The sequence below is a fragment of the Tinamus guttatus genome, unplaced genomic scaffold (genome assembly GCF_059628265.1).
Source record: "Tinamus guttatus ecotype Peru unplaced genomic scaffold, ASM5962826v1 Tinamus_guttatus_pri_ptg000311l, whole genome shotgun sequence".
NCBI classification, from domain to species: domain Eukaryota; kingdom Metazoa; phylum Chordata; class Aves; order Tinamiformes; family Tinamidae; genus Tinamus; species Tinamus guttatus.
The window spans coordinates 3225025-3368037 of NW_028288845.1; the positions used below are offsets into that span (position 1 = coordinate 3225025).

The window sequence follows — 143013 nt, forward strand, 5'->3', positions numbered from 1 at the left end:
CACTGATGGCTTGAAGCTTTGACAGGCAGGGAGATAACGAAAGACAGTAACTCTTTCAGCAATGTTGTGATCCTGGTGACCAGCGTGTGCAGCAGCTTTCCTCTTCCTCCGCCTGTAATGCTTTCAGACCTGTAACATTCCTGCAGAGAGGAGCCTTGCGCAGCTAGAGAACCAGAAACGGGTGGGCGCTCATTTCAAAACAACAGGGCCTGGGGCAGCGCGCGCGGTGGGGCCGTTACCCCCGCGCGGGCCGGGCGCAGGAGGAGGGAAAGGGCTGGGGCCGCCCGGCCCGCGGCCCTGGGCGCTCCGGCTCGCGCCGAGGAGCAGCCCCGCGCGCGAGGCCGCCCTCCCGCCGCGCAGGCCCGCGGCTCCTCCCCGCCGAGGGGCGCCGCCAGCGGAGCGTGCGCAGTGCGGCGCGGGGGTCGCCCCGCTCGCTGCCTCCCGCCCTGCCCGGCGCCCCGCGGCGCGGATCGGCGCCGCGCGCGGCCCCCGCTGCCCGCGCGCCCGCGCTCTCATGGGCTGGCGGAGCCGGCGCCATGGCCGCGCTGTACCAGAGCGCGGACCCGTCCGCCTCGGCCTCGCCCAACAAGCTGCTGGCGCTGAAGGACGTGCGGCAGGTGAAGGAGGAGACCACTCTGGACGAGAAGCTCTTCCTGCTGGCTTGCGACAAAGGTACCGCCGCCGGAACGGGCCGGGCCGCCGCGCCCCGGATCCCCGGACCGGCCTCGGGCGCAGCGGGGCGGAGGCCTCGCCCGCCCGCGCCTCCCACCCAGGTGCCGCTCGCTCGGCCAGGGCTGGGGGAGAGGCCGGGGCTGGGGCCCGGGAGCTCCTGCGGGGAGCGCGGCTCGGGGGCCTGGCCCGTTCCAAGTTGACTCCGCGCGTGAGGCCGTTCAGGGCCGGGTTAGCGCCTTCCAGCTGCTCTGCAGCCAGCGCTCTGCCTGCTCCTCCGTGCTCTCAAACGTTCCCGTGTGGGCAGGAACACGCAGGGCCGCAGAGCAGGAGCAGCCGCTGAACAGCGCGGGGCTGCGGGCTCGGGGACCCGGGCAGGTGCCGCGGGCGAGCGCCTGGCTGCAGCGGGCCCTGCTGCGCTGCACTGGGGGCACCGGCGCGAAGCGGCACGGGAGAGCCGGGTTTAACACTCCGTACCTAAAGGGGCCGGTTAAAGTGCTTGTCTTAGCCCTTTCCTGAAAGGCACCTTGCAAAATACCTCTAGCTTCACAGCTGGTGTGAGAATGCCTCTCAACCCTGACTGCTGAGCTGCCCCGTGTGTTACATGTTTGTTGTCAAATACTGTGCAGTATTACCTTCTTTGGTAGGAGCTGCTTTGTGCAACAGTAATTTGCTTGTATTGCTTTCTAATGAAGAACACTGGTATGTGGTAATACATGGCTTTCTTTAGGTGACTATTACATGGTTAAGAAACTTCTCGAGGAAAACAGTTCAGGTGAAATGAACATAAACTGTGTGGATGTGCTTGGAAGAAATGCAGTTACCATAACCATTGAGAATGAAAACTTGGACATACTGCAACTTCTCTTGGATTATGGCTGCCAGGTATGTAACAGAGATCATATATTATTGTAATTTTTCAGTGTAGTCATTAATCTGTATATGCTCCTTGTTATTTATGCTTTCTTTTAAACTCTCAGAATCTAGAGGGAAAAAAAAAAAAAAAACGTTTGGCCCTAAAGGGACAGAATTTCTTATATTCACCTAGTAATCAAGAAGGTGTCTTCTTCTCACTAGCCTGCCTTTCTACTGCGATTTATTAGCATGACAAATGTATGTTGACATTTTCAACAATGTTAACAGAACTCTGAATCTTATTTTAAATGTTATTCCTGTTGTTCCTGCAAAAAATTGTATGCATTATCTTCAAGCAAAAGAAGTAGCATCTAGTTAAATTTCCTAGTACTAAAGTGTTTAGAACACAGAGGTCTCTTTGGGTCTGGAGTTTAGGAGCTTTTAGAATGGAAGTTGAGTTAGAAAAATACATATCATCTTGGATGACTTTAAATTAAGGCAAAAGGATGTTTCTGTAGTGCAGAATTCATCTGGAATAGTTGTGTATAACAGGTTGGAGGGGAGCTTAGGAGGTCACCTGGTCCAAATCCGTGCTCAAAACAACAGTATCTTTGCCATTAGATAAGGTTTCTCAGAATGTACGTAGCTCTGTGTGTATGTAGCATATGTGGCTTATTTGGCATAAGCTATTTATCAGTTATATAGATTTATGTGTGTGTGTGTGTGTGTGTATAAAAATCATATATGGGTTTCTAAGTTTCCTTTTGGTTACCTGAATTCATTAATTTCTGCCTACACTGTGTTTAGATATGCTTAAGTGTGGTGGAGCTTTGACTTAGGCTTACTTACCTCAGTGTGAGTCTGTGTGTCCCTTGTTTTAACTTTCACTTTTTGCCTTGCAACTTGCTTCTAAAACATTTGTCAATTTTGCTTTAGTTCAGGACGGTTCAGGTAATGGCCCAGCTTTGTGTTGAACTGATTCTGAGCCCTATGGCAGAGGCAGCTTCTTTGACCAATGCTTGCATGGCAAAATGCAACATCTCTGCTACTTCTGGGAGAGTTGTAGTTAAAGGCACAAGGCAGTGAAGGCTGTCAGGGAAAGTAGTATCTTTTATGGGGTTGTATAGTATCGGATGAGGAAAAAAAATGAAGAGGATGCTTTTGGGTACCTGAACTCCTCCTTAGATCTCATTTTCAGTTCCAATAATTAAAATTGTGTGTATGTGTCTCTCTCTCTTATTTAAGTATAAATTTGGGTTTCCCAGCCAAACATTTCCCAGCCTGCCAGGTAACCTGTCCCCTATAACTTGATTTTTTGAAGGTCCTGCATCTTCTTTGCTTAAAAATATTTTCTACATTTTCTTATTCTCTTGTTCGTGCAATAAAAAAAAAGAAGTCAATAAATGCCAGGCTAGCTCTTGGAATGACCACCTGTACACGCAGTAATAGTACATAGCCTTGTTTTAAAAGGCTTTTCATAGAACCTTAAAAAAAAAGAGAGAGAGAGAAGGGGGACAAGTTTGCAATTTGGCTTCAAATTAACTCTTTATGCCGTTTTAAAAATTGCTCTTTTCACATATAACCCATTTTCTTCCCTTAGTCATCAGATGCACTTTTGGTGGCTATTGATTCGGAAGTGGTGGGAGCTGTGGACATTCTACTTAATCACCGACCGAAAAGATCCTCAAGACCAACCATTGTAGTTGAGTGTTCTTGATTCTTGGGTTTTGGTCAGGGAATGGTTGATTATGTTGTTTTCAGGGTAAATATGCTATTTAAAACATCAACATTAAGTTCCACATCTCTAAGGAGCTTGGCATCAGATAATATTTTTATGGCTTCTTTTAGCTTAGAGGACAGAACACTTTATTTTACTGCCTGTATTCAGTAGCCTTATAAATATAAATGCTGAAGGTTAGCAGATACCTAATTAGTCTGGAAGACAAAAAAAAAAAAAAAGTGGCTATATCTTGAGTGTCTTTATTTTGAACAGTCAAGATAAATGTACTTGTAAACATTGTTACAAAACTGTATGAAATAAATTTAGTTACTTTCTACATTTTATTGCAGAAACTAATGGAACGCATTCAGAATCCAGAGTACTCAACAACCATGGATGTTGCACCAGTCATTTTAGCTGCTCATCGTAACAACTATGAAATTCTCACTATGCTGTTAAAACAGGATATATCATTACCCAAACCTCATGCTGTAGGCTGTGAATGCACACTCTGTACTGCAAAGAACAAAAAAGATAGTCTACGGCATTCCAGGTAAGACTTGCTAAATAATGACATTAATGAAATAAATCTTACCTTAATTTTCCAGTATTGCTCATGTGATGTTTATCAGTGGATCCTTTTAATATGTTGTAGCCTCTGTTGCAAGGGATGTATTTGTTCTTAGGAATGAGTTGTGCTTGGACATGCTGGTGAGAGATAGTGGCTTTTTTATTTCTTGTTATTTAATTCATTTAAGACCATTCACACATTCACACGTTCATTCAATTCATTTTAAGCTCTTTTTCCCCCTACTTCGAGAGCATATGAACTAAGCAAATTTTTTCTTATGATGATTAATGCTGCCTTTTTTGAGCTGGGGTGAGAATGTTCATAATTCTATGTCATGTATTCCCAAGAGTGTTTAGATTTATGTAGTGGGGGATGATCAGTGTAAACCGAAACCAGTATTTTTTCAATATTTTGGAAAACATAAGTCTTTACAGTAGAGATACAAATGAAGGATTTACTGCTTTGAAAATAAATCTGTATGTTGGAAGCAATATATTTGAAGACTGAATACAATTTAATATATATGAATTTTTGGTTTTCAGAAAAATCAGAACTTAGAGATAAATGGGCTGCAATTGCAGTATTTCATTTGGAATTATTCCAGCATGTATCCAAATGATGAATCTAAAAAAGAAAAGGAATAAAAGGATCGCTGATACTGATATTAAGCTATTCTAGGCCAGATCCTGATACCTTGAATTATGTTTTAGTAAATCATAGACTTCAAACTGTACTGAATAGGATTCAAAACCCGTTTTAGGAAGTTTGTCTGCCTCTGGAGTGGGGACAGGAGTTTGACTAACTCACCTCAATAATGATCGAGAGCTTGGACCGCTTAATTACTGTAAAGGATGGGGAACCCCCAAATTTTTGCTTATTCTGATCTGCGTCCAGTAGCAGGGCTGAGCAGAGCATGAGAGTAACAGCTCTTTGCATAAAAATGGCTAGAGAGAGCTGCTGGCACAGATTGAGTTTGTTTTGAAGTGAGGAAGTTTTAGGATTAAGACTTTGGTTTTTATTTATATACACTGTGCCATAAGTACTACTGTGTAATGCTTTAAACTGTCAAGATTTTAGCAGTTTCCTTAACTGGTGACCTTCTGCTGATGTGCTGGTAACAGCTGAAAGAGCAGTAGGGAAAAGAAGAAAAGGCACCAGTTTGGCACGCTCTTATACTCAAATAATGGGAATTCTAAGTATATGAAGGACGATGGAATTGGATTAAAAACAATTTCTGCCATTGTCATATGCACATATGTATGTTATGTACTTATAAGGACATTTAATACTTTTAGTTTCTAATTTTAAGAAACATCATTGTTCTTTCAAACTCCATTGTTTTGAATTGAAACTACTAATCAAAAGAAATCACTTCATATGCTTGTTTTTTCTTTGGTCACAGGTTTCGTCTGGACATTTATCGGTGTCTGGCCAGTCCTGCTTTGATAATGTTGACAGAGGAGGATCCAATCCTGCGAGCTTTTGAACTTAGTGCAGACTTGAAGGAGTTAAGTCTTGTTGAGGTTGAATTCAGGTAGGATTTGAGTAAATCACAAAGCTACCGTAATACTTGCATGAAATGACATAAGTGGAAATGCGCGTGCATTAGAAAAGGTGTATTGTCAGTTTTTCATAACGAGGGGTTTTAAAGTAATACTTAAAAAATCAGTATTTTGCAAGACTGAATTAAATATTTTTGGTGCAGATAGTCCAAAGTGATTAGTTTTCAAATTTTGGCTCTACTCTGGAAAAATAAGCAAGAGTAAAACTGTGGTTTTATTTCAGGATTATACAGCTTTTAATCATATGAGTATCTCATTAGAAGCATGTTTGCAATGTTTTTTCTTAAGGTAACATCAAGATGGAAGCATGTAACACTTAAGTAACACTATATTTCTTAATTTTGCTCTTAATAACATAGGAAAGCTGAACTGCATGTATTTGCCATTTCTGAAACTTAATAGCAACAAACTCTATTTTTCTGAGAACAAAAAAAATCTTCTGTAAATAAAGATAGTGAAGAGTAGCTGATCATTTATCTTAAGTATATAACTGGCATAATTTGAGATATACCTTGTCATTGAAATAGATCGTTAGGTGAGACAAGCATATCGTGATTTCTTTTCTTACATTTATCATATCGATAAATATTATTTAGTGAATAGACTTCAAATTTCAAGTGGCATGAATCAAAGGAAAATCCAAAACTTCTTATCCTATAAGTAGAAAACTAAGAAATTACTTATTTTGTGACTGCTGTGTTTTCTCATTTCCTGAAAATAACACTAAGTTTCAACTCTTCATGTGGTCCCCGAGAAAGAAATAAAAGCTAAGAATTAACTGTTTCTTAGCTTTTTATCTATCTAGTGGAGTTGTAAAGTGATCTAAAGTAATGTAATTGTTACGTAGAGAAAATTACACAGTGTTGTCTTAAGAATACTTGAAATATTTGATTTTTTTTTCCTTTTGACTTACCATAACAATCTGTTTTGAACATAAATAGTTAATGAATTAGTCAAAACTATTTTATCAGTGTGTTTTATCTGCTTTTTTTTGTTTTGTTCCTCAGAAATGATTATGAGGAACTAGCCCAGCAGTGCAAAACCTTTGCTAAAGACTTGCTTGCACAGGCACGGAATTCACGGGAGCTGGAAGTTATTCTAAATCACACATCTAGTGATGAGCATGTAGACAAGCGAGGACTACTGGAAGAGAGGATGAATTTAAGTCGCTTAAAACTTGCAATCAAGTATAATCAAAAGGAGGTTTGTCTGCTGTAGTTTCATAGACTTCCCATATCATATTTCGCTTGTGATTCATTCATTTTCTGATTCTGCCTCGAGACATAGAAATGGAAATAAACTTAAAGAGTGATAGGGGAGAAGGTAATACAGAGAATATTTGCAGGTGAAACATTCAGTATCTTGCAGTACTATTTCCATATATTTTTCCTATGTTTCTTTAGAAGAACATGGTGATACACAGACTACTACTCCTTGCCACCAGCTCTAGTAGTAGTTATTGTGTATTCACAATTGTGTATTTTCCCTTAATAGGGAAATAGGGATCATTAGGTAGCACACAGGGTTTATCTTCTCATTTCTCATGAGCTCTTCAGCTTTGGTTCAACCCTGTCTGTGGTGTTCAGTACTTGTTAGACTTATACTGTATAACTAAATAGGACCTCTGCTCTGGAATAATAGAGCCTCTGTATGCTGTGAGTATATAGGTGTTTGTGGGATTCTAATACAAGGCCCAGGAAGAAAGGTTTTTTCTTTCTCTCTCTCTCTCTTTTTTTTTTTTTTTTACGTAATTGATAATGATAATATGCAAAATTGCAAGAAAAACCCAAGATGTCTTATGTAAAGCTGTTTTTTCAGATTTAAATCTTCAGTAATTAATAAAATGAGAGTTTAGACTATAGTAAAAGAAGGTATGGCATAATTTTCTTCACCTTTTGTTGTTTACTCTTTCTTTATTTAGAAATTCAGGAAATTCTGGAAACTTTTCCTCATCTTAAACTTAACTATTAAAATGCTTAAAATGTGTTTAAAAGACACAAGCCTCTGTTACCAAGTACCTTAGATTAGCCTTACACAGTTCTGGTATGCATTAAATGAGCATACTGTTTTGTTTTGTTTTGTTTTTAAGCAATAGTAGTTAGATGAGAGTAGAATTTGTCTTTGTTTAATGTGAAGAAAATAGTCTTTGAGGAATGTATTTCACTGCTGCCAAGTTTTGTGGCTGTTTCTCATGATGCTTTCTAAAGTTTGATAATATCAGAGTTGTTTTTGTCAGTTTTGAAATTAAATTATAAACTTTGCTGTAGGGTTAATATATTCTTTTTAATTATATGCAAATCAGCAACTATAGTTTGAAGCTACATAGTCTCCATATTTTTCAGACCAGCTCTCTCCTGTTGTGGGGCTAGTTCAACATAGCTTGCTTTTTTTTAAAGTTACCCCTGCTTTACAGAGCCATAATGATTTTAAGTAGTACGTATAAAATTGCATGGTCATTTTGGTGTTACTATGGCATTGTGTTTACAATGTGGATAGTATCTTACAGTAATGATATCTTATTCGTCAGGACACAGGTAATGGAGGTGTCTTGGGGTGTAACATTATTTAAATACCGTAACCTGACAACTTTTGGAGCTCTAGTATATGTACTCCCTGTTTAGCTGCTGGCTTTAGAAGGAAATTAAAACAGTGGATGAGAGAGCATTAGTTCAACTTTAATGGTGTTCTCATTTCCACATTTTCAGTGGCTTTATGTAGTATGAAAATGAATCCCAAAGATAGTATTAGTAATCATTATTAAGAAACCTGTAGTTGATTTCTTTGTTGTTTCTTTCTCTCTCTTTATTTTTTTTTTCCCTTCTCCCAGTTTGTTGCTCAGTCTAACTGCCAGCAGTTTCTTAACACCGTGTGGTTTGGACAGATGGCAGGCTACCGGCGCAAGCACACCTGCAAGAAGATTTTGACTGTTTTGGCAGTTGGCGTTTTCTGGCCAGTCCTGTCGCTGTGTTACTTGTTAGCCCCTAAATCTCGAGTGGGTCGAATAATTCACACTCCTTTTATGAAGTTTATTATTCATGGGGCTTCATATTTCACATTTCTGTTACTGCTTAATTTGTACTCCCTGGTCTACAATGAGAATAAGAAGAATACAATGGGGCCAGCACTTGAAAGAATAGACTATCTTCTGATAATATGGCTAATTGGTAGGTATGATTTGGATAAAGTAGATTAAAATTTCTGGCATTGATGTAACAATAATGATTTGTATTCCAGCTTCATGAATTCAGCATGTTAATCGTTGCTCAACCAAGGTTCGTACTGTGGAGGGAAGTGTTACGGAAACAAAACACATTTTCGGTGAAGGAATGTGATATGTTACAACAGTTTCTAGTTATCAATGAAAGCAAAGCTTGAGAGAGGCAGAAGGTTACAGGATCTGACAGGAGGAACCAAATTTAACTTCAGAGAGACTGATAGCATTTGGATTGATGCCAATGAGATTCAGTTGTGTAATGATTACTGTAAAAACTATATGTTTTCCTAGATTTAGGGGCATTTGAAAGTACTGACTTAGAAAGCACAAGTGGAAAGCAAATATGTGTTCCTCAAATTAACAGTTTTGTAACAAATATAAGCCTACAGTTAATTGATTTTCCTTCGTGCTAAATTTAGGAATAAAATTAATTTACATACCACCTTAGATTTTTAGATTATTTATGATGTAGCATTTTTAATTGTTTTAAGTCATTTTTTTTATGAAAACAACAACAAACACGAGAAGACATCTACCAGCAATCTAGCATTTTTTTTAAACATCTTCCAGGTTCTCACATTTCTATATAAAAAAGATAATGGTCTCAGCCATTCGATTATTTATATGTCGACATAAAGAATTATTCTAGAATTTAAGTATTAGTCATCAAATTACTCATTCGTAATTAGTTATGGTCTTCATTTAAGGATAAAAGTGTATTAGAAATATTCATGCGTTTTACACAAGTTTTTTTCTTTGTTCTTTCTGAATTACGAGTTACTGGAGTAAACAGGCTGTTTATAGTCATAAATCAACGCCCACACTGCTTGATTTTAATTTCAGTTTTAATTTGTTTTAATTTCAGTTCTAATAAATAGGACAAGAAGTTCCCTCATTCTTGTTTTAAAATATTGCCAGGAACAAGTCTTTCCCCTCTTTCCGCCCCTTCTTTTTCATAATTTTTCCATTTCTATGTTATTGTTACTATTACCAGAATACCTAAAAGTATACATGTTAATTCTAGTTGATGCAGTAGAGGGAGCACAGGTATAATTTTTCCTTGTGAACTTTTGTATGAAATGAAAATTCATAAGGTCTTTTAGCCTGTGTTGGTTTTATTTAGATAAGAATTTGATAGAGGAATATATGAGAACTTTTCCTTAGTATAGTGCAAATAAATATGTGAGTTTAATAATGATATAGTTGTTCACTGTTTAGTAGTTAGCTGTTTAGTACTTTGTGTGGATGCTGAAAAGAAACACATGCAGGTCTTAAAAGTGAAGTCTTTAGTAGTGTATATCTGGAGGTATTAAACGCTCTTCCTTTGTCTTCAGATTTACTATCTAATCTTAGACATCTTTTAACTTGCTTTTTGAAACCAAGATTGCAATCATTCTTTCAAATCTAGTGTAGACAAAAGTCTGACATGAAGTGGTCTTGAAAATTTTAGTGAAAGGCTAGAAAGCACTTTAATTCCTTCATGTAATATTTTAAACTTTTTGAACCTGGATGATAAAAATGCCCTAGCAAAATAGGCAGCAAACTCATTTTTTCTAAATAACGTAGCATTGCAGCATCTACTACTTATCCAGCTCCTTTTACTGTTTGTTTTGACAAATTCAGCTAAAATGCATGCTGATCTCATGAGAGGGGTACCTAGATTCAGGTTTTAAGAGATTTTGTGTGTAACCTGGAAAAAGAGAGATCTACATTCCTTTCTAACTCTGCACACTCTCTCTTTTTAACCCTCACAACATTGCAGCAAGACTGATTCAGCAGTCATGCATAAATACTTCTTTTTTCACTTTATTTTTCTTCTTACTAGACCAAAGTTGTAGTTAAAAACTACTAGACTCAGTCTAGCTTTCGGGACGTGGCAAATTCTCTAACAGTTACATAAATGCTGCTTTTCTTCCATTTCTAAATATAGTAGAATTCATTTAAGGTACTCAAAAATATTAAATAACTGATTATTCACAGAAATCAAAGGTGTCATTGTATTTCATTTAAAGGTCCTTTCAAGTTATATAAAAACGTGAGTCTGTAACAGATATTCAGTTAGTAAAATTCTGCATTTCTCTGTCAGGCATTCTTAACAATAGTAAAAATCAATGAAAATGAAAATCCTTAATCTTTAAATGCTCATTGCTCTAGGTTAATTTTTTTTTTTTTTTTGAGTCTTAAGCCGTGGTATCTTTTCGTATAAGTTACTTGTTACTTGATGTCATTACTGTAAGAAACATTTCTACTGAACATTTGGATCTTTCCAACCATAATTACTAAGCTGTTTTCCCTCTTTGCTTTTACCTTTCCCTTCCCATGCTATTTTCCCATTCATTTTTCCTCATGCCATCTTTATTGGTTCCTTGCTGGAAAGAATGTTTAAAGAGGTTAAGCATCTTTTACATTATTACTAATGCTTTTCTCTTCCTTTTTCCCCCACCTGCAGGAATGGTGTGGTCAGATGTTAAGAGGCTCTGGTATGATGGTTTGGAAGACTTCTTAGAAGAGTCTCGTAATCAGCTTAGTTTTGTCATGAATTCCTTGTATTTGGCAACATTTGCTCTCAAAGTTGTTGCCCATAACAAGGTGAACACCCTTTTTTGATTAATCTGCTACTCTGGGACTGACTGGGGAAATACAGAAGTTGTTTCCTTTTCACAGAAAATGGAGGTTATAATTGAGGAAGAGACAGTGCTAGAAGGATTATAATTTGATTTGGTACCGCTGTTCGCTGTTTTGCTTTGATAGCAAATATATGCATTTGATGAACTAGCTTTTTTTTTTTTTTTTTTTCCCCCCTGTAACAGTAAATTAGGTAGATTTCTGCAAAATATGTAAAGACACTTTAGGTACAGTAAGTTGTAGGGATGTGCACTGTGTTAGTAGTAGTTTACAGGGTGGATACAATTTGGGCATTCAGCTCGTGTCCTGTGTGCCATGTAGCTGTCTAGTTCCATGGTCCTGCTGCACTTAGGACCTGAAGGAGAAGCTGGCTGGGCGAACAGGATTTTGAGCTGCTTTGGGAGCTTTTTCCAGCTTCAAGCTATCTGGAAGATAAGGAAGAAGACAGTAATTCCTCGGGGTCTAACAACATGGATCTGCCCTGGTCAGCTTTGTTTTCCAAGTCCAAGATGCAGCAGGACCAGGGCAGCTCCATGTAGTCAGGGCCCTCAAACAGAGTTACTGCCCTTTTCCTTATCTTCCAAATGGCTTGGTTTGCATTTGGGGAAAGCTCCCAAAGCAGCTTGTATGATTTGGCATGTCAGCTAGCCCTCTGTGTGATCAAAACAATACAGAGATAACCTCGGTATTTAGATTGCCTAACATTTGTTTGTTACAAAAATTTATTTAAGCTTTTGAAAGCTTTTCATGTGCTCCAACAGTGTTTTGTGTAGTAAGAAGACTTAATTCCAAGACCACAGAGGAGTATTGTATTTTCTCTGTGAAAAAACATATGTATTTGAAGATAATGTTTTGAAAATTATCCTTTCCTTTCTTTTGCTTGTGTTGTTAATGGTGCGACATATGGCAAGCTGCCAGATCTAAAGATGGATATTTGGGTAAAATCCAGGCCTGTGCAGTAGCAGCATCATTTTGTATTGCAAACTGTAAATTGATAACTGTCTGGCAGCAGGGAGGGAAAGAAACTAGTTCACGTCTTCCAAACATGGTATTTGACTCGCTTCTTCTGTCCTTATATTAGTGATGGAGAGGCTGGTAATATTTGGAATGGAAAGCTCCATTTCTTGGAAAAAGGAGAGTATGACTGCTGGGCTGGGCTGCTTTCCCAGCCTTATGCTTTGGAATCTGCATGCCTGTAGTGGTAATCCCTTTGCTGTGATAAGAGCCTTTTGCTGCTGATTTAAGTCTTTATCCTTTTGAAGGTGAAGGATTTTTGTCCTATTTAACAAAGATGACTTTTTTTTCAGTTTTACATAACAAAATTTTTTATCCATTGTGGTTCTGTAGAAAGCCAAATAAAAATGTCCATTTAGCATATTGTTTCCACTTTAAAAATATTGAGGCTCTTAAAAATAAACGAAGAGTCTCTGTAGCAGCAAGAAATACTAGTGCTTTCTTTATCTATAAATCATATGTGTTAAAGTTCTTTTATGCTCCTACCTGTTCTGGAGGAAGGAATGGGAAGGGATCCATAAGTGCATTTATGTATTTATAATGTAAGTGATTTCACTTTGTACTTTTTAAATTCCAGTTCCATGATTATGCTGAAAGGAAGGACTGGGATGCATTTCACCCTACCCTAGTGGCAGAAGGTCTCTTCGCTTTCGCTAATGTTCTTAGTTATCTACGACTCTTCTTCATGTATACAACAAGCTCTATTCTGGGACCACTCCAGGTGAATATTGTTACTGCTTGAGGAAAATATTTAACTTGATCTTTAATTTGCAATCCAAAATTTGATTGATAATCCTTACAGACAACGATAGAAATCAGAAGTAGAAATTAGAAGTAATACTGCATAGATGTTTTCTTAATGCTGTAGAATACACTGATTTAGGAGGAGAAAGGTAAGATAAAGAATTGAAGACGTGTCAGCTCCCATTTTTTAAAGTGAGTTTTCTGTTTTATTTTTGCCCCTAATTATGCATCTACTTCCTTTGTTTTCATCTGAGGTTGTGTGTTTGTAGCTTAATATTTATACTACAGATGTGTCTGCAGGTGTGTGGTATTTTTCTGTTTGTGTTTTGGTTTTTGTTTTTTTCCCTTACCGGGTAGCAATGGTGTCTAGTTAATATAGTTGATTGGCAACATCATTGTTATGATTACAGGTGTGTGATGAATGAGAAGATATGTGGGCTGAATGGAGTAGTCAGTCAGTGACTATGTTGGTGCAGCTTGCCTAATAGGTCAAATCAATACTGTGTCTTCCACTGAACAGAACTGGTTTTAAGAACCTCTCTCAAAAATGAACAGTTTGAAAGGATCCTGCAAGGAACTTTGTGGTTACCAATCACAAAGGTAGAATAGATATTTTTTGTTGAGAGCAGTGTATTTTTAACTCTACCTCTGCAGCTGAAGTTACACTAACAGAGGTTTTGGAGTAAATAATTTTCGCTCAGATCACCAGGTCTTGCTTCAGGGAATAGCTGAAAACTTCCACATTGAAGGTTCAAGTCATTTTATTGAATTAGAGTACTTAATTTTGCTTTACAAATAATTATTATTTATAATATTTTTGTTAGATTTGGCATAGTATTTCTGTTATAAAATAAAGGGAAATATTTAGTTGCTATCTTCTTAGATCATGCTAAAAGGCACTTTAAATAGAATGTTCATAGGTTTTCTGTAGCAAATTTAACTGGAAAATGCCTGTATTTTTTCCTCTCTTTAATTCTTGCTCCTTTCCTATAGTTATGTAGTGACAACTAGAGAAAAGCTGTAATCTACTTGCATACTTAGAAAAAAATATTGAAATCTTGATGTTGCATTAGGCTTGTCCTACAAATTGAACATTAAAGTCTCTCACATATTCTAAAGAGGTTCACTGTTTAATGTGCTATTTATTTATGTACTAGATCTTTCACAGTTTTTTTTTTTTATTAGGAGGTTGTGTTATGAAATTTTCCAAGTAAATAAAAACAGTCAACAGTCACCCCATTCAGTGGCACACTGAAGCTTATGTTATTACTGTTGGCCAGTACAGCCTGTGCAACAACTCTTACAGTATTTTCTGAAAGTAGGTCACAAAGTTCAAATGGTGGTAATCAAATATGGCATGGCAACCCAGGAGGGTGGAGCCAGGCAGCTACTGCCTTCTCTGGCTACTGGCTGCTATTTTTAAGAGTTCATTTATTTTACTGACTAATAAAACTTATTTTAATACAGTTTTTTAAGTGGACTATCATTTTTGAAAAGGATTTTTTAGCAGAAGGTAGAATGGTATTGCCCTAGGTTTGGTTTGACTGACTCATCCACTTTCAAGCGCTTTGAAATTCAAAATAGAAAGCAATACTATGACTATCTGAAGAACACAGCTGGTATTTGGGCTGTGTTATTGCAGAGTATTCCAAACAAATTAACTGTGGGAGATTTGCACTTCTGGTGCGTATTGTTTTAACTACTTCTGTGTCTCTTGTCTGGGACCAGGAAACATTTAGTTTTCTAGAAGGCCAGAAGTTAGGAAATACTCTGATGGGGGCAGACGTGTGCTCTGGCCAAGCAGCAGTTACGGTGCAGCTCTGCCTGCGGTGGCTGATGCTCCTGGGAGCCCTTTCCCTGCGCAGCCAAGGAGTCAGAGGGAACCGGCCCCGCAGCAGGGCTGGGTGGCCCAGGGGGAGCAGGAGCTGGCGCTTCATCTCCCAGGAAATCGTCCTTGCAGAGCTGAGCAGTGATTCTGTTGCAGCCTGCTGTTTGGTGCATGGTGTGATTCATATGAGAACAGATTTACATAATTATTGTAATTATGATACCAAATGCTTTATTTCCATGTCCGTATAAAGTGCGCTGTCACCTTTCTGTGATGGTGTTTGTGTTCAAATGCATATCATATATTGTTTTTATTTATTGATTTGGAAGCCCCTAATTACCTTCTGTAATAAACTACGATGAGAAAAATGTGCACATATCAGTTATGATTTATTAAAAATAAATCATTTTACATTAAAAGACACCTCCCAATATTGTGGTTGCCCTAGTATCTTACACATTAAACAAATACTTACAAACAAAAATAAATAGGTTTGGGGAGGAGCATGTTAAGAGGCTGAACAAAAAAAAAATTATATGTTTTTACTCAGACTGGGAATAAATCTATTTCACAGATCTCGATGGGCCAGATGCTGCAAGATTTTGGAAAATTTCTGGGCATGTTTCTTCTTGTTTTGTTCTCATTCACAATTGGGTTGACACAACTTTATGATAAAGGATTTACTGTAAATGAAGAAAAGGACTGTGCAGGAATTTTCTGTGAACAGCAGAGCAACGACACGTTCCATTCGTGAGTTTGGTATCTTTGAAGTATCCATATTATTCTGGACCTTACATTCCAATTTTATTTTATTCTGTTTCACTGAAATTTGATTCACGTTGAGTTCACATCTGATGTTTATTTTATCTAACGAGATTTTCTTCTTGTTTTATAGGTTTATTGGCACATGTTTTGCTCTGTTCTGGTATATATTCTCCCTGGCACATGTAGCAATCTTTGTCACACGCTTTAGCTATGGTGAAGAATTGCAGTCTTTTGTGGGTGCTGTAATTGTGGGTACCTACAACGTGGTGGTTGTGATAGTATTAACTAAACTCCTGGTGGCAATGCTTCATAAAAGTTTTCAACTGATTGCAGTAAGTAGTTTCCGACTAATTATGAATAAGTTCTAGCAGTAACTTGCATGTTGTTCAATTTACCTATTACAATGGGTAGATTAATTCTGTGAACTAATGTCTAATAAGCATTTATCAGAGAGTTCTAACTCTCTGTTCACAATTCTCATCCTTGATGTGAAAATGTTGCACTTATTGCACTGAAATAAAAATAAGCTGGAGAAATTTTGCATGTTGAAAATGTGCAAGGCTTTGGCCTTTTGGGAACTGAAGACTTTCTTGCTACAGCAGCTGTTGAAGTCAAGATGCTATTTTTGACAGGGTGTGTGGTACTTCGTAACTTCAGGTATTTAATATCTACCCAAATAGCTGGCTTCACCTATTCAGCCTACTACCTGAGTAGCTGAATTTTAAATTTAAGCTAGATAACATAATGAATTGAATATTTATGTGTACTATGATTATTTAATAATTTTATGTATTAAAATGTTAAAATTATATATAATCAAAGTTAATCAGTTTTTAAGTTATGAGGAAAAAATGCAACTTTCTGAAATAGCCTTTAAATATTTTTTATGTTCTTTATTACTTTGCTTCTGATCTCTGTTAATGTTTCTGATACTTTAGAACCACGAAGACAAGGAGTGGAAGTTTGCTCGTGCTAAGCTTTGGCTTAGTTACTTTGATGACAAATGCACTCTACCTCCACCTTTCAATGTCATCCCCTCTCCCAAGACTATTTGCTATCTTTTCAACAGCCTCAGTAAATGGATCTGCTCTCATACATCAAGTGGCAAAGTAAAACGTCAGAACAGCCTAAAGGTAAGAAATGATCTGGAAAGTTGGAGACACTGAAACTAGGAAGTGAATCAGTAAGTTGCTGCATGAAGGTGCCTGTCACATGGTGAGCACTACTAAAGTAAAATAGGAACTGTTGGATGATGTGTTGCATCCGAAATATAAATGAAAATAAATTTTACCTATTTATGTTTAAATAAGATTGTATTAACCTCCAGTTTGAGGCAATTTCAGTAACACTCCTGCCCTAGCAGTAGTCTGGAAACATGCTTTGACTTATGAAGAAAGTATTGAGCCCTCAAGGAAGTATGTGCTAATCTCAAAAAATGATGAGGTTAGTGTATGCTTTGGGAAGGTAATTGGTTTTAAGCTTATTACAGAGTTGTTGAAATAAGTAACCAACAAGGAATACTGGAACCTCTCATCTTGGGAAGGAGGGATTATTTTTCTTGAATAAACACTTTCATTGTACCCTGCAATTACGCATACTAATTTTGCATCTCCTTGCGGATAAAAATAGATTTTTAAAAAACTGTATTCAAAGACCTCATAGAATGTACACTTATAAATGAGCATTAAAGATTACAGAAGTCTTAATTGTTCATACAGTTATTAACCAAGCCTGCTAGATGAAAACTTTTTTGCTGGAACAGTAGATTATCATTTTATGTAAATTTGGCTGACAATTTATATGCTTTGTACACCTGCACAAGTCAGGATATATATATGCTTGTTGAAATTGTTTGTTTGCTCTATAACGGAACCATATTAGGGCTCAAAAACTTTTGCATAACAAATGTTTAATATTGTTTAAAGGAATGGAGAAATCTGAAGCAAAAGAGAGATGAGAATTATCAAAAGGTGATGTGTTGCTTAGTCCATCGTTATTTGACTTCCATGAGACAGAAGATGCAAAGTACAGATCAGGCGACTGTGGAAAACCTGAACGAACTGCGTCAAGACTTATCAAAGTTCCGAAATGAGATGAGAGACCTGCTTGGCTTTAGAACTTCTAAATATGCTATGTTTTACCCAAGAAATTAAGGCCTAACTTTTCAAATGAAAGGTGTCCATTTTTTGATGCCTGTAGTTGGAAGTATTATCCTAATTCAGTTGCCAGACCAAACAGAAAAGTCTCCTAGTATTGCACAATATTGAACTTGAAACTGCATTTGCATGAGCTGCACCTAGATGCAGAAGTTGTGGAAAAAATGCAAAACCGGTAATAGTTTTTTTAAAACCTCTTAATCTTATTGTATATGTAAAATTTGTATATAGGAATTTTTTGATGTTCTTCAAGCTGTGGCTGTCAGGTGTCAAAGCTTCGTAACTAGCACAATATGATTATTTCTTCTATTTTTGCTGTTTGTTCCTTTTTGATACTTGTTTTTCAAGTTGTGGGAGAAGAAGCTTTTTAAACAAAAATCCAAACTACATTTATTTTTAATAGAAAAGTTGGGTAGAATAGTATAAAAGATGATTTCCAAAAAAGTTGGAAATTACTTTTGACTGTAGGTTACAGAGCACTTGAAGACTGTATTGCTCTGAAAGAGGCAGTTCTAGTGCCAAGTTTTGTACATTATGTTGCCTGTATGCTAGCATATAGAAAACTAAATCATCAACACTCTTTGTATTCATGGAAAAGTTTAAATCATTTCCAGAGTATTCATGGTTAACATATAAGACAATCAATTCCTGCTCGGTTTTTTCTTGCCTGGTGCCTCTGAAGTATGTTCTAATGTGCAGGTTAGGATTGGGAACAGAATTTTAAAACTAACCTGTGAACTTTCAATATGTTCTGTATCTTTTCGGATTTTTTTTTATGTGGATGATGAGTACTAATTACTTGAGTTAAATTAAAACCTATGTTTTAACAGAAATGAGGTGGACTGCATGAGTGCTGTTGTTTGCAAAGCTAAACAATTCCTCTCTGAAATACTGTACACTCTTTCCTGTCAAACGTACGTTGTGTCTTGCTATAACCTGATTTTACATGTCAGATTTTTAAACTTGTTTTTCTTCCTTTAACACTAATTATTACCTTTTTTTTTTCTTTTTGTTTTTCTTTTTTAAATCAGGACTGTTGTGAAAACACATGATTTAAAATTGCTGACAATGAGCAGTAAGGGCTTTGTGGATTTTCTGTGCTAGAGGGTCCTATATAGCTTTATATGCTTATATATAGTTCAAGTTGATCAATTGTAATTGAAAAATGTGATATTCCTGTATTTTTGACTACAAGATAATTATATTTATGAGAGCTAAAGGACTGACATGGCTTTACTGTGAAGGTGGTATTCTTCTAAAACAGTCTTATGTCCAGAAGGCGCAGGCAGCCATAATGGTCTTTGACTGTAGTAGATTTGGGGAGGTTGATAGAGGGTGGAGGCTTAAATGAATGTTCACTTTTTTGAAGGAATTCTTATAAAACACTTTCTTGTAAAGGTAATATATTTTCTGTACTATGTAATTATGCCTATCTGAGCTAGGGTTTAGTATTATGCTTCCAGAAGTCCTACAGTTGTAGAGGCATACTGAATAGTCTGTTGGTTTTTCCTGTGAATGAGTCTAACCAATTGTGTTCAAAGAGGATCATTGATTTTTTTTTTTTTTTTTGGGGGGGAGGGCATTTGACAGGAGATCTCATGTTTGAATGCTACACCAACATAAAAACTGTGTTGTATATGTTATGTATTCCCAAGATTGGAAGCAAGCAAATAAAAGCTCTTTGAAAAAATGTAGTTGTGTTAAATATTAGTCATATTTGAAATGGAATCTCGGGTACTATACTGAAAATAATCTCTTATGTTAGGATAATAGGCGTAAGGAAGATTATGTTTTTGTATTTTTGTTTTACTCTTATGGAATAATTAATTTTAAGCTCATTTAAAGGGCATGATGCAGTGCCATGAAGCAATAGCTGGACAACCTCTCAACAAGGTAACATGGGCACTAGGTGCAGCATTAGTTCTTCTGCGAAGCTGGGTATGTTTTCTACATGACACAGTATGCTAATACAGCACAAAATCTGTTTCTATTCTTCCATCTTTGGTTATGGCCTTTTGATGTCAGAATAATACATGAATAATTCAGAATAATACATGACTAGATGCAATATGCAGACCTGCAGAGATCTCTAACTGCCTCCAGTCTGTTCCTTCCTCAAAAATGCTTATTTTCTTGAATATCCACATATATGAATGCAATAAATTAGCCAGATATACTATTCATATGCTGCTTCCAGACTCAGCATTGCTCTTTTGTTCTTTTTTATAGTAGAAACAAAAATTTAAACTATATGCATATGTACTTTATTGCCACTGAATTAATTCCTATGTTTTTCCTTACTGTAGGGAACCTAATAATGACATTTTTCTAACTAGGATATAGAGAAAACCTTGTTGCTATAGTACAGTTGAGTCGAAGTATTTGAAGAGTAAATCCAGCTCCTGTTCACATTAATGATTCACTGACTTCAGTAGAAGTAAAATCACGCCTTTAATCAGCAAGGAAGTGTAGTGTCAATCACAGTAGGCAAGACCCAAAGCATCAAAAGCGTGTAAATGATCAAAACCGTGTTTCTATGTTTAGCCTGCCCCACTTCATACATAATGAATAACTAGTTGGTATATGATTTAATCTTAAAATATTTTATTAAGCACAGATAATAATGCTGGAATCCATATAATAAAACAACTTCCAAGGAAAAAGCCAAGTTAAAATGAGTTATATAAATATTGCACTTAAAATTCTTATTTTACACACTTATTTTACTCACATAACTCCTTAAATTGGACAATTATAAATTAATAGCTTCCAAGTAATTGGAATTGGGTATGTTTCATATCCAATGTCTGCAAATCTTCAAGATTCAGGGTCTGCTCTCATGAGAGGTGTATCCAATGGGAACACTTTGTGGCCGGGTATACGGAGGTGGGTGAGCGAGCATGGTCTTAGTGTTTACAGTTAGATGTATTTTCATGACTTTCATGACAAATAAGTGAAAATTCTTTTTCAAGAGAGGTGATAGAAGGCAGCTGCAGAGCTTAGTTTTAACATGTTTTGTTTTTCAAGGCATTCAAGATCTTTTGGTTCTTAGTCTTGAAACTCATGACAAAGCTGTTGGGCAAGACTTTCCCTCTGCCGTCTTCTTCTACCTGGCCCATGATGATGTAGTTTAAACCTACAAAGGAGGATATGACATGACAAAACAGAAGTCCTTGGTGGGATTTGGTAAGTACAGTTCTATTTCTGTGGTCTTTATTAATTTGTACTCTGTTACCTTTTTACATCTGTTCCTTCCTACCCAACACTTCCTTTGTTCACTTCTACCATTCCTCTTTTACAAGAAGATACATTTAGCTACTTTATGTGAGTAGATATTAAGTGTCTGTATAGCTACCTAAGTATGTATTACATAGTTAAATGAGTAGTAGATATTAGTAAATATTGATTGTCAAATGAGCCTGAAAAACATTAGAAATACAGAATAAACACTGGATGAATTGATTAATACCTGGAGAGTAACATGTCATATTTTCTCATGTTCTCAGATGATAAGATAATGCACTTAATATTTTCGTTCACTTTTCCTTCCTCAAAGAAAACAGCAACTGGGCAAGCTAAGGTGAAAGAGGCACCAGGTTTTTATGGGGCAGATTGGCATAGTGAGCTAGGGTGGCAGTGATGCTAGTGGACAAGTTGTTTCAGACAGACGGAGAGGCCATCAGGAAAGGCACCGATGGGACGTGGCCTTTAATGTGTGGTTAGCTCTAGCTTTCAGGCAATTGAAAAGCAAAATTTTAGGGTCTTCCAAAGGCCTGGAGGGTTGCAAGGCATCAGGCATGAAGACAGGGTTTTGTAGGGGAGTGAAGGAAAAGAAGCAGAAAGTTTAGATATTAAGTAATGGCAAGTAAATAATTCAAGAAGCATTAGGAAGAGAAACAGCAGTGTGGTTTGGAGCCAGCAGTCTGCCTGGAAGGAGATAGTGGGTTCCAGTAAGGATGTTGCTATGTTTCCCAGACAGATGCCTGGTTTCCAGAGAGTAAAAGGTAAAGGTAAAGATTTCTGACAAGGACTTTTCACTTTGGTACTGCTCACTTTTAATTTGTATGCTTAAATACCAGTGGTGTCCTGCATGTTGCATTTCTTCATAGGCTTGTTGAATAATCTTGTCTGCTCTTTGCTATGGGTCTATTTCTGTTCTTGTTCTTCCTGTTGTTTAGTCAGGAGACACAGAACTGATAAGTGTGTGTATATATATATATATATATATATATATTTTTTTTTTACCCAGTTAAATCCATGAGACCTACGCTCTTTATTTCTTACTTGGAAATTATCTTGGTTGGTCTGTTCTGTAAAATATTGCTTGAGATAGCTGTACAAGTATTAGCCGTTAGCACATACAAAGTAAGTAGTATCTCTAAGTAGAGATGTAAATGTGTATGGAATAGAAGCAACAGGAAACTCTTGATTTTTGTCATTTGCTGTGGCACAGTGTTCTTTGAGGCTTAGCATGCTCATGTTTTTCCTTTCTAAATAACTATGCATTAAAAACTAGCTCCAAACTACACACATGTGCAAACAAAATCTGTGCTTCATTTGAGATCTAGACTTTGTATAATGTGAGTTTTATAAAATGTCTTTCAAACTCAGTTGATCTAAGTGAGTCTAGTCGTATAGAGATGAACATTAGAAAAGCAATATGAATCTGGATAACTTTTTTTTTTTATCTTAAAGTAATTGATTAGAACATTAGTAGTTGATTATAGCAATAGTTGATTGCAATTTTACTGATTTTTTGTTTGTTTTTGTTTTTGTAATGGTCATATTTCTAAAAGCAGTTTTCAAAACTGTTGTCTTTTACAAAGAGGCAAGGCTGATATTTTTCTGTACTTACCTCTTCTGATCAGAGGACACTGCTTACATACAACAGTAATCTTGGCACTCATACTCTTTCCTGCTTGCTGAATTGCTAAATTTCCTTCCTTATATACGTTAATGATCGATATTGTTGCATGTAGACTGCCAGCCCTGGTCATTGTTGTAATTACAGTTCCAGTTATTACTAGAAGAAAATACATTTAATACATTTTAAATATATATGCTTATGAATATGTAAAACAGGCACATGCTTTGTTTAGTCATTGGTCTTTTAGACTGAGAAAGTATGTTTGCTTTAGACATGCATGCAATATGTATATTCTCCAAGAATGTACCGAGTGATATACAGATACTCATGTCAGATCTGCATGTAGGATATAAAAAATACTGACTATATATTAATGAAACTTAAAACAACATTTGGTGAAATTACTGTGAGTCTAAACATGCAGTCTCGAGAGACTAATTGAAAAGAAATAAACTTTGCTGCTCTTACCAAAGTTGCTTGAACAGTAATTGCTTTCCAGAGTCCCACTCCTCCTACACTTTTGCTGGCACAGGGCAACTGTAGGTTTCAAAGCTTTGTAGGTTTGAAGAGTAAAAATCGAAATAAAGTTGAAATGACATTTGTTGAAACACCTAGCTAAGCAGTATGTTTAAAAGGAGGAAAGGAGAGAAGAAAAACAAAAACAAAAACCACCCATGCACCTGATATGTAGCTTAACTAGATCTAGTATTGCAAGGGATGAACAACAAAGGCTGACAAATTCTGCCCTCCCTCCTTTCCTGTTATCACTTTTTCTTCATAATTCTCAGCTCCATATCTGTTCTAGTGGATTTATATATTGGGATTTTGCAGAAAAGCAAAACTGTTTTAACAACTGTTTTAACAGTTAACTGTTGACAGTTAAACTGTCAAAACAGTTAAAACAAGTGTTTTAACTGTTGTTACTTATTGGCATAGAACCTGAACAGCACTTTTGCAGTAAATCTGCTACACAGGAACATTTCAGCTAGAGGAGGGAGAACTTTGATCTGAAATTACTGCACTGAACAGTTCTGATTTGTAAGAGAATAAACTAGGTTTGTTTGAACTGGGAATCTCTGCACGGGTTCTGATTCATCAGAAGTCGAGCCTAAGTGTACTGTGGAATTTTTCATGTATGACTATACTATGTGGAGCTGATCAGTTACTGATTTATTTCTGCTGCCTAACAGGTTTTCCTTTTGAGTACTTTCCCTCTGTTGTCCTCTCTGAGATACTTTGTTGTTGTTGTTGTTGTGGTGGTTCTAATATTGATAGTGTCACAATAATCGACCTGAAATTTATTATTAAAGTACATCTCTCTTGCTTGTATATCCCGCTCCACACACACATACATGAGCAAAACGCCAGGTAAAAGCCTGAATGCAAATCTTGCAGTATGAGACGTTTGGCAACCTGGATTTAGACCAAGTTTTGGAAGTAGTAACTTTGCTAGGAAGTGCTTTATAGTGAAGAGTAGCTCTACTACATATTACTAGAGTACCAGTTGCATCAGAATGATTTATATTTCATTATGATTTTGTTTTTACAAATGCTTATTTTCATCTATGTTAAATATATTTCATGATCAGTATTTAAGTACCACAGCTCTTGTTTTCCCGCTGACAGGTCATTCTTGCCGTAACATTTGATCTGTTTTAAGTACAAATCAGGTCATGTGTTGCACAAACATCATAAATAATTTGTTTCTGTGCTTATCTGTATCTTAAATCTCTCTCGTTCAGGTTATGGAAATCATAGGATTTATCCTGTCAGTATCTCACCCAGGAAGTAATTTTTGGAAGGGCCAAAAGAGAAATTCCTTCTGATCTTTCACATAACTTGTCTGGTCTTAAATATTAAACAATTTATTTTTAGTATGACACATTTCTTTATAAATTCCAGTCCTTTATATTTTTTGGCTAAATATAATTTTGAGTGTCATGTTGACACGATGTTGACAGAATCTGAAGAGGGCTCAGGTGGCTCCCTTACCAATTTTGCTTCATCTTTACAACTAGATGAAGAAAAACATAGACAGATTTTTACATATTCACTTGTATATAACAAAATAGTTCCTCTAAAAATCAAAATAACCTTATTTTCCTGAAATACTTGGAGCAGCTTATACAAAAGATTTTTGCTCATCTATTGTGCTACTGAATTATCATGGTGAAAGATGTTTAGTAGTTAGCTAACTGCCAGAAAATGAGCAGAGGTAGGAAAATCCCTGTGGCTACAGTAACAGCTTTCTTTGCCTTTCCTACCAGTGACTGCTATAGTGAACTCCGGCCTGGAGAGCTTTGGGTTTTTTTTGTTTGTTTGTTTTGTTTTTCTTTTCATTTAATCATGTTAGGTAGATTCTCTCTGCTTCCTTTAGTACATTAATTTTCATTTATTCCAACATTTGGAATACTAACAAACTACATCCTATATATTTTTAAAATACAATTTATATTCTTCTGTACCCCCCTTTCATTGCCTTGGAATAATTTATTTTTATGATATATGATACTAAGACAGTAAGACTTACTTGATGTAGCAGGAGGTGTTGTTGTAGTAGGTGGAACTGTGGTTGTGGGTAACTTTTTTGGTCTGAATTTATAATGGCCTATAAAACCATCAGCAGTTAAACTTAAATCTGACAAAAACTGAATGAGCAACTCATTTTTCTCAGATAGAATAGGCCTGGAACAGAAAAATAAAATATTTCTGTTGACTTTGACATTCAAAACAAAAGATATTAATATCAAAGCATAGAGATAGCTTCACCTTTAGTCTTAATGCATTATTTGCCCCTAGACTAATACTGCGATGCATGTTTGCAAGTGTACAGACACTAGCAGTGGCATTGGCAATGCTGTATGTGAATATTCTCCTGAGGAACTTGATCAGCATGGCAGTAAACATAATAGCATTCATGTGAGGGCAGGCAGAGATGCCATCTTTGGCGGCTGGATAATCTATTTGTATCAGTGGTGCTATTTGCAGTGGGGAAATGCATCAAAACCAAACACAGCTCAGCCATGTTCCTGTGCTGCCATGTCAGACACTGGTGTTCTGACTGTGAAACTCTGTTGAATCCTATAAACCCCGATTCCTGAAAGGTTATGTCACTATAAATATCTCTTTAATATTTCTTTGTGACTTCTGCAGAACTGTGGAATGGAAAGAGCTACTTAATGGGAAAATATCTTAAAAGAAATCCCTAATATGTAAAAGGTCTTTTAAACTTTTGTTACCTGAAAACATACCACATATTTGGAAGGTCTGGAGAAAATGAATTCAGTGTTCGATTCTGCAATTCTTTGACAAGAATAGTCACACAAAAAAAAAGGGGGGGGGGATTTGGGGGTTGTTGCTATTTTTGAGGGTCCAGCTCAAGTTTTGTCAACTGAAGACAACAGGATATTTGTTACTAAGCCTTTAAAGAGCTAATGGTTATTTTGTTAAAATTTGAAATGCTGTAAAAAACTGTTCAGCGTATTAGTTCTCAGTTCATAAACTTTGTAGTACCTGGTATGACTTTAAGTGCCCTCTGGATACAGATGAAGTGCAAAGAATTCATACACGATGGTTTTATTGTTAGAAAAAATCTGTGGTATGCAAGTCTAGCAAACCAACACTACCTTGTTTTGAGTGTTTCACAGACCTTGTCTCAACATTCACCAACATCCATTCATCAATACGTCTTTTCCAAACAAAAGAGCAGTTTTGGGGAAGAGGAGGAGAGAGAAATAGAAGGAAAAGAATCATGGTAAGTAGAGGAGAGAAGATAAAGTGTAGTAGAAAAATGCATTTTCTTAAAATGACCCTCCTTCCCTTCTTGGAAATCCTGACAGAATTACTGAGCCTTGAACACATGTTCTTCAAGCACTTAATTGGACCTTTAAAATAAAACCTGTGATTACCTTCCATTTTTTTTGACTGGGTATTTCAGGAACCAATTTACTGTCATGATTATGAGTCCAACATAACCAAACGTAAATACATGATTATATGGAATTTTGTGCATTTACAGATGTTTCTCTAGTCACACAGATTATGCTATTTATGCTGCTCTTGGTTGCTGCTTGGGGACAACCAGTCCTTTTTTTTTTTTTTTTTTTTTTTTTTTTTCCTTTTTTTTTTTTTCTTTTTTTACTCTGCCCTGGCCATCTAGAACCTGTCAGCCAAGACTCAAGCCCAGCACATTTCAGCAAGTGCTTACACAGCAAGGCTGGGTCTCAGCTGGAAAGAGGCAAATCCCATGTAGTTAAAGGCATCGGCCTCATTTGTAAAAGTTTTTATTAGCAGTTGCCTTCTGAGACCCAAAGGGAAGACAAGATCTTGTGCAGTTGTCCTCTTCCAAAGCTATTCAGCTCTAGTGGCTGGATGGGAGAGGAACAATGGGAAAGCAGAACCAAAAATAACCTGCTTCACCAAAAAAAAAAAAAAAATTTGAATAATGAAGTTCTACTACTGCCAGATCTGTTTATATAATTACAGTGCCACAGGCTGTCTCATTCCTGATTGAGTGCATTTAAGTAGAGAAGGCTTTTCATCAGAGTTGTAGAATTGGATGTTTCAAGTCTACAGTTGCATTTTTTCTGTAATGGAAGGCAGTGGCTGGGCAGAAAAGGTTTGTTTGTTTGTTTGTTTTTTCTTGAAGAGATAATATCTTTTTTTTTCCAGTCCTTGATGTAAAGATAAATGACACTTCTACTCAGAATTAAGTAATACTGCTTGCTCATATCACAAATATATGATAGTTGGGAGTATGTGGCAAATTTATTTTTTGTTCAGACACAGATGATAATCTGTAGACATTGCTGTGATGGACTATTAAGGGAGTAGAAGATTGTGGTTAAACTGTGATCTAGTCACTATAATCAACTAATAGTACAGGGGGGGAAATGGTATAGATTTTTTTTTTTTTAATGGCAACTCATTCATTAGGAAGTATTAAAACTCAATTACTAAATTAGTAGGGGCAGAAATACCTTCTGTCTCACTGCCTTGTTCTCGGGTTCATCCTAGGTAGTGGGGTTGTGCCACGAGCGTCCAGACGCTCTGTTGTTCGCTCCCACCCCGGCAGCAGGGGGTAGCGACGCTGCCCCGAGCCCGCGGCGCTCCCCAGCGCGCTCGGAAAGCAGCCCACGGGGGACAGGGCGGCCCACGTGGAAGGGATGGTGAGCGGCGGTGCAGGGAGCAGGCAGGGAACCAGCACCAGGGATGTAGCTGGGGGGGAAACGGCGTCAAAGACGGTAAAGAATGAAGAGGCTAGAGAATGTGATCGGGTCCTTGTACTGTGGCATCTATATCACCTATTAGATCAACTATAGCAAGCAATGCTTGTGACTGCAGCATTAACACTAGTATTATTAAACTGTGCTGTCATAAGGCTTGAGGCACAAGATGGAAAAGAGCGTTGGTTGGAGCCAAGGCTAATTAAGAAGGGAGGGAGAAAGGAAGGAAAACTTAAGGAGAAACAAGACGGTAAACAATTCCTAGACACTCAGTTGGAGGTAGAAAATGTCATATTTCGGAAGGGGCAAAAAAAAAGTTTTCAAAAGCCTAGTACAGAACTGTTAGCAAAATGACACACAGTTACTGCAGATTTCATAATTGAAGAAAGCTACTTACGCGGGTGGACTGTCTCCACAGTATTTACCAATTCTTTTAGCATCATTGATTTCTCCACCATTAAACACTGCGACATAGTCATATCTGCAGTAGTTGTCTCTTTCCACATCAAACTTCTCAAACTTTAACTCTATTAGCTGCAGGAAAAGCATAAGTGTCTCATCAAGGCTTCGATATGTACTTGTGCTGCGTGCATTGTAACCTTGTAAGTGGTAATTAAGAATTAGTACAACCCTGCTATTTCTAGTGCTAATGTTCTTTTTCTCTCCTGTGACTTGCATTTATAGGCGTTTCTACTCATGAAAGAAAAGCAATGGACAGGGAAACATAAATGGACTTTACTACTCTGAAAGGAAGACCTGCAATATGATTCTATCAGTGTGTATAGCAAGGAAGGAAATCCCTTTATGACCCAATGCACAACTGAAACAGATAATATATACATTTAGGTTCTTTTACGTAGAGCACAACAGTACAAAAGATCACCCTCCTATAAACAGTACAAGTGAGACCTGAATGACAACACTGAGTTATGTTGACTGTGGATGTGCAGGATTTTTCCTTAAACGCTTGTCTCAAGGAAAGATGCTATTAAATCTTTTAGGACTGTGTGAAGAAAGATAAGTTTACACATCACTGACACATTCTGTATTGATCTGACTTTGTTCTACCTGACTTTGTTCTACCTCCAAAACAAAGGAGAACTCAACACCTGATGTGTTAGTTTTGCCTGGAAGTACTTGTGTGCTACTCAAATGGGTGCATAATGCATCATTTTGTTTCTGATTAAGCATGAGCAATTTGGGGCGGGAGGAAGAGGAAAGTTACAGAACAGGGACTTGATTTCAGCGATGAGTACCTACCTTGTTTTAAAAACCTGTCATCATGATTAAAAGATGCAATATAAATGGAAGTAGTCATCTAAATAATAGGCTTGCTAACAAAAAAGATAATATAAGAAAGTAATGTAACTGGGAGCAGAAATGTGGAATATTCCATATGCAGGATAAGCAACAGAACATCATATCTATTTTTCTGTTGTTTATTAATGGACTTTGCACTAAAAAAAATGACTCTTATGGCAGAATAGACTAATCTCAGCATGAATAGTATCTCCTCCATTTTCTGAAATAAAAGTAATTATTAATTTATATTTGGAAAAAAGGGTTTTTTGTTCTATTGCTCATATAAAGGAAGAGGAGACCTTTGCCCAAGTCTGGCACGATAAGAGTGAAGAGCTTTTCATGTGAATGTGGAGATGCTTGTTCACTACTTTGTCAGAACTTGCTATTGCCACTCTCAGAACTCTGCCTCATTTTTATGCAAACAACCGCTATTGTAGTATATGAAGAATATAAGTATTTGGACACAACTTACGCAACAAGATCTTTCAAAGCACAGAATAATGCCTTTATCTTTTTTTTTTTTTTTTTTTTTGCTTATATAGCCTTGTCTTAAATCTTCTCTACAAGCCTGGGAAAAGTATTTGGGCTCATCTAGAGCTATTTGGAAAGAATCAAATTAAGCTGCAGTTAACAGGTAGGCTATTTTATAAGCCTTTTTTATATATTTTTTTTAATTGCTGTCTATCTATAAAATTGTTAAATGGCCTGTATTTAGCTAGCAAGTAATGTGGATTAAAGATAAATACAGGAAAGACTAAAGTGACATATAGCTTCAGTTCAAGGAAGAAAATAGCTTGGTATATGGAAAAACATTGAGGAGCTGAAGTATATATGTTTATCTAGAAAAGCTATTTTATTTGAAAGATTATTGTCATGAGCAGAAGATTAAGCACTGAAATGTAGAGAAATTTAAAAAGATGAACATGCTGAAGAAAACCAAACTACGTAACCTGCTTGAGGACGTAGAAAATCATTCCTTACTGGTATTCCAACTTTAAATTTCAGCCATATAATATTTTTGTGTTTTCAGTGCAATACAATCACGAGGCACTAGCAGGCCATTGATAATAAATAGTTTCTTGCAGATAATGACTCTTTTTGGAACACACTACGAAACACAACAAAGGCACAAAAAAGCTAGAAAATTACCTGATTCTTTGGGGCTATAATGTGCCAGGAGCATGTGACTCCTGCTGGATAATCTCGATCCGGCCAGTTGGGCGTTTGAAAGGACCCAGAAGGTTTCTCTAGTCGTCCCCCACAGTACTGATCACCTGAAAATAAAAATACACTATGCAGCCCAAAATACAGAAGGAATGCTGAGGCCGTATCTTCCCCTACTGACCGTCCGTCTCAACAAAGTGTTTTGTACGCAGGCTGTCTGCCTTGGAATTTATCCCCAGACTCCAGTTGCCCCAGTCTGCTTGAATACAAAGGACTTTATATATTTCCTGCACACTCTTGAAAAACCCCCGCTTAAGACAAAACAGCTTGACTGCTTTTGCTTCATCTTGGAAAAGAAATGTAATGATTGCTAATTAAGCCAGCATAGCTCAAAAAATGTTTACTAATTACTACTGTGGAAGGTCCAGATAGTGGGATTTTTTTTTAACCTGTTAAGTTTTTCTTAAACAACTATCATTATTTACATTTAATAATTAACTTAGTCCAAGACTGCAAGATGTTCCTAGTTTTCAGTTTCTGTGAGTAAATGGAGCACAGAAGAAAGGTTTGTGGCTTGTGGAAGGAACTGCTCTTCTTGGAAAGCAAGAAGTCATCTGGAAACAAATTCCAGCAATTTTTTTAATGTCAGCCCAGGCTACATATGTCCTTTTCCTAGTCCCAAATTACAAATCTACATCACATATATAATCCTTGTTTATAATATGACTGTAAAACCTCTTTATTATGGTAACTTTATCAGCTCACAGTCGTCTAATACGTCTTTCAAAAAGTTATCAAATCACTGATATAAGTGGAAAGACTAATAAATTATTTAACGTCTGGACCTGTCTAGTCCGGTATCATGCTCATAGCGAAAACACTGGAAAAAGTGAATTAGCAGGGAAAGAACCTAGTGATATGACCCTGCCACCATCTCCCAGGCTGTAGAAGTTCATGGACTTTGGGAATGAAAGCTGATGCCTTTGTGCTTGATAATCCCTAATAGATGTTTCTTTCATACGTTTTTCTAATTATTTTTAAACCAATGTAGAAATTCACAATCTATGAGGTTCCATAGCACAGCACTTCCCAGCTTAACAGGCTCACTGAGAAAAACCACCATCTAATTTCCTTTGCAGCCATGTTCTCCTCTGGTTTCTTTACTAGAAGAGACAGTGACTGTCAGCTCTCCATTCATTTTCTTGTGATTTTGGAGTCTTCTCCTATATCTTTCTTGATTTTTCTCTTTTTCCAGCATGAAGAAGTCCATCTGTTCTTCAGCCAGATGTACCTTAATTTTCTTTCTATTTGTTGTCTCTGGTTGCTTTTGCTGGTTTTATTATTTCCTGTTTTGAGATGGGAGACCAGAATGACACCCCATTTCAAGATGTAGATGCATTATGGATTTACAGTGGCACAATAATCTTTCTGTTTTTTGGTGTTTATTCCTTTTTTTTTTTTTTTTTTTTTTTTTTTTAAAGGCAAGCTAAGCAAGCTTCCATTGGCATTTTAACTTCTAATGAGCACTGGATTGATGTTTTTATTAACTATTGTTTTCCTAAACTATTTTAATCCTTAGATCTTATTCCTAATTGCTAATAGTGAATTCAGAGCCTGCTGTAGTGGATGCGAAGTTAGGGTGTTTTTCTCCCTGTTTGCAATATTCATCCACATGGAATTCCATCTGCCATTTTATTGATTAGTTATTACCATACTGCTACTAGTTGGGATCCTTCTGCAACTCTTACAGCAAGCAGTTAGCTTTCCTCTTTACAACTTTGATTAACTGCATATTATCAGCAAATGCTTTTCCTTTGCTATTCTAGATAATTAATGAATATTTTGAGGAGCACAATTTCCAATACCTCTGTATCGCAAAATCTATTCATGTAGCTCTCCACAGAGCTGTGCAGTTATGTTTATCTTCTGTACCTATGTAACTGTCTGATACCTCTTTCATGGGGTTCCGCTGCAGAAAACTTGGCAATGAATCCACTTCCAGCAGTATTAGCATCTGAAGTCATCTGCACCAGCATTTTGTTGCTGTTGGATACAAGGGCGCCCGGCTTCACGGTGCCGCAGAACCTGCCGATGCGCTGCCCGTTGGCGTGCCCGTTGTACACGTCCACAAAATCATATCGGCACAAGTTGTCACTTTCCAGGTCCAGGTACCTAAAAGACAGAACCACCACCTTGCCTTCTGGGACCTGCAGAGGGAGACAGAGAGTGAGACGTATGTTAAAGCGTGACTGTCACCACGCATCTATCTGACCCAGCTACTTGTGCGTGTATTTTCCTGTCCTTCACCTCTTGTCAGTTAAGTTCTGTTTGCAACTGTACTCCAGGCAGAGTGTTTTTTGAAATCATATCGAGCCAATCATAAAAATAAGCTCTGGCCCTTTCTGCTGCCAGTATCTTCTTCCGCGGTGCCCTCTGTGCAGACTGACACAGTTGGTGAGTACGCGCTCGCGTCCCAGCTGAGCTTGGCACTCTCCTCCAGCACATACTGCCCTGGCAGCACCCGCTCAGCCACACAGCTCCCTGTCACAGTGCGAGCTCCGCAGAGCCAAATTAGTTGGATTTGCTTAAGCAATTTTGAATTTAGACCAAGAAATTGCCCCTCTTATCTTGCTCAGTTGTGTCATGTGGTAACACCATTTGAAGGATTTATTTACTGACACACAATGAACACTTATAAATAACACCGAAAGCTTCATGGCTAGTGTTCAACTTAGAATTCAGCTATTGGAGAGAGGGCACTTAGCTTGAAAGGTGCAGTGAAACAGTAATATTTGAAAGAATATCTAAAACTATAAATAGTGATTCATTTATTAAATACTAGTTTGAGATGAACTAGAACTAAACGGTTCCCATATGTAACTGTCAAACAGCATTTGAATTTTGTGACTTAGTAATTTAAAATGCTGTGTCACCTCTACAGCATCCTAAAGCTTGGTCTTGTACCCTGCAGAAGAGGCTGGTATAGGCAGCCTGCAGCAGGACAGACTTTGACATGGGCTGCTCAGGTCCTTTATTTCATGCACTGCCCTTTATCTTGCTATGCAGAACATACTTTCAAAAGGCTCCCCTTCGTCCTTGTTCGGATTTCTCTCTAAAATGCAACTGCCTCTCCTGTGCTGATGTGTCCTGTTCAAACCACAAAAATCCTCTCTTCTCACCCAGAAATTCCAAAGCACAGTGACTGCTTTAGAAATTCTAAAGCTAGAAGTTAGAGGTAGCTCTCATGATATTGCAGTGAGAAGGCCCTGTAGCTGGTATAAAAAATTAACCCAATGGTTTGTTTAGGCAGGGTAAGATGCCACAGACACGTGCACGTACCCTTTGTGAAAGCAATGAGATTCCGTGAATCACTGCTCCATAACTAAGTCTCTTATTGCAGTCACTTGTCTTTTGGTCTGAATCACTAACAGACATTAAGGCATGGCTATTTTAACAGAAAAGGAGTTAAGAGAAAAGTGGTATTCATGTCAGAATGAATGACCTGACAAACACTTTGTGACCTGACAGATTAAAATTCAAAAATGATGGCTGTAATGTTAGTCACAAAAAAGCCACAGTTAGGTGTTTTTTTTTTTTTTTTTCCAAAAATGGCAAACAGCTCTACATTTAAAAAAAAAAAAAAAGCTCTTTTGAGTCAGGTCACTTATTTGTACATTTGAACAACACCTAGTACAACAGTATCTAAATGAGGACACCTTAATAGGTTATCATGCTTTAATGATTTAATATCAGCAGAGCAGTTATGCCCAAAGTTTAGATTATCCAACATCATCCATTGCAAAGAATGTTTTCAGCATCCTGCAGCCTTTCTGCAATTTACCCATCTGAAACAGTTCTCCCTTTTCCGTCTACTGTTTTTGAAAGTTCAGCCAAAAAAGAATGCTCTATCACAATAAATTAAATATGAAATCATAGAATCATTATGGTTGGAAAAGACCTTTAAGGTTGAGTCCATAAACACTTCAACACCATGCCTACCAAACCATCTCCCTAACCATATAAGCAGTTCTGTCTCTGTTAGTGCTTATGATATTTCCTCTATTTTTTCAGGTTCAGCTGGTGCCTTGAAGACACTTGGTCCCTCCTGGGGGCTGGAGAAGGAGGCTGCAGTATGAGAGCGGCTGCTTCTGGGGTGAGAAGCAGCTTTTGGCTGTCCCTGTGAACATGACTCCAGTCCAGCCACATTGGTGTCCCTCATGGAGGCCCATGGTGCTCAGTGATACCTTATCCTGCTCCCCAAGGCAGCACGGACCTGCCCTGGCTTTGGGACACTCAGTCCTGCTTCAGGCTGCCACAAGCAGCCGGGAACTCAGTGTGAGACTGGCCCACGCTCTATCGTGTCCAGAGGGAGCGATGGCAAATCAGCGACTCCAAATTGCCAGGCAATTGTTAAAGATTCAGCTTTCCCATTTCTTGGTAAGTGAAATCCTAGGCAGAGCTGTATGCTTCCTTTTCCTCTCCTCAGCACGTTATACTATATTACATTATTTAACTATCTTTTATATCTCTTTTTAATCTCTAGCTTCAGATTAGTTGGTCAAGACTGTTCTCTATAAATATCCTTAGTTTTCCTTCATGGCATTTTGTGAGGAAACACTGAGAAAAAAGTTTGCCGTGTGTTCATGGATGTTGAGTGAAGAGCTTCCTCCCGACCTCAGTCAGCAGCATCCAACGTGCCCAGACACACATGAGGCGGCGGCGGAAGTCGCATGCAAACGTGCAGACCATGCCCACAGTCACAGGTACAGCTTACTGTCACTGTTTTCTTAAAAGATGTCATTATTTAGTAAATAATATATGTAATTCCTCACCGAAAGAGTAGAAGTGCTCCACCTTATTAAATCAATTAAAAGCTTGCAGTCCCGCAGGGTCACACGCAAGCGCCGGCAGCAGAGGTGACCGCTCTGTCAGGGGGTGCCCTGGTTTGCAGCTGCTCCCAGGGATCCCATCCCACGAGCACGCGCCTCTGGCAAATGCACCTCGCTTCCACCATGGTCATTCCTTTTTTTTTTTTTTTTTTTTAATCTGGAAAACTGATGTGTTAGAAGCTGCCAGGGTTTATCTGCAAACATTTAAAACATTGTTCCATGAGAAGCACAGGGGAGAAAGCAAAGGCCGGCATGACTCAGTTTTGTTTACCCTGGGCTGCATCCGAGCCTGATGCAGTAAGGAGATGTGATACCTCAGAGGAGGAATTGGAAGAAGTTGTAGCTCTGTTCTGAAGAAATGAAAAGAGGAGGGAGTCAAAGGAAGAATATGCGATGCCTCCCCTGCAGGGTGTGCCTTATTTTCCTGTTCTATCCCTGCAGCTGGCATCCTGCACAGAAGGAGCCTTCTTAGCTTCTGCCCCTCCTGGCCACTCCAGGAGTGACTGACCAGTGCTTGTACTTTGTTGCCCTGTTCCTTCTTGCTTTGGCTCTATCTGCTTGATGCTGAGCGCCTGTGAAAGATATCACTTCTTTTCAAGAATTTGTATTATTTCCATTGGCAGCTAAAGAGAAATAGAGTCCACAAATATTTTGGAGAGTTGTTCTTGAATGTAATTCCCTAAAATATCCATTTAGATTATTATCTTTTTAGAAAGGCCATGCTTTAACTCATGACAAAATAAGGTTCTGATATATTTTTCTGTTATCATTCATAGCACATATTTTATGTAATATTAATCACAATGTAGTTATGTTTGAAGTACTGAAGTGTTGCTTAGAGTCTGACTCAAAATGAAGGTCCCCTTTCAGATTCTGGAGAGGATTCCCAAGTGGTCACATTTTTCCAAACTGTTTGAGTGTTTGCTTGGAAAAGAGTATTTTGATGGGGAAAGCCCCTGAAACACATTTTTTTGTTTTGTTTCATTTTTTGAGAGAGAGAGAAAAAAGGCTATTTTTTAAACCTATATTCTAAATTTTTAATACTAAAATGCTGATTCTATTTTTTTCCCATAACAGTCCTAGGTAGACTCGAGAAATATACCACCTACCTGCAAGCTGAACATATTTATTCTCTCTACTGAGAATAAATGTGAAAGATATTTGGAGTTATACCCTGGGAAGAAACACAGTTCCTGCCTCTCCTCTTGTCCCCTAGCTCCATCCTCTCCAGCCATAAAAGAACCATTTTTTAAATTCATACCAGCTTGCTTTCCCTGGTGAAGGCACCAGCTCATGTTCAGCTTTTCTGTCCTTGCAGCTGTGGGTAAAGAATTGTGCTTTACTGGAAGGGCAGTTTCACAACTATGTGGGGAAATGAATGCTTAAAATTTTGAAAAAATTATTTAAAATATTTCACTCCCCCAGGGCAGATTCCCAACTCCACTGACAATTTTTAAACCCTGCTTATTGTCAGCAAACCTGCCGGAATGCAGCTCTTGAACCTACAAAAAAAAATAACCTTACATAACTCTGACAGTCTTCAGGATTATTTTTGCACATAAAGTATGTTAGACTTTTATGAGAACTACACAGTTTGCCAGGAAAACACTCTGCAGTAATCCAGCTTCTTGGACTATTTGACACATTTATGTGAGGTGGTGACCAAGAAGGATTATAGAGTATTAAAAGTAAATGTATGTGATATATTTTAGATAAAGCTATATACATTACTATAGGAAAGGAAATAGCTGTACAAATGACTTCTTAGGAAAGCCAACTTAAAGCTTCTGGGTTGTCTGCCAAGGTTGTAATATAACCACAAGCATGTGCTGAACACTTCTTAGAGCTCTCAGAATAGAGGAGCTGTTTTCTTTAGCCAGCTGAAAAAGTCCCAGTCTCTTGAAATAACAGAACCATAATTGAGTTAGAGAGACTCTTCTAGCTGGAGCAAACCAATTGGGAAGGTTTCAGCTGATACTCGAGTGCTGCTTTGCTTTATCTGTACTACCCATAATATTTTCTAAAGACATTTTTATTTCAAAGAACTATTTTGCAGTCACTCTGCCTCAATATGAATTTCTCCTGTAGATAACAAGATACTCTAATTTAAAAAACAACAGCTTCATGCTTCTTATGGGCCAAAAAGAAAATGAATCAACATCTCTTGCAGCCTTGTAAACCTGTCAGACCATGTGTTAGGCTGAGCATATTAAGCAACACCCCTTGCCTAAAATTGACAGGCAGGAAATCTCAGTCACCTTCTAAGATCTGATGCTGAATGTGGATGCCAAACATAAGGCATATTTTTTCATGACACCTAACTCTGTTTCTTACTTTAAGGCTACTGCGAGCAATACTGATCCCTATCTCAGTATCTGATCACAGGGTTTTGTTGCTCAAATTGAGGCTAGTGAGCACACTTGAGCTTCAAACCACAGGTTGAGACTTGCAAGGTTTGATAGTCCTGCCCTGCTTCCCCAAATCCTTCCTGCACATCAAAAAGACATAGGACTTCTCCACAACCTTGGGGAAGAAAACATCGGCTTACCCTAGTGACCAGGAGCGTAGACTGGGGGCTGAATGAGGCGGGGGCACAAGAAGCCCTGCACTGTCACCGAGCATGCAGCCCTCCTCTGGCTTTGGGCACCCTAGGGGGAATGGATCCATCAGCCTCAAGGCCAGGAGTAAAGAGCAGGAAAGCAGGAGTGAGGGTGACCATGGAATGCCCGAAGGCCTTGAGTTTCTGCATTGGCCACAGATGCAGGCACAGCTGCTGCGGCTCTGTGGGAAGGCTTCCCACAGCGATGCCAGGCTAAGCGGGATGCTTGCATCTCGTTGCTGACTGCAGCATTAGCTCTGCAATGAAAATGCTGGCTCCATGGCCACTCTATGGCTGCTTAAACACAGCCAGTTGTCCTCTTCCTGCTCCCCTCCAAATACAAGGCGGAGGGCAGACCAGTAGGATGTTTCCGTGCATGCTTCCATCTATAACCAGTTTTTGTAATGGTAAAAACTTTATACTGTTATAACCAAAATGATTATTTCTTTCCAGATTCAGTTTTGAGCTTCTGAAGATCTAATGCCAGTTTGAGCCAGTAAACTAACTTTGTTGTTTTTCTTTTGGTTTAAGGCACACTCATATTATTCCAAATGGAAGTGGTGTCTGCTCTTCAGACTGCCAGATGAGCCAGCAGTAGCTGCTGCCACCTCAGCCTCTTCATGCTCTGAGGTAAGCAAAGCACATGCTTCGTTTTGTGTTGTGCTCTCCTGGTAAAGTCACTCACAGGCAGCCTCTAATCTGCCCTCATGGTAACACAACATAAAGGCACAGAAAGAAACTGTTGCAGCTTCCCTGGCATCTGTCAAACAACCCAAGTGACATCTCATTTGGCATGAGAGTCACTGTAACACAGCGCTGCAAACAGATCAATGTCCCCCAGTTGTGCCAGCATCTCTACCCTGTGACATCTTCTTCTACTGCCACCACCTATTCTGTGCTGCAGTCTTTGAAATGACGGTTGCCTTTCATGATCACTGCTACATACAGACTAATTTATTTTCTACTTTCTTTCTTTGATGTTCTGTAAAGCCCATATTCTGGGACTGAAAGTCGCTCAATCTCCTATTGAATTGTGCCATTTTGGAAGATAATTTGGAGGCCGCTCTGTAAGATTTAACTTGTGCTGATGTGAGAACAAGTAAAATTAGTAATTAAACCCTTTCCCTGAGGCTGGAGATGACAATACTTCTGCCGCTGATGATGTTAGTCCTAGTTGTTTAATGGAGTGTCTGCTTGCTCACTCCTGCTGTTGGTGGCTACAACTCTCTGCTCTACAGACCCATTTCAGCATTGAAGTAGCATACAGTATATGTAAGGTCATTTATAGAAGTAGCGACACTTTCCTGTTGCTTTGTTACCTTGCTGCAGGATCTACACCAGGTGCACTGGCAAAGTAATACACACTATATTAATACACTCAAAGCATTTATTGAATTTCTCTTTTTGTTTGCACCCATCTGCTTTCCCATATAAAACCCAGGCATTAACAAGATGTAGCTCTTTATCGCCTCCAGTACTCATTTGTGATATTAAAAATTCTTACTGTGATTTTCCAGGTGCATTTGCTGTTCGGAGGGTAGACTCCAGGAAATCCTTCACTTCCAATAAACCCCGACTCTCCAGATACAACTCCTCCACATGCAAACGAAGGTCTGGGAATAGTAGGAAAAAAAAAGTGTTTAATTTTTAAATACATCACCTTTAGTCTTTGAGTGACAGCAAGGAGGCAGTGGCTCCTTGCTGCACTTAAAGTGCGGCTGATTGCAAACCAATGTCCCGTTACCGAGTTAATGCCAGAGCTGGTGCAAATCGCGCCGTTTAACGCACCGAGCTGCTGGCTCCAGGCTCACGCGGGCCGCCCCGTTCCCCCTGCCCCGCACCCCGCGCGCGGTGCAAGGAGCCGCTGCAGCCCGAGCGGGGCTCCCCGAGGCGCCCCCCGCGCCCCGGCCCGGTACCTGTGCGGGGGCGCCGCGGGCCGCGCCGCCAGCAGCGGCGGCAGCAGCAGCAGCGGCGGCAGCAGCAGCGGGAGGGCGGCGGGCGGCATCTCCGCGCGGCGGCGGGGCAGGAGGAGCCGCTGCTCCGGCTGCCGCCTCTGCGCCGGGGCCGGCCGTGTGTGCCCGGCGGCGCGGGCAGGGGGAGAGGCCTGGGCGGCCCCCCGCCCTCGCGGCCCCGGGAGGGAGGCAGGGCCGGGCCGGGCCGAGCCGAGCCGAGCCGAGCCGCGCCGCCCGCCGCACAGCCAGCCCGGCGCTGCCCGCCGCCCCCGCCGCCCCCGCGCTCGGGAACGCGGCTCGGAGGCTGCTCCGGCAGCGGAGCCGCGTGGCCCCCTTCGCCTCCCGCGGGCACGGGCGGCACTGGGGGCGAGCGGGGTGGGCTCAGGGAAGCGGCGAGGGGTTGAGCGCGCGATCTTGTTGTGCGAGGAAAGGTGCCGTTTGAGAACGTCTTTACTGAAACCACGTTGTTAGAGCTGCTGGGTGGTGATGTCCCTTGCCATGTCCCTAAATAATTATTTATTTCTCTCCAGTCATTTCAAGACAAACCTGGCTCTCCTCTGCGCTAGCTGCTGCCTACCAGGTAGCCCGAGGAGCCTGGGTCTGGGCGGGGAAACTTACTCTGCTCTGCAGTGCTGCCAAGATGGGGAAATGACCTGAAATTCATTGGAAGAGCTTCAGTAGCTGTGAGTAAGGCAGGATGTCAACCTGGGTCCTTGCTGCAACGTTCTCTGCTAAGCACTTGACCTTGCTCTTCTTGCAGAGTGCACTGCATGCAGTCCCACTGCCCCGAGGGCTCTGCTGAGCACTGCAGGGGCTGCCGGGGGTGGGTCCTGGGGACAGGTAGTGATGGTGACTTGGTCTGAGCACAGAAGGAGGGAAGAGTTGCAGCTGTGCTTTGATCTGACTGGAAGGGGAAGATTAGGGAAATAGGGCTGAAAAGGAGAAAATGCCTTAGTCTGTGACCAGCGGGTTACCTGGTTAGCAGCCAAAAGGTTAGCAACCACCACTATGTATATTGATTTTAGTTTGGGAGGCAATTTAATGCTCATAAAAATGCTAGCTGTGGAAGTCAGTATGCACTGTGGAGAGTTGTGTAATCTTCACAGGGTGGACACACACCCTCCCTGCTGCTCCTCTCCTGTTGCCAACATTGCTGAAGCCTAGAGAAGATCCGCTGTTTGGAAAGGAGAAAGGTTTTTGGTCCTTAGAGCAGCTGCATAGCTGGCCGCAGAGCGAGGCTGCTGCTGAAGGCTGCTAGTTCACTAGTTACAATGGTGTTTTCTGCACGTGTTTTGAGTTATGTTTTCAAGGACCTGTGTTAACATGTGGTTGCTGCAGGATCAACCCACTGTAGAATTGGTTTTGAACATTAGCTGTTCAAGTAGGTAACATGATAACAACTTCTTCCTTAGCACCGAAGACAGACTCCAGATCTGTTTGGGGAAATTGAGACTTAGGGGCTGAAGAGCCAGCGCAGGCCCCAACAGGAGGGCTCAGGAGGACCCGCTGCGGGTGCCTCGCCGTCCCCTGCTCCTCCTCGCCCGGCAGGCGTGGGAACAACCACAGCCCCACGCGCTGGCACTGGCCATCCTGGAGCACGCGCTAAATTATAGACTGCAACAAAGCCCTCGCTCTAAATAAAACTGCATTTACTGAATGTAAATGATGTTGCTACAAACAATTCATCCATGAACTAAACCAGAGACGTCTGGCTGGCTTCCATCGATGGCTGCTGAAGGGATGGAAAAGTAAAAGGTCAGTAAGCAGCTACCTATAAATAAAAGTGTTAGTATTGACATTAATCTTAAACTAAATTAATATCTATTGGGAACACATGAATGGGAATGACCTTTATTCCTCATCAAGCCCAGTTGCCTGCTGCTGCGGGCAACCAGATCAAATAAACCCTTTTATAAACTGGCAGTGCTTAGTTTCTCAAGTCAGGGAGCTGCTGCATCAGCATCTTTCAGAGACCCAGTCTTTGCAGGATAAAAATATGTAAGGCACATTCAGGGCCTGTGTGTGGAAAATATATACAACTGAAATCATACAGATTGCGAGCTCTGAAGTAGAAGATGACAGATTTATAGACTTTCATGCATTTTTAATAGGCTGCCTTCTGTACGTATTCCTTGCATAAATGATGCATAGGTTAGATGACAAAAATAGTATAGAGTTCCATAAGCAAAGAATATGTGTGTTTGTGCATATATTGCTGTACCTGAAAATTTTCTAACCTTTGGCTGTTTGACTTTGCATCATGAAACACTTTTTTCATGTTGTTCCCTTTTGAAGGTAGGCCAAAAATTAATTTTTGTTACCATTATCCTTGAGGCCAGGCATCCACAAGCTTGGGATAATGCATAAGTAAGATATTTTAACACTTTAAGATAAGCAAGGTGTTTAACATTTGAAGTAGAAAACTAGTGACACTAGTGACAAAATTTTCTAATGAGTATCTGGTGGATTTTGCTTGTTGGCCTGAAAGCGAAACAGCTGTTGAGGTGGGACTAGGAAAGCTCTGCTGGAAAGGCAGCGCTGTGCTGGAGAACAGCTGGTTCTTCCTCCAGTCCTTGCAGGGGCCTGGTAGCGATGGGAGGGTGCAGGCAGCCCTGGCCCCTGCTCGCCACGCACCCCTGCATCTCCCGTGTGGCAAATGTGATAGCCCGGGGAGCAGCCAGCGCGGCCGCCGGCTGCTCTGCCTGGGACCGCACGCCGCCCAAATGACTAGTTTGTGACTATTTGTGCTCCAGCTCTCAGGCAGAAGATCTGCTTTTCCTCTGTGAACAGTCATCTGTATGAAATCCCCAGCAGCGTGTCAGAAGATGCAAGACTCACCAGTTCTGCACAAGTGCTTTTGACAGTGAGAAATTATTTGAATTTAAGCTTATGCAAATACTATCATCATCAGCTCTTTATTTCTTTTGATGTGGTCTTTAGTACCAAAATCTTGATATTTTCACCTCCATAAGAACATTGGTGTTTCCTGAAATTGCAGGTTGTCCCTTTTCAGAATAGCTCTGGGCAGCATGCATTAGAGGACATACCCCTATTTTCTTGATAATTTTAGCTTGTAAACCAGCTCTTGCAGTATGATGTACCCACCCAGTTTCTAGGATTTTCGTACTGGCTTTAATTTGTAAGCAGCAGATTTGTTCATCTCTAAGCATTTTATTTAACCTCACAGAAATACTAATGATTAAAAAAAATCCTTTAGAGTTGATATTACTTGGAATATTAAACAAAGGTTAAAATGAAGATAACTTATCTATTCTAGCAAAGCAAAGGATAAAGGCTTTAATTACACAACCAGAAATGAAGAAGAAAACAAAAGATGCATTAAGATGGTAAGTGACTACTGAGCTTCCCCCTTGGCTTGTGTCCCACCGCGTCCGCTGGCTACAGGGGCTGCCGCGCACAGGAAAACCTGCTGAGCCCAACCCTTCCCAGGAAGGAAATCCCACTCCTTGATTTTGTGTTTCAAGCTTCACTCTCAATTCATTTTTCAAATGACAATGCGGTTTCTGGATTTGTATAAAAATGGTGGGGATGACTCAAACCTCCCCCTCTCTTGCTTTGTCTTAATATGGAGATAGCAAATGCAAACGTGGTCTTGACGGTGCTCCCACACCTTCTTAGGAGCTTCTCTGAACTCACATTAGTTTTTGGTGCCTTTGCAAGCTTTGCCTCAAACAATAGCATTTTCAGTACATTTGCAATGCTTCCTAATTCCTGCTATCATTTACCAGAGAGACCAGCTGTGATGTGTTAATCATAAAAGTGATGCAATTTTTCAGCATGGCTTTTGTCAACTACTTTCTGCTTCTTCCATTTGCTGTTTTGGGCAGTTCTGGCGTCACAGGAGCTCGACTTGTTTCCCTGCATTAGAGGAAAATAGGCAGGTACCCAATTATGCAGGTTTTCGAAATGTTTTACCTGCCGTTGTTCAAGTCATTTGTTTATTTGCCCTCATGACAAAAGAAAAGAAGGAAAATGGTGCTGGTTTATAATTAGCTGGATTGGTTGTCAACATACCATGCCAATGATAAATTAGACCACTGCTCCCAAATTGCAAATATTCTTGTAACCAAAGAGAGTTCATCCTTTTTAACCATAGTGCCTGCTATCAGACAGGATGTTTGCAAGATTCATCATTTTGTGAACAGACACTTCATCATCGCACAAGGCTCCTAAAGGATTGCTTCAACATTTCCAGGGAAGCATCCCGGAGTCCATTAAGCGAGAGCATGCAGTTCTAACGACAGCGTCACGCAGCAGGTAAAGAAATCAGACAAATGGATTCAGAAACAATGTTTTTAAGCAAGAGCTATCTGCCTCACAGCATCTTTTAAGAAACTGTTCCAATAAAAATAGTGCATAAAAGGAGCAGGAGCATGAACTGGAAGCAAAAGGCAGTGCGGTTGAAGTTGCACCAGTTGTGCAGCCCAGACGTGAGCACATCCATGGACAGAGGTGCACAGGGCTGCAGCCTCCATGGGGCAGCAGCAAACTCCAGCCTTGAGCACCCTCAGGTGCCAGGAAAGGCTGTTCTCCCTCGGAGAGCTCTAAAAGCAAAGGCAGAGCAGTATCTGGCTGGTCATGATCCCAGGCTCCCGGCAATCTAAAGCAGCAGGTATTCAAGTAGATAATATTATGAAAGAAAATGCCAAGGCAGGTTCTCTTTTCTTTAGCAGGTGCCGGAAAGAAACACAAGACCTTAATTATGCTTGTGCTTGGGAAGGAAATATGAGAGGTATTAGAAAATGATGCCTTGATAGACAAGCGGACAAGAAGTAAGACTTTCTGTTTCTGAATGCAAGTAGAATCACTCTTATGAGGGTTATATAAAAGAATCATCCTTGAATCTATTGTGCATATCTAAAGATAAGAACAATCTGTGCCTCAGTCTGTAAAGATCTGGAGATTTAGAGTGGAGCCTGGTTTACAGAGAGAGAAATGAAGAGTGGCTATTTTGGACAATATCCAGCAAAATATTATCCTACCCCAAAAGTACCAGCACCACTACCAGCAGTTTATAACCTGATGAAAGAAGTTGAGCTGTGGAGCTCTTGCCCCGTTACATGACACCAGGCCAGGGTGGTGCTGGAGGCCTGGTGAGTTTTGCTGCCTTCTTCCCGTCGTGCTGAGGGGAAAAGAGCTGTGGCATCCGCTGGGAAGCAGTGACTGCGCAGCAAGAGACTTGGTCCGTGTGGGAGCCAAGAAAGAGGAGTGGAAGAGGCAGCAAGGGTGCCCCAGAGAAATCCCCTTCAGGCTTAGAATGTTTTGAGGAAGAGTGCTGTTAAAAGGAAATTTACGTTATAAATAAGCAGCTTTGTATTAAAGCACTCTGCTTCAGTTTCTTATTAGACTTTGGCCAGTGAAAAAGGTACAACTGTATTACCTTAAATGTCTATGTAGATCAGATCACATGAGTCAATAGCTTCTTGGAAGCTGCCACCTACAGTTATTAGTTGCTGCTCTCAGCACCCTATAGCTAGAAAATACAGACTTGTAAAAGAACATTAATTCTGATTTGCAAAAGTGTATTAATACTGCCAGGCATACTGATATTGCATAGAGTTAGTAACTTGTGGCCTGAATATGAGGGAGCACTTGTGCACATTGTAATTTTACTGTTTTCTGTTCCTGGAAACACAGATTGGAGATCAGAACTAAGCCCCCTAAGAAATTATTTCATTACAATTGCATTGCTCTTCCTGGATCTTCCGTCATTGCCCCTGTTTATAAACCTATATGGGTAAAAGATAATAGTTTGATTTGCTCTAATCTAATTTAGTTTTATCTAGTGCAAAATGTTCTTAAGAAGAGAAGTGCTGTAAAAAAATTTAGCTCAGCCTACTACAATATTGTTTTCCTGATTTTACTGATAAATGGCCATCTGCTCCTAAAATACCATAAGCTATAGAGAAAGGGATGATGAGGAATGAACCTCTCACAAAACGTGCATGACTGGCAGCCTGTGCCATGAGGTGGGAGAGCGGAGCTGCCCCCAGATGGGACCATTCCTGCGGGGATGGAGCCCTTCCCTGCCACGTGGTGCTTGGTGGTGGGAGCGATGCGTTCGGTAGCTCCTGTTGTTTGTGCTACGCCCGCTGCAGTGCAGAGGCTTTGGCAAGAAGGGGGATATTGCACCACTGCTGTAAGCTAGGGCTGCTGCCAAGCAGCAATAAATTGTACCCGGGCAGGGCAGGTCTGAGCAAGGGAGTCCCTGTGGCCTCCTTCCTCTCAGAGTACAGCTGTCAGGGAACATTAGATTGGGGCCAAATTATTTCACTGGTGGCAAAAACTCAGCTATCGGCCGTGTGAATCACAATGGTACATTTACTTTCTCTAAATACAGAATCGCTGTCTTGGGAGAGGCACGCAGGCATTCTTAGCCAGAATTTGGACTTTAGCATAATATTATGTTTTTTAAACACATCTGGGATCTATTATATTTCTGTGTAATGGTTTTCGCAGAATCATTATTACTTAATATGAAAAAAAATTGTCATTATCAAATTCAGCGTTGCATTGCGGAGCAACACATCTGAACACCAAATAAGTGATTCCCACTAGAATCTGGGGAGCTAAGGCCAGAAGTTTCCACAGAGTAGCAGTTTGCTGTAGAAAATATACCATAAAAGTAACATAAAAACTGGAAAAGCATTAAAGAAACAGCAGTATAGATTAAAATTAGATATATACTTGACATAAAAATGTTTCCGTTATTTCAGTATTTCACTGAAACAATTGCATGTAACTCCTGTGCAGTTGTAACTCCCTGACTGTCCTATTGCACTTTGGAAACTACAGTACAAGGCCAGGATCAAATAGCAGTTTATCTTTTTTTTTTTTTTTTTTTTTTTTTTTTGTATTTTAGGAGTTACTTAAAAAAAATAAGAAACTCAATTACTTTGGTTTTAACAGTCTCTAAGGATATATTTCCCATATCCAACAAACAAAATATAGGCTGGGCTTAGTCTGATACTTTTTTGGCGTTTCATTTTACAGCTCCTAAACTATACTCTTCAGTTTTGAGATAGATAAGTTGGACACAGGTTTTGGAAGAGTCTTTATGTTTAAATGCTTCAACTCACTTTTTGAAAGAGCACAGTCATGCCAGAATCTAGGCCTGCTCTTTGGGCTCATTAAGGAGATTACAGTTCTTAATCCTTGCAGAAAAGGACACAAGAATGCCTGACTCCCCTATGTATATTTTCTGGCAGATTCATAGCATCTTTGAATAAGGACAACATAATTTCTAACGACTGGTAAGTAATTTTCAGATTTCTATTACCTGTTTTGCAGTTTGCTCCTTCCACCTCCAGGAGGTTGTGCCTGGCTCTGAGTGTGTGCATAAAAGCCTAAGCAGGCTGCGTGTTCCTGCTGTATGTGCCCTATCACTCTTTAAGAGGTGAAGTACTTTGCCTGAGCTATGCTGAGGTGATGCTCCCTCCCATTCCAGATGTACTGCGATGCACTCTAATAGTTATTCTGCACAGTGTCAGATAGGAGGGAATTCCTTGCTGGAATTCTAGTCTGTAAGTAGCTTACTAGCTGTAAGGTACAGCTACGTGGTATTGGGTGGCTCTACTCTTGGAAGGGAATGAGAGGAATAACAGCATATGGACACTGAGTTATAAGGGAAACAAATAGCTCACAATTACTCTACCATCTATCCGTGACAGCAGCTCTGCTTTGGGCTTTCCATGTAAGCCCTTAAAGCTCTCAGTTCTCAGGCTCTCAGCCATCACCCTCCTAAGGCTGCAGCTTTGACCTGGAGTGAGAGGGTGCTTTGGTGGATTCCCTAATCAGTTTCTGGTATTATTAAGCCCATTTTTTCTTCTTAAATACCATTTTTCCATTATCTATAATAAATGTAAAATACATTCAAATGCTTTTAATTAAACTAACTGAATTCTAAGCCCACTGTATCTTCTAGGGCTGCAACTATGTCTCTGACCTGCCTATATTATTATTTTAGACATTTCTATATCACTTCTACAGTTGTTGTAAAGCAGAGGCTCGAGACTCTTAAACACATTCCCTGCCAAGCTCTAGTGCAATAGTTAGACCAGAGGGCTATATCTGTAACAAATTTGTCAGAGACTGGATCCAAACACTAATCAAGTTCTTTGAGGAGGGTTTTTGATCATGCTATGTCCTTGTTGTGTTCAAGATTTATTTTGATGTTTTGGCTGCGTTTCAGAATTCCTCAGGTACCTCATATTAAAAATATGAGAAGCGAGAGTTAAAACTACCACTTGAATGCAGAGTCATAGTTTGGCAGTTCATTCCATTCCTCTCCTGATCCCAGTTTGTCTGTTTTGGTTTAGTTTTCTACTTCAGTGGCCCTCAAAATATTAACTTGCATGTTAAACCATGGGCCACACTAAAGGCACACATGTCCCTAAAAGGGATGAAGTTGATCTAAACACCATAAAAATCTGAATGCAAACTCTAGTTATTAGAAGCACAGGAGTACAAAAACACAACTGACCTGTATTGTTTGTGCAGCAGTTTCAAAACGAGACGCTTTTTTTTTTTCTTTTGGAAAGAGAGAGAGAGAGAGAGAGGAAAAAAACACTTGGTTTGGGGATAAACTCTTTCACACTCAAATTTTAACCCCAGAAAGGAGAAATATAGAGCTATTGGACTGAACAGACTTTAACTATGTGTTGGATGTTATGCTGGCTATAATATAGATAACAACTTACTGAATTGTTGCAAAAAGGTGTTACTGGTAAAAATAATTCCTGTAAAACCCTCAGTATCCATGGGAATAGATGCCAGTAGCTATTATTGGATCACAACCTAAAACAGCAAGAGGGCATCAGAGTAACCTTGTTTTTGCCTGTTTCTTCAGTAGATGAATTGAATGTTTTCCAGTCTGTGGAAATGCAGTTTTTCCAGGGCACGGATTCCCAAGTTACCCTGTCTTTCACAGAAACCTGTCACTCTGAGAGAACAGATACAACTCGCAGGTTTTTAAGTAGAAAGAGAATTTTAACTGTGGCTCGGAACCTGAATTCTGATTTAACTAAGATAGTAAGCATAGAAGTAGTGGAATTTGTGCAGATAAATAACACATTAGGAGTAGTGACTTCCTCAGTTATTTGCGCTCATAATTGACTCTGGCTTTGCCCGGAGCTGAATATCTGAACCAGAGGGAAAATCTCAGCTCCTATGAGCTAATATATTTTTTTTCATATTTATAAACGAAGTCCCAAAGCTCAATTTCGTTTGATCCAAATTTCTATTTAATCCTAAACATGTGTTTCTGTGTAATTGCTAGTCAAAATATCAAATAAATGAATGAGGAAAGTCAAAAAGAACAAAGATCATATTGGTGTTGCCCGATGAAGTGAGTGCACACCCTGCAAAATCTCGGCTTAATTCCCACCTGTGTTCGGGAGGAACTGAATCCCCAGATTTAAAGAGAGAACAGTTCTACTTTGTATAATATACTTAAATATTCATGGAGCCAGCTGGCGAGGCAAGGAAACAATGCTCTAGTCTGGTGGTTCGGGGCTCTCCTGGGGAGGGTGGGGGTGCTAGACCCAGTGAATGTTTAATTATTTATACGAAGTAGAACCGTGTCAACAGGAGGAGCGAGGAGCCCCCGCTGACTTCCCTGACAGCGGCGCGCACGGCTGAAGAAGCAATAATGCATTTGCCAGAAGCCTGCCAGGTGTAGTTAACAACAGTTTAAACAAACTCTTAAAATAATTTACAGATTACTCCTGAAATAGCGAAGCTGTTGGATGAATAGATGTTCTTCCACATCTCTGAGACAGGCCTTGTTCCTCGTATTAAGTGAACGGACCTTTCATCCTCCAAAGCAAAACAGCTCTTAAAATAGAAATCATTCAGGGCATATTTTAAGACCTTAGCATCTCATAACCCCGTAGCGCTCTCCTTGCTCCTGTTGACATCGGGGAGCAAAGGCAGAGTTTATAAGTCCCACAAGCAGCTCTGTCTCTGGGAGAACGCTGCTCTGTGGAGGTCTGTGCACGGCAGGAGTAGGCAGCGCCTGCGGCCCGCGTGCCTGTCCACGGCCGTGGCCCTGCGGTGCACCCGTAGCCGTGTATTCGCAGAGTGATCGCGGCCGGCGAGGCCGAGTTCCCAGGCGGAGATGGGTTTTCCTTGGAACAGCTGTAGAGGCAGGGAAGGTTTAGGCCAACAACTCCTTATTCAGGTCTGGGACACGAGGAGCAAGCTTGAAGCTGAGTGCAGGCTGAGGAGAGGAGGAGAGCTGCTATCTCCTAACCTCAAGTTGTGAATCAGATGGTATGACACAGCTTTCCAACATTTCCTTACCCTTCATATGAGTTAGCACTGGGGAACTCACAGCAAGTGTAGACACTTCCAAAGCAACTCTGTGTGTTTTTTTTTTTTCTTTCCATGTTTTGCTAAAGGCTGAACTTCAGGGAGGCATTTTGTATATAGGTACTATAACTGACACAAAGATGCTATGTTGCTGATGGTTTATTCACATGCAGCATGAGTCCTAAGCCAAAAATAGATGTAAGATGGGGGTCTAACAAAAAGAACAGGGAAATTATGATATCTGGTTCAAAAATGGAATAAACCAAGAAACATTTAGTAGGAAGTTGTTATAAGGATAGGACTTGCACCTGAAGAAGGCAGACACCACTGTGGCAACACTCCCTGGAGCTAAGGTTCTTTAAGGATACAAAAATGTAAAAACTAAAATATTTAGGAAGTTCAGAGGGACTTACATATTATTTTCTAGCCAAAGTTTCTAACAGAACAGGAGTTGTGGGATTGCCGTGTTAACAGAGGACATTCAGGATGCTATTCAGCCTTATGCTGTGAGGCACGTACTTGATAAAAAGAGAACTATTTTATCTTATGCCACTGTCTATTTGAAACCAGACCCTGAGGGACTGCTATAGATGTGAAATTCTCACAGTGCTGCTCTGGAGAGGCAGCCTGTTTCAGATTTCTAACTGGGATTGGGAATCAGACCCATTCTCCTGGACCCATCCTCCTGGCTTTTACGATGATGGTGTCAGCGGCACCGTCATGGACTATGATGGCCCTGAGCGGCCTGTCTATGGAGGAGACAGCTCGGAGGGGGCAGTTTGCAAAGCCAGGTGAGCGGTGAGCCAAGGGGATGGTGCCCGCAGAGCTGCTGTGAGCGAGGGGACGGTGACTGCGGAGCGCGAGGCCGCGTGCTGCAGCCCAGCGCGGCTCACACTGCTGACACATGGCAAACACCGACTGCTCCAGCTCTGTCCACCCTCTCCCAGTCGCATGGGTGGATCAATACCAGAAATACTTGGAGGCCTGTGGCAAGTGGCATCTGGCCATGTGGTGGATCTGCCTTGGGACAAGGAGAGTCACCCCAGTGAACTCTCCAAGTGAGTGACTGAAATGACTCGCTTAAGCCATCAAAATAGGGAAATTAAATTGGGAGCTTTTCTCAGGGCATCCAGGCGGTGCTTTTCACCCTCTCTACCTGATCAACAGGCTCATCCACATGGCCTGGCAAACACTGGCACCATGACTCAGGAACTCACCACGTCTGACTTGAAGAAGGGAGTAGTAAAAAGCTAAGAAGTTTAAAGCTTTAGTCACCAAAACCAGAACTGTCTGAAAATGTTTTTTTCAAATCCCAGATGTAAACTGTGTGATACATTCTCATTACAGAGAGTCATATCCCTTCTGTTACTCATATGTTTTGCCAATATAACAACTTTCACAAAACAAACCTTCTTCACGGAACATGGAAGGTCTTTCAGGGGACAATATAATTAACACATAGTATTGACTGACTCTGGAAAGAAATTGTTAACTTTTAACTTTAACCTTTGAAACCTGTATTTTCAGGTAAGACAATAAGGATTTCAAGACAACTTTGGATAAAAGATTTTTCAAAGGAGCTTTGAAGGAAGCTATTGTGAAAGCTGAGAAATCTGTCTTGAAATTTGGAGATGGAAAGGGCAAAACAGGTTTCTGTGTCTATGTCTTATGAGAAAACTACAAAAGACTAAGCAGTTGTCAACAGGACAAAGGATCCAGCAAGTGATATGGTGGTGAACATTCAAAAGGTAAGGAGTTAAATATTACATAGTCTCCAGCAGATGAAAACAGAATGATAAAGCATCAAGGGCTGCACTGAACCTGATATGTATACACTCGAGATGAGCAAATAAGAATTGGTGCAGAATCGATAGTAAGACTGAGACAAGAGGTACATTTATTATAAAAATATTTGGACTAGGAAAAATAGCTTAGAGGGTATAGCAATATGTTAATTTAGATTCTAAGCTAGAGATGAGCAAAAATGGAGTTACTACAAACAACCAGAGAGATGTTAATACTTTTTAAATCATTGAAAGGAAATGTAGAATTACTGAATGTGATGGCATCTTTCCTGTCTAGATTAGATCAGTGTCTCAGGCCCTTTTCTCTGGTAATAGATCACATACTCTGTGAAGAGAGACTGAGGCAACTGTGGTGGTCAAAAAACTACATGCTAACGTATTTTTGCAGCACCACATTCCTACTGAAAGTCAGCGTGGAATCGGCCTGCAGCTCCAACTGGGGTGTTCCAAAGACCCTCCAACTAGTCATATTCACTTTAGTCAGAAAATTCCACTATAACACCACCTGGACAAGAGAATTAGAGCTAAAATATTTATTATCCACAGTAGTCAAAACTGAGAAGCAGCTTCTCATAAAATGTTTTATTTTTGTTTGTTAACAACTAGTCCCGAAGAAACTGATATTTCTGAGGCTGATCTATACAGGCAAGTAAATTTAAGGCACATGGTAATTTTGAACAAAATTATTTGAGTTAAGAGACAATGTGGGGAAAATTGTATTTTCCCCATCACATCGTAATGCACTTCATCCATTAAGTTCTCATCATAAATTAAATTTTTTTGTAGACACAGTTATAAGTGGAGTTGGAAATTTGGACTTTACATCAGCAGGCTCTGTTGGTGGTGATCCTTCCTACTTATAAAAGGCCTTATAAAAACCGGAGAGTTTAGTGTGTGCTGTGATTATTTGTGTAAGCAGTGCTGTAAATAATTCACTGAAACCCATCCTGCTAAACCTTCTAAGAGACTGTTGCAGTTGAGAAAACTGTCTATCATGTGAAACCCTTCTGTTTTTACCAAGATGCTAAAAGGAGCATTAAGTCACTGCTTACTACATGAACTATAATCTAATAAGATGCTTCCTGTGGCAGATCCAGAGTTGGAATAACTGGACAGATTGGAGCTATTCTATTATTAGAAACCTATTATGTTTGGCACTGGGCATAAAAGATAGGACTCTTACTGCAGCACATTTCTCACACCCTGAGATGAGAGCCAATCCTTGCAGTTGTTATCAGAGATAACACGTCCTCATTGATGTGACTTGCAGATCAATCAGTCATGTTCAGTACTGTGGAATTCGTTGACAAAGAAACTCTGACTGATATCCCTAAGAAGTAATCCAAGGAACCATTATCATTACCAAAATAAATTCTTTTGCATTTCATTCTCAAGGATATTTTGTATATAGTAACTTATGTGTAGATTTAATTTATGTGGTGCGTCTGAAGCATCCAAGAAAACTTTGCCTATACTTTATGTATAGAAGACCACATGAGACAAGTATATTCAGTTTTCACTAGGTTGTCAGGATAAATCAATTACAATATCATTAATGGATTCGGCTCAATGTACAGACATGATTGCACGTCTCTACATTTTTAGCATCCTGCCAGTGGGATTTAGAGCCACTTAGTCTTTTTCAATGCTAATGCAACAAGTGGTGTATGACAAGCAGAGAAGAATGTCAGGATGACTGCCCAAATAAAACAGATTTATCTTCTCTTAACAAAAATCTAAGTATCATTTCGCTAGGATAGAAAGGGTAACGTGCTGTACCGTCGTGAGGGTCCCTAAGAGCGTCACAGGAGGTGAGCCTTGCGGCTCATCCACCTGACAGGGCTGCGTGGAGTGGTGACAAGCCCAGGGCTGCGGCATGGGTGCAGTGCTGACCAGGGAGAAGTGCTCCACGTATTGATCTGCAGCTGTAGCATCAAATATATGCGCATTGCTTGACATTAACCAGAGACGTGGCAGTTAGGCTGTATTAACGTGGATCAGATGGAAAATGAGCGGCAGAATAAAAAAGTCCTTGGCATGAGGTAGGGACCAGTGCAGCTTCTGGGCTTTTCTTTTAGGAAGTTGTGGGGTGGCAAGGAGCTATTTCTGGAGCCATGACGTGCATGTAGTTTTCTTTGTAGGCCTCCAGGTGCTGGTCCATGAAATCCTGCACAAGCGGATACTTTCACAAACTGTTTGGCATATCACACGTTTGGGTTCTCAGCCTGCTTAGCACATACTCATGTTGAACTGGTAGGTAAGTCTAATATGCCTGTTAATCTGGATCCACTAAGGTATGTATGTGGTAAAGGAGAGAGATCAAATGAACTTATTTCAGTGTTTAAAATGTCAGCACGGCAGGACACACGCTTGAGCTCTGCCTGACTCACTCTCACTGTCTGAGCCCAGGAATGCCTAAGAGGGCAGCGTCATCCCCTCCAAAACAGCTTCCCTCTTCTTCAGGGATTATATCACCGAGCAGCTGCCTCTAAGGCAGTATTTTTGCCAGACTGCCGAGCTATCTGCCAGTTTCTCCCTTACGTGAGCTGGATATCCCCTCCAGGGAGGATGCTGGGGCAGCGAGGCGCTGCTGGCGAGCGTGCCCGCCGCCACGCCGCCCGGCGCGCCATGCTGCTCTGCTGGGCAAGTGTCGCCCGCTCGCCTCTGCGTGCGCCAGGGGAGAGACGCGGCCACTGCCGCCTCCGGAAAGCGGGATCCTGACGGAGCCGTAGGCCTTGCCGCAGGCGCCCGGGCCAGTGGTCTGCTTGCTCCTCCTGGCGGCCCTGCCGGCGCTGAAATCCCTGCTGGTGAAAGCCACATGAGGTCCATGCCGCTGCGGGTGTGCGCGTAGGCCATCAACGGGGCAGGACAGGGACCTGCACGAGCCGAGGCATTTTATGTTCCTCATGTATGTTAAAAATGTCATGTTTTATGTTTAAACTGCCTTTGATATGGCATGGGGCAGGCGCAGTGACCTGTAGAGCAGGCTTGCGCCCTGAGCCACAGCTGATGCCCGGGGCAGGTTCCCTGGGCCAACTCGCTGGGGCTTCTGCGAATGCCGCGTGGCAGCCTCAGGGGTGCTCGAGGGGAAAGCAGGGACGGCTCTGCGATGTTCTGCAGTCCTGCTCACTGGCCGTGTGTAAATCTGTGCAACACCTTGCCAGCAAAATCAGCAAATCTTGTCAACTCTGACACTTCTCTTTCTTTCTTTCTTTTTTTTTTTCCTTTAATAAGTAAAATTCTAGGAATTCTAGGAACAGGAATTCTAAGAAGATTTGTAAAATGTACTATTGATAACAGGTAGAGACTTCAACCAAGCAGCGTAAAACCTTTTTCATAAATGATTGAGATCTGAACACATTTACCATTGGGTAACTCAGCCTTGTTTCTGAGTGCAGGCATGTTCATCACGTGCGATATGTAATGCAGGTATTCCATTCATTACATCCTTGTCATTACTGGCACTGTCAGGGGCAGCAAATCCTAACATACACTGGCTGCATACTCCCTCTGAGCTATTACTGCTGCCAAGTGATAAAGTTTGTCTTGACTTTATGTCATCTTAATAATACAACCCAAATATTGCACTTGAGCAAGTTTTCCGTTCATATTTTTGCTGGATTCCCTATGTTTCGCTGAAATCAGTTAAATCTTCTTTTTATTTATATATTTTAATTGGCCATGATATGTCTATACTTGAAGCATTTGGCACAGTTCTCTTAGAGGGATATTTATAGTTTGAAGGAACATGCTCTGTTGCTGAGGACAAGAGTATTCTGCGTAGGATATTTGCGTTCTGTGAATCTCTGCATCTGTCTAACACAATAACATTGTAGAAAAAAAAACCCATCATTTTAAAGCACTTAGCTAGTGAGCGCAGTTTCTAATGTTCAGTAAATCTGGCTATCGTTCCAAACTGATAACAATATTTTGTTACTGTAATTGCCACAGAGGGAAATTTTGCGATTTTATTTCATGACTAAGTGCATTTCTTTCTACATATTTATTTTGCTCTTTGTTTCTTAGCAAAATGTTAGAAACGGGATCCAGAAAGAGAATATTTCAGAGGTCTCAGGCAGAGGAGGGAAGGGGAGCCTGGATGAGCCCTCGGTGTTGGCGGTGGGACGCTGCCTCGTGCCGTGCCAAAACTCTCCTGGCAGCGTTTTGTGGCTCTGCCTGCTCATTAGGGCTCTGGTTCGTACAACACTTAAACACAGGGGGAAGTTTGTCCCTGGGAATGAACAAAGATAAGTGTGTGTGGACACTGAAGTTAAGCATGTGCTTATGAGCTTTGCTAAACTTGGGATAACTAAAGAGAGCAAGCCTGTGTATCGGAGAAGCCCTCCCAGGGCCTGCTTATCCTTCACTCTTTATTTATTTTTTTCTGAGTACTTCTGATATTACTGCTTGTTGTCATCCAGGTAATACCTCAGAGATGTATCTCCATGTGGTACCAAACAGGGCAAACTGAGATTATGGGGCACTAGTGATTGAATTCCTTCCCTGGGATTGGACATGCAGAGCTCTGCATACAGAATGAAAAACAAAAAATCAACGATGCCAAGTGGCCCCAGAGGCTCTCATTGTTTAAATCAAGATTTAGCCTTAGTGCTGACACTGATTTGATTTTTTTTTTACCATTTTTTTTCATTTTTAAATGAGCTTCACCTCCACTCATAGATTCTACTACCCATACATTATCTTACAACCATATTGACAGAATAAAATCTGAACGTCAAAGCTGTATATCAAATGATCCTTTGCTCTTCTGCAGATACACTGTCCTAACTTTTAGGACTATTTGTCAGAGAAATGATGTTATCATAAGAAAATGTAGATTGCCTTCAGGTTCCCAGTTCGTTATCAGAAAAAATATGGAGCAATCACTGCTGAAGGATGAGGTACAAACCTCAATGAATCACCTGCCCCAGCAGTGACTTTTGCTGTTTTCCATTCTGCTCAGTATTCTGCTATCCTCACTGACTCAGTAAGTTTTGTGAGGTTTCCCTCAGCTCACCGAAGTCTGGTAGCCTGATCTGGGACCTACTGATAAAACAAGTGCAGGGTGCAATCTTTTTGAAGCATTTGTTTATTTTTGAGATGCTAATGGAAATTTTGCTGAGCTCATCAAATACTTGAAATCATTACCATGTTTCAAATAGGATGTACAAACTGTGCAAATAAGAAACCTTCCATATGAGGAGCTCTGAAGAATCATAGATTTTTTGAAAGAATTTGACCAACCTCAAATAAAAGATCCTACACTTTGTCACTGATGGCTGTCTATGCAGGCCTACTATGGGCTATATATACATACTGTAACCTACTATATGAATACATGTATATACTATACATCCTATGAATAGATAACAAGCCTTGAGTGTGAAGACCAGTTTGTATGCAAAATTCTCTAATCTCTAGATTGCAAAAGACTGTACCAGGTGTTTAGCCTGTTAACAATATGAAGAGATGCCTGTAATTATGCTGGACTAATAGTGTCCTGCTGAATTTTGAGATAGATGACTTACAGCAGACGATCCATGTAACTACATATCACGGAGTACTTTTCAGTTTTCATTCAATACAGTATTTAAATGCACACCTAGACTTACAAACTTATTCTGACACTTGGGACAGTCCCATTCTGCCAAACTGATGTCAAATAATGTCTTTCTTTTGCAGTCAGTATGTAGCTGTGATACAGCTGTTGCTACCAATTCCAGGATGTTTCAGTGATCATGGTAGGCAGAGACAGAGACCTCCTTATACCATATTGAAGTTGTGAATTTATAAAGTGTAAAATGATTTCTATCATGGGTTGCTGGAAAACTGAAAGGCAATATAATGCTGTTTAATTTCCTTAAAAAGACAATACACAGTCTTTTTGCTGTGATATAGTGTTTTCAAAAATAACAACCCTACACAAGAGTTGGGAGTTCCTGTAATTATGCTAGAAACATCTAACGTTGCATACATGTGTCACACTAATTTATATTAAGAATTGGAAAAAAAACACTTTATAAATGTGTTTCTACAAAAATGAACTCAGAAACAACTTTATTTATAGCTCACACTTTTTTTTGCTAAAAATGCATAGTCATTACATATACATTAGTCAGCATCCAAAAGTTTACAAAGAGAAAATTCCATAAAACCCCAACAGAATCAGACAAGAAATTTCACACTTTTTGCTCATTGCATGCACAGACCCTTAAATATGATACCTTTTACTAAAGCGTGCTTGAATCTCTAGTAGACGGAAAGATTTGGCTTGCTGCAAGTTGTTTGCTTCCCCATACTGTTAACCCCCAGCTCCAGCTGCAAACCCGAAGGCAATCACCTGATACAGCGAAGCCCGACATGAGGAGCCTGCAGATGCTGCGTGTGGCCAGTCGCAAAGCAGTCACCCTGAAAGCAGAAGTGTTCTGCTTAGAGAGGATTTTGAGCAAAATGCTGCTTCTGCTTTCTCAGTTGTTAATTAGTGAATTCAGTGAATTGAGCAAATTAAGCAAATTAAGAGATAAGCAAATTGAGAAAATAATTTAATTTTGTTGGACTTGAAAGGTTTTGAATGGAGGTCTATATCTTTCAGTGTGTGTGACTCTTCCTCAGCATCTTCCATCTCACTTGAGCAGAAGAGGGAAAAGTCTCTGCTGTCACTTGGATGATAGTAGTTGTGCAGCCCTGACTTACAGGTGTGCAACAGAAGCTGGGAATATATTTGGATAGGGCCTATTTCAAACGGTTTGAGGCTTTGACTTAACAAATCACTCACTTTCATGTCTTTTTTTTTCCCTTTTTTTCCCCCTTCTTTACTGGTGATGCCAGCTAGAAAAGCTCTTAGAAGCATTGCTCTTTAGATAGTGGTGCTGTTTATATCCACTGCTGCAGGAGAAGGGCAGAGAGGGTTAACAGGCGGATTAGCCAGGGCTCCACGGCAAAGGAAGAGAACATGTGATGAAAAGAGCTAAGTTCAGTTTTTGCTGAAGAACAGGATTGGCTCAGTGTTGTTGGTTTTGGGAAGTGGAAGGGGAAAAGAGAAGATTGGCTGATCAATCTAGGTTTGTGTTCACAAATGCGATTACACGTATTTATTTAAAAGTCTGGTTTATTTAAGGTCCTTCCATGCTGATAAGAAGTTCAGAGTGGCTGCTGAGACATAGCCCTGGTCTTACAGCCATTGATGGGTAATACTGTTCCGTTGTTTTACAGGAGCCGTAAGTGCAATCCGTGGCTAAATGAGCAACCAGGCCTCACGCCAGGGTTACGGTGCCTGTCAGTGCAAACAAATGCCTGTGCGAATTTCTGAAAAGTACTTAAGACTCCTTCGTGTTTTCTCTTTACTCCTGACACTTCTGCAGTTAGTCAGCCTGCTTCCTCCTGCTTAGGACTCGACTGCCCTCTCCCGAAGCCAGGGGAAGTTTTGCCATGGACCTCAAAGGACGCAGGACAGGAACCTCCTGAGTGTGACAGAGGAGGGTTTGTCGCAGGTTTCCCGATCTGGAAACATTCGTGCTCCTCTCTGGGAGGTGAGCTATGGAAAATATGACATTCTCTCTGCCGGAGTTCAGTAATACTTCTTAGCACCTAGAAGGGTCTTTGCATTTTAAGTGCTTTACGAATATGAGCTAATCGTCAGAGCAACCCTGCGAGGTAGGTAAGGTGTATGCTCCCCATTTTACAGATGAGGAAACTGAAACACAGAGGGTCAGATTCAACCCCGATACAATTCCAGTGATTTCCATGAATTAAGTTCATTCAAAATGAATACGGCTGAAATGACTTGCTCTGGAACAGGTAGTGGCAAAGCAGGGATTAGATCCCAGGAGTGCCTGACTCCTCGGCTTGTTACAGGCCACTTGGTCATTTTAACTCTCATAGGCAATGAAAAGCGATACAATCTGGGCAATTACTACAGGTATGACTTGCTTCTGTAAGGCATGTGGATGGTAATCAGCTGAGTTAAGTGCAATAATACCTTATGAATGTGCTGCCTCAGAGAGTTTACTTAAACATAAAATAAAACTTGCACACTCTCATCTTCTGCAGGGTCAGTGCTGACAAAAAAAAAATAAACACATAACATAGTAGCTTGATTCAGCAAACAATCAGCATGACACGTGGACAACTAAGGAAAACTATAATACTAGCAAAAAGCAGTAAGTGTTTCTAGCTTAACTGCTACATTTCTACAATTGCAGCATGCAGAGTGAAACTTTTTCTTTGTTTCCAGGCTGCAGACCCGGGTCTTGCCAGCAAACGGGCCCAGAGCTGCACAGACAGCCCGGCTCGCGCCATTCAAACGAACACGCTGCGGCGTGCCGCCGTGGGAGCGTTACTGCAGAGCGGGCCGGTCCCTCCACGCAAAGACCAGCTCACAACCCACACTTGCCCCAAGGCCAGGAGGATCGGCTGCCGCAGCTCTCCGCACACGCCGGGTGCAGAGGGGACGCCAGTGTCCCCGGTGTCCCAGCACTGCCAGCCAGCCCCGTCAGCCTGCTCGCTGTGGCATAGGTATGTCAGTCTGAAGGTCAGTGTTGGCCAAAGGGAAAAAAACACATAGGAATTTTCAGGCCGGTCATTTTAGCTCATACCATCCCATCCCAGATTTGACCACAAAAGGCCCCAAAGCCTTTTATATTTTCCAGACGAGCTATGCAATCCTCTGTTCCCTAACCACATTGTAGACCTTATGGCAGGTATTCACGTAATAAAATATCATGGTAGATATTCATGCAAAAAAACAGTTCATTTTCTAGATTTCCATTCTGCTGATCAACCTGCTGCCCGGGCTCTGGACGTGCTTGTGAATGTTCATCCTTGGGTACTTTCAAACCAAAAAAGGGATTCTGCTCCCTTGCAAGCCACAAATGCTGACGTTCACTTCTACAAGAGCGAGTTCAAGCACTATAATTACATATGTCTTGTTCCACTTTTAACCTCTTTTTAAATGAGCTTTGTTCTGTCTATATTTATGAAGACTGGCTATTGAATGTGGCAAACAGAACAACTAGCTACACACAAGTCCTTCACTGAATAAATACAGACACTCAAGTAGCATTTCCCCAGATATTCTCCACATTCATTGTAACTTTTTAATTTGTAGCCACATTTTAAACAAACAGACAAACATACATTAATAAGAACTCTTAAAAACTAACCATATCTCCCTGCACCCATTCACTCCTGATACATACAGCGTACAGTGAGTGGCTCAGAGAGCAGTGCTTGCAACCAGCATACGTATAGTTCCACAAAGCACTCAGGCCAATACATATGCCTCAACATTTTGCCAAATGGAAACACTTAAAATGAAGCAATACTCTTAATATCACATCCTGGTACCAAATCTGCAGTGTGGCTGAGGCTTACAGGCAGCTCTTACCAACAGCAGTAGGATTCCAGTAAAATTGCAGCTGGTTGCGATCCAGCCTTTTTACTGTTATCTGTAATTGAGATATATATAGACGACCCTGTGTGGCCTAACTGCAAATATCAAATGTATTTTTACAAGTTAGCTACGGCCTTTTTGACATTGCCTCTTGGGATGTCCTCTGCATTGTGACTGACAAGCACAACTAGAATTCTTTGTACAGTATTTTTAAAGGCTTTTTATTTATTTATTTATTTTGTAAATACTTGGCTTTTCCTGTTGCTTGTTTCTTAGCTGTCTTCCAGTGCTGAGAACTGCTGCCCCCAGCTTTTTTGATTTCTTTCTTAGTTCTTAATTGCTGGTTGGGCATGCTAGTGGTATCTCCAAACTAAATAATTAGTTTTCTGAAATTTGGATGAGTCATTAGGTTCTCACTATTATGCCTCTATTATTTTAACTTGAACACAGCACATCTCAGAGATGTGGGCCTCTGTTTGCAGTTGGGGTAGTTCATGGCATGAAATTACTGCAGGTCTTGGTCCATTTGTTTTCTCCTGTGAGTTTCCAGGCTTTTCTCGGAATAAAAAGCACATTTCAATGAATGACAGTCTCATGAACCAACTTCCTTTACTAGATTTGCAGATCATTTTCTGCTTTCTTGGCAGCTGAGTAAAGCAATTCCATAATTATGTCAAAAGTTAATGAGAATAAGTACCATATAGTTTTCTTTACTTTTTTAAGTAAAGATTATCAAATAAAAGCAAAGCACAGACAGCCACATAGGGCCATGCTGTTTTTTTTATGGATCATCAGTGATAACTCAGAGACCACAGTTTGGGACCAGCTATTTTTTCTATTTAAACAGTCTCTTAAAGAGACCATAAATGACCCTACCACAAATGATATATTAGCAGCACTGTGGCTGACAAATAATATGTATTTTTGCTAGGCTTTCCTTATTATTCACTGAGTATCTACAAGGTCCAAACTGTGATAGTTAGGGTGGCTTGAGATAAAAGATAAAACGAAGTGGGTCTAATTTTCTTTCAGCTTGTACACTTCCACATGGAGGCTCTGGCATTGGTACAGGACATATCAGTTATCAGTTTCTGTAGTGATTCTGACCTATATTAAGGACATGACCTTGTAATCCCTAGCGCTAGTCCTTCCTAGACTCCTACTGAAAGGAAGTGGGGTTTCTCTTATAAAAGACTATGGAACTGGACCCAAAATACTTGTTTGGACTTTGGAGGCTGTGTCCATGGAAATGGGAAAGCTACAAGTGGAAGAGTATTTCCACGAGAAGGACAAACACACTGAGTTCGAGAGCCACCAAGTTGTTGTGTGCCATGACACAGAGTTCCCTAAGGAAGTACCACCCTTATTCCTGAAGAAGAGTATACAAGCAGTCCCTCACCCGGACTCCCAGCTGTAATCCCTGTGGGTAGTATTATCACATACTCCATACTTATCCTGGCAGACAAAATCCAAATGCACCAGTTTAAAATCTGCATACAGCTTACAGAAGTTTCTCTTACTATGGAGAGTAAGGTAAGTCTGCAGTCAGCTGTGTGTGAGATGTGTGTCATGGGAGAAAGATACTGCTTTGGAAAATACCTCCTAATTCTTCTCTTTGAACCCCCCTGAAACCTACTGAGAGAGGAGTGGAAAACACTCAGCTGCAACCATAACTAAGCAAAGCAGGGAAAGGCAGGGAACCATGCGGAAGTGCCAATATGCAGCATTCCCGGGGCCAGGCTCTGCCTCCCGACTGCACATTCAGCAGTATCTTGTTTTGCAATTAATTGGAGGATGGCAGATGCTGATGGACTGCTCTAATTAATGAGCAGAAGAGGTCAGTTCCACCCAACTCCTTAAGAGACCTGAACGAAATCTCATGGATCAGCTCCTCTCTTTACATCCACAGAGCTCCTGCTGGGCTCAGCAGGGCTGATAGAAAACCTGGGCTCCGACTTCGGCGCTATAGGACTGATCTGGGGCCGACCCCTGAGCTACCCCATTAACGCGATAGATGATTCTGACAAGCTGCGGAAAGAGATGTGCTGTTAAGCAGGGCCTTTCTCCTCCCCTTGAGCCCCCAGACCAGTTTGACCCCTTTCTGGCTCAGTGACTTTACATATCCTCATGTCTTCTTTTAGTATCTGAGTGGCTGCAGCAACCACTCAAGCTTCGCTGTCTGTCTAATTAAAGTGTCTCCATCAGTGGACAATTTGGTAATAAATCACAGCTGTTTTTTTTCTTTCTTTCTCTCTCTCTCTCTGTAAAATCTATAATGTTCCCTGGCTGAAAAGGCTGCAAGGCCTTGAAAACGATACAGAGCTGTCAATTTGTGTGCATTTAAAATCCAGTATGTGACTGCAAAGGCCTGTTACAGTATCACAGAGGAAGATGAACGTCAGTGCATAATCTGCCAGGAAATTTCACACAGGAATTGATTAAAAGTCTATGAGTAATCATTGCACTAGTGTGTCTTCATGCATATATATATGCATATATATTTGTGTAGCTAGTAAATATACAGCTACAGATTTTTTTAAATATATATATATATATATACACACACACACATAGCTGATTTTAACCTAATTGTTCTGAAATTAGTAAGTGGCATTCACAGTCCATGCAATTTTCCTAGTAGTAGAACTAAATTATTTTAGCTTATACCCTAAGCAGCAACGTACCAGTGAGCGGCTGCTTGCTTCCCCTGGTAACCTAGCACTGTAACGAGTACGAGCAGTTCCTCCACCGTCATTTTCTCGGCTGCCCTCCGCAGAAGGGACCTGGCTTTTCCACAGGTGTGCGTGCCCCAGTTTCGCAGCATTTCCAAGACGTGGAAGGGCCAGGTTGAGGATGAGTGGCCCGAGGTGGCCGGGCCAGCTAGTCCTGCTTGCTGAGGTCTGTGACGTTGAGGAACCTGCGCACCACCACAGCCAGGCAGAGCGTCAGGAGCAGCATGTAGCCCACGGTGCCCAGGTAGGTGGGGGCAGCCGGGGTGGCCTTGAGGAACGTGGCCAGCCCATCCTCCACGTAGTGCACCTGGTCGTAGATGCTGAGGAAGGTGAAGATGTGGAAGAGCTGGTGGCTGTGGCCCACAATGTCGAAGAGCCCCGGCTGGATCCGCTCGGGGATCTTGCTGACGTTGAAGAAGGCGGCCACCAGCAGCCAGCAGTAGCGCCGGTAGAAGTAGACGAAGAGCGTGGGGTTGCGGGCGCGCAGGTCAAAGAGGAGGCTCTCCAGCATGATGGGGCAGGCCATGCTGAGCGGCATGGCGAAGACGAAGGTGCGCACGGCGAAGGGGTAGGCGCAGCAGGCGGCGCGGCTGCGGCAGCACGCGGCCGTGCAGCCCACGGCCAGCGCCAGCGCCACGGGCAGCACGAGCGCGCGGTACGCTGCGATGGGCACGCTGCAGTCCAGCTGCCAGCCCAGCTGCTGCTGCACGTAGCGGCTCATGGCACCCGCATCCAGCAGGCTCAGCCCGGGCAGCAGGTAGTAGGAATAGGCCACAGTGCTGGCGAAGCCGTAGTAGCTGATGGATGCGTAGTCCAGGTAGAAGAAGGCGGCGCGGAGGCGCGGCGAGAGGCAGCTGAAGACATGGGCCGTGCAGCTCATGGCGAAGGTGAGCAGCACCCCCGAGGCGTAGCACCAGAGCGGCAGCAGGGCCGGGTGGTGGAAGGGCACATCCCCGGCGCCCCGCAGCAGCAGCAGGCGCCCGAAGCGGCTGAGGAAGAGCAGCAGCGGGATGAAATGCGTCCAGAAGTTGAGCGTCTCGTTGGTGGGCTGCAGCACCGAGGCCAGGCACTCCTGCGCCGAGCAGTGCAGCCGCCGGTAGCCCGACAGGATGAAGCACTCCACGAAGTCCTCGGGCACCTCGTCCCAGCGCAGCAGCGCGGCGGGACGCGCCGCCGCCGCCGCCTCGTCGCCCGCCGCGGGGCCGCGGGGCCGCCCGCCTGAGCCGGGGCCGGAGCCCGCGGAGGGGCCGCCGTGGCCCCGGGCGCCGCCGGCAGCATCACTCATTGCGGCAGCGGCAGTGGCGGCGCCGCCGCAGCCGCCGCGGCTGCTCCCGCCCCGCAGCCCCGCATCGCGGTAACTCGAACCGGGGGGAGGCACCGGCCGCGGGTTCGGTTTCCCAGGGGCGGCCGCGCTCGTGTCTCGTGTTCCGCGGGCGCCGGACACCCGAGCCCGGCGTTAATGATTGATGCGGAGCGGAGGGCGCCGCGCCGGGAGGGCCGCGGCCGGGGCCGGGGGCGGGGGCGGGGCGGGGGTGGGCGCGGGCCGTCCCCGCCGCTCCGCCCCGCTCGGTGTCCCCGGCTCGGAGCGGCGCGGCCGGGCGGACACGCGCGGGTCCCCCCGCGTTGTGCCCCGCGGCTCCTGCTTTGTCTGTCCCGCACTTATTGCTAAGGGGCGCCCCGGTGCCGCGGGTGCCCGGGCCCGGTGGGTGCCGGCGGCGTCGCGGGTGGGAGGCCCCGGCACAGGCTGGCGGGGTTGCTCTGTGCTGATCCTTAGGCAAATCCTACATTTATCGGCTGTGTGCTTATGTAATCGGCGTGGTTACATAATCAGAATGCAAAAATACAGAGGACAGCACCGTAAGCACGTTACTGTGTACTAACGAGTTATAAGCAAATGGTTATTGATGGGTTATGAGTCCAATGGAGATGATACACAAAGCTAAGAACCTGCTGCAGGTTCACGCAGGAGTCCTAATTAGATTGTATTAGAAAATATCTGCATCTATAGCAAATACCTATCCAATACCTTAGAAAATGGATTAAGGAATTGCCCTCTGCTGACTTGACATGTTTCCCTTTTGTTTGTCTTCAGTTCGTATGGATGGCTGGAAACACCTGCTAGCACTGGGTTTGCAAATGTCTTCAGCACATTGTCATGTGCGACACATGCTGCTGTGGCACGAGCTGAAGCCCAGGACAGCTTGGACACCCTGCCCAAAGACTTACAAAAATGCTATTCAGTAGTGGATCATGATAACGTACAAATCTGAATGTAATCAAAAATGTGTTTTTAAAATTTGGTACCAAAAAAAAGTGTAGTAAATATGTGCTGCTGAAACTGATTGCCAATGTATTTTTCATTATAGCAAAGATGCAGATTTTTACGGAATTGTCCTAAGTAGGGCAGATTGAAGACATGGCTTGTAATCTTCTTAAAAATTACCCAAACTGTCTTAGAGATCAGAGAATTCTGCTATAGAAATAAAGCCAACTGAATAGTGCCGAAAAGTCAAGAGGAGGAGGAAAAAATCAAGCTAACATCTATTTTTTAGGTCATGGGTTACCTGGGCTGCAACAGCCGCGCGTTCCTGAGGGCAGGGCCGTAGGTGGGAGTGACGGGTGGTGTGACACTCCTTGGCGAGGGACAGACAAGCTGCTTTGCACGAGGCGCTGCCCTCCTGTGCGCGGCCTCCGCTGGCCTCACTGCACGGTGTTTGACACGGAGGCCCTGCCAGTGCCGGCCTTGGGAAGCAGCCCAGGGTGACTGCGGTCTTCAACCTCCCGCTTCAAGATTAGATAGGGAGAAGTGGGTGACCGGCCACAGCCTGGATTTAGACCTGTGTTAAAGTGTCTGTTGGAAAACCACCAGCAGCTGTTGCAACAGATGGTGTCTAAACAACAACAACAACAAGAGCGGCTACTTGGGAACTTGCTGTCCTTGCAGCAGCAGCAGCAGCAGCAGCAGCAGCCAGGCTCCCTGGACACGGTCTGGCTTGCTGGCAGTCTCTAGACCCTCGCTGCTGTTGGTGGCATCCATCCCTCTGGCCCCAGGGAGTGCTCCACAGGGGCTCTCCAGAGCTACAGGAGGTGCTGGGGTGGCCGTGGCTGCCTGGCAGAAGGACCTGCTAGGGCTGTTTTCACAGGGGCAGCACAGGGTGGGTGGAGGAAGTGGGATTTGCTCTGGTTATGGACTGTGTCACAGCGTCAGTGGCTATTGACCACCTGCCTATTGGTGACGACACTCACTGCCAGCACTGCAGAAAGACCAAGATCTAGAAATTGCACCCTGCAATTTATGTCTTAAGATAATATTTAGAGAGATGGAGGCTTTATGATCTGCAGTGCTTGTGGTGAGTGGCTCCTCTTCTCCTGATCCCTTGGTATTGGGAAGCTGGTGGATGGGCTCCTGGAAAGCAGCAGGACGCTGAGCTCCGGGCGCTCTGCTCTGCCATGCTGAGTGCACAGCGGGCGAACGGCCTCCGGGGCGGGCTAAGGCGAAAAAGGTTGTGAAGCCGGTGCCCGCTGGGGAGAGGGAGCTGATCTCCACCTCGTGCTCAGGGAGAGAGACCTGGCGGGAGGCAGGATGCCCTGGAGGCATTTATACAAACCAGACTCTTTGGGGACGACACAACCATGGTAGCAATCTAATTTTTTTTTTCTTTGTCCTCAGGGCTTTACCTGTGAACAGTATGTTACAGATAAATAAAAGTGGTGTTAGATATATAAAAGGGTTGTTTTCTCTGCCTCTGTGTGGGGATCCAGCTCTGGTTTGTCCCAAGCCTGTCAGTGGTGTTGCACTGGTATAAATTGGGTCTTCTTGTCTGGATAGAAAGGATCGCAGTGACTGTTGAGCTTCTGGAGATCATAGTTCATGTCATTCCCAAGTGACAACAACACAACATTTGCGGCTGCATTAATAAAACTAATTACAAACGATCTGTTTCTTTTCTTTTTTTCCAGGGCTGTCTCATCACAGGAGAGAATGGTCTCTGAGGACAGATTTGGCTTTCATAAAGATGACTCTATACATCTTACATTGAGTTAATTATTCTGTCCCCAAGCCAGCTGTGGAAAAGTGTACAGGGAGCCTTACAATTTAAAGCTTTTATGACCTCAAAATAGCCTCTTATTCATACACGGAGCATCAAGGTTAGCATTACGTGACTATTATGTGGTAGACAAGGGGAAGCCAGTGACATTTGGAGGGCACAGAGAGGAGCCCACATAGGGTAGGGTATGAAGATGCCTCACTGCATTTCTCTAAATCTGAGAGTTTATATTTAGAAGGGCATGGTCAGCATATACCACGGTTTCTTCTGGCACTCCTGGAATATTTCGCAGACTAAAATCTGAAAACACCGAGGAAGGCACTAATGAGGTAAATAACAAAAGATGTTAGTCTGTTCTGACTGAAAGTTCAAAGAAAAAGATGAAAAAAAAAGCTTTTTAAAAATTTCCTTATATTATACTCCTGTTTTATTCATATCTTCAGTCTTTTCACAAGATATCATTTTGTCTGAAATATCAAAAGCCCTGTAAGATATTCTGAACTTCTTCAACGATCCCCAGTGGAATTATGCCTTTTAGCTAGAGAATGGGCCAGTTTCATCATTTGCACCCTAATGTACTTATCCTGTTAGAGAAGAGGTCCCACTCAGCCCTCCTACCATCCACCACCTTTCTGAGGGAGTAAATAAATTAACTGAAGTCTGCAAGGGGCTGCTTGTTAACAAGTGACCCTGATGTGAGATGCGTTGGGAGATGCACCTGTGGCCTCGCCTCCTTCAGCCCCTTGCAGAGGCAAACACCCATCTCAGGAGCTCTTGCTCGAGGTAATCCTTACTGTTCAGCTCCGTCTCTTGCTCTTTTTCCTGTTTTTTTCTTTACATACTTACACCTTTGAGCTGAATTTGATTGAATCTTTTCTTAATAAGAAATCTTATTGAAAGAAAGACATTTAAGCATGTTTGCTCTGTTTTTAAAATTTATTTTATCCTTATTTCAATAAATCTGATTCTATGCTAGCAACTGTCAGTGGAACTACACTGACTCTGTGAGAGGGGGCAGAATTTGGCACTATTTTAAATGGGTAGATGTTAAAGAAAGAGAAGCTGTAGCCTCATCTAACTTCATCTCATGTAGCTTATGCTTGCAGTTTCCCTGGGAGAACATCTAGGCTGCTATTCAGTTGTAAAAACATGGTCCTTTCATTTACACGATCTTTTACCCTTTCTTAAGTCTGTATCAATCTTTTGAAAATAACATCTTGATGGGTAACTTTCTACTGCAGTGATTACCATCTTTCATAATAACTGAGTGTGCCTAACGCTTTGATCTAAAATTGAAGAGATTAACTTGTCTTTAGACATTCTACCCACTATTCTTTTCAGACCGGATAAACAGGAATTCTTGCATCATTTTCTCCTTCTTGTGTAACTAGTTAGAGCCAGTTACACTTATAAATATACGTCCTTAATAGATAAAGAAATGAATGTAAAAGTGATGATTGTATTTAAAGCCACACTTATACTTCAGGGTTAGGCGACCTAGATATGGTAGATACAGTAAAGGAAGTGAGTGACATGATCATGGTTGTATAAAAACTTTAACCTATCTTTTCCTAGGAGCTCCTAAGTTTCTTCCCTCTTTATCTTCAAGTTTGTACTGTTTATGTTTTAGAAAGCTGCAATAAAATCAATCTGAAATCATTTGAAAAATGCTTAACATGGCTAATTTCATATTTTAAGAACACTTCCCAGAATGTGCAGTTGTATTTTTTTTTTTTCTTTTTTCTAAGGTCTTGTTTTTGAAAGATTAGGGATAAAATACGCTTTTCTGAAAAGCAGCAAATCTGAATATAGCTGTTCTAATGAAACTAGCTTCATTGTGATCATGAATAGCATATGGGGAGCCTGCCTGTTTCACGTGTGTTTTCCATGGCCAGAAGTCACCACTGCCAGCAGTGCCGGTGCTCGCATCTAGAGCAAAGTGCAGCTTGTCCTCCGTGAGGGCAGCGCTACTGAACCTTCACTTGCAAAGTGCACAGCTAAGGAAAACACTGTTTGTATGTGCACGGCTAACTGAAATGCTGAGTGAGGCTGTTTTCCAGAGCACAAACTGATACTCATGGTCAGTAAGCTGAAAGGAGGGACCCTTGGTATGGCCAAAGCAAAGACTGCTGTTGCGCTGCTTTTGAATTTTCATGTTGTTAAATAGATGTGGCTTTAAGGCTTTGTGAGCCAATATGAGAGTGCAAACCTGTCACCTATTAGCTGCACTTCTGTCCTGCTGCTGTGTGCCCTGCTTGTGCCCTTAAATGCTCCTTTTTCGCTACAGGGTGGAGGACTCCCATGGTACTTGAAATCCTGCATCTCCCCTTGCCTCACTCCTGTCTTTGCACAAGGACTGCAGTAGCTCTGCTGTGCATGAGGTGACAGGAATGGAGAAAGATTTTCAGTGAAAATGGGGAAAAAATAACAAAAATATCTACCAGAAAGTCAAGTGTCATGCACCGCAGCATGAGGTTTACTTAATGTAATGTTAATTATTTATAATAATTCATTATTTTCCTTGGTATGTTGACTAGTGATATCTGTTATTGTAACAACAGTTAACAAAAAACTCCCAGGCTTACATACAACTACACCTAGTGTATTATAGTGAAAAATGTCTAACATTTCCTTTTTATGTTGTAATTATTATATACTAGCCTATCCTTTCCAGCGTTAATCCTCCACTGATTTCTGCATCTTGCTGCTTCTCCTTCTTCCCCTTTCTCTCTCCTTAAGCCCACGGCACCAACCTGAGTTGTCATTCACTAACTGAGCACAATCCCAGCGTGTTATAAATAGCACAGATTCAGGAGTACAATTCATTACGAAAAGTATCTTTAGAGCTGACCTTTGAAACACTAGCTACATCTTTCTCATTTTCCGCTTTCACAGCATGCTCTGGATCATGTTGCTCTTAGTTTGGTGCAGTTTATTAATTACAAAAGAGCATAGTACCTGCGCAGTAAGCAGTGGATTTAATAAAGTGGATAATTAAAAAGGATTAATGAGGTGGATTAAAATAAAGGGATTGAGGCCAAATGGAGCACAAATGTTCTAAACATTAATGGCCCCCAATTTTTGGTATCCTATAGTGTGTTCTTTTTTCCAGTTAGGTATTTGCTCTTATCCAGGGGTGTTGGTCTTCCTTCTAAATCAGATGGATTATCGCTGTCCCAAGAGAGCTGAGCAACACCTGCATCTCCCCCTGCAGCCCTGTGTGCCCAAGCAGCCCAAGCTCCCCCACTGCTTTGCTTCCAACTCATTGCTGCATGTGTGCCCACTAACATATATATATATATATAAACAAAACCAAAAGGAGATTGTGGATGACTAATCCTGTGACTCCACCACCTGTGGGAGTGGTTCCCAAGAAAACAGTATGAAAGCTGAGAGAGAAAGACAGGGCTTGGATTCTGAAGCTATCAGATCCTGCTTACTTCGCCTCTGAGCTGCCCTGGACAGCACCCCTCCTTTCTGCGCACACCTATGCCAGCACCTAGAAAGGCTGATGCAGTCGTTCCCAAACGTTGGCACTCGAGGTGCTGGCACCGCCAAGCCCTGTGCCCGGAGAGCCGTCCCCAGCGGGAAGGTGACGTCCCGGACAGCGAGCGCTCCGGGCTGTGTGTTGAATGTGCAGCTCCTCCGAAGGGAGCTCAGCAAACTTCCTGACCACCTCCTTAGGCTCTCCACATCCTCAGTTCCAGGCCCGTTATGAGAACTTTTCCTGTGCTTATTTTGCAAACATTTTGGAGAGAAGCATGAAGAGCATGGAGAAATGTGTGGTTTTTTACTACATGTTACTGACTGGTCAGGCACTTGTTTGACTAGACTGTAAAGCAATTTTTTATCTACAGATTGATTATAGATTAATTTGACACTTTTGGTGTGAGCTATTGACTCCGAAGGTAGAAATCCTAATATATCAATGTAACAGCACTGCCCAATCTGAACTTGGGAACTTGTCTATGGAGATTACAGGTTTCCTTGCAAGCGGCTTCAGGTTATTCCCTGCGGGGAGGTGTTAGTGCAGGCAGCAGCTGGGCGCGTGGGCTCACCCTGCGGAGCTGCTGCTGCTGCCGGCAGCATCACAGAGCCCGGGATTGCTCCGTGTCGGCAGGGAATGACGACACAGGCCGGGCTGCAGCCTCCCCTGGAGTGATGCAGCGGCTGCTTTGGTTGCACCAGCAGCAAATCCGGCCCGGCACGAACGCCACGCCGCGAGATCCGTGCGGCTGGGTCACGTATCCCTGGCACAGGAGCCCGGCGGGGCAGGGGAAATGCGGCTTCAGGAAAGTAAAAGCCGCCTGTGGCGGTGTTTGTGCCAGGTGCCTGCACCCACGGCGAGGAGCAATTCTAACCTTTTTTCAGAACGTGCTGGCTGTGCCCTCTTGCGGAGGCCAGCCGGAGTGCGCGGCCCTCCTCAGGCGGCGGCTCGTTCTCCCCAGCAGAATCGAGAAACACAACCCGAAAGGGCTGCACAGAGCTGTTGGGCTGCGCTGAGGATCCCACCTATTGATCTGAAAATTTCCAGCTGAACTAAAGTTATAACATCAAGAGCTTTATTTTGAGTGGGAGGTTGCAGGTGGGAGAGCTTAGTGTCACACTCTAACAGTAGCTTAAAAGCTCCGTTTTTGAAGGATTTTCCTGCTTTTCTGGAAATCCTTGTCGATTGTGCTTTCTCCTAACGCAGTGGTGTCAATTCTACCTACTCTGCCTGCTCATTGATAAAGCTGCTCAAACTGTTTTGTTACCATCTACTTGACAGCAAGGAATAGGATCTGGACTATGATAGTCTCTCTTCAGCTATGTTTTTGTTATCTCAAATGTATGTCACTCTGTACAACTCTTTTTTGGTTTTTGTTGCCATCCCGCTTGAATCCTGAACTATGCACTTTCCCCTGCCCTCTACCTTGGTACTAACTTCTGTCCCTCTTGCTTTCTTTTTGCCCTTTCTGGAAGGTCCCATTTCACACTCCCCTGTCAATGTGATTATTAGCTTAGACCTAGGTGTTCAGAGTTGATGGATTTAAAGCTTCTATTCATTTCTGTGGATATACAGTCTTAACCTTAAGTACTCTCCTAACATCAGGCTCTGCACCATGATAAAAATCCTTAAAAGCAAAGGGATGCAAGGTTCCTGGGAAACGCAACGCGACCTCGGGTGGTAGTTTCTCCTTGAGCATTGTGGTGCGGTGCTGTTAAGCCCAGGAATGGAGGATACGCTCTGCAATCCTTTCACTATTACTGGGCTTTCCTAGGTGCAGTGTTTTAACATCGTCTATGAGAATATTCTTTCTATTCCACTTTGCTAGATGTTTCGAGGTAAATCTTGCCTCCCAGATGGCATAACTGCACAGTGCTCTGTATTTAGACCCATAGATGATCAAGTGGAGAGGGCTGTGCAGAAAGGCCAGAACAGGCGTCGCTGAGGCCACACAGGGCAGTATTTTGTATTTGAGTAAAGACGCCCTCCCACCACGATCTGCCGCGCGTGACTGTGTGTTCCTGGCGCCGGTTAACATTGCTGCCGGTGCCTCTCCCAAGGCAGGGATTAGCAGCTCGGGTCTGCGCGTTTGCTGCAGGGGACAATGGACGTTCCCGGGAATGGCTGCGGAGGGACAGAGCGGTGCTGGGCTGCCAAGGCTCCGCGTGTCTGGCTGGCTCAGTGCAGCTGGTTGCTAAGCAAATTGCCTAGCAACTTCATTCAATTTTTGTCTCAGCTAATGCTAGCACAGGAAGCCCAGATGGGCCATGAAAGCCAAAGGGCTGGGGGCACCAGAGGGAGGTAGCCCTGCTGGAGCCGTCTGCTCTGCCTTGGCTCCACGCTGTGGAAACCAAACTGGGGCCTCATCGCACTCTACAATTACCCGAAAGGAGGCTCTAGTGGGGCGGGGGTTCATCTCTTCTCCAGAATAACTATGGGACAAGAGGAAATGGCCTCAAGTTACACTGGGGAGGTTCAGGTCAGACATTATGAAGAATTTCTGCGCGGAAAGAGCACTCAAGCATTGGAGCAGGCTGCCCATGGAAATGGAGTCACTGTCCCTTGCAGCGTTGAAGAAATGTGCAGATGAGGCACTTAAGCACACGGTTTAGCAGGTGTGGAGGGCATGGGTTTACAGGGGGACTCAATGATCTGGAAAGGTCATTTCCAACCATAATGATTCCATGAATCTGTAAGGGCAGGGGCCGTGCTCTGGGGCTGCGGGCCGTGCTGTGCTGGTCGTGGGGTGCCCGACACGGTGGCTCTCCCTCGATCTAACCCTTGGGACGATGTGGAAAAAATAACTCTTGCAGCGCCTGGTTCCGCAGAAGAGGCCGAGCCGCAGCAGGCGGCGGCGCTGAGGGGCCCGCGCGCGGCAGGCGGGAGGCCCCGCGCACCTTCCCGCGCACCGCCGGCCCCGCCCGGCGGCGGGCGGCGCAAGGCTCCTCTGCGCATGCGTGGCCGGAGGTCCCCGGCGGCCGCACCGCCATCCCATCGCTAGCTCGGCTATCGACTCGTCGCGCTGCGCTCCCGGGGCTTGTGCCCCGCTCTCTGCCATCCGTCCGCTCGGCGCTCGATTTCTCTCCGCCCGCGGAGCCAGGGGAGCAGCAAGATGGCGGACAAGACGCCCGGCGGTTCGCAGAAGGCCGGCGGGAAGGTGAGGCTGCTCCGCGGGGCCGCGCAGCCGCCTGCCCCGGGGCTGCCCGCCCGCTGCCGGGGGCGGCTCGTTGCCGGGGACGCTCGCTGCCGCCCGCCCGCCCGCGAGGCGCGGGGCCGCCGGGCATTGCGGCCTGCTCCGCCCTGCGCGGTGGCCGCGGGCCCGGGGGGTGCTCGGAGGCCGCGGCGCCCGCGGGGCGTCGTCGCGCCGGTTCCCGTCGGGGCCCGTGTCCCTGTGGCCTCGCGGGCGGGCGGGCGCGCGGGCCGGGCGCGTCTAACGGGCGGGCGACGCGTTGGCGCCGTGTGCGTTGTCACCCGCTGCTGCTTCTTGCCCCGAGATCGAGGGTCCTGCCTCATTTTTGCCGCAAAACTGCCCATTTCACAAGGTCGCGGTCGAGTTGCGCCCTCTGCCCACCGTACCCGCGCGCTTTCCCCAGATGGCTCTTCCTTAGCCCGCTCGCGGGCTGGGCCCAAGGCTGCGCTCGGGCCGTGCTGTGAGCCCGGGGTGTCCTGCACAGCACAGGGGCCCTTGGCACCTTCCCTCGTGGGAAGGCAACGGGGAGAGCCACGAGGTACCGGTGGCCAGGGGGGTGGGCAGCCGTTTGAGGGCTGGAGACCTTCCCTCAGTCTGGTTGCAGATCTCGGGCAGTTCTAGGTAACTAATTTCCTGATAACTCTTCCAGTCTTACTTGTGTAAATCATGGAAGGAAGAGGAGTCACGTTCTGATTTGGGATTTTCTGCTAATGTACAGTAATAATTGCTGACCATTTTTATATTCAGCTAAAATAAATAAATAAATATATATATGTATATATTATTAGGAAGCCAACTGAGCTGTAGTTGTGAAGCCCTCTTGATGTTTATTCAGTAGTTGGTGTCCTTAGGAGAGAGGTTCCTTATAATCTACTCCAATTATTTCTTTGAATCTTACCTTTGACTTGAAACTGAAACCAAGATCTAGACAGATCAGTGTTGGGTAATAACCAATAATAACCTTGATTTATGGAGAGAGGCTTCTGGGAAATAAGGCATTTGGGGATTTAAAAGTATAATTAGACATAGAATAGTAACTTTTTAATTACTGTAGCCAATAAAATGATATACAAAAACAACTCACACAATCCTTCCCTTTTTACTGAAGTTTTACCTTAGATTTTTCATTTTGGCAATGTAATGTTTCTATAGAGTTTATATATATTAAGTGTATATGTGTGTGTGTGTGTATATGTGTGTGTGTGTGTATATGTGTGTGTGTGTGTGTGTTTATGTATATATATAATATCTTTTTAACCAGCTATTTTAAAAGAATTATTTTCTGGCCTACTTCTCTCTTCTACAGTGTGCAGACACTTACCTGTTCATACGAAGCTACGCTATTGAACTCAGTGGGTCTACTAGAAAATGTCAAATTAAACATGTGTAAGAGTAATTGCATTTGCAAACAAGTTGTCTTGCAAATAGGTTTTTATAGACTCCATAGGGTATGTTTTAATGGCAATTTCAAGATGTTCCTTTTCTGGCTTCTAGCTGGTATCCTGGGGAGAAGAGAATGGCATTTTATTTTCTGGATTCTGCTAGATGCTATGCTGTAGCAGTTGAAGGCTTTAACAGTTGTACTAAAATAAGGCTTCTCTCCTTCCGTACATGTGGTTGTTGTCTAGACAATTACTTTGTTTTATAAGGTTAAATCCAGTTTATTTCAGTCAAGCATTATCTATTTGATTCACTATTTGAAAAGGGTCATGGAAATGCTACCTCTTCAGGAGTACCAGTTGTCATTGTGACTGTGTTGGTAGTTGCTTTTTGTGATGTTAGATAAATTTGAAAGATTCTTCTCTGTGAAATGTGTTACAAGAGTATCATCTATCCCTTTGTTCCTTTTAGGATAGCAAAATCTGCCCCTGAAATAGCAACAATGGACAAATTTAGGATGGGAAAGTAGAGGCTGGATGTTTTGAAATATTATTTACTTGGATGGCTACCATTTTTTCTTTCATCTTTTTGAGGGTAGTGACTAAATTGCATGTCTTCTCATCTTACCTGTAACACTGTGCAAATTGACTACTACATGGCAGAAGAGAAAACTATCCCCTTGGATCAAGCTGTAGTTTTCCATTTTCAGTTGTCAAGGTTGGTGTTTTATAAACATTCCCTAATTTCAAGAGTGCTTTTTTGGCTTTTGAGTAAGGGTATGTGTTAATAAAATGCTTAAGAAAGCCTATTGGTGAATGGACAGCTTTTGTAGGGAGGTTAAAATGTATGAAGAACAAGACTGTAGAAGTGTGAAGATTTCTAATGAGATGAGGAATTCTGAAGGATTGTGAAACTGATGAGTGTTAACTTTATCTGTGGTATTGTTCAGCTTGTGAAACAGAGCCTGATAATTCCTTTAAAGATGAAAATGTAAAAAAAGAGATGTTTCTCAACTTTTTACTGCTAGGGAGAAAATAAGTATTGTCAGTTCCTGTCATCTGAGTTTAGGGTTATAATGGGATAGCATTTCTTGCAAGTACTTTAGAGGAAACAATTTTCCATTTACTTTTATGCTTCCAAGTGATGTCTATTTAAGTAGTGAATAATATTAGTATGTACTATTCTAGTACATGTGAAGAGTAAACACATTAGCTATAAAGCTTAAGTTGCAGATGTTTGGAAGTGTTTCCTTTCTTGGCTTCATCATAAACTGCTTGATAGAGAAGGAGAGTTAAAAAAGGGAGGGGGGGAGGAGGAGGGGGGAAGAAAATTTGAGTTGGAAAATGGTGCTTCCCCCACCCCTAGCTGCATTTTAGCATCTTAATTCATACTGTGGTTCCGTTTGTATTTTCTTGGTAGCAGGGCTGACCCAAACAGTTTTCCAGCCTCAGCTCTACTTTCCCTTCCACGTTGTCCTTTTTAGATGATTTGTGAGCAGGGGGAGCTGATATGAATAGGATACTGATTTGACTGAATCTGCCCAACTATCCCTTTCCTGGGTGTTCAGCTACATCAGGAAGAGTGATCTAGTTCTATGTGGCTGTATGCTTAGCTGTGGGGTAGGAGGACAAGATCAAGGAAAGCTGTTGAAAGAGGGTTAGTGTCTTATACCAAACTTTCTCCTAAACACTTTGCCCTTAAGCTATCAGTTATATTTAAATTCAAGTTTGCAGCCATTACAGTTCTAAAGATCCCATTCAACATTTGGAAGGGTACAATACTGTATTTGGATTGGCAACTTCTGTTGCACTTTCTCATTTCACTAGATGGCACCAGTTTTAACTTAAAAAAAGAGGGGGGGAGGGGGAGGGTTGTTGATAGTGGATAGAATATGTTAAGCATTTGTGAAATAATGGGATTGTGCCAGTTTTACCCAGAGATTGTCAGATCCAGGGAAACTATGCTGAATTTATGGGCACTTGCATTGCTTTCAGGAAAGAAGACCTGGAAGAACAATCTTCTCTTCTGTTTTATTTGGAGGCAGCTATGAAGCTGAAAGAAATTTTAAATGTCAAAATCTGAGCGAGTTCTGTGCTCCGCTTTTCAGATAGGACTTCGTCATCAATTTCATTTACATATTTTTTTTCCCCTCTTTTGAAAGTTGGGTAAGCTTGGCTATATTCAGTAAAGGAGTTTTCAGCCATCTGCCCTCCAAGATTGCAGTTTGACAAGACTTTATGTTACTGGTACTCTATGTAAGCAGCCTTCACTGCTACTTGAGTTCTGCTGATGATGTTCTTTAAGGGAGCTGTGCAGTGAAAGAGACTGAGAAAGTGATCAAAAATAACCTAGTAAAGAATGATAGGTTTTGTGCAGAGTTTTAGGGGCAGTGAGATGAACATAAGAGGAGATTTATAGACTGTTTCCACTGGCAATGCTGCTGAAAGATAAAACAGTCACATTTTTCCGTCAATGTTTTGAACATGAAGTGAGTTATCCTCAAATCTCTGAAGTCATCAACTTCAGAACAGCACTTTGAGTGTTTTTATTTCAACTGCTAGTCAGTTGAGTTAATCATGATTAAAAAGGGGAAAAAAGTCCTATTCTGGCTTTTAACCTAGGTAGGCAACATACTTTGATACTGTTAAGCCAACTCAGTTGATCTACCTCTTAGGGAAAATACCTTAACCCTTTCATCATTCAAGTGCAAATGGATGCAAAGTCCAGTGCTATGAGAATCATATATATATATATATATATATATATATAAAATATACATATATATGTATATTATATATATATATAATAGCTGCTATTCACAAGTTTGCAATTTGTCAAGAACCATGTCTGTTTTGTGTTCACTGAGTACTGCTCGTGGTCAAAAGCAGTACCAAAGCTATGAATCATTTTTAAGATGGGAATAGAAGACCTAAAACCAGGAATCTTTGAAGAGAATAATGTGGCTGTGCTCAAAGCTGCTACTGGGAACTGGAAAAAGTGGTCTATAAACTTGATAGTGCAAACTAAAACTTCTTTCAGAACAAATTTTTGGAGCGAGCCTTAGTAGAAATTCTGTTACTGCTGTGATACTCGGAGATGATTTATTTCACAGCACATGTGTCCCTGCTGGGAGGTTGCAGAATTCCCCTCTGCTTCAGCTCAGTGACTTCCAGACCTCATAAGGCTGCCCTTGACCCTCAGAATTTCTTGTGTGCTGCCATCCATCTGTAATTCAAAGTCTTAAACTGGTGTAAAGCAGCCTGAGTTTGTTCTGTTGCAGAAACAGTTTTGGTGTCTGTTCAGTTTTTCATGTTTTGCCTTAGGATATCATGTCTAAAAGAGCATCATTGCATTTCACTTTGTTACTATTTGTTACTGAATGTGATACCTTCTTTGGTGTCCCTCTTGTGGGTAGGGTCTGCACTCATCCTTTTTGGAAGGGTAGCTTTGCAAAGGACATTGATATTGAGAAATGTTAATTCTCTGCCACAACCACCTTTTCCTCAGCAACATCAGGTTTTCCCTCCTACTAATAGGCTAAGGAAGCCAACATTTTATCATTCCACCTTTGAGATTTATCTTTTTAAATGTGCGCCTACTTTTGTTTGTTTGTTAGCTTTTTTGCTTTTGGTGGATTTAGTGCTAGGCCTTCAAGTCCTGTCTACCATTCTTTTTCTGGATTTATTTTACTATAAGAAATATAGGAACATATTTTTTCAAGATAAATGTCATTATCTTAATTGATGAAAATGCTTGATGGGAAATGGTAGCAATTTTTAGTAAATTGTTTTTTAAAGTAGCATCTGGTGCTTGTCCGTTCTGGAATGATGAAAAGCAGCATAGCATATTATTACATCTGATAGAAACTGCAAACTACTTCTTCAAAGGAAAAGTGCTAATGATCTGTAACTAATGAATGAATTTCGGTTAATGAAAATCTATAATAAAATTTTAGTATGCTTTTATTTGGACATAAATTCCAATTTAAATATGAATTGTATATCTAACAGCTCTATCTTAGTAGAAGACCTTATGTCAATCTATTTGGGCACTACATAGTTTAAAAATGTATTTTTCTGTCCTGTGGGTTGGTGTGTTCTTCATCACTTAAACTTATTAAACTACTGCTCCTGTGGTAGTCCAGCACATTATATGTGCATATACAGTATAACATTATATGCATGGTGTGTATGCAGTTTTAGACTTGTGACTGAGGAATTTGGTCTGTTTTTCTGAAAAGAGAACAAAGCTTAAAAAAAGAAAAAAGTTGTAAATTTGTAAGGTAGTGAATTTCAGTGCAGTGTTTTGAAAGTGGCACTTTACATGTGCATACTTGAAACTTACATGCATTTTGAAAAATTCAGTAATAGTTTAAAGTGATAATTTTAATTAGTGCATATTACAAGGAAGGCTTAAATCAAGGTTCCTGAGATGGCCATAATTCATCAATGTGGAACATACCGAGAGCGCTTTTGGAAATGATTTTATGGGAAGGCAAATAAAATAAAGGACTTAATGATGGTTTTACAGATTCAGTTTTAACAAAGTTCCTTTTTCCAATTGTAATGGTTTTAGTAGTGAGTTTACAAAACCCAACTTTGAAATGTTGATATTTTTAATTATAGCAAGAACATCTGTTGTTAATCCTTTCTTTATATAGAGATTGTTCGTTCTGTGACATTTCTCAGCTATATGCTTGAAATCTGTTACATGTATCTTTGTTCTTGCGTGTTTGTGTTTGCATGTTGAAGCTGAAACAAAAGTCACATCCAAAGGAAAAAACAGGGTTTGTTCCTTGGGGTTTTCCTTGTTTACCTCAGCTCCTCTTTGTTCTCTCCCCAGGTCAGAGCGGCAGATGCAGTACATAGCACGGGATCTGCGGATACCCATGTAAGTCCACAAGATTAGAAAATGAAGGCCCAGGACCGGAACCTCAAAATGAACCTGTTATTCCCTAAAGAAATCCTATTTACTACAGTCAACCTTTGGTGCATATAAATGGATATGTAATTTGTAGATAATTATAAATAAAGCATTCATTTTCACATTTAAGAATGTTCCTTGAAAAAATTAAAAAACTGCTAATGTATGAAACTATAGTGAATGATACTGCAGTAATAACATGTCGAAACAGGTAGAAGTTTTGAAGACTGTGTGCATTTAACTCTTATATTGATGTACAGCTCAAAATACAGACTGAGTAACTGTTAGAGTCAGTGTATATTACAGTGGGTGGTATACAGTTTTGTATACAGTTGGCTTCTCAAAAATGAAGTAACATGGCCCTGATTTGAACTTCCATTTTTTTCTTCTATTAGAACATACCTAAAGAAAAATGTAAGAATGTTTGGCTAGTGTTCTTCTTCTCATATTATGGTTATTGAAATGTTATGGTTAACAGGAGTTTTCCAACATGCAGTGACTTGCTTACTTGACAGGAAGTTTTATGTCTTCTGTTTACCATATTCCTTCCACTATGATCTTTTCCATTTTCTTTTTTAAGGGAAGTAGGCGTTTCGGTATTCTGTGGCTCCATTTTTATTTATTTATTTATTTATTTATTTAGAAGCTACCTAAGGCTAATATTAATATTATAATTGTCTACTGGAATGTGAATTGCAGTTTTGTTAATTTTATATTGATCCAGTCACTTGGAAGGTTGTTTTCTGAGACTGTATCTAAACTGAGATCTTAGTGCTAGAGCTCTTAAAGCTGCTTCCATTGCTGTGTCACTAGAACATACACTTATGTGGCAGCCCTGTAGGTGTCTTGTATCTTTTCCTGCTGGCAGGATAAACTTTTGGTAGAAGTGCAGTATTTGTGTTTGTCAGTGTTGCTGTGCCATAGTAATGCATCCATGTATTGCCTGGGTTGTATATTGCTTGTCATACCAAAATAAATGCAGTCTTTTGGACAGCATGAAAAGGGGATTTTGTTAACTTGCAAAACATGTAGAACATGCATGAAAACCTATGGATAAATCTGTCGCAGGAGCTCATGTTGAGAAGCTAAGCATCATAAACCGGATGAGACCACATACAACACTGCATTAGTTTGTAATTGAATGTTGTCTTTCAAATTATCAAGTGCAAAATTTCTTTCAAAGAAATATAAACCATTTTGATCCTATGCTTGTCTATAACTGACAAGCTCAGAGATCCATTTTTTCTTTAATTTCACTGATGAGCTTTTGTTTGGCACACATGTAAGAGGTATTTGCGATACTCAACAAGGATAATTGTTTGGCACACGTGTAAGAGGTATTTGTGATACTCAATAAGGATAATTATTTGAAATGATTCTTTTGTTCACAGTGGTGTTTCATATTAAGTGAGCAGATTCTGTGTAGAAAACGGATATTAGAAATAAACCCATTCCACAGAAAACTCTTCCTTTATTTTTTTCAATAGGGATCTGACTTTTTTCCATTTGTTTTTGGTTTGAGGATGAAGGGGAGTAACTTATGTTCTCCTCTTTGTGACTTTTTTCTATATTATTTCTTCATGAGCTGCTGTGTTAAACAGAATCTTCAAGAGAAGTCTTTCATCTTTTCTCTCCTTCCCAATCTCCAAGTCTTCTGAATGTGGTCTCCTCTCTCTTTTTCTTTCCAGTGCTTTAGCTAGCTCTCATAGCTAGCCAAAAATGCCCGTACTAGTCAGAAACGACTTTTGCATGGAGTCCTCCTTTGATCAAGGTTTCAAGAAGTGAGGAATGCAAATTAAATTATCTGAGGCAGAATGAATTTGTGTCAAGTGTGGGTTTCTTGTTTCATTTGACTGCTAGCTCAAAGCCTCAGGAATGTTTTTTTCTCCCAGCAAAAATACTACACCTAAACCCTAATACACAACTTAAATTTAGATTTCTAGTTGTATCTGTTTGACATTACAAAGTCTTCTAGCCAAAAGAGATAGAAAAACCTTTTTAATTTTTTTTTTCTATAGAAGTTTCAAGGATCAATATGCAATTAAAATGCAAAGCATATTTCTCTGTAAACTTATAAAATTGTTTTACATAGTGATAAGGTTTCTAGGCTTTTACAGCACATTTCCCTCAGATTACAGCAAAGATTGTCTCCGAATGGCGTGTTGAATGCTTTCTCGTTAAGCTAACAATAAATGTTTTTTCAAAATATAGATTTTTTTTCTTGTTTTAGATAATTACCATCACAAAGACAAATCTATTTAGTCTTTTATTTATTTTCTTTCGTTTTCCAAATACTTAAACCATCTGCAAATTACATCAGTTCAAGTAAAAACCTTCTGGTATAGACCAAAGTGAACTAAAGTGAAAAATAACACTATTTTAATTGTTTTTGTTGAACAGTTTAACTTTTTGACTTTTTTTTTTTTTTGCAGCCTCTGATGGAAAGTAAGCTGAAAGCATTCAGTATTGGCAAAATGAGTGCTGCCAAAAGGACTTTAAGCAAAAAGGAACAAGAGGAATTAAAAAAGAAGGTAATGATATATACTTTTGTGTGTGTGGAGCTAAAGTTAGCTTCATATTAGATTATAACCAGTTCAGTCACCAAATTTCATCATTTTGATTTAGATAACTGTATTTTTCTAAGAACAAAAGCGATTTGTATTTTAACTTTTAACTTCAGAATATGTGCTTTTCTGAAATGTAAGGGTGCATCTCTGCATTTTACATGAAAAATTAAGTTTTCTGTCTTCCTGGAGTACTAAATTACAACAGTCCCTCGATTGTTACACTGATCGAAATACAGACAGTCATTACTTCAGGTTGTTTTCAGTTCTTTCTTTGCTCTGTATTATTGGATTTCAGTAATTGGAAGGAATACCTGTTATCTCTGAAGGTGTTTCAGTATATATTCTTGTTGCAAAACTTTTTGTCTAGTGATTTGTTTTTTATTTAGAAATACTAAAACATAAACGTGTTTTTTCAAGATAGGTCCTAATGTTAGGAGATATGTAGCTTATAGTTGCTAAGGGTGAAGTTCTAAAAATTTTAGTCTTTGAGCCTTTCGCACACAGTGCGTACCGTATTCCAGTGGGATTTCCCTTGCTGTATTCATGAAAACACTAGCCTAAAGAGAAGTGCTTGTGCTGAATTTATTGTCCTGCCTAAGTTATTGAATTAATTTTTCCATTGGAAATGCAAGGAAAGATCATATTGCTAATCTTCAGTTATACAGATTGGTAACAATGGGTAAAATGGAATATGTAGTGCTATCTCATGCTCAGCTTAACACAGAGCTCCAGCCTCATCTGTTGTTCTTTTCTTTTTAATAAACTTCTTGAATTTGGCATCCTTGGAGGTTAAACGACCATATAAACTAAAGTAAATGAACAGTCCTATTTAACTTGGAGACTTAGTTATTCAAAGTATTGATGCTCTGCTCTGCCCGCATTCTGTAATTTGGATTCTTCTGTCTAAAACTTGTTTGGTGAAGTTTGTTGTAGCATGAACTCTAGAATATAAATAGGAATGTTACTTAGCTAATTTAAGAAAAGTTGTCTAGTAGAGGCTGTTCTATAATGATAGTAAATAGATTAACATGTGTTCTGTAGGAGGATGAGAAGGCTGCTGCAGAAATTTATGAAGAATTCCTTGCTGCCTTTGAAGGAAGTGATGGTAATAAAGTGAAAACATTTGTAAGAGGAGGAATCGTTAATGCATCTAAAGGTATAACTCATCTTCTTTCAGAGCGGGGTGCAGGGGATCTTTTGGCTGTTACGTGAAAGTGTAGATTTGCTTTTATAAGCATTTTAGAATAAATGCATTGTATTAAGAACAGTAAATGAACATGATGCCAAAATCTAGTCTGTCCTTTAACTCAGTACATAGCTAGTGACCTGATTTGTCTTTTAAATTTAACAGGCAAAAACTTTTATAAAATGTCCAATCCTTGTTCTTTCCCTTCATACTGCATTTAGGCTATTTGTATTAGCATATCTTTCTTGGCGTTTTGAAATAATATATTGAGTTGCATGGACAGGACTTAAAACACTTTTCTATCCTGTAACTGTATTGTGCAGTATTAATTAATATAGTGTATTAATAATTTCAGAGGAACATGAAACAGATGAAAAGAGGGGTAAAATCTATAAGCCCTCATCACGATTTTCAGATCAAAAAAATCAACCAAGCCAGCCATCTAATGAGAAGCCTCCATCCCTCCTAATGATAGAAACTAAAAAGCCTGTAAGTTTTCTTATCTGAATATTAACTCCTTGTTTAACAGTCTAATTTAAAGTGCTTTTACAATAGAGCCGTGTGATCTTGCAGAATGTTTTTATCTGCATTTATCACATAATAAAAAAACAAGAAATTTGGATTTTTCTTAAGCCAGAAAAAAGAGCAAGAATGCAGAGATCTAGCAGTTCTATATCCAACATGATATGTTTCTCTAATGGTGCACTCATTTGGGTGCTGTAGGTTTTGGTTGTATCACTTTTATGAATACGTGTTTGGTGGCTGTTGCAAAGTATTATCTCTGATGCTGAGAATTTTTGAAGTTTGCTACAATCTTGTTGCTACCGGTTGTTTTTAAGTGTTTATTTTTATGAAAATTTGTCCTTTTTATTGATCCATACTTTTCTTTGCTAGTTGAAGTATTTTTATTTCTTTTCGTTTTTTGATAATGCTCAAGTAATTGCCTTCATCTCATTGAGTTGTGCACCTTGCAAGTTTTTGAAGCTGAACACCTTGTTTCTTTTTCCTTTTTGATACCTGCATCATTTCTTTTTTGCTGTTGTTGTTGTTGTTGTTTTTAAACTGAGATTTCAAAATAAAAATAATTGGGAGCAATTTATTTTTGACCAAACTTAGTTTTCAAGTCATGTGTTGACTGCATATGGCTTTACTGTGTTTTTTTTTTTTTTTTTTTTAGTAAATATCTTGGAAGTCTTTAACAAGAGCTTACTACAATCTTTAAACTTATTTAAAGCATCTGCGCTACTGCCTGCTAGGGTGGGGGAATGAGATGTGGTAGTGTGGAATGAGATGTGGATATTCCCCATTTAGCTTCTCTTCAACTTTAAATGTAATTAAAATGAGAACAATGGGGTAATACTGGATGGCAGTTTGATATTCATTGTATGTAAAGCTCTACAGTTACAGAAATTACTTCTATCACTTTTGTCCTGCTGACCTCTATTTTGTTTTATGCAAGTTTGTATTGTAAAAATATTACTGCTTTTCAAAATTTCATAAATTTATCAAGTAATGCAATCAGTTTACTCACTTGCCCTGTCCAATGGTGATTGAAGATAATGAGGTAAAAATGATTTTATTTATTTGGCAGACCATCCCCAAAAACAAACAAAAACAAACAACTTTGCCTGGGGTGAGTAGGAAGTCCAGTTTTTCCAAAGCTGTAGTGTGTAACACAATTTTGTATGTCTGCCTATTGGAAACGTTTTCATTTAAATCTGATTATATAAAAGCAATGTTGTAGAAATTGAGCGTTCACATGAGTTAGTTAAGGTGCATATATTGCAGTTTAAAGTATAAAGTATTGCAGTATCCATATTCTTTGTAATTCAGTAGTGTTGTTTTTTTTTAAGGATTCTATTTAAAGCAATTTGCTTCAGACTTGCAGCCAAAAGGAAGGGAAAGACATTCTTTTCATGGAAAATGTTTGTCTTTGAATAAAATAATTGGAAATATACATATTATATATAGATAGATATCAATTTAATAGAGCATGAAGGCTTGCTAGGGATGTAATCAACTTTTGTGATAAGTTTCTAAGTTGACCAGACTGGCAAAATTCTTTACAGATATTTAAATTTGTATGTTGTAGAACGTGTTTGATCATACAGGCTGCATCGTAGTAATGACAAGTAATAAAGTTTAGTTTAAGTTATTCCTAACTTTGTATTTTCTAGTTTTGTGTTTGATAGCACTCAGTCTTAATGTTTTCAAGTCTTTTTTTTTTTTTTTTTTTTTTTTTTCCTCCTGTAGTTTACTTGATTTGAAACCCATGGGTAAAATTGCATGAAAATTACCTTAAAATTCATTATATTCATATAATTTTTATGTTTTGTTTCCTGCTGTGTGCTGAAATGTTGGCTGATAAATCTTTATTTTCAGCCTTTGAAGAAAGGAGAGAAAGAAAAGAAAAAGAGTAATTTGGAACTTTTTAAAGAAGAATTAAAGCAGTAAGTCTAATTAGTCATTACTATAAATAAAGACCACACACAGTCTTGCTACTTCTTTAGTAGCAATATTTGAATTGTTCTTGCTTTATTATTGTTGTTGTTCTTTTTTTCTCCCCCAAATACTTGTGGTATGATGTCATTAGCAGCAGCAGCCATGATAATCCTAAACAGAGCATGAACCTAGAGTGGTAGCTGCATGTTCAGGTCTCTGTGATTTGCCGGGGTGGCTGGTTGCTGCATAACTGAAGTTTCCTAATGTTCCAGGATCAGGAAGAATAAAATATTCTTAAGTGGCCCTTGAGAGGAACTGTGGAGTGAATTTTTATATATAGCAGAAATAAGACTCTCTTAAACTGAAGTTGAGATGTACGTCAGGTTATATAAACTTAAAACCAAAATGAAATAAGCTTCCAAAAGCAGAGTCTTTCCTTTTCAAATGTATAATACAACAGAGAAAGAGGATTGCACTCATTGAGAGTGGCTGTGAGTGCCATACAAATAACGTAATGTATACACATTAAAAAGGAACACTATGAAAACATTTATGGCTGATCTGCTGTTTTATTTTAAACTTCATTTTCGTCTGCTTATTAGTTGGTGTAGATGAATTGAAGTCACAGCCTTGTATTCCTGGTATACAGTATCCTGATTTAAGATGATACTACAAGTAACCAAATAGTTGTAGTTTGTGTGATTATTGGTCACAGAAGTATAAACTGAGATGGGGTCCTGCTAGTGCTGGGCATGACTGAATAGGAGGGTCTGTTGCTCTGCAGAGTGACAGTCTACACAGGTATGGCTAAGAAAGGCAAGAGCAGAAAAGGACAGTAAGGAACTGTGAGTAATTTGACAAGTCATCCAAAAGGTCAATGGGCCTCTCTCAGTTGAATTTGAGGTTCAGATCTTTTTTATTTTTACTCTTTCCTCTTCAGAGCAGAGTTCTTGCTCCCAATTTTATAAACTGGTGCTTGAAGTTAGCCCATTCTGTCTAGGTTTAAAGCACCCTGGCAGTTTGGGTGAGGAAGCATGCATCTGGAGTAGTTTTGGTGCTTAGATTTTTAAAATCTGTTTGGTTAAACAGAATTTGGGATATAGTGGCATTTGATCGCAATGTTAATATTAAAAATTCGTACTTGTAATTTTTTTGAACAATTTCAGAGATACTAAGTTGCATTGAATTTTTTTTTTATAGAATACAAGAGGAGCGCGATGAAAGACATAAAACAAAAGGTAGATTGAGTCGTTTTGAGCCACCTCAGTCAGATTCAGATGGCCAGCGTCGTTCAAGTAAGTAGCTGTTTTTATTTTTGGTCTAGAAAACTTGGAGACAATATTTTTATATATGTGTAGACATATACATACACTTTATTGATTTTTTGTTGTTGTTTTTGTTGTTGTTTTTGTGTGTGTGTGTTTGTTTATTTAGTGGATGCTCCTTCAAGAAGAAACAGATCGTCTGGTGGTAATATAGATTCTTTTTTCATTCAGTGCAGTGTTGTTGTTTAGGTGCATGTGAAGTTTGACCTGTGTGACTTTTATTTCCTGTTTTTGTTCATTGTAGTGCTGGATGATTATGCACCAGGGTCGCATGATGTTGGAGATCCAAGCACAACAAATTTGTATCTTGGAAACATTAATCCTCAAGTAAGTTTTGAGCCAAGTAGTTAAGTGCAGCATTGGCATGTTTGGGCCCAATTACGTTTTTTCAGTAGCTATTTTTTCTATAATTAGTTTATTTTAAATCGTATGCATAGGTTTAAACCCATATACTAGATACAGCAATGACTGTAGAGGCAGTATTCATTTGAGTAAATGCTCTGTACACGGAACTGCAGAAGGTAATTTCCGCTGAGCATTTTTGCTTTTAGTAACTGACAGTCGTAACATTTTTTGTCCATAGATAGCTACTTTTCAGAAGAATCATATCTCTTCGAAAACTGACTGTGACTAGGTTATATACTTATTTTAAGGCAGGTTTTATTGGGAAGGTGTTTATGAATAACATTGTTCCTGTTTATGAAGAAAATAAGAAAAAACTTAGATTTTGAACATTAATGTGAATGTAGAAATACAGTAGATTATTTCAATTTTTGCCCTTTTTTCCTTGCAGATGAATGAAGAGATGTTATGTCAAGAATTTGGACGTTTCGGACCATTAGCAAGTGTCAAAATTATGTGGCCAAGAACTGATGAAGAAAGAGCAAGAGAAAGAAACTGTGGCTTTGTTGCCTTTATGAACAGGAGAGATGCTGAAAGAGCGTTAAAGAATTTAAACGGTGAACATATTTTTCAGTTCTGGACTGTAGTTACCATTGTAGAAATAATTAATGCAATAGGCTTTTATTTACGTAAGATATAGTTTGGTAGATATGTGAACGAACAATGTAAGCAGGAGTTGATAAACTTGGGGAAATGCATCTAAACACTGCATATACAAGGAGAAATACACAGGTGCAGATCTAATTTATAACATGACCTTTTCCCTTTTTTTCTCCTTTTTCTAGGCAAGATGATTATGTCCTTTGAAATGAAGCTGGGCTGGGGCAAAGCTGTACCTATACCACCGCATCCAATATATATTCCACCTTCCATGATGGAGCATACACTTCCACCACCTCCATCAGGACTGCCTTTCAATGCCCAGCCTAGGGAGAGGTTGAAGAATCCTAATGCTCCAATGTTACCCCCACCCAAAAACAAGGAAGATTTTGAGAAGGTAACTTTAAAAGTACCCTGGGCCATATCTCATGTTAAATACTACATCTATGACAGTATTTCAGTGGCTTCCCAGATTTACATTGTTCAGGCTGACTTAGGCAGCCCTTAGTATACAAACTCACTGGATCCCTGCTGTAGTCCAAGGGAACCTACTTACTGAAACATTGTCTCATGTCTGTGTTAGGCCACAGTACTGGGTCTTGACTTATTTTTAGTGATGCTTTAAATCTGGCTATCATTTTCCCCCTCCAGGCTCCCTGGATTTTTTTCTCCTACGTCCCCCTCTTTTGTTGGCTGCCAGATTGCAGTATCTAAATTATTTCTTTAGAGAAAATACTACGTTTTAATCCGGGTACTTTGTTTTTACACTAGAGAAGTTAGTGTATTTTGTATTAGAAGATAATTAGTCCAGACCTCAAATCAGTATTTTAGGCTATTTATGGAATCAGTTTTCAGACTTCTCTTTGTTTTTAGAATGTTAGCTGAGGGAGTAAAAGTGAAGGGTAAGTATCTTGTAATCACAAACCAATTTTATTTACATTACCAATTTTATTTACGTTTGTAAGAATTTGTTGATTCTTTGAATGACACTTTAATGTGAGGATTGGCTTTTTTAAGACTTGGGAATGCAGTAATACCTAAGTGATCCAAGTCAAATAGTTTAGAATGGCTTCATAAGTTTAAAAACTCCTTTCTTAATTATATTCAGTGTAGTACCTATTCAGTGCATCAATGTACATTCTGACAGGAATGTTCTGATACTTTGCAATTAGTGAACCTTTATGGTTCACTGACACAACCATTTGCATTTAATGTAATTGCTTAGTTATAACTTCACAGCAGTGATTGCCTGCCAAACTTGTGATAGATGTGTAGTATTTTCATTGCATATGTATATTTTTGCTTGTTACTTGTTAACAATACTCACATATTCTATGTTTATTATCTGATGTGACTTCATATACAGACTCTGTCGCAAGCCATAGTCAAAGTGGTTATCCCAACAGAAAGGTACATGTTTTTCTTTATTATTACTGATCTAAATATAGAAAATTTCCCCTTCGGAATTTTAAAGAAAAATTGTGATGTTGAGGAAAAGGTAATGGCTTGACTGAGCAATGGTTCTTTCATAACACTCAGAAAGGTGTATTTTTTATTGTATATTATGCTTTTTTCAGGAGCTTTATTTTTAGCAAGGAATAGATTTAAGTATTTAATCTTTTGTGTTTGAACACTAGAAATAGGTGCAGGGTAATTTTGTCAGTGAAAATAGTGAGAAATAGCTTATCTTAATGATCCTTTATGGGTCTTTAAATATATGGGTACCTTATAGCTAGAACATTGCTGTATCCAGTTTGGGCTGTAGTGTTTTTTTATTTTGATTTTTTCTTTAATTGTACAATTTCTAACTAATGCAGTTGATCCCAATAAGTGGTTTTTTTTTTTCTTTTTTTTTTTTGATGGGCAATAATTCTGGTCACTGAAGAAGGTAGTTCAGCAATTGAAGGATATATATATATATATATTTTTTTTTTTCATTTTTGGTCCCTGTCGGTGCTTCTCTCTTTGCACATGTTTAGGTACACTCTTGCTCAGCTAAGCTAAAACCTTTTCCCAGACATAGGAACACAACACTGTTTTAAAAGTTTTTTTAAAAAAAAAAAAACAAAGTAAGAAAACAAAACAGAAACAAAAACACAAAGACTACCAAATTCTCTTTGACATTGGCCTTGGTGAGCAACACCAGCTGAACTGTCTGCGGCAGCGGGGGACCAGGAAAACATCATGGGATGGATTGGGAAAGTATACAGTTTTTGACCAGACATTGGTACGATCGGCTCCAATAAATGTGGTTTTATTATAACTGAAAGCCTTTTTTTTTTTTTTTTTTTTTGTTGGCCAACTTAAGCTAAATGACATTTTTAAGTAATGCACTTAGACTCTCATCTTTTTCTTTTACTACACTGTTTTAATTGTCACAAAGTAGTCCCATTTTGGTGTGTATGGGGGGAGAGAACATTGGTAATGCTAGTTAAATTAGTATATTGACTTATTTGTCTGAGATGTGCAAGTGCACCAGCAATTTTGATAGAAGTTCAGCACAGTTCGGAATAGTTTGGTTGAGTAGTGACATGGAATAGTTAGTGACCAGCACAAATCTTTCATAATATTGAAATATGAATCATAGATAAAGTATTTATAAAACTGTACTTTTTATAGTGCAATTAACTTTCAGAGAAATATATGCTTCCATTTTATTTACTGTAGCATTTTCAAAGGTCATATGGTAAGAAACTCATGTTAATTGAATTGTATTTGAAAGTATCTTGAATTCATTTTTCTTTAGATTCCTGATGACAACTTTTAGATTATTTTAGTGTATCATATCATGCAAAAACTTGTAACTGATTATTGCACTTAACTGTGCTCATTTATGTTTGAAAATTTTAAAAATCGTTTGAAAATATTTCTTATTTCTTAACACTAACAAAACAGAAAATACTGAGTGTGCGCAATCAAGATTTCTCAGAAATTCTCTTTCAAGTCATAATGTCTTATATGCCAGAATGCAAGTAATAACCTCTTTCATATACGTGGTTTACTGAATCTTTTTTACACATCAGAGAGGTTTGCAAAGGCAGTGTTCTTGACAAACAGCTGCTCTTGCGCAACCTCATTGCACTGGATGGAAGAACAACTGGATGAAATCCAGTGGCATGGTTCTGCAGGAACATGGGCCAAAAATGTTCGTATTGAGCTAGCCTTAAAATCTGTGCATGTTTCAAACTGAAAGGCTTGGAAGCTAACTATATTTTTTATTTTTTTTTCTGAATGACATTTTCAAATACAGTTCATCTAACAAAAAAAAAGTCTTGCTCTTCAGACTTTGGGAACACTGCTTTAAATAAAATGGCTGCTGAATTATTGAATGTCCTTTTTCTGGGATTGTAGAAAGCAAAAAGAAATGAGGTGTGGGTATGTGTTGCTCTTTTGTGTGATAATTGAGGGAAATGTAGTTTTAATACTTAGTAGAACACAATCGCCAGAGCATTTGCCAGGTTTGCACATGGTAGGGGCACACTTTTTATTAGTAAGTTTTTAAATTGTAAACAATTTTTTCATCTAGTACTTTATATATGTGGCAGACTTCGAATATTCCCAGTGATTGAAAACAATCACCCAATGACCTTTGTTGCTTAGTAATGGAAAATTCTGCAGCTTTGCAATATGACAATTTTTTGATTTCTGTAACTTAAAATTTGCTAGAAAGAAGTTTTAGATGATACATATAAAGAACCAATATTCTTTTGTTACATCTAAAATATTCAATTAAAAAAGTAAAAATCTGCACTCTTTCGTTTGCATCACATTCGAAGGACACATGCTGTGAAGCTTTTGATACCTGTAGACTAGCCTGTATTTGAAAATTTAGTATCCTTTTTTTTTTTCCCCAAAATAATCACCAAAGTTTGGAAATTCAAGATCGTAATTATTTGTAAAGCTTATACAGCTGTCTCCTTTTAGTATACTTTCAAGTGGATCTGTATTTTCAAATGCTCTTTGAAAATGTACGCTGCGCATGTGCTGCTCACGTGTCTCAGGATGTTGTGCTGAATGAAATGAATGCAAATTTTTATTTTTTTAATTTTGATTTTGTTCAGTTGTGTGTATGAGGTAGGAAGCATTGAATGATATGGCATGGAATGAGGGACAGTTTTGTTCTGTTGGCGCCCAGCTTAGTCTTGGCCAAAAGGACTGTATTTTAATAAAATCGCTGCCATATTTGGCATCAGGAAAGATATTTACTTTTCCTTTTGTATTTGAAAAGCTTGAAAGCTGAATGCAGTTTCTGTTAAATATATGAAAAGATTTGTTTAGTTTTGAGCATAATATTTAGCCATGTGTGCATCAGTAGAACTTTGGTTAACACTTTCCTATATGATCTAGATAATTTAGATGAGGGCTTACTGATTTTATTAGATAGATGTACATTGGTGTTTGGGTGTTTTTCCTAAGGGTTATTAAATTTTCACAAAGCAAGAGATGGTAGTAGGCTAAACTGTGGAAATTCAGGAATTCTCTTAAATCTTCACTCCACCCCTCTTGGGCATGTTTTCCTTGTAGAATGCCCGTGTCTATGTAAGGCAATAATATTACTCCATGTTATCTTATCTTCTATACTGTTTTCTGAAAAACACAGCAAAATAATCTCCTGCACAGTTGTAGTATCTTAGGTGGAGTGTAGTTTTACATAGTGTTAGGTCTGAATCAATTTTTCTTTAACTGTGTTGTTGTTGTAGGAATTTGCTCGCTTTGATACATCGAATGATAGAGTTTGTCGTACGGGAGGGGCCCATGTTTGAAGCCATGATCATGAATCGAGAAATCAACAATCCGATGTTCAGGTGCTTATATTTTTCTTTCGGTTTAAATAGCAGGAATTGTTTTAGCTGTTGCTAATAGTTTGCATTCTAAAAAGCTCTCAGTGTTTGCAAATTATATATTAAAAAAAAGGGGGGGAGAGGAATACCCGTGCTTTCCAATTATTAGTACTGATGTACGTAACCTTTCACATGATGTTTAACTCCTGTGTGTCTGAGGGATCTAAAGTCATTAATGGCAGTTACACACTTTTTTAAAAGGCAATGTTAAGCCCAGCCTTCCTCGAGTCTCGTCTGCAATCTTTATCAAGACCTGGCGGTCATTTCTTGTCCTCGTTGCAAGTAGAATTAAACTTCAGCTGTCACAGTGAAGTTGTCAGAATTTCCAGCTTTTGTCCTTGCTTCAATAAAAAAGATTTTAGTACTTTGTGAGATGTAGTCTCTGAACAACTTTATTTCAAGGAAGTATTGACTGACCTTACACAAACATTTTATCTGCAGTAAGGTCAAAATGTTTGTGTGTTTTGTTTTATTTTTGTTTTGTTTAAAATACAAATTGAGTGTATAGGGGAAAAAAATGATCTTTTTGTTTATGTTTTTTTTTTTTTTAATGATCCTGATTTTTTAATCAGTTTTCTGACAGAGTTTGCTGTTAGGAAACATCAATTCCCTTAGTATGGTATCTGAATAGCTGCACTGTATGCCTATGAGTTCCTCCACTGTTTGAGTTGTGATTGCTCCGATAGTAGCTCTTCACATGGATTCTCCTATATTACTGTGTGGTAGCACTCATTTCTTGACAGATATACTGTGCCTCTGGGTAACTCTGTATTTTATTTTGTAGATTGAGAGGAGTTATTTTTTCTGGGTGTGCACAGCTGTGCTACAGGTGTTCATGGTTTTAGCTATTTTGGTTTTGCTCAGCAGTGATGCTGGGATTGTGGACAAGGGTCGTGTATTGGTTCATTTTGCTTGATTGCTTCCTTTGAAATTGCACTTCAGTTAAATTCGTTTGTAACATAATTTATGTCTTCTCTTTTCTCTTTGGTTTAGGTTTTTATTTGAAAACCAGACTCCAGCGCATGTATACTATAGGTGGAAGCTTTATTCAATTCTCCAGGCAAGTAACATTTTAGAGGCAGTACATACCTTTAAGCACAGTAAGATAAAAATATGCCAAAATATCAGTATTTTGTTCTTTTTAGGGAGATGCTCCGACCAAGTGGAGGACAGAAGATTTCCGTATGTTCAAAAATGGATCATTTTGGAGGCCACCGCCATTAAATCCATATCTCCATGGGATGTCAGAAGAACAAGAAACAGAAGCATTTGTAGAGGAACCTAACAAGAAGGGTGCACTTAAGGAAGAGTATGAACTTTTAGCAATTTCTACTGCTGTCTTAACAGCTAATAATCTTTTCTGTGCTTTTGTTGTTTTGTCATCCCTAAAATGTTACAATGCTTGTCACAATATTAATTAGAAGCTCTTTTAATCTCGAGGTCTGCATTATATTATTGCGTTTTGAATGATACTTATGGCTAAATACTGTATGAATTTTGTTGAACTCACCGTCTTTGAGCAGTGAGAACTTGCAATCCAATTGGTATTAGCCATTTGTTTGAAAGGGATTGGATGAGATTTTTTTCCTGTTTCATGTTCCCATCTGTTGGTGGGAAAATAATATGTATCTCAACATTATAAAAATCTAATGAAATAATATTTTATTGATGTTGTTTGTCAGAAATTAAAGTGCAGAGCAGCTGTTAATAAGCAGGAAGAGAAGGAGCAGCAGAGTTGTTTGTGTGTTATGCGTGGTGGTGATAGCTATGTTAGCAGAAATACACACATATACGTATAGCTATCATTGTTCCTATTTTGTTCTTAGCCTGCAGTTTTTTAATTTTTTGTTCTTTTTATTATAATTAATGATGACACCAGTCATGGTTCTGGAATGTTTAATACGTAATTTATTCCTTGTATCTTCGAAGTACTGTGTTTTTTACTGAAAGTATTGCATCTGTAATATTTCAGACAGAGAGACAAATTGGAGGAAATTCTGCGTGGATTAACACCTCGTAAGAACGATATTGGTGATGCAATGGTTTTCTGTCTAAATAATGCGGAAGCTGCAGAAGAAATTGTAGATTGCATTACAGAGTCATTGTCCATTTTGAAGACTCCTCTTCCTAAGAAGGTATAGAGAATTTATGTAACTATAGTTGTTGTGGTTTTGGAGGACAGCTTACTTAACAGCTCGTGCGTCTAATTTACAAGCTGTGTTTCAGGCAGCGTTAAACTTGTGTATCAAGAGCTTGAACTTAAGCACACATGTTTTCTGTGAGGTTTTGTGATAAATATTTATTCATGCTGGGCCTTCTTGTAGCTAATACTCTGCTCTGATTTTGAGAACACCAGAATAGCCTGTCCAAAGATAAGAAATTAAATTTGCAAAGCTTTGTGAGGCTTTGTGAGGAATACCCTTTATGAGGAGGGTATTCCATGTTACAGCTGTAGTGCATCTTGCGTGATAGTTGCTAATTGTGCATCGGTATCTTTATTAACAGTATGGCTGTTGCCCTTGTGTAGTCGTAACTCCTAATAGATAGTTTAAATCATTTTGTATCACTTCAGGGGAATGATTATATTTTTATGATAATTTAAACTTAAGGTTGTATTAATTTGAGCATTCTCTATTTTAGATTGCAAGACTGTATCTGGTGTCAGACGTGTTATACAACTCCTCAGCTAAAGTCGCCAATGCTTCCTATTATAGGAAATTGTAAGTACCGTATTTTGGGTGCTTAGTTGCAAAAGTGTAAGACTTATATTCAGTCTTACGTACTTGTTTGCATAAATGTGGTAGTAGATAAATGATTAAATGCGTCTCAGTAACACTGATCAAGTAAGACACTGATGATACGTCTTTTTTCTGTGAAAATATATGTTATACAGCACATTAGAATATAAATGAATGCAGTTGATACTTTGGGGTAAAAGAAACCACATGCAAGTGACCATTTCTGTGGAACCTCACAGAGGTGAGAACCCACATGTACCTCTTTACAGAAAGAGGTGTAGGTTGTAGATGATGTTGTAGTTAATATATAGCAAAATAATCCAGACAAACTTTTTTTTTAAGAATTTTTCTAATAGAGTTTATGATTATATTATGGTAAAATGAATTTATTTTAACATGATGGGAAATATTCAGCATGTTGTAAAACTCTAGAGATTTCAGATGGCATTTCATGTTGCAACACTTGTTCACTGTGCCAGTTGTTGTTGCACATTGTGAGAGAAGCTCCAGAGAAACTAGGAAGGTGTTACTCGCTGTGCTTTCCTCGAGGGCCTCGCTGAGTTATTTAAATTGAAAACATAACTATGTGTGGGTTTTTTTTTTCTTTTTCTTTTTTCTTGGTTGTTTACTTTAAGCAAATTGAATCTTGAGAGAATACTGGTTTTTACTGGTTTTATGTAAGTCTGTAAAACTCCTTTTATCCTCCTCCAATGTTTTCAGGCTGTATAAAGAGACTACAGCAGATGTGAATATCACACTTCACAGTTCTGTTGTTTTCAAAGGTGATTAAATATATAATAATCATATTTGCTTTGTAGTTTAGTTCACGACTACTTTAGGGATCAAAGCCTAGTCCTTTTGACTCCTTTGTTCCAGGTACTTTTTATGAATTATGTATGTCCGGAGAATACTTACATTACCAAGTTTAACCAAAGAAATGTATATGTTTAATTCTAGTTTTGAAACAAAATTATGTCAGATATTCTCTGATCTCAATGCTACTTACCGTACAATACAAGGCCATTTACAGTCTGAAAATTTCAAGGTATGTATTTTGTTGTTCTCTACCTGACATTGAAGTCAAATGAATAGATGTTCCTGCACAAGAGTTTGCATTCTATCATACGTGACGTAAAACTCGAGCTTTCCAATTAAAGTTTTTTTTTTTTTCTTACTCAAAGATGAAAAATTAGTCAAGACTTTAAAAATTATTGAAGGAGAAGTCAATTTTATATTAGAAACTTTTTGCCTCAGGGAGAAAAAAAGTATGTTAGGAACAAAACTGTCTTGGAACAGATCAAATGCACCAGTAGATGTATAGTTGTGGATCTGGGAGGTTATCCAATACTTGAATTTCGCCAAAAAGGTCTTGCCTTTTTTTTTTTTTTTTTTTTTTTTTTTTTAAAGCTTTTTAATTATTTTGGACCACTCTAGGTCTCAGTTTGGGGAATAAATTTGGGCTTCCCGATGTGGGAAGAAACTGATGGCAACATAAAAATACGTTATAGTGCTTTTGCTGATAATTTGTTTGAGGTCTACTAAGCAGACCTATCCATGGCTGGGTGAAAGTGATTTTTCTAGGTGTTTGGTGCTCTGCTTCTTGCCATTCTCATATAGGTACTCAGCCCTGCTCTTTCTGCTCTTGTTTTTAAAAATGCCTCTGCAACTCTTTTTAGCAGAGGGTTAAATATGAAGTTTCCAGGACAATTAGTTTTTCTGTATTGGATGTTTTTACTTTCCCTGGTTTCTCTACCTTCTCCTCTCCTGTACTAAATCAGTTGTCATAAAAGCTAAGTGATATCTACTATTCAGAAAAACACCGAGTTATATGGTAATCATGGGTGGTGTGGGTATGTATGTATATACTCTTCAACGTACATTCCCAGCTGCATTTAATGTGTCAAGTATGCACTGTAGCCCATGATCTCAAGTGTAACTTGTGTTTACCTCCCCCCCCCAATCAAAATTTCAGTAATTTCAGTTATATGAAAAAGCTAGTGTTCTTTTTCTTTAATTGTTCGTTTTTTCTCCTATGAAAGTAGCTTGTGCTATATTTAGGAGAAATGCTGGCTTTGAACATCTGAGGAGATTGAAAGTTGCCATTGGTATAGGAGCTGTGAGAAGCTGAAATTGATTATGTAACATGAACTTAAAGGAAAACGCAAAACACAAGTGAGATTAAGAAAAGCAGCTCAATTTTAAATTTACTAGTCTTTCCCAGTATAGTATCATTGTAATATATCCCAGTCTGGAACTTCCTTGTTTTACGCTGTAGCAAACTATAGTGCTATTTCTCATAAATCAAAATCTTTTATTAGAAACTTATTAGCATTTCCTTTCTATTGCTTCTAGCAACGGGTAATGACCTGCTTTCGAGCATGGGAAGACTGGGCCATCTATCCAGAGCCATTTTTGATCAAACTACAGAATATTTTCTTGGGACTTGTAAATATCATGGAAGACAAAGAAACAGAGGTAAGTGATTTGCATGGTCCATAGTGGTGATGCTGTGGATGGCAAGTTAAAGCTGTAAACATGCAGTGGAGTTGGCAGGGGTTATTTCAACATAACTGCTAGGGTGAATTCAGCTCTGCTTTGTTGGAAGAATTTGCAGTTTATGGATTTTGACTAATCTGGATGGTATGACATGCTTAAATGGTGGAACAGCTCCCAATCTTTGCTCTTAACATATCTTAAGATATGTTCGATTATCAATATTGTTTGATCTGTTTCTGCACTTATGGCTTCAAGTTTAGGTGCTGTGGTGGAATTACATTGTGAAAGCATTTCAGAGCAAAGATTAGTACAGAATGATAGGCATTTGCTTTATGTTGGAAATACCCTAATGACAGTAATTTTTGAGGTAGAATTACAGGTATTTTTCCTTAGAATTCAAAGCAGTTTGGGCATCTCATAACTTGGCCCATTCTCTTCACCTTCTTTGCATTGGATTTAGTAGAGCCCTCTGAGCTTCCTTAGTTTGAAAGGGAGGAAGGATCGTTTGCACTTTGGATGTTCTGTTCTGATCATTGTGTTATGTTAGAGCAGCTAGTTGCCAGCTTTCTAGTTATATTGTAGCATTTACGTTTTCTTTGGCAGAGATTATTTTTAACAGGCTATTTAGGGAGCTTTGTTGAGGTAATGACATGTATAATTTATTATTTAATATTTTAAAACTTTGTGCTTAAAATTTTCAGGAACACCGTTAGTGCTAAGTGCCAAGTACCAATCTGTCTACAGTTTCATATGTGTCTTATTTAAATAAAACCAAGATAGAACCAGTAAATAGATGTATGTTTAGAATAAGCTCATTTTGTAACTGCAAAAATGTGGCTTTCAGTGAACTACAGTGTAATTGGAAGGTTAGTTATTTCCCTTGTAACAATAATGCCAGGAAAATATATACACAGGAAGGAGAGCGCCTGTACATGTAAGTGTGTATTTCGTTTACATGTGTTTACATGGTATATGTACTTATACTGAAGAGTTTATTTCTGTCTGTTTTTCGGTTAGCAAGCTGTCAGGAAGTCTTCCATGTGTTGCAAGTGTACATCAGACTTATTTAAATGTGATTAGCTCATTTCAAGCTAGTTCTCAAGTTTATATGTTTTATTCTTTTTGGATATATTTCTTGGAAAATCTCCTGTACCTTGTGGACAAATTCCAAGTTCTTCTTTACCATTTCATATAAGAGTATATTGTAGTTTCTTTTTCTTCTGAAGTAGAAGCAGTTCTACTGGGAGGCAAAAATCATGTTCAAATTGGGAGGAAGGAGCTTTATTTCAGTGTTTTTTTTGTTTTGGTTTGTTTGTTTGTTTTTAAGCTCTTGCTTTATATAAATGAAATGTTCCTTAATATAAATGAATTGATAGTTGAAAAGATAAAGGAAAACAATTTAGATCTGTTTCTGAAAGAATTTGATAATCTATTTGTCTATAGGAAGTACCAGATGACCTTGATGGTGCTCCTATTGAGGAAGAGCTTGATGGTGCTCCCCTGGAAGATGTGGATGGAATTCCCATCGATGCTGCTCCTATTGACGATCTTGATGGAGTCCCTATTAAATCACTGGATGATGATCTTGATGGGGTGCCTTGTAAGAAATGGTTCAACTTTACTTGCAATTTAAAGTTTCCGTTTTTGAAGATAGTAGCATTCAAGAATTTGATGAAAAGTTGAATCGATTGTTTCGAATTTATCCACAGAAGAGGTAGTTTATTAAATAGCTTTTATATTGTAATTACATCAGGAGCATAGCAGATTCCTTTTGATGTTATGGGCAAATGCATATCAGGTTGCAAATCCTGTTGAAGTGTGTTTTTATTCCCTTCCTCCCCTGCTTCCTCCACTCCCCTCTGCAAGTAGTGAAATGGCATAATATATTTCAGTATTAAAATCTAACTATTAGTTTGGGGTTTTTAACTTGACGTCTTGAAGAGCTTTGGAAATTAGTTTTCTGCCCTCTCCTTCAACAGTGGATACAGCTGAAGACTCGAAAAAGAATGAGCCGATATTTAAAGTTGCTCCTTCAAAGTGGGAAGCAGTGGATGAATCAGAATTGGAAGCTCAAGGTTAGTTTGCAAATTACTTATTAAGCTGAAACATTTTCCTAGTTAAATTTAAAGTTTAAGGATTTTTTTAATGCCCATTAATCTATTTCATGATAGTTTTTAACAGATCTGTCTAAAATGCTAGTATTTCTTTAGTAATACAGAAAGTTTTTTCAGTTTTCACTTCTTTTTTCATTAAAATTTCTATGAAGAAAGTAGTTTACTCTGTTTTTATTTTCCTAACTCAGTAATTTAGCAATTTTTAAAAATAATTTCCAAATCATTACAAATAACTATTGGAAAAATCTGTCCGATCTTTTTCTCTGAAAGATAAGGTTCTACAAAATGAGAAACACTTGACTGCTTTTGAAGAATTTCTGTGAAATAGTTAGCCTTTGTATTAAAGTGTTAGATGTTTTAAAATGTTATAGTATAGTATGTTTTCAGAGTGATGTGATAGCTTTGTTGTTGTTAAATGATTTTACTTTCTCTTCTAGCTGTTACGACTTCTAAATGGGAGCTTTTTGACCAACATGAAGAATCTGAGGAAGAGGAAATTCCAAAGTAAAGATGAGATTTCTTTTTCTTGTTTCTATTTTACCAGTCTGGCAGGTTTCTTTAAAGACATGCTTTTAAGTGAAATGTACGATTCAACACTAATATGTTTAAAATGTTTTTCTATTAGTCATTTCTAATGACATTGTATTTTGCTAGCACATTATTTAATGAAGTTAATTTTTGCCTACTCTCTTAAAATACAGAGCATTTTAAAAATAGTAAAACTATGTTATTCTGATGGAAACGTTAGCTCTCTGAGGCAGAGTTCCTTTGGAACTCCATGTAAACTGTATATAAGAGCAAACAAAAATGAAAATTTGAAAGTAGGAAAATAAGAAAATGCAGATGATCAGGATCTTAATGATACGTGCTTTTTCAGACACCATAATTCTAATGTGATAATTTATACTCTTCTGCAGAGTTGCTAATTGTAGTGTCTCAATTAATGCTAATTTGGCAACTCATTTAATGTAAGAACTAAGGTAGTATACTACACTCTGGGAAATCTGAATGTCAAAGCTGTATGAATGCATCTGAACATATGCCTTTCTCTTTAGACATAATGTACAGCAAGTAGTGTTCTGATGCATATATTTCTTTGGGTGGTAATAAACCCTGTGCCATCTGTTGTTGCTGATCAGTCTTTTATTATGTTCTTTAAACAATTGAGAGCATCTATTATTAATGCTTTAAACAATTTACTACCTTGTATGTGGTGCTGTAGCACTCTAGTGGCCAATCTGGGAATGTTAACTCTCTGGCATCACTCAGGTTTGCATGAGTGGGGCATTTTGTTGAGGTAGTGGACTTGCTTTGTAACTGCATGTTACTTCTGAATTTGAATTTAAATTTCTGCTTTATTTACATGAGAAGTGTAAATTAACATTTAGTGTTTATAATTCAGATATCTTTCTCACAAATTAATCAGTTTTGTAGCTTCAAAATTTCACATATGATAATATTACCTAATCTCAGTTAGTTTGTTGTCTTAAATACATATGTACCTGTTAATTCTTCTTGTTTTCCCTAAAGTCAAGAAGAAGAAAGTGAAGATGAGGAAGACACTCAAAGTTCTAAATCAGAAGAACAGCACATGTATTCCAATCCTATTAAAGAAGAAATGCCTGAATGCAAATCATCAGTCAAATATTCAGAAATGAGTGAAGAAAAACGTGCCAAACTTCGAGAGATAGAGGTCAGTGTGAGATGTTTTCTTCCAGTCTTCTATCTGCTTGCTATCTTGCCTATTTTTCTACATACAATGGGGAGTTGTTTTTATTGAAATAATTTGTCTTATTATAGAGGACTTTTTAAATCTGATGTATTTTTATAAAGATGTGTTTGTTAACGGCCTTGCATGCCGTCTTTTGCTTTAAAAAAAAGAAAGCAGGAAAAAATGAAAAATTCTATCAGGGAATATTGCAGTCTGAATATTATGTTGCTTTTTTAGTGTCCTTTTTTTCTGTACCACTGGCAGCGGTAGCTTCTTTGGGTTCTTCTACATTTCCCTCTTTGGGTAAATGGGGTTGATTTTTGAATATGGCCTTAATCCTACACCTTTCTTTGCCTCTCTTTCTTTTACCGTGAAGTCCTTTTATCTGTAATTAGTCCACAGACAAGTTGTTCTTTAAACTGTCTTAAGCCAGCAGTCAAAGCTACGGCATAGCCCGCTGATTGTGAAAATCAGCCATTTTAATTGAATTGAATTTTGGTCTATAGCGCTTGCTTGTTCTTTTGTCCTTTCTCCAAGCATAGATGCTAGCACAGCTGTTAAGGTTGATGAGAGGAGATTCTTATACGTTCATGCTCGCTTCCAAGCATGTGGTTATTGAGAAAGAAGGTGACTAGAACTTGAATTTGTTGTGAACTCTGTCAAGTTTTCTCTTGTGCTCTGCAAAAGCAAATTTAAAATAGTAGGTTAATTACCATCTTATTTTCAATGTTTAAAAAAACAGAATGCGCTGAACACTTTTGTACTTTCGTTCACTGCATTGAAATGTTATTAACAGTTCGCTAATCTATTTGTTGCACATATAGGATCTCTAGGTAATAGATTATAATTCAGGTAATACTTTGAATGTGGAAATGTAGCTAGTCATGCTACCACATACTGTTAAGATAGACTAGCAAACTCCTGTAATATTCTGTAAAGATTTTCAAGTTTCTTTTTTTCCATCAATGACAAATGTCAAAAGAGAGTTATCTGCATGTTGCCAAGAAAGGAAGTTATTCCCTTTACTTCAATACAAGCTGCTCTATCAGACCAGATTAAAAGTCCTTTAGTTTAGTGTCCTTTCTTGAGCAGAGGATGCTTTGAGCACAGTGTAAGAACATAATCTCCAGGAGAAGCTCATTACCTGAGGCCTATTCTGGATTTATGAGCCCTCTGTACCTTTATGGAGAAACTGAAGTTCCAGGTAGTCTCTCTTGCTTCCTTGGCTGAATCGTGGGGCCTCTTGTGCAGAATGCTCGTTTTCAGGTATTTGCTAATCGGTCATAAGTCCTCTCTGAGGCTTCTAGTTTGAGTGCAACCCTTTGATTTCTATAAATTATTATTTTTAGCAGTAGCTAGGAAAATGTATGTCTTGATTCAGCGGAGATTTTGGTCCATTTAAAATATCTGAATCTACTTGTGTTTTACACAAAGATGCAACTGCAAGACACATGACTGTGTGTGTGCTTCAACATGTCTGAGTTGTTCTCTTAAGGCAGAAGAGTCATTTGAAATCTGTACATCAGTATAACTGGCATCTGTTAATAGTATTGCAGCTGCAGAAATTCCATTGCCCTTAGACTCAGAAAACTTGAGCTTTCAAAGCAGTTTTGCATTCTCCTCTGCTGCTGGAAAAGTCTCTAGGATTTGTTGTACCTATTGATGGACAGATTATGCTTTAAGGAAAACACAATGATCTGCTCAGAAGTGTGTCCTGTATATGATCATTCTAGATAGAAGTGTAACAATGTGTTAGGTGAGCTAGAAATTTATCATCAAAAATGTGATTAAATTCCTAGGTAATCCTAGTATAAAGTATGCACCTACTTCAAATAAGTTGTGGTTGAACCTGGCCATGTGAATTCTGAGATTACACTACTGTGGAATAACCTCTTTTTAAAAAAGCTTTTTTTCACTCCTGAGAACATTGTTTATGCATGCAGGCAGTATCAGCAGATAAGAAGATCATAAAAAACCATGAGCAATCTTTGAAAACTGATGCATTTTAAGCAAGTGAGGCTACTCACAGAACAGCTGCTTGTGTCAAAATTCTATAAGCAAGGAGCTGTTATCCTTTTCTATTACTTGCAGGCTAACTGGTTGTTCTTGTTTGTATGAAGGCTCAACTTCTAGGAAAATTGGATCTTTTAAATGTCTATTTAACTCTATTCAACTGAGTTTGAGCAGAGGATGGGGAGAATTTCAGAATGAATATTGATAGGCATGAGGTATGTTATTTTTGTTCCCAGTTAAAGCTGGTTCTCTAGAACTTATATGGGATAGCTCCTTGTGTATGATGAGAAATGGGATCCCTGAGTTGGAGCGTTTTGCTAGAGATTGCTCACAGGAATTCCCTGCTGCTTGACATTGCCACGTTGCTGTCTCTGTTAAGAGTGATGCTGCTGAAGGATACTTCTCAATGCTCTTTGGTGTGGGAGACTGCAGTGGTAGAGCACAGTCAAGAAATTAGTATTTCAAAGTTCTGGCACAGGATTTTGAAAACTTTCCCTTTTCTATATCACCGTGCATATTACTGAATCTAGAAATGATCTGGACAAAGCCAACAAATCTCTATGTATGCCTAGGAACAAACGGGCTTAGTAGGTTTTGTCCACTGGACAATAATAGTTAAACAGAATAACTAATTCAATGAGAATAAATTAGTTCTCTCTGAATTAAAGTTCACTAGGTGGAATGCTTGCAACATTCATAAATCAGATGCTCAAGGAGACTTGGTCTGATTTTTAGGAATCCCTGTCTCTTAGAGGGTAGTCTGCAACTGCATGAAATATAAGCATTATCTGTCCTACAATGGATCTGGTACAGCCAGTGTACTAAGAATGGTTGAAAGGAGGTGATCAAACATTAGAAGTTTGTGTGTTAACTCTGAGCAGCAGATTCTGCTGAGAATTCTTTTCTGGACATTGGTACCCAAGTCATCATCTTTGTAGAACACAGTGGCCATGTGAGCGTTCCAGAGCATGGAACGCATGATAGTGCAGTGTTCTGAAGAAAATGACTGTGCATCAGGCTGTGGAATGAGCTGACCTAACTGTTCACCTCTGCTGAAAGGAAACATCCTGGTCCTAGCCGAGCTCTGACATTCTCTGATCCTCTGTCTGGACTGATACTACTCACTAATTCACCGGAAAAATGCAGCGGGTTGGGGAGCTGGGACACTTATGATGGAACAGTGAATTCATCTGACTCCTGGAAGGCTCAGACAAGCACTGCAGCTGGTGCAAAAGGGTGGAGAAGGAGTCCTTTGCCTGGATTCCTAAGCCTGATACTGAATTCCTGGTTACACTTTCATTTACATTACTTTGAGCTATTCTGCTATGCTTCCTCACTTTCAATATATGGTTAAACAGTGGTGGTCTTGAAGCTTTGTTGGCCAGAAGTCTTGTAGGAGATGTGTGAGGTTGTGTTGTTTTGAGCTTTGGGTTGTTTTTTTTGTTTGTTTGTTTGTTTGTTTTTCAATTGAGTGAGTTAATTGGGAAAACAGTAAAAGATCCTATGGACATACTCATTCCGTGTTAACCTGAGATGATGAGCTAAGCTTCTTCTGTTCTCATGTTTGGTACTGAACTTGTTAAGAAGCTAATGGTCTTGTGGTTTGCTTGATAGTAGAGAATGCAGCTGATCTTGCTCTTACCAAAACAAGAGGAACAGGGTGACACTGAATGTACTGTTTCGAGGGGTGTTCTATCTTTTGAAATGTCTGTATTTGTAAAATGCCAGAGGACATCTCACCTTTGCCCTCCCACCAAATACCATTGTCTGCTATTTGGCATACTGCTTTTGGCAGTGATGCAGGTTTCCCATAAATAGGGGTTTCTGTTGTAAACAAAAATGAGAAGTTTCTGACTGCAGATGAAGTGCCCTCTGTGTATGAGGGAAGGAAGCAGAACATTTGTCAGAAATCTGCAGTGGCCTTGGCACACACAATGGGAATACCATTTTTTGAAAGAAGGGTTTTCTCCGTCATGTTTCTAGTTAATTGAAGAGTTGCATGGTTGATGTGAGTTCTGTAGCTGAAGGGGATCCTGCTTAGGTAGTGTTTTTGTTGAATGCTTGTGTTAAAGATATTTGTTCTTGTGATTTATTTCTTTAATACCCTTACTCTTTGCCCACTAAGAAAGTATAAGGGCTCTTTAGAATATATGGTAACTTCGTGTCCAGTCTGGCTTGCTGCTTTTGAGAGGGAAGAAAAAACCTTCAGCACTTAACACAGTGCTTAACATGTGAGGTTTTGGAGAATAAGAATCTTATTAAATAATCAAAAAACTGCAAGTTTTGGTGTTTTTTGTTTGTTTGTTTGGTATTACTTTTTCCTTCACATATTTTCAATGTGCAGGAGTTAAATATTTCTAAAAACAAAAGTATTTTGCATTTTGACTGCAAGCCTAAAATGAAACCTAAATGAAACCTGGAAAATCTACCACTGTGTGTAATTGCGTGGGTTGATGTGGAAGGAGGAAATGCAGCAGGGTCAGAACACAAACATTTGGGAAAAGCTTGACAAATACAATCTGCTTTCCTGCCATGAGCACCACCCCCTACTTCTACTTTCTTAAATCTTTGAATGAATGTAAGAGGCCATGTCAGACGTGAAATCACTGCAAGAGCAAAGGATGAGCAAATGATAAGAAATATGAGTGAAGTTTTATGGTGTGAATCAAGTTGGAAAAGAGTTCAGTGCATCTAGAACAAATTCCAGGTAGAAAAAATGTGACATTTGGTTTACCTGAACTCGGATGGGATGGGTGTTACCACAATAAATTTACTGTTACGTTTAGCAGTACTAGTGCACTGAATTTTGTTTTGAGGCTTGATAGCACATGAAAGAGTATTGCTGTAAAAGTTCTCTCTCTCAAATCAGCCGCTGTGCAAGCCACTCTGAAAAGAAGACTCTTTGGTTTGGTGTCTTCGCTGTGCCAGTCATTCAGTTTTAACCTTTTAATATTTAGGGTTAATATACTAAGACACCTGCAGCAAATGATCTCATTTTGAAAGAAAAATGCAGATAATGATCTAAAAAATCTTAGGGTGCAGTATTCTAATGATGGGAACAAAATTTAGTAGAATAATGTAGAAAAAATCCCCTTATTTTTAGTTCTTGTTATGTCTGTAGATAACTGCAGGTGCCCACAGACAAATATGCGGTTTTGTTGCTTTGATCCAGTTAAATAAAGTTAGTATCTTTTCGTGTACAAATTTGTATGGACAGAATGAAGTACACGCGTTATAAATTACGGAAATTTCGTTTTCAGCCACCTGCCTAACTGGATAATAATAAGCACAATAACCTAATGGTCAGTGTTATTTTCACAGCTTAAAGTGATGAAGTTTCAGGATGAGTTAGAGTCTGGGAAAAGACCCAAGAAACCAGGCCAGAGTTTTCAGGAACAGGTTGAACACTATAGAGACAAGCTGCTCCAGAGGGTAAGAAATGTTCTTTATGTTTGGCTCTGATTCTGTGATAGGCTTTTATTGAGTTTATCAAATGTAAGGTGGCATTAAATATAACAACAAATGTTTCCAGTTAAAATCCCATTGGAATGTCAAACTGCATGCCTAAATCCAGGTGCTTTCTGCAGAGTAGCTATAATCCTTCTTAATCAAATTAACATTTTACATCTCACAGATGAGTATTATTAGCATGTTAGAGTATATTGAAACCTTAAGGGGTCAGTTGTGGACCTAGTAATAAAGCAGATGCTTAGATATGGGCAAGAAAGGGCGGTCTGTCAGCTGAAGATGTTTACAGACTTTCAGTTTAACTTCTAGTAAATGATGAGTTGTGCTAGAGGCTTCCAAAGGAGGAGAAGGAATAAGGGTTGAGCAGCATATGCATTTCTTCTGATTCTCCAGTGTCACGGATGTCCTAGCTAATTTTGAATCTTTGAAACATGACCAAAAATGTAAGTTATGTTTGGACAGTTTATTAAGTGAGAGAAGATACAGGCCAGTTGCTCCACAGACTGACACATCAGTGATAAAATTACAGAAATATTGCTTCTGGCATGTAACTGAAACTGTGCAGTTTCCTTGAAGCTACAAACAAATATCAGCAGGATTCACTAGGTATTTTTCTGTCACCTAAATTATTAGGAGTTCACTATATGGCTAATTCACTGAAATAACATTTGCACAATACTTTGCAGAAAGAGACCTGTAAGAAATACAAGAAGTTTGATCCATGGAGCATTTGGGTTTTGATGATAGCGGTTAAAGCTTTAATTCATATGAGTATCTTTTAAATATTTGTTATATATATTTTTTAAAATATAGATGTGTCCTAAAAATTCCCAGAGAGTGATTTGTGTAGTAAGCACAGAAAGCTTGGCGAGTCGGTCCCAAAAAAGCACACACATCATAATCCTAATAGCTTTGTTAAATGCCTTGTGTTGAATTAATTCAACCAATTTTCAGATTTTATATGCTTTCAGTAATTATCTGGCTTTTCTGTTTTCACTTTCAATTATGAAATTAATGTTTAGTTACAGATATCCTTTAATTATAACAGGTGTTTTTTACAATGTGTTTAATCCCTCTGTTAATGAGTAACTGCTCTTGTATTAATGTCATCTTTTCTTTAAAAATCTCTTCTGATTAATGAAATTGCCATTCCCTTCCTTATGGGGAAATGTACTAGACACCTATTTATTATTTTTGCCAGGGGGGATATTTTTTTATTACCAATATTTAAAGAAGCACGTATTTCAGTGTCTCTGTTCAAAATTGTGATCAGTCTAGGTTTATTTTTGTGTCAGACTTTTTCTAACACTTTGACAGAAAAATAAGGTGCGCTTAGGGTGCATATTTTTTTTTAATTTGGTTCTGCTGATGAACAGAAATGAAAGTTGTTGCAGAGCCTGATTGGTATTTTTGTTTTGGTCTTAAATGTCTGATAGTTATAAGATGGTCTCGATTTTCAATTTGGGATCATGAGGATGAATGCATGTGTTTAAGTAGAAAGGAGTTGCTGATAATTTCAAGTGTTTAGTTTAAAAATACATTACAGCTATAATATTTCACTGAGATTTGTAAAACTGAGGACTGCGCATTTCCAGTTATATCCTCAGCTATCGTTTGATTCCCAGAGGGTGTCATTTTGTCTTCTGTGAGTTTGTGTTCTGTTAAACACTTTGTTTGCTTAGCAGGTAGCAGTGAGAGGTTGGAGGGGGCGTATAGTGTGCTCATTACTTCCTTCCCAGGTTAAGTGTTGGTGCTTTTTTGCTGTTTGTGAGTAGCTTGGGTATCTTTAATGATCAGTCAAACCTCCTCTGAAACAATTAATGCTTCTCATAATTCAGGAAAAAGAAAAAGAGCTGGAAAGAGAACGGGAAAGGGACAAAAAGGACAAGGAAAAATCTGACTCCAGGTCCAAAGATAAAAAGGAAAAGGAGGAATGTACACCAACAAGAAAAGAGAGGTACGGCTTTCCTTGTAGTCAACTGGATAGGAGGAAAAACCTGGAGTTAATATCTTTGCATACAAATATACAGGCTTGAAATTAGCTTGCATTACATGTCTTATTTGGAAAAGAAAAATATGTTGTGGATCTTAAAACATATTTCAAAGTTTTGAACAAATTTGCCTCCTTATCCTGTCACAACTGACTTACCCTTCTGAATAGAATCCTCTTTTGTTTTGTTTAGGCCCTTGAAGAAACATGATAAAATAATGACCAACAGAAACCAGTCTATATTTAACTGTGGTCTTGAACAGTAAATTAATTGCAATGTATTTGTCACAAAATTGTACTGAAATCATGCTACTAAAACAAAATTATTTGTGCCACTTTAAATACTATTCATCTTATAAAGATTCTTCACAACAACTGGTTTAGATGGTGTAATCAATTGTGCACTGTGGTCCTTCAGTACTTGTGTAGCTGGAATCTTCCATGGTTTCATTAAGCATAGCTGTGGGTAAAATACCTTCCTTTCTCAGGAAATGATGATGGAATATTTTCACATACCTATTTGCTATAGTGAAAGATCAGTTACCAGCCTTGATTTTTTTAACCAAAGCAAGTTGGCTTCTCTCATTCAGTCTGATTTTTCAGTAATTAAAAACCACCTACTTTCTAGTTACTTAAAGGAGCCTTACGTTACACTGGCAAGACAAAAGGAATAATTTGTTTTAATACACATCCTTATTTCTGCGTGTGTGTCCGTGTGCATATGCGTGCATAACTGCATTTGCTTTCTTACAAAGGAAAAGAAGACACAGTGGGTCCCCTAGTCCCTCGCGCAGTAGTGGCAGTAGACGAGCAAAATCCCCATCGCCAAAATCGGAACGCTCGGAGCGCTCCGAACGCTCCCACAAGGAGAGCTCACGGTCCCGGTCGTCACACAAAGATTCTCCCAGAGATGTCAGTAAAAAAGGCAAAAGGTAAGGTGGGATCTTCTCTTATCAGCCTGTGCGTAAGTTAGGTGCGTAAGTTGTCTTGATCTTGGCAGAGCATGTTGGTTGCCTGTGCGTTTACTCTTACTGGATTGTGCTTTCTCATTAACATCTGTAGACACTTGGTCTTTATATATATATTTATATATATATACACACATATATATATGCGTTTATACACACACACATACACACTGCCAGAGTCTTGAGAGCTAAAAAATATTGCTTTCTATGTTCTTGTTTACCTCATTACTGAAAACCTTGAGAAATGCGCTTAAACCAAATCAACCTGCTGCTTTATTTTTATTTTCACAAAGCTTATTGGCCCACAGAAGTGTTACAATTACAGTGAGCATGCTGTGTTTGTGCTCACACAAAGCTCCTCTCCCATGTTGTTATTTTAATGCAAAAAATCTGGAGTAGCTTCTGCCTGATCTCCAGACTGATAGAAGCTGCTGATGTTATACCCAAGATGAGATTATTATTTTATTGGTGCCTGGCTTAGATAAACTCAAAAGTTTAGCTTCCACTTCTTTTAGGAATCTGCAATATCTTATTGCACAGACACATTGAGCAACTTCCTGTGTTGCTGTTGAGAAAATCATAGCATAGATCTACAGTAATCAGATTCTTGTGCTGGAAGTTAGCAATTCAACGAGAGGTCGAAAGATGTTTGATACTAGTAATTTTTTTTCAGTGTTAATATTGTGATCGTATTCAACTTACATGAAAATAATGCAGTAGGTGCACATTAGGTTGCAAAGTTTATTCACTGTCCATTTTTGTTGTCTGGGAATAGACCCCAAGTTAAACACGTGAGAGTCAGAAGTTTCTCAGTACAACACAGTTGACCATAATTTCTCATTTCACTTCTATGTGAATATCAGCAGCTATTAACACAAGAGCCAAGGTGGAAGAGGCATATGTAGAAGCTTATAAATTGCTTAAGTTTGCTTAAGAATGACAGGAGTCAGTGTTATTTTTCTTGTAGGTTCTGAACATGGAATTTAAGCCAAAAGGTATTTAAAGCTTTATGCAAAAGTTGCCTTTTCATCAAAAACAAGATACTAGCCTGTCATCTCCCATTCCTACTGGCAAAAAAAAAATCTATTTAGATTAGCTCAAAAAAAAAAAAAAGGTAAAATGCTTGTGGAAAAGCATCAATTATCAATTATTATCTGATGCAAAACTTTATTTTTTCCAGGTCGCCATCTGGCTCCAGGACACCGAAAAGATCGAGAAGATCACGATCCAGATCTCCTAAAAAGTCAGGGAAAAAATCCAGGTCTCAGTCCCGTTCTCCCCACAGATCTCACAAGAAGTCGAAGAAAAGCAAACACTGACAATGTTAATATTTTTTATGATGCTGTCACTTACTGGAAATGCGGTTTTGTTTTTGTGCCTGAACAGTCTGTTTAAAAACAAAAAAGCATTCCCGATCTTTTTCTTTTGTGAATGCACGTGTATACTCATGAGTATCTGCATCTGTAGACCTGTCATTGTTTTATATTGTACAAAATATCTTCATTGTGCTATTTCCCAAATGAAACATTTTTGTGTTTAGAAGTTTCATCAAAAATGTGTGTAACTGATCTGCTGGCAGTAGTGATATTTTGTTTTAGAATGTTGTGACATAGCAGAAATAACTCAGATGTTTCCCCTTTTGTAGCTTTGACAATTTGAATTAGATTTCAAATAAAATCTGAACAGAAAATTAAGATGTTGTTTTCTTGCCCCACTGGTGGTACAGATCTATAAATGAATTCATAGTTTGTTTGGAGGTACTGTGTATTTCAGACATACTATGGTGTTGAGATCTTTTGGTTTAGTACTAGCTCTAATCCTGTTTTTACTAGTTTGACTATACGGATGAAAAGCACTCTTTGAATCCAGGAGATATATTTTTTTCCCCCCATCATAATAGTCAAAGAGTTTGATAACTACCATGATAAGTTTTCCACCTTTACTTAATGGTATTTCTTCATTTTAATTGCAGGGGATATTTCTGATACCAGAGTAATTATTTTGCTTGTTTTTTAAAATTCAGCTCTGCAGAGATACATCATATACACACACACACATATATATATGTATATCATACATATATGATGTATTTGAGATGAGCCATATTTATGACACTCACAGGGAACAATCTAAGGAAAGCAAACCTGGATTCTTGACTTCTTCAGGTATAGGTACAATAATCTCAAACTACAGTACTTTCTTGTTTTCTAAAGCTAATTTTTACTCCAAAAGGGTAGCTTTTACATTATTTTATTGAATTTATTCCTCTGTTGTGGAAATTCTTCAAAATAGAAGAAATTCAATTTTTATTAGATTTTATTTATTAATATTTTGGAATCAAGAGGCTGTTTAACTTTTTCAGTGTTAGGCTTTCTCTTCTGTTCTATGTGTTAGATGTTGAAATAGTTTTAAATCGCTTCACCTTGGTCTTTCTCATGCATTTTTTTTCCTCTGGGTGGGGTAGAGAGGGGAGAGACTGGGAGGGTTCATTGTTTATACTTGGAGGTGTGGACAGATTGTAATAAAAATATAAAATCAAAAGGGATCTGGCCTCCTGTGAACTGTTTCTAAGAGGAAAACTTGCAGCTATTACAGGCACAGTGATGGATGGTAGCCTGCTGTTGTGCTCATGTATCTACAGGTTCTGTGCTAGAATTGTGTAAACGTTACAGGGAAAATCTTATGTTATCTATGTATATAGCCTAAAAGACAACACTTTATGAAGCGGGATCTCGCATGTCTTTTGAAAAGTTCATATTTAAATCAGAGAAAAATTCTCCATTTTTTTCCCAGTGGGAGATTTTGTTGTAGTGCTATATAAATTGTTGTAAATGTGAGAACAAAGTGCAAACTTACTGAAAACTTTGCTAAGAGTGAGCTGAGAGATACTAAAAGCATGGAGAATATAAGTATACTATGAAGACTTTTTTGGAGTGAGTTTTGAATATGTGTATTGATAATGAGGAAATAATACACAATCTATCTGTGTATATTATGAAGAATCTGTTTTAGAAATATACAGAGTTTTTTTAAATTATTTTTATTTTTCTCTGTAGTGTAAGGAGTTTTAGATGTACAAATGTTGGGAAGTAAACTATGAGAAATTATGTAAATTGGCTTTTTCTTAAGAGTGATGTACTCAGACCTGACACAGGCTAGATTAAGTAAGTAAATACTAAAAAATCAGTTGGAGATAGGAAGAATCCTACCTCTACAGTAGAAAGAAAAGTTAATTTTGGATGCCGTAGAATTCTTTAAAAGATTTTGTTTGTTTGTTTTTTGTTTTTAAATCTTGGAACAATTTATGATTCCATTAACTCCTTTTATAAATTACGATGTTACGGGTGAAATGAGGATAAAGATAGTTTATCACAGGACTATTGTATATTCAGAATCAATTGTGCGTTTCATTTGATAGTTCAAAATTCTCATGGTGGAAAATAACTTCACGTAGAAGTTAGCCATACTTTTCAATAATTAATTTCAGCTTTTATGAAATTCTCATCAGTTATTATGAAAAATTCAAGCAAAAGAACCATAGGAGCACACTAGTTACACTTTATTTTTAGCAGCTTTATTCTCCAATATCATCTCTCAGTGTCTTTATTCCATAAATATAATTTGTGATCATTCTCTTATCTCTGTTTCATATCTGTAGCTTTAGAAAAGCTGTTGTGTTACTAATAGACTTTCAAGAGCTATTAAGAATCTGTATACTTAGCCAAAGCCTGTATTTTTCTTCTGAAAAGAGCATCTTTTGATCCCATTTCCTCTTTTTATTCTGTTATAAATAATTTTGTTTATAGCTTGACTTGTTCACAAAGAAGCGAAGGGGTGGGGGATGAGTATCTGGAAAAATCTTCTATGAAAGAGTTCAAATTACTGTTGAATACTGAAAATTAGGCTGCCTGTAAAATCTATTTTTTGTTGGTAGTTGGGTCATGTTGCAGTGACTAGGTGTAGTCTGAATGTGCCGTTACTGTGTGACTTGTTTCTGCAGCGTTTTGGGGTGAAGTGATAAATTGTTTATCCTATGTAGAATAGGAATAACTTATGTATCATTCATCCTGGGATTTGCGAAGTTGCACGGAGGTGAATCCCTCTGGAGAAAAACAAACTAACTAACAAAACCCCTGATCTGAAGAGGTATCATCCTTTTTTTTTTTTTTTTTTTTTTTTTTTTTTTTTTTTTGTATTTGTGATTCTGTAGGAAGGGAGCTCGTTATCCTTTAATATTCCACCTTCAAGGGGGTGTCGGTTGGAGCCAGTGCTTGGAAGGAGGATGGGGATATGAATGGACAAGGGGGATCTTCATCCTGTCGTACTCCTGCCCTGCCTTAGAGATGATTGCAGAGGTAAATATTCATATTTTCACGATAAGGTTAATCCAAATGACAGAAACATTCCCTGTTGTCCGAGGCTCACCTCGGTTGCGGGCGGCGATCCTGCCCCTCTCCTCAGCTCTGCAGTATTGGGTGCAGTTCTGGAGACTGGCAGCACGGCTGAGTAAGGCCTGAACCCTGAAATACCATCTGGTAAGGCTTTTCACATGGTGTCCTCTGGGGAGCCTGGAGGTCCCAACTCGAGCATGAGTTTTATGTTCCCGGTTGCACACGTGGAGTGTGTCGTGCCGCTCTCTGCGGGAGAGGCCTGTCCGCTCATCCACACGCGGAGCACCGGGAGCTCCTGCCATGTTGGAGCCAAGGGTGCCTCAGTGCAGAGCTGCCGCTTCAGCCCCGTGTTCCTGCAGCAGCCCGGGCTTGGGTGCCCGTTCCTGTAAGGAGCAGCCCCATCAAGCCAAGATCAAGGTTCGACGGCTTGGGCCTTACCTGAATGGAAAGCAAGCTGCTTGGCTGGTGAGGCAGAGAGCCTCCTTCCCACAATTACGTTGTTTTTCTTATGAGTATTAGCAAAGTGTTTATAATTTTAACTTATCCTTTTAAAATCTGCAACTTCCTTTTCTGCACACCAGCTGTTTATATCTTTTGTCAAACCAGGTGAAGAAGTGTTGGTTCCTGAGAGTCATTTTCAGACTATTATTTGAGGCATTAGTCACTGAATTAAAAAAAAAAAAGAGGATTTTGAAGTGCAAGACTGAAACACTTAATACAAGGGTAACAAATTATATTTCCTAAACCCCTTTTAGAATTGTAACTACTTAAAAGCTCAGCTTGTCCTTCCCTCCTAGTGACAATATAGGTACTGCTTCTTCCGCAATTATAAATCACCTGCTGTATTAATTTAACTTCTACCTAAGTACAAATGAAACCCTTTAAAGGTGCTGGATTATTGTGTTCTTTGTGCTGATTTTTTTTCTGCATGTATAACTATTCCCATGCTTCTTCAATTATATACTTCATTATATTGGTAGCCTGTCTTGAACTGACCTAGTTTAGGTCTTTATAGAGAATTCTCATAGGGTGCTGATACTGTTCAGGGTCAGACTTCTTAAAAAAGACAATAATTTGAAGTAGTTAACCCCCAGGTAGAATTTGACCCCAATAGCTGTCTTTAAAACGGCACACCCACCACAGTCTTAGTTTTTGAGGAAATATATTGGGGCATGTTTCCTCTTAATGTTTTCCTATCATTTCTTTAAAAAAAAAATCAAAATCTCTTGGGGAAAAAAACAGGATTTTTATTGCCTTAAAAATGCACTGGCATTTGCCTCAAGACCTCAAAATTGGATAGTTTTCAAACTTGCACTGACTTTATTAAATAAACTTCAGAGGTAGGTTTTAAAGCTAAAACTGTATGAAAGCTCTTATCTGCTTGAGACAACTAAGTTACTGAGCACTGAAATGGAAAATCAAGTTTTATATTTAGAAGTTTGAAGAGGTTAAAGGGATGTTCTTTGCCTGCCTTCCTGGAGCTGTATCTGTAAGAGCAAAGTATCTTGAATGTGTTCCTGTAACATTAATTGAAACCTGTAGTATCTTGTGTATGCAAAAAGCAGGATGAGCTGAAAATGGCAAATCTAATCTGAGTATCTTTATTTTAGATGGCTTCCTGTGGTTCTGTCCTCTTCATGCACATACAGTCTTTTGGAGGAGCTAATGCTTTTAACAAAAAATCAAGTGTTGTGTTTAGTAATTTGCAGGTGTATTAACATATGAAATTTATGTCTTATTCCGGACTGCAGGCTCACTGAACTGTCATGTAGCCGCTTGAGGAACTTGGGCTAGGAGATGGTTTCTTTCAACTGGTGTGATTCCCTGCTAAAAATACTGTCATGAAAACATTAATTATTTGGCAGCATTAGAGCAAAAGTAGCTTTTGAAGTATATTTTAATGGCCGTCCTTTTTGTTATATTTGACCTAGTTTCTCTTAATTTTTTTTTTGTTGTTTGTTTAAAAATATCCAGAATGTGGGGTGGTCATTGTGTGTGTGTGTGTGTGTGTGTGTGAGTGTATATATATATATTTATTTTTGATCTAGTGTTCAGTAGCCTAAGGTTTACCAAATTATAAACTTGATTTTAGGAGCCAAACTCTGGAAATTAGCTCAGAATTTAGTTTCCTGAGCAAGGCTATAAAGTTTCTAAATTCAGTAGATTTATTAAAATGATGCATTCCAATATTTGGAAGTGCCTTTTGTTCTCATTACTACACAAAATACTACAAGACTTGTAGCGTATTGTTAGCTCCTACTGTTAATGATATTAGTGAGCAAGCTGTTTTTGTAAGCATCTTAACTAAAATGCTAATTTAATTTTGTTCAGATATATTTTTCATCTTCAGGACACAGAAATCCCAAACAATTGCACACTATTTTCCTTCCATCTGCTTCTGTCAGAGCACAGGCAGCTTTCATGGATAAGCGTGTTGCATCTATCTCTTCTTTCTAACGTCTAATCTTGTACAGGGATGTTTGACTGTGTAACCCTGTCATAAGCTGGAAAGTTTTCAGTTTGTGGTTATTTAAAGAGGAAATGATAGCTTCACGTGAACTTTTTTGTCTTGCTTGCTTTTGGTTTTGTATTTCATGCAGAAAATTTTCCAAAGGACATGGCGGCAATCAAACTGTCAGTTTGTCAATGCTGGGAAGCGGTGTTGTTCCGAAGGCGGCAGGGAGCGGTGTCTGTGCGCGGTGCTGCCGTGACAGCCGCTCGGCCTCGCCGCTTCCCGGGTAGCCGAGCCGGGCTCTGCCGGCGGCGCCGGCCTCGGCGTTTCTCACCAGGGAGGTGTGGGCAGCTCCTGGTGCTGCCTCGGGAACGGCCCCGGGGCGCACGGAGCCTCCCCGGGGCTGTTGGGTACCTGCGCCAACCCGCGGGGCCCGTTTGGCCTCGGGAGACCGGGCCAGCGGAGTGGCGTGGTGCGAAGCTGCGCCTTGGGGCTGAGCTGCTGCCCGGTTGTGGCTGCTCTGGGGCGGAGGTTCTGTTCCTGCCTTCTCTGTGCCACCTTTTATGCTACTTTTGTGTTATCTCTGTTGATTGATCTGTTCATTAGGCAAAAAAAAAAAAAAAAAAAAAAACACCAACAGAAAATCTGGTTTTCCCTTGGGTGGCTTTCCATTAGCTTAGAAAGTAGAAGTGGCTCAGTGCAGGGTTCAGGCATCCTTGGGAGATGAAGTCTCGGAACATCCTCGGAGCAAGACAGTCTTGGTGTTTGGTACTGCTTCTCTTGTAAGGTATGGTGTCATCTGTAGGGTTTTGACTGGACTGAATGTCTTGGCAAGATGGGCTGCTGCACAAGATACTGCTGCACTCTGTATCCCACTCACTCCCCTTCCTCCTGGTTGCTGCCTCCTGTCTCACTTAGCCTCCACCAGCTCCAACTGGAGTTTGACCCACTTGAGGACTGGGCAAACTTGCCAAACCTGGAGGAGGTGGAGGAGGAGGAGGAGGGCCACAGGAGTCATTTGGTTGCTTCAGGGAGCAGAGTTCCCTTGTGCAGAGGTACCGCCAGTGCAAGGGCGGGCAGGTTCATGTGATGAAGTGTGTGGGAGGAAGGAAACGTGGGAACTAGGACCATGTAATGAGCTGCAGTGAGGTGGTAGGTGGGCTGTGCCTCCTCCTCTTTACCTATAAATCTTGAACCCTTTGGTCAGTTCCAAGCAAATGCAAGGAACACAGAAGCCTCCAGGAGAAAATGACTTTCCACAAGTTCTGTGAAATGAGGCCAAAAATAGGAAAGAGATCTTCTAAAATCCCCCATATGGTGGGAAAGGCTGGAAAAAAAACTTCTAGGTTTTTAGAGCTGAGAGCATCCATTTGGGAGAGATTATATGAATGTCCCAATTACTAAAAATCTTCCCTTAGAGCTCACAGTCCTGAAACGTGGTATTCCTGGAACTACTTGCTCTATGTTTATTTTTACTCTTCTGTGAACTGGAAGACTTCCTGTAGCTGCTTGCCTAAAACAGCTTGTCAGTTTGACTCTTTAAGATCTTGTCTTGTGGAATCTATTATCTATTTCCCAATTCTGCTGCTCCAGCTACAAAGGCTGGGCCTAGGTCTGAGACTTCGGCTGCCACAACTTCTGAGCTTGGTGTCTTTCTAGAAAGCGTTCCTGGAGAAGAGTGAAGCGCAAGGGCTGTGTAATAGGCCTAAGAAATGTTTTCATGAAAGATTTAATGGAAAAGGAGCATGGAATTCATGCATGCCATTCTGTTTTGCAGAAAAAGATCAATCTGTGCTCTGGATTCAACTTCCAAGATCTTTATCAGAGATCACGATGATCACCCTAGTTGTCCTCAGAGGTAGAAACCAGTTTTGATCTCTCTAGGCATGGTAAACATGTTCTCCTTTGGCTCGTTTAGTCAGATGTTTTTGCATGTTAGATTCTGTGGAGCTCACATCACCCTGTGCAACCAGAGAAGGTCAAAGACTGGAGATGAATTTTGAACTTATTATGGCATAGACATATTTATTATAGCTGATACTGATAATTTTCATCAAAAAAAAAATTCATTGGATGGCTTATTTATTCACAGCATTTTAATTTATTTTCCCTCCATTATGGGAGAACTATCTGCTAATTAACTGAATGAAGAGTCTTGCCTTGGGCAAACTCTGGAAGAGAATTGGCTATAAAATTTAGGACAAGAGACTGGGATTGAATTCTGGCCATTTTGTGAATTGAGAGGCCGTGGATTCTTTTTCTCCATTCTTGCAGAAGATCATTACTAGATAATTAAAAACAGCAGCAACAACAACAAAACCCAAGTCCCATTAAAGCCTAATTTCTAGGCACTTAAGTTTCACTAGGGGATATTCATCTTCCTGCCAGTCTGTAGGAAGTCCTCACTGTGTGATACGCAGTAGAACTTGGTGATGTTGTAGAAGAGTCGCTTTTTCTCAAATCTTGAAGAATAGTGATGAATTTCAACACCATGGTTCCTGTGCAGTCACTTATAGCATGTTGTGCAGTAGCTGCATAAGAACCATTGAATTCTCTTTTGTCCAAAGCTGTTCCGCTTGGCTTTGGAGTCAGGGATTGGGGAACCGCTGCCCTGGGTCTGGAGGAGGAGTGGCTGTGATGGGACCCTGCCTGAGGTACCAGCAGCAGGGAGAGGGGTGCAGACCGGCTTGAGAGAGTCAGGGGTGAGGAAACGTGGGGCTCCTGGACACCGCAAACCTTGGGGGTCGAGGAGAAGAGGGCGCTGTGGCAGTATCAGGGTTTTGATGGCAGGAAGATTGCCTTAATTTAGGTGTGTAGGACGTTGTGACTAGGGATTGCGGCTAGGACAGCTCTTGAATGAGACCTGGCAAAGACTTCGGAAGCCCTTGATGCGAGGGAGTACATTGCCTTCGTTTTCAGGTGGGCAGTTCCAGAAGATGAATCTCTTAGTTTAGTTCAGAGCCTAAGAGTTGCACAACAGTTGAGAAGGAATCTTCAATTTTAACACAACTCCAACAGTGACTTAGTGCTGCCCTATGTCCTCCGGCCGTTCATAAAGTTCTGGAATTTCCTCAGCTGTGCAAACAGGATTTTATAAATATTTATTGAAATTAACTTTGTTGCAAATATCACTTATGCAACTGGAGGTAAAGGTAAAGGAGAAGTGGAGGGCAAGGGAGCCGCTTGCTGCTGCTGCCCGCGTTGTTACAAGGTGGCTCTGCACGGGGTCTGCTGGGCGCTTCAGCCTGGCACAGCCGAGCGCGCTTCGGCCGCTGCTGCTGCGCCAGGCTCCGGAGGAGCTCTTGGAAGCTGCACGCAGTGCTGGAAGGAGGGCTGCAAATATGAATGCCTCCAAATATAAAGGCTACTGCACGGGCTTTTGCCAACCTGCTGGGGTGGCAATGCTGAAACACAGTATTAAACAAATGTACAGATCTCCACGTTTGGGTAGCTGCTCAGTTTTATGGAAGTTTTGTTCATGTTTTGAGAGCTATAACTTGAACTTTAGTTTTAACAACCTCATTTTCAAGCAGTGTTTGAGAAACTCTGCGTCCACGTTTATCCTGAATAGATGAGGTTAAATAGGGATGCTTTGTTATCAAAGTCTCACACTCAGAACTTACCATATTCCGGATTTATAACAGTCTAAACCTTCATCTTTCATCCAAAAATAGTTTATTTGAATAGATAAAATCATGCCGAAACTTGACTTCAAAAAAAAAAAAAAAAAAAAAAAAAAGAAAGAAAGCAAGCTGCTGTTTCTACCGTTCCTGCTCCAGCAAGGCTGGGAGAAAGGCAGGAGAAAGAAGGGGCAGGATGGGCTGCTTGGAGGGAGAAGCCTCACAAAGGACCCCCGCTCAGCGCAGAGAGATTCTGTGGGAATTTCAGAGAATAACAGTTTAGCAGGGAGGAATCTCTCAGCTAGTGCTGATTTAGGTCATGTAAATATTAAACGCAAAGGTCTTCAATATAATTATTAACTACAAAATGTTAAACTATCATAAAATATTAAACAAATGCATAAAATATTCATGCATGAAATGCAAAAATGTATTTTTCTCATAACCTGAATTAGAGGGTTTGATCACTGTTACTTAACTCTCAGTTTTTACATTGTTTGCAATGACTGTTGCATTTGGGGTAAATATAGCTGCCTTATTTATATCTGAGAGATGACTAGATCATAACATATAAATACTGGCATGGGAAAAAATGCTCCATCACAGCAAACAAAATCTAATATTTAAAAAGTTAAGCTGGACAAGAAACAAGTAAATTTTTGGTTTTTAATGGTAAGTTTTCCTTACTGAAGAAAGGTTAATGTCATTATTTAATGTGCATGTTCCTGTATACTGAATGGTGATGAGACTAAATTAGCCTTGCATGAAGTAAAGACAGAGAGTGGAAAAATTACAGTAAAGTAGCTGGACAAATCTGTGAGGGGTTACATCTGTTCAGCTGCAAATGTTCCTCTTTCTGTGCTGTAGCTAATACTGTCGCTCAGTTTTTATTCCGCTGGTTTCGCGCCTAGGCCTGGCCCGGAGCCGCGGCTGCCTGAACCGAGCTCTGCCCCTCGGAGGGCTGGCACCAACCCAAGTAATCTCCCCTGGAAATTGTTTAAGGGGAGAAAAAAGAAATTGGAACACTTTTTTTTTTTTTTTTTTTTTTTAGTGCAGTCAATTTAAGTCCATGATTAAAATCAAGCAAATAAGTATTTCACTGCACTGGGGGCTCTATTTTACGGTAGCTTTTGGGCCTTAGAAGTCATGGGGGTAGATCTTCTAGGGGTTACTGTGGGTCTTCAAGAGTGTAGGTTACTTTAAAAAAGCAAGGCCCGAACTTGATGTGAGTTGAAAGTTGACTGCATAAATGTTCTCCAAATAAACCTATTAAATATTCATTGATATTGAGTTGCTTAAAATGATAACTGAACTACAAGGTCTGAAACCTGTTCCAGGAGGATCGAATGCTGCAGCTGCACCGGGCCCGATTGATTTCGGTTGCGTTCTGTATGGTGCTTGAGCCCACCTGCACAGAATAAATACATATACAACTGCTGTTTTGGAAACAGGACCCCTTCTGCAGCGCGTACCTCCGACGCAGGAGCTGCTTGGAGCCGTGTTTTCCGTGGCCGCGGAGGAGCGGCACGACAAGGGCAGCGTCACGGCTGCCGTCCCAGTGTTCCCAACGCGCGGAGCAGCAGCTGCTCTCTAACAGCAGGAGGGCACAGAATCCAATTATAGCTTTTAATGTTTGGGATTTCTGATTAGTTTTGCCATTTTAAATGTTGTACTTCTGGTTCACATTCACTTACCATTATTTGTTACTTGCTAAATTTCAAATTGTACAAGGATTGGAGACGGCTTTGTAGCTGCTTATAAAATTTCATACCCGTCTTCAACCAAATGAAATGGAAAAAAGGATTAATTTGAACTTCTTGCTATTGTAATGACTTTCACTGCCAGGAATTGTTTTAGCTCCCTATAGTGTCTGCCCGTTATTTTGTTAATGCCGCAGTCTGATATGGGTGGGGGTTACGCTTTTATGAACTAGGCCATCTCGCTATGGACGGTGTTATTTGTGATTTGGTATTGCCCAACTGATGCTATTATGGACCTTTCCAAAATTAAAAATAAATGTTTCTGTTCTAGCTGGGTGGGGTGAAGGTCGTTTCATCTTTAGTGAACATGTAAAACCAAAAGAAGTATTAGAAGATCCTTAACCTTATCAAATGGCTGCAGCAGAAGCATTTTGTAGGCAAAAAGCTCAAGGATTAGAAATAAAGGATAAAATAACTGCAGGATTTCTATGCTACAACATGTGTCAAAGGTGTCTGCTTTCTCATTATAAATTATGTCTCAGAAGTTACCAGTAAATTGCTTTAATCTCTTCAAGTTGAAACTTTGTGTTCATTTTGCTAAGCACAAGATGCAAATTACTTTTGTAGAATGTGGCTTTAAATGCTTCACCTGGAGGGCTCTCGGTGAAAATGGCTTCCGCTTCCCCTGTGCGAGAAAGTGCTCCCTTTTCTCCAAGACTTAGCAATTCTTTCCGTGTTGCTGTTAACAAGCCCTGTGAGAAAAGTTACAGTAACGTTTTGGTCCTGTCGGTGTGGCGGTTGAGGAAAGGATTGCTGTGCTCGGTGGGCTCCGAGCGCTGCCGCGCGTGCGGAGGGGGTGCAGTGTCGATGGCAGCAGCGTGTCGGCGCCGGCGCTCGCCACGCTCACCCTCGCGCTGCCCGAGCCGCCTCCTCGCGCACCCGCCAAGGGCGATGCTGCTGCCGCCTTCGTGGCTCTTTGCTTTGGGCTTGTGCTGGGCATGCAAGCCTTTGCATAGGAGGCTTAGGTCTTAGTTTTCCATATTCCTCACCAGGATTTTCCAGTTGAGTAGCTGGGAGGAATACAAGAATCCTCTTGCTAAGGAACGTAAAGATCACTTATAGCACGCTTAGCTCCTGGACTCTGCTGTGCTGTTTTGTTCTTTTCAGTGATAGCAGACCTATACCAGAATTTGTGTTTTGTCTGCCCTGTGACCGTAAGCACGTCCCATACTTCTCAAATCTGTGCCCGTCACAAGAAGTGCCCTGCCACAGAGATGGGCTGCAGTGCAGCCCTGCAAGAGGTGAAGGGCTGGGGGAGCTGCTGCACGGAGAGACCCCCCGGCTGCGGCGCTCAGCCCGCCCCGTCCCTCGCGACGGGGCAGCCTCGGGGGAAGCGCCGACCCCGCAGGAGCCCCCAGGCGCCGCGGCTCGGAGCTCTGCCCTGCCTGGCTGCGGCTCCGCGGCTGCTGGGGCTGCCTTGGGGGCGAGGGGGCCCTGCAGTGACCTGCCCTGGTGACTGCGGGGCTGGGCTGGCCGCAGAGCAAGCACGAGGCGGGTATCCTGCCAAAAGGAAAATGTCTCCAGTTACGTCCCTGCAACCTAATTCTGGTCAAAGGAGACTTGACAATTTTCTTCTGGGGAAAAAAAAGAAAAGAAATATCCTCCTTGAAGCCACGTGTTTTTTCCCTGGCTTTTCATTTCTGAGTGACCTTCATTGTATGCTCTGGACTCTTCCTTCTTGGAGGCAGAAAGCAGGGGCAGGGCACTCGGGAAGACACATTTTCTGTGTGGGAACTGTTTATGAACTACATCATGTCCAAGGCAGCCACGGTTGCTTTATACCCTCGTCATGGAGCAGCCGCATCCACCCTCCTGCTTTCCTCCCTCCAAGCTGCCTCTGTGCTCGCCGGGAGTGCCGCTGAGTCCGACTTTCCATGGGGCCCGAGGCGTTCCCGGCGCCAGCAGCCTCCCGTGCCAGCACTTCTACCCAGCGGAGCCATTGCTCTGTACGCTGTAACTTAGGCAGCAGGCAAAGGAGCCGCGCGAAAGAGCCGCGGCTGCAAAGCGCATGAGGGAGCGCTGCTGCGGGCAGTCTGACCCACGCACCCGGCGCCTCGGCCCGCGCGGCCTCCGGGCTGGGTCTTCCTCCCAGGCTGCTGCGTCCTGGGCCCAGCTGCTTCATTGGGTTTTAGGTAAACAGTTGTACTACTGCCTTTAATTATAGCGTCTCTAAGGCACAGAAATAATGCAAAACTCCTTCAAGTGTTATACATAGGGTGGTGAATTTCTAGATGTATCAAACAGAACCAACTACCTTTGGCTGCAGTGCAGTGGAGACAGCCCGGCCTGTGGAGAGCAGAGGGCTGCAGGGGGGCTCTGCTCAGAGGGGCAGGACTGACCCTCTCCATGTGGGTGACTAGAGGCCAACGCTTGTTAACGCCATGGTTATTTGGTTCCTTCAAGGCGCTCTGGGGAAAGGGGTCCTAGGGACCCTGTGCGCGGTGCTCGGGTCGCGGCAGCCGCGGGGCTCAGCACCTCCGCCGCGCAGCGTGTGCCTCAAGCGCTCCTGGCCGTGCCGCAGCTGCAGTCCAGGCGAGTAGAAAACTGCAAAATAGCTGGTTATTTATAATGGATGTAAACTATTTTTAAGAACTGGAGGAAGATGTATTTGCTTCCTTTTGAGCCACATCACGAATATCAAGTTTGGGGGGTTTTGTGCTTTTGTTGTTACGCTTTCGGTTTTTTTGAGAACTTATAGGCCTTAGAGAACTTGGAGCTTCTGCAAGTAACTCTGTAGGGAAGCTGTAGAGGGGACCCTCTGCTTTTCAAGCCTTTTGTCTTTGTTATTTTTCCCCTCCTTCCTCCGTTTTTTCCTGTTTCCTGCCACCCGCGCAGCTAGCCGAGCTCCGCGGGCTGGAGCCCTCCCCGCCCCGGCTGTGCGTGCGCGGAGGCTGCGCATCCGCCGCGCTGCGGGGCCGGGACCCGCCGCTTCCTGCGCGCGGGGGCAGCGGAGCTGCCGGGGGGCTCCGAGCGCAGGAGCGGGATGTGCAAAGTGCGGAAACAAACCAGCGCGGAGGGAGAAACACGGCCCGGGCGCGGGGCTCTCCGGCCGCGGGAGCCCCTGGGCCGCAGCGCTCGTGTCCCCCCCAGGCCGCCTCCGAGGCCGGGCTCGTCCCCCCGCCCCCGGTGGCGCTGAGGGGCCCTGAGGGGCGGCGCTGGGGCCGCTGCCGGTGCCGCCCCCGCCCCCGCCGGGCGGTGCTGCGAGGCGGAGCGCGGCGCGGCGCGGAGCGGCGCAGAGCGGCGCAGAGCAGCGCGGCACCGCCGGGCCGGGCCGGGCCGGGCCGGGCCGGGGCTGCAGCGGCGGCGGCGGCGATGCCGGCGCGGAGGCGGCGCTGGTGCTGAGCGCGGCGGCGGCAGCAGCGGCAGCGGCAGCGGCGGGGCCCCGGTGCCTCCGCGCCGCTCCGCGCCATGCGGGCCGGGCGCGGGGGGCCGGGCGGGAGCGGGCGGCGGGGGCGGCGCGCGCGGCTGCCTCCCGCGGGCCCCGCCGCGCCGCGCCGCTGAGCAACAGTTGGCGCTGCCGCCGCCGCCGCCGCGCAGCATGAAAACGTGCCGGCGGAAGGCGCTGGCGCTGTGCCTGGGCTACGCGCTGCTGCTGCTGCTCGCCGCGCTCAACCTGCTCGAGTACCGGCGGCGGCGGGAGCCGCGGCGCTGCGCAGAGCCGCCCGCCGCCCCGCGCCGCCGCCCCGCGCCGCCGCCCGCGGGCAGCCGCGGCCCGGTGAGCGCCCGGCGGCAGCTGGTCTATGTGTTCACGACCTGGCGCTCGGGCTCATCCTTCTTCGGGGAGCTCTTCAACCAGAACCCCGAGGTGTTCTTCCTCTACGAGCCCGTGTGGCACGTCTGGCAGAAGCTGTACCCCGGCGATGCCGTCTCGCTGCAAGGGGCGGCCCGCGACATGCTGAGCTCTCTGTACCGCTGCGACCTCTCCGTCTTCCAGCTCTACAGCACGGCCGGTGCCGGCAAGAACCTCACCACGCTGGGCATCTTCGGCGCCTCCACCAACAAGGTCATCTGCTCCTCGCCCCTCTGCCCGGCCTACCGCAAGGAGGTGGTGGGCATGGTGGACGACCGCGTGTGCAAGAAGTGCCCCCCGCAGCGCCTGAGCCGCTTCCAGGAGGAGTGCCACAAGTACCGCACGCTGGTCATCAAGGGCGTCCGTGTCTTCGACCTGGCCGTCTTGGCCCCGCTCATGCAGGACCCATCCCTGGAGCTCAAAGTCATCCACCTGGTGCGCGACCCCCGCGCTGTTGCCAGCTCCCGCATCAAGTCCCGGCACGGGCTCATCAGGGAGAGCCTGCAGGTGGTGCGGAGCCGGGACCCCCGCATCCACCGCATGCCCTTCCTAGACGCCAGCCACAAGCTGGGCGGCAAGAAGGAGAGTGGCGGCGGCTCGGACTACCACGCGCTGGGCGCCATGGAGGTCATCTGCAGCAGCATGGCCAAGACCCTGCAGACCGCCCTGCACCCCCCCGACTGGCTCCGGGGCAACTACCTGGCCGTGCGCTACGAGGACCTGGTGGTGGAGCCCATCAAGACCCTGCGACAGGTCTACGGCTTCGTCAACCTGACGGTCAGCCCGGAGATGGAGAAGTTCGCCCTCAACATGACCAGCGGGCCGGGCTACTCCTCCAAGCCCTTCGTGGTGTCGGCCAGGAACGCCACGCAGGCGCTGAGCGCCTGGAGGACCGCGCTCAGCTTCCCGCAGATCAAGCAGGTGGAGGAGTACTGCCAGCAGCCCATGGCCCTGCTGGGCTACGAGCGGGCCGGCAGCCCCGAGGAGGTGAAGGACCTCAGCAGAACGTTGCTCAGGAAGCCGCGGCTGTGACGGGTGCGCGAGCCCGGCCCTCCTGGCTTGAGGGAGGGAGGGAGCCGGGAAAAGCAGCCTGGTTTCTGATTTCCTCCAAAGAACTGCTGAAGGGTAACATACAGTAATGCGATGATTTATTTCTTTTTCTCCTTCTTTTCTTTTCTTTTTTTTTTCCTTTCATGGGGTTATATACAATTAAAAAAAATAAAGCAGAACTGAACATACATGTAAAACCCCTCTCCCCTTCTCAAAATGCCAGGCGTGATGCTGTACCAAGATCTTGTTTACGGAGTTGCTGTTGCTTTGAGGCTGGTAGCAAAACTCTTGCACAATTCCTAATACATCTGTCTCCCATGGTGTGGAGGGGATGCCCTTGCAAGGCATAATGCTGAAAATCAGACTTTTGTATGAAAGTAATTGTTCAGACATGATAGTAATAAACAAAACAATAAATGATATTCATTTTTATAATTACCTCAATTGTTTGGGAATTACAGCATTGCTTATGTAGAGCTTACAGGAATGCTTGCTTAAAATAGCAGGAAGGGCTCTTCTAAGGGTGCGGGTGGAGGGCTGGAGTGCAGCGTTTGACATGGTCGAAGATGAGAGGCTGCTCTTGCACGAACAAGCACAGATCTCCTAAATGTAGTGCAGGTTTTCTGGCTATATCAAAGCAAATTTCTATTTAACTGTTGTCTCTTTTTGTTGTATTTAAGGAGTTTTTGAAGTGCCACTGTAACAGTGTCCTAAGAGTTCTGAAACATTTGCCATCACAGCAGTATTTATTTTTGTCTTGACGTGTATGTCCTGGAGTCACTGTCAAATAGAGGTGGATCTACTGTGTGACAAAAAAATACCAGATTTGAAAAGACATTTATCATACTGGAAACCTTAGCATGTGTGAAAACTAAAATAAAATGATATATTATGTATATTCTATAGTGCTAACAATAGACAGTAAGATATTTAAGATACTCTTGGTGTTCTTTGGTAGCAGGCATAACAGGGAAGCATTGAAAAATGCATAAAAATGCATAAAATAATTTATCCTCCTTTGTGTAAGTGTCAGAGAGTGTATTTATGTGTAAGGAAGGAGGAAGCGTGCAGATGAGGATTTGTAGCTGTAATGGAGTTTTTATGGAGCGAGACCGGCATTCGGTCTCAGAGTGCTGCTTGGACGCTCGTTGCCGTGAGCTGTCGTTGCTCCGTGATGGAGCCAGAGGGTGATCTGGCTCTTCCTTTCTGGGAGCTGTGCCTAAAGAATCTGCCTCATCCATTAAACTTGATAAAAAGAGGAGATTTTACCACTTCTGCTTTTATAATTTCCTACTAAAAGCCCCTGTCTATTAAAGGTTAAGTGATGTGTTGCGCAGCAGAAGTGCAAACACCTCAAGTACTTTTTAATCGTGGTGGTGGTGTTCTCTAATGCTCTTGGAAAGACTTATCTTGAAACCTGAGTTTTTAAACAAAGTAGTTTTGCCAAGCCGCTCTCTTAGGAGACTGTTGACTTTTGTACGGCAAGTGCATTTTACGTTGCCTATCTGGGTGTTGTGCTTCCAGCAAATATGAAGAATATGAGTGGAAAAAGGAAAGTGCTGTGTGAGAATAAATTGATAAAAGCAGGATGCTGATAAGGCGATGTGGGTGCATGTATGTGCGAGTGTTGTAGTGACTTGTAATGTGTCTTTCTCATACTAGAGTTTTAAGTCAAACAGGTGGTAAGTGCCTGCTCAGGTACGTGCGGTTTTGATGAATTTTGGCACTAGGTGTTAACCTTGTTCTGAATAGGAATGGACCTTTAATGAACGAGCTGTGAGGCTGTTGTGTAAGGGCTGCCGAAGCCCCGCGGCCGCCGCGCAGCCGGGGGCCACATCCGGCGCGCCTGGGGCTGGGCTGGGAGGACGTGCTCCCCAGGCCCAGAGAGCAGGGCTGGGATGGAAGGGACGGCTAGTCTGATAATCGGAATACGTACTAAGATACTTGTGGGATTCCGTGCTTTGTGCTGCACATGCTGGGATGTGATGCCGAATGGGTGGCAGGCGTCTGGTTTGGAGCAAACCCCGGGCTTTGCGTTTTGCGGTCAGACTATCCTGGGGCAGCGTTGGAATATTGGGATCTGTTGACCCCAAATTGGGATTGTGGAGCTCTCCTTCCACCCGTGCCGCTTCATTCAGGAGCCTTGTGGGCGAGCGGTGCCCGCCGGGCTGCTCAGGCAGCCTGTTGACGCCGGGGCGAAGGGCGGTTGCTCCAGGCCACTGAATTCCCTGTTCGGAGGGAGCTTAACAGGTGATCAGAGTAGACAGGAGTTGCCTCCAAGCGCGTGAAATGTATCAGCCCAATGGATTTAGCTGCCCAGATTGCCCTTTGGTCCTGGCCGTGCTGAGGAGCTCCCCAGGCTCCTGCGGAGGGAGCGCTGGCTGCGCTCCTGCCGGTGCCGCGTTGCGAGCAGCGGCCCGCGCTGCCGGCAGGAACCGTGTCAGCAGAGCTACCACAGCTCCGGCTGGTCCCTGCGTGAGCTCCACCTACCACATTGCAGCAAGGAGTCATCACCGCGCTGCTCCGGCAGACCTGGGCGCCTTTTGGTGGGCAGGAGGAGCCATGCAAAGCTCCGGTCCCCAAACTGAGGGGCTGCAACTGGCCTTGGGGCAAAGCTTCCCGAGAAGCGAATGGGATTTTGCTTGTGAAATACTGGTTGTCTGGACCCTCTGTTTGATGCTGCTGTGTTAAAAAATAAATATGTAAACAAGTAGCAGTTAAGAGGCTATTTTTAGTCCTTTTAATCCTATGTCTTCAGAAAAGAGGATTAGAGGAATTAAAAAAGAACATAATAATTGAAAAAAATCTGGAAAATGATAGAGAAAATAGGATATCAGAAAGTATTTGGATGTGGTTATGAAAGACCTCTGCTACTGTGGGCAGAGACATCTAGCTGAGATCTGAATACTTGACTCAAATAACATCTCACGCTTGAAGAACAGCGCACGGGTTTGATCTCTGTCTGATTTAATAGCAACTGTGTGCTGCTTAAACTGAAGTTAACGCTTGCGATAGTGGAAAATCAATAGGATAAACTAGATGTGGAGCACACTAAGCTCCATGGAGCTGGGGGAGAGGGTGTCTCTGAAGAGCTGGCAAGGCATTGCTGCAGCTGAGATAGCCCAGCACTCACCTCTGGGTGGTTTTCTGCTGCGAACTGATACAGAAAGTTGTACAGTCACTGCGCTGGGTACCGATCACTGTGTGCATGGAAACACTGGGAAATCCTCCGCCCTCCCAACGTCGAATCAACTTAAAAACGTATGTGTAAAAGTGCACAGGGATTTTGCAACTCACCTAAAGGCTGGTAAAGAAAACTGGTTTGGAGCAATTCAGGTGTCTCTGGGGCTTTCTAATAAAAAGAGGAAGTTCTTCATTGTTCAGCTCTCTTCACTCCTTGCCAGGTGTTAACTCCATCCCCTGTCTGGGGATGAGGAGGAGCACAACTGCCTAATTTAAAACCACAAAGCTTGTTTTTCAGTTGTGATATGAACTCAGGTCTCCAGAGAGGAAATCCTGGTGGTTATAATGAGTTCTGAAACAAGTATTTTCCATTCTGTAGGCCCTGACAGAGAGTGGCATTTTTCTTTATTCGCCCACCCCTTTATTCTTATTTGCTGTGGTGTATTTAAGTGTCCTTAAAGTGCGGCCTAGCTCTGTGCTCCGCGGGGGCCCTGGAGGCTGTCTCAGGTTGCTCCCATCCGTATCTTTAAAGGCAGCTGCGGTCCTTGTGGAGCTGCACGTGCCAGATGTGTCAAGCTCTGTGGGACTGCCTCATGTGAGCCGGGTGACACTCGGGGACGTGCTACCTGCCTCATTCACGCTTTACCCCGGGGATGCCACTGCATCAAAACTCTTCTTATTCTCATGCCACTCAAACTAAAGGCATTGAGCCCAGGAGAAATATTGCTCTGCTGAAATTATGCACATGAACAAAACAAGTTGATCTAATAACGAGGCTGCAAGCGAGGGCAAACCTGCTGCCACCAACGAGTCCCCGTGCGCAGGGTGATAACCCTGGCAGTGGCTCCATGTGGTTTGCGTTTCGTATCAGGGCACCTGAGCACATTCTTAGGAAAATGTGTGTGTGTGTGTGTGTTGTAAAACCAAAAATACATGGAGTGACATTTTGTTGGTATTCAACCATATTACATGCATTTAAAGAAGAAAAAAAAATTGTGACAATTTGGATTTATTGTTAGCCAATGAGTTGTGTTATATTTCAGTAACAGCTCTCGGCTGCCACGATATTTGTAAATCTTAACATAAGCAATCAATTCTGAAAAGAAAGTGCGTAGATTCTGTACAATACAGATTGTTTTAACTTTGCAAGTTAGAAAACTTCCTTGTGTTTATTTTTTTTGGAGATTGGGATTACTGGCATCATGAAATCATGAAAGGAAGATGTATTAGGTCTCCAAATGAGCCTACATGTCTGCGTATTTAGCTTTCAGCCAAAACAAACCCTATGAGAATCGGTACAAAACATAAAATGTGCTGTCTTCCTCTGATGCGTGAAGAGCCAGCGTGTAAATCAGCATGTCCAACACTCCTCAGTCACATTTATATCATGAAAGCTATGAAAATAAAGAAATTGCAATAAAAATTGCATTGCAAATGGGAGAATGAGACTTGAACAGTCATCTTCTGCCTCTGCAGTGAGACACCCAAGCAGTAAAATGCATGTAAAAATACAGAAGAAATGGCAGAAGAAAATCCTGTGTGTGAGGAACCCGCTCGCATCCCAGGAGCGGGACATCCTTGGGCCACTGGTGCTGCAGAGAGCTTTGGCATCCGCTTGGTTGTTGATACATGGAGTAGGGGTCTTGTGGACAGGGTAGGGGACTGGGTAGGGGGGTCACCATCTCCGATCCTGTCATGGATGCTCATGAGCTGTCTGCATGGCCTGCGGTCTCGTAGTACAAGACAACACAAACTTGTCTCAGCATATAATGGCATCACTGGGGGGTAGTTGACTGAAAATATGGCTTTATTGCTGAAAAGTAAGTTGAAAATCAGATTGCCGAAACTCCCCACATGGAAATTTTTTAACAAGAAAGCAATCTGAGAAAGCAAGGCAGGCCTGTGTGAGCAGCTGAGTGGCCTGTTTCTGATGGCAACAGTAGGAACTGGAGCTGCTAACTGGAACAGGCCCTACGGCTAAAATTGTTATGAACTCTAGATGTGCTGGTAAGCTTTGAGTGGGATTTTCAAGAATGCCTTGGCAAATAATTTTCTCCGGAATGGGAATATTATGCAGGAGTAAGTTGAATTATATTTCAGGATGCTTCTGAAAATCATGAACTCATAATTCATGTTGGGAGGGACCTCAGATGGTCCTTGGTCTGACCCCATGCGCCAAGCAGGGTTACTGTGAGATGAGTGGGGTTGCTCTGGGCTCTACACAGCTCTTGGGAACCTCTAAGGATGGAGATCACACAGCCTCCCTGGGCAACTTGTTCCAAGGCTTGACTGTCCTCGTGGTGAACCATGATGTTTGTGCAGAACTGACCCCAAGTTGCTAATTCAGTTACATAAATTTCTTGTTCCTTGATTTTGGTTTTTGGCTGTGACTGCTAATAGGGGTATGTCCTTAGTTCCCCTTAACCACAGTAGGCATCAGCTGCAGCTCATCTGTTGCAAAGCAGCAAAATAGTTAATGAGCAGTGATCTGAGCGGAAGAAATGTGGATTCATAATTAGAACACTGCATCCAGCAATGTCCCTTGTTTTACCCAAGAGTGACGAAGAAGAGAGCAGAGGCAGAAGAAATTCATCAAGAAGAAAGGAAAAGAATGCAAAGCACAAGTTGCTCTCTCTCTGCTATACAAATAAAGAAATATTGTTGAGGAAAACAGATGAAAATAAATGATACAGCACAGGAAGGTTAGAAGAGGATGAATAAATTCATCTTAAAACAGGATAAGAATTTAAAGGATATAAGATTAAAATATGCTGATGCTGTATGCTGTAACCATTTCCAATTAATCACGGTATGCAGGAGTTCTTCAAGTATCGACCATTTTAGATTCACCAGTTTTGTTCAAAATTTTAAGATGAATCAAACATATCATTTTCATAACTGTTTGGATGTTGTTGGTTTTCCAGTCCGCTTTGGGTATAGATAGAAATAGAATAGCTGACCTTTTGTCCTAGTATTTCTTTCCCCAGACCTCTATTAATAAGTTCGCAAGAAGCCCCCTAGTTTGTTAAATTCTTGGCACCATCTTATTCTCCATCTGCCAGATGGCTCCTTCTCCCACCAGCCAGGACTATCAGTAGTTATCTGCTTCAAGCCATGTGCATGTCTTGTAATATTTTATCAGATGAGAAGGAAAGTGGAAGGGAGACACACTTAGTGTTTGTATAACATTCAGAGTCACTTCTGACAGCTTTCAATACTGCTTGCCTCGATGCTCCCCGTGGGTGCTTGCTGTACCGGTGGGGTTACGTTGCCGCTCTGTTCACTAAAACGCTCTAGGGCCAAGGCACCTCGCCTCTCTGCTTGCCCTCTCCTTCAAGTAAGGCATGATGGCTGCGCCTGACCCTACCAATGCCACCCCAGCTGGCTCCTTGCCACCTGCAGAGCCTCTGTGGTGTCACGAGCCGTCACCTGTGTCCCTGTCGCTCCTGCTCCAAATGGAGTGCTCGGCCACAGGGAAGCTGTGGTGCAGAGCTGGCAGGTGCAGAGTGGGCACTCATGTCTAGAAACCCCTGCTGTGGTATCTTGGAGTGACTGGCACTCGGCGGAGATGGTGGCACTAGGTGTGCTTCACGTGAGCATGGGATGCATCTCAGGGTGGCTCCTTACAATTAAAAATCACCTCCATTTTCTCCCGCAGTGTGCTCGCTGCCCTTCCTTGGCTCACTGCACCGTCCCTTTCTTGTGCTTTACATCAGCGCCCTGCTTGCTTTCTGATAACTGAGACATGGCGCATGCAGCTCTCTGCACGTGACTCCTGCGTGCCCTGCATCAGGGCGAGGGGGCCTTCCTGGGGGTGACGGGTACTGAGGAAGCTCCTGCTGCCGAGGCAGCTGCCAGTGCAATGGCTGCGCGGAAGGGAGAGGAGCGGCCTTGTGCTCCACGGCGGCAGCTCCTATCTTGTAAGTGCTCAGCAGCTGGCCAGTGACCTGCCCGGAGTGGCCTCCTTGGTGCTGAGGAGAGGTGAAAACGCAGCAGATGTTTCATGCCCCGCTGGAGGGTGTTTACGGCTTTGTTTTGCCCGTGTGCCCTTAGTTGCGGGGCACACAGAGGGCCCTGCTGAGCCCTCTCTGTTCTGCTTTGCTTCAGATGGAGCTCACGTAGTTGATACCGCCCAGGGGTGTAGCCGTGGACCTGCAGGACACCCGGACAGAGCTGCTACTTAGGGACATGTGTAAGAGAGACACCACATATGACTAAGAAGACATGGTGGGAGCTTCCCCCTGCCAGGACTGGCAGCAGTCCCTTGTGAGAATGGGCAAAGACAGGTAACTCCCCTCTTCTCTGCAGGACTAAGTGTCCCCCTCCACATCATTACTGCCATTATCATTTTGTTTGTACTCTCCTCAGTAGGTCCAAAGACCCATGACAGTTGTTTTATCCCCCCCACTGTTGGACCCTCCCACAGGCCTGGCCCTGCTGGGGCCCACAGGTGTTTCTCCTTGGGGGCTGCAATCAGCCTCAGGGTCTGCAGCTGGTGCAGGGCTGGGCTAGAGAAGGGATATGAGCTCAGGATGGGAGAGGGTAGGAAGGGAATGTGTTCCTTGTGTAAGAGCCAGTGGCTGGAGTAGGTGGCAGAGAGGGGTGAGTTCTGAGGGCTGTGTGGATGGGCCTGGGGTGTTGTTGGGAGTGGGGTGGATGCCAAGTGTGGATACAGTTGCTGTTGGGGCTGTGTGGGTTTGGGGAGGTCAAGTTGTACCTGGGGCTGTGCAGGGCTGGAGGAGCTGGGCCAGCTCTGGGCTGGGGGTGCTTCATGGCAGGGGGATCCAGGGTGTTCTCCCTGTGGGGACCCTTGGGGCTGGCGTTTAAGTGCCTACAGCTGGTGGTAGGAGCTTTGTGCCACCCTGCCCTTGCTCCCACACAGGGGCAGCTTCCCCTGTGCTCCCTCCTTGCTGAGGTCCTTGCCGATTCTGTGAGGTGACATGCTCTTAATGCATCATGCCCTTTCCTCTGTCCCTTCCCTTGCTCCCAGGCCTGCTGGTCCCCCCTTGAGCAGGGAAGTGCTTGTCTGCTTCTTTGTGGTGCCTCATCCCTGTTTCTGCAGTGGTGCAGGCACCCTGTTGCTTAATGAGTTTCCTCCTAATTAACGATTTGGAGCAGTGCTTTGCTCTGGGTGGTAACTGGCTGCCTATCTCTGTGGCTTTCACATAAATAAAAACTGCTTTGAAGTTCAGCACCTGACAACGGTTGGCTTTTGCCAGAATGTAGAGTGTAAGCTGTATTGGAACAGATTGTTTAGTTTAAATCGGCTCAGGAAATCGATGAACTTTTTCCTCATTGCAGACTTCAGGGCTTCTCATGGTGTCAAATAAAGGTTCCTTCTATTTCTTTTTTATATATATATATATATTTTTTTACATAGAGATGGTGAGAAAAAGCCCCTTTGCTGGCTCACAGCATATGCCCTACTGACTGCTGTGACCTCAGGCAGCAGGTGCCCCTGCAGTCTGCACGTTGTGGGTGAAACAGCAAACTGGATGCCTCTTATAAATTTTTGGCTTGTCTGGGTTTGAGTGTGTAGGCAGTGCATAGCATTCTCTGCACTGAATTTCACCCTGCGGGATGATGATGTGGAAAAAAAACTGAAAGACCTAAGCAGAATCTCAGCAAAAGAGCAGTTAACGGCACAGGCAGGTGATGAATCTAAAACAGTTCATGTTTTAAACCCCTTACAGATATTTAGTTAATCATCTTAAATATAGAACAGAAATACTGTCTTGAGTGTTCATAGTCCTGCTTCTGCATTTAGGTACTGGAGCCAAATTGAGTTGCCCCCTCTTTTTATTTCTTCTGAGTCATCTGTGAAGGTTTCTGGGGAACACGAAGGGCTCTGGAGGCGGCCGGCGCTGAGGCTCGGTGCTGCTGTGGGTGCTCTGTGCCTGCCGAGCAGCTGGGCTCGGCAGCAGACGGGGATGTCTAGCGGTGCTGAGGCCGGGAGCAGCTCCCGGTGCTGCGGGACGTGGGGCTGGGCAGGGTACTCTGCCAGCAGCTCCAAGCATGACTGGCACAATATGCCGTGGTGTTCTTTTTTTTTTTTTTTTTTTTTTTTTTTTTTTTTTTTTAAGTTCAATGTATGACTTTTCTATCAAGAATATTCAATATCTTATTATTCAAGGCTATTACCATTCCTAACCCAGTTCTCTCTTACCCTGGGGAAAGCAATGCATAATTTGCATCTACTGGTTTGTAAGGGCAGCAGGCATGGCCCACTGGCATCCTCGTGCGTGTTCAGAAAAACTTCTTGTAGGCCACTGAATACACCACTGTAGTGCATCTACTTTTTGTTTTGTTTGGTTTTTGTCCATGTACTTTGCGTGTAAAACCACGGCAATTGCTCCAGTGGCAGTATGAGCTGTAGCCTGTGTTGTCTCAGTGCTCTCAACTTTGGTCCCACCACTGTGTGAATAGCCAGAGGATGTGAGATGCATCCATAAAAATGCCCTCAGCCACTTTAGGTCATATTCCCAGGAAATGTTAAAAATGGTTCAGCAGTGCTGCTGGGTGGGTTTGGATATGTGAGCCTGGCTGGTGTGTGTAAACGTGTCCTGGGGTGGGTGCTGTGGTGCAAGAGGTCCCTGGTGGCTGAAGGAGCTGGAGATAGTTGGGCATGCAGGGCTCTTAGCTCGTAGAGCTTTAACCTATGTGCATGTTAAATAATTGCTTAGTAAAACACCTTTACATTCAGATTACAATATGGTCTTAGCTCATAGGTGCTTAATTCTCACATAACTTTCCTCTAAGGGAGTAACTGTATTTAACTGTAACTGTAGGGGCAAAGTGCTTTCCACCTGGATGCAAGACATCAGGGAACAAGTGGTGCATGAACAGGCTGTGTTAAAGACCTAGTGTTTGAAGAGCAGAAATGAAGATCATTTTCCCCTTATGCAAGTGATGGTGAGGACTAATTGGGCAGCAGAATGGCAATGACCTGCTGGGGCAGAGGCATGAGCAGGGCTGAGCAGGGATTTACAGTGAAGGTGGCAATTGCCTTGTTTGTAGGGATTTCCCTTCTCACTTTCATGAAGTGTACCGCATGGTAACAGTGCTCCCCTTTATGCCAAGCTGAGCAGGCTGTGGAGCATGTACATCTCTCCATGAGCAGGAAATGAAATCCTTGTAATGACTTTCAGATGTGCTGGAGCTGTCCTGCTGCCTGCTGGGCTCAGAGCTACCAGAGGCCCCGGTACTGCTGTGTGTCCCCAGGCTGCTGTCATCTCATCTCCTGTCCTGCAAATGTGAGGTTTTGCAGTGCTCCTGGCCCATGTGGTGAGGGTAGTGTCCATGTGTCCCACCCATAGTGCAGCTTTTGGGGCAGGAAAGCACTTCTGGTCCTAGCAAAAACTTGATGTGATCAATGCACAGACACTGGGCTGCTCTGCACAGAGGCAAGGAGGGAACCTTGCCCGTCTCCAGCAGTGTTTCCAGGTTGAGTTATTTGAAGTCTGCTCTGACAACAGTTTCTTAAATGTGTTCCCAATTTACTTTCTCTATAAGAGCAGCTAGTCTCCTGAGCACCCCTGTTATTTCAGAGGCATCGTAGGAGTTCGCTCTGTAGGTCTGGCAAACGCATTTTCTTATCTGCTGCTTCAAATCTGTGATTTTTGTGGTGGTGACTTCTCTTGTCAGAAAGTCAATACGATGAATCTGAGAAGAGCTACAACCACTTGGGAAGTGGATGCATCAAGCTAAGCAGCTGATCTATCAAATTCACTTGCAGTATTTGTTTTGGTAATGGATTGCAACCTGCGATCTGGTTAAGTGATGGCCTTGGCAGTCACCTAAGTACTAGTTCAGCCTGTCTGGCTCAGGGGTGGGGAGGGAAATCACTTCAGAGAGAAAAAGTTTGTCCTGGCATTCCCAAAGGAAAAACAAAGTCGGGCAGCCTAGCAGGAAAGCACAGCCTGGTCCTGGCTACCTCTATGCCCCTCTGCCTGTGTGCCTGGTGCAGGTGGGTTTGTGTGGAACACGCCTGGCACAGCTCTCCCCTGCAATTTCTGGCTGCAAAGCCTGAGGAGAGCCTTTAATATGCAGATTTTCTTCTGAGTGAAATGACTGAAAAGAATACTGCCATTATAGCCATGATTCGGGGTTGATTATGTATTATATTCTCAAATGTGGTTTGTCTGGAAGGCCCCTTCTGCAGCCTGGGGCGCCATGGGCAGGTGGCTGCAGTGCTGCCGAGCCGAGGGCGAGCTGTGTCCTGCTGCCGGGGAGCAGGAACCTCCAGGAGGTAATGCCGGGAGAATCAGCTGGTGGTTTGATGGGGCTGAGGAAGGAATGACCTTTTCAGCTTAGTGAAGGATGGATATTTTTGGATGGAGTTCAGCAGGCTCATAATAATGCCAAATTCAGGACCAGCTAGCTGGGAACATGTGAAACCCACTTACAAACATAGCAGTGATTTGACAAAAACACACTGAGCTGATGTTTGTTTATTCAAGCAGAGGATTTAAGCTTCCTGCTCTGCCTTTGGAATCAGGATGGAGAATGTGGGTTTCATGTCCTGAGACTAAAGTGATTTTTAAACTTGCTAAAAGCCAGGACTGTCTTTTACTATGTGTGTATCGAGTAGCAAAACAGACTTACTCTTGCAAGGATCCTGTCCTGGCAGTGCAATATTGCATTTTGCTAAATCAAATAAATTCAATTAGCCAAATAACCAGTGTTCCTGCTCCCTGTGGGCAATGGACTCTGCTTTTTCTCATTGTGCTGAGAGCTGGGTGCCCCTCCACAAAGCAGCTTGGTGGTGCTTGGGGAAAACAGAGGGCTTCCTGTGGGCCCCAGTGCTCTGGTCTTAAGTGCAGGCTCACCCTGTAGGAGGCTGAGATTCTCCAAAAAGCATTATTGGATTACTTAGAAAATTCCCTTTTTGACCCTCAGATGTAAGTGATTTTTAGTACAAAGGTGACAATCAGATATGTTAGTGGTATGGGGGGGGGGGAAAGGGTGACAAATTCTGGCAACCTCTCAGGGTTAGAGACCTTCCTGGTATATCTACTCCCCCCTCCCCATGATGATTACAGTTTTAAATGGATTTTGTCCTAAAGTTTTTAAAAGTTCTTTAAGAGAAGGTTCTTGAAGCTATAAATTGATGATAATGATGTTTAAGAGGGTAGTTATTATCCATAAAGTATTTTACTCCCCTTATAGAATCATCGAACTTGAACTTGGTAATGTGTAGATCTTTAAATTGTGAGGTTGATGATGACTTTAGGCATGGGATATTGCGTAGTTACTTCTCTTCCTGGAGAAACACTAGCTTATGGGTCCTGGGGTTTAAAGCTATGTAGCATAAGCACCTTCCAAAAAATGGTCCCAGGTGGGTAGGGTTGGAATCTGCAATGTTCACAGCAATCATGGGATGTCCTCTGCCCTCCACTTCGAGCATTATAAACAGTCCAAATTATTTGTGTTGCTTGGGAAGGCAATAATGGAAAGGAAAAATGAAATTGTGGGCTGTAACAGTGGAATAAAGCCATTTCTGGCTGACTGAGGTAATGAGCATCCACGGCAGGCTAATGAACAGCGTGAAACCAAGTTTCTGTGAAGTCAAATGATCCTTAATGTATCTTGAGTGCCAGCTCTGGGAACACATGTCGTCTTCCAGGACGGTGCTGCCATCTGCTCCCTTGGCCTCCCCCGCAAGCGCTGAGCCGCAGGAGCCGCTGAGGAGCAGCCGAGTTGCCCGGGCGGATCCTTGTGGATCCCAGGGCCGTGCCGGCCTCCTGGCACTGGTGCCGGCCAGCAGCTCTGCACCCGTGTCTGTCCGTCGCTCTCCATCCTCTGTGACCGCAGCTCTCATCACAGTCACTCATGGGTCTAAGTGCGAGGAAGGGTGTAATGAACTTGTTTAGTTTGTTTCCTACTTATTGTCAAGCTTTTTCCGATTGTAAATGATTTAAACCACGTTGGTAATCTGGTGAGCGTGCATTAAATCAAACTGAGCATATGCTTCAGAGCTAGGCTGCAGACCCAAATGTACTCAGGTAGTTTGGAACACGGAAATGCTGAAACCCCTGACTCCTTTGCATTGCTCAGTAACATTTACAATGTCAGAAATTGAAGGTCAGTATGTAGACTTACATTTTGTATATTATCATTTTCTAAAAACAATAGTTGGGCTAGCAGTTTCAGCTGTCCTTATTTCTTTCTTGTATCCTTAATTTTTATTTTATTGGCTTTGAAATTTGATTCTGCTGCTTTTTGTCCCATAAGGTGTTGTGATAATTTTACTGAACTTTGGTGAATTTTATTTTCTTCTGTAAATAGCAGAGAGCTAAAGCTTATTTTCCTTATGTGCTCTTGATTTTTGTTAAAAGAGCCTGTACAAATTGCCTTCCCCCCGCCTTAGACTACAGTCACTTTTACTCATGCTATACACTTTCTTGAACAGAAAGTGGCACAAACAACTACTACTTAAGTAATGCCAGTCATTCCAAAGTATTGAAAAGTACCAACATATCTCCAGGCAATGCCACTCTTATCCAAGGCCATGTAAGTGATTGCTGATTGATTTCCTGAGTAGAAAGATTATTATTTTAAAAACAATGGTTGAATAAACTGCTGTTAATGTACTGATTGTGAAAATCTCTCTTTGGGCAAAGGTTTCATTCATAATATTTGACTTGCAATGGGTTAGGTTTGATGTAGCAATTAGTTTCACAACCTGACTATTTCCGAATAGGTCCACAAGATGTTTAATGTCTGCGCAAGCAGATACATCGTTATAGCTCTGAAACAGCTAAACTTGGAGAGATGGAGGAAAAAAATATATGGAATAGAATCACCCTATTTGTTTTGTCATACATGCATATATTAAATATATGCAAATGTGCCTATATGACTTGAACTTGTACTCTGAATTCAACTCTTGCTGCT

At 41.2% G+C, this 143013-nt stretch overlaps 5 protein-coding genes across 12 annotated transcripts; 3 read left to right on the forward strand and 2 right to left on the reverse strand.

The window, feature by feature from the left end:
- The first annotated feature begins 478 nt into the window (after positions 1-478).
- On the forward strand, positions 479-18267 carry TRPC1 (transient receptor potential cation channel subfamily C member 1). Its single transcript, XM_088528522.1, has 13 exons — positions 479-672; positions 1400-1554; positions 3125-3226; positions 3595-3797; positions 5218-5349; positions 6385-6580; positions 8205-8541; positions 11041-11180; positions 12808-12951; positions 15377-15552; positions 15698-15899; positions 16506-16700; positions 17493-18267. The coding sequence occupies exons 1-13, from the start codon at positions 537-539 to the stop codon at positions 17718-17720; spliced, it is 2346 nt and encodes a 781-aa protein (XP_088384648.1). The 5' UTR covers positions 479-536; the 3' UTR covers positions 17721-18267.
- Positions 18268-20556: 2289 nt separating this feature from the next.
- On the reverse strand, positions 20557-39426 carry PCOLCE2 (procollagen C-endopeptidase enhancer 2). Its single transcript, XM_010219121.2, has 8 exons — positions 39274-39426; positions 32233-32488; positions 30267-30391; positions 28213-28349; positions 25121-25275; positions 23059-23142; positions 22579-22746; positions 20557-20859 (listed from the first exon to the last, which is right to left on the reverse strand). Exons 1-8 carry the CDS (start codon positions 39424-39426, stop codon positions 20729-20731), a joined length of 1209 nt encoding a protein of 402 aa, XP_010217423.2. The 3' UTR covers positions 20557-20728.
- A 24108-nt stretch (positions 39427-63534) lies between these two features.
- On the reverse strand, positions 63535-65266 carry PAQR9 (progestin and adipoQ receptor family member 9). The gene has a single exon (XM_010219120.2). It carries the CDS (start codon positions 65264-65266, stop codon positions 64130-64132), a length of 1137 nt encoding a protein of 378 aa, XP_010217422.2. The 3' UTR covers positions 63535-64129.
- A 9342-nt stretch (positions 65267-74608) lies between these two features.
- U2SURP (U2 snRNP associated SURP domain containing) lies at positions 74609-113565 on the forward strand. 8 transcript variants are annotated; one of them, XM_088528523.1, is made up of 28 exons: positions 74609-74674; positions 80930-80977; positions 83443-83541; positions 84619-84733; positions 85119-85252; positions 86355-86396; positions 87146-87213; positions 88406-88500; positions 88640-88675; positions 88775-88857; positions 89324-89489; positions 89718-89929; positions 90899-90942; positions 94233-94337; positions 95367-95437; positions 95523-95682; positions 96346-96508; positions 97014-97093; positions 98069-98156; positions 99464-99586; positions 101051-101207; positions 101587-101682; positions 102159-102225; positions 103252-103414; positions 108767-108877; positions 110752-110870; positions 111659-111835; positions 113052-113565. In XM_088528523.1, exons 1-28 carry the CDS (start codon positions 74630-74632, stop codon positions 113188-113190), a joined length of 3006 nt encoding a protein of 1001 aa, XP_088384649.1. In that variant the 5' UTR covers positions 74609-74629; the 3' UTR covers positions 113191-113565. The 8 variants fall into 8 exon arrangements, with proteins under 8 accessions (XP_088384649.1, XP_088384651.1, XP_088384650.1 ...); XM_088528525.1 differs by having other exon boundaries at positions 111665-111835; XM_088528524.1 differs by having other exon boundaries at positions 88640-88672.
- Positions 113566-127613: 14048 nt separating this feature from the next.
- CHST2 (carbohydrate sulfotransferase 2) lies at positions 127614-129378 on the forward strand. Its single transcript, XM_088528531.1, has one exon. The coding sequence runs from the start codon at positions 127633-127635 to the stop codon at positions 128914-128916; it is 1284 nt and encodes a 427-aa protein (XP_088384657.1). The 5' UTR covers positions 127614-127632; the 3' UTR covers positions 128917-129378.
- Positions 129379-143013: the final 13635 nt, after the last annotated feature.

Excerpts from the sequence above, each read along its gene's own strand:
- PAQR9 (XM_010219120.2), bottom strand. The coding sequence starts at position 65,266 with ATGAGTGATGCTGCCGGCGGCGCCCGGGGCCACGGCGGCCCCTCCGCG.
- TRPC1 (XM_088528522.1), top strand. The coding sequence starts at position 537 with ATGGCCGCGCTGTACCAGAGCGCGGACCCGTCCGCCTCGGCCTCGCCC. Across the intron at positions 673-1,399 it reads CCTGCTGGCTTGCGACAAAG|GTGACTATTACATGGTTAAG; the intron begins GTACCGCCGCCG and ends GGCTTTCTTTAG. Across the intron at positions 15,900-16,505 it reads AAAGTTTTCAACTGATTGCA|AACCACGAAGACAAGGAGTG; the intron begins GTAAGTAGTTTC and ends CTGATACTTTAG.
- U2SURP (XM_088528523.1), top strand. The coding sequence starts at position 74,630 with ATGGCGGACAAGACGCCCGGCGGTTCGCAGAAGGCCGGCGGGAAG. Across the intron at positions 80,978-83,442 it reads CGGGATCTGCGGATACCCAT|CCTCTGATGGAAAGTAAGCT; the intron begins GTAAGTCCACAA and ends TTTTTTTTGCAG. Across the intron at positions 88,858-89,323 it reads TTGGAAACATTAATCCTCAA|ATGAATGAAGAGATGTTATG; the intron begins GTAAGTTTTGAG and ends TTTTCCTTGCAG.
- CHST2 (XM_088528531.1), top strand. The coding sequence starts at position 127,633 with ATGAAAACGTGCCGGCGGAAGGCGCTGGCGCTGTGCCTGGGCTACGCG.
- PCOLCE2 (XM_010219121.2), bottom strand. The coding sequence starts at position 39,426 with ATGTATTTAAAAATTAAACACTTTTTTTTTCCTACTATTCCCAGACCT. Across the intron at positions 30,392-32,232 it reads AGCGGAACCCCATGAAAGAG|GTGATCAGTACTGTGGGGGA; the intron begins GTATCAGACAGT and ends TTTTATTTTCAG. Across the intron at positions 22,747-23,058 it reads TTACTGTTCAAGCAACTTTG|TAATAACTGGAACTGTAATT; the intron begins GTAAGAGCAGCA and ends ATTTTCTTCTAG.